Source organism: Nelumbo nucifera, chromosome 7, assembly GCF_055504915.1.
Source record: "Nelumbo nucifera cultivar China Antique chromosome 7, China Antique-T2T, whole genome shotgun sequence".
NCBI lineage: Eukaryota > Viridiplantae > Streptophyta > Magnoliopsida > Proteales > Nelumbonaceae > Nelumbo > Nelumbo nucifera.
This window is the reverse complement of record NC_142655.1, coordinates 3,674,045-3,817,108: the sequence shown is the minus strand read 5'-3', so window position 1 is coordinate 3,817,108 and position 143,064 is coordinate 3,674,045. Positions and strand designations below refer to the sequence as shown.

General features: G+C 38.6%; 9 protein-coding genes and 1 long non-coding RNA gene across 29 annotated transcripts; 3 read left to right on the top strand and 7 right to left on the bottom strand.

Moving 5' to 3' along the window:
* Positions 1–1,429: 1,429 nt before the first annotated feature.
* Positions 1,430–2,202, bottom strand: LOC148790104 (uncharacterized). The gene is made up of 3 exons (XR_016078832.1): positions 2,012–2,202; positions 1,892–1,938; positions 1,430–1,757 (listed from the first exon to the last, which is right to left on the bottom strand). It is a non-coding gene; the product is annotated as an uncharacterized LOC148790104 (long non-coding RNA).
* Positions 2,203–10,022: 7,820 nt separating this feature from the next.
* Positions 10,023–13,521, bottom strand: LOC104597513 (ETHYLENE INSENSITIVE 3-like 3 protein). Of its 6 annotated transcripts, none has more exons than XR_016078587.1 (4): positions 12,999–13,361; positions 10,540–12,369; positions 10,343–10,454; positions 10,023–10,258 (listed from the first exon to the last, which is right to left on the bottom strand). XR_016078587.1 is itself a non-coding variant. In XM_010259094.3 (3 exons), exons 1-2 carry the CDS (start codon positions 13,031–13,033, stop codon positions 10,572–10,574), a joined length of 1,818 nt encoding a protein of 605 aa, XP_010257396.1. In that variant the 5' UTR covers positions 13,034–13,361; the 3' UTR covers positions 10,109–10,454; positions 10,540–10,571. The 6 variants fall into 6 exon arrangements, 4 of the variants coding, with proteins under 4 accessions (XP_010257396.1, XP_088747518.1, XP_010257394.1 ...); XR_016078588.1 differs by having other exon boundaries at positions 10,343–10,451; XM_010259094.3 differs by having other exon boundaries at positions 10,109–10,454; positions 10,540–12,354.
* A 23,837-nt stretch (positions 13,522–37,358) lies between these two features.
* LOC104597514 (uncharacterized) lies at positions 37,359–62,559 on the top strand. Its single transcript, XM_010259095.3, has 9 exons — positions 37,359–38,004; positions 38,719–38,859; positions 41,456–41,836; positions 55,061–55,165; positions 57,502–57,642; positions 58,299–58,502; positions 58,785–58,877; positions 59,469–59,580; positions 62,082–62,559. The coding sequence occupies exons 1-9, from the start codon at positions 37,498–37,500 to the stop codon at positions 62,123–62,125; spliced, it is 1,728 nt and encodes a 575-aa protein (XP_010257397.1). The 5' UTR covers positions 37,359–37,497; the 3' UTR covers positions 62,126–62,559.
* A 1,536-nt stretch (positions 62,560–64,095) lies between these two features.
* On the bottom strand, positions 64,096–77,583 carry LOC104597515 (NAD(P)-binding Rossmann-fold superfamily protein). Of its 6 annotated transcripts, none has more exons than XM_010259098.3 (13): positions 76,249–76,368; positions 75,283–75,506; positions 75,037–75,177; positions 72,688–72,736; positions 72,366–72,383; positions 71,867–71,982; positions 71,647–71,760; positions 68,833–68,883; positions 67,347–67,435; positions 67,169–67,229; positions 66,996–67,073; positions 66,719–66,829; positions 64,096–64,684 (listed from the first exon to the last, which is right to left on the bottom strand). In XM_010259098.3, the coding sequence occupies exons 2-13, from the start codon at positions 75,403–75,405 to the stop codon at positions 64,556–64,558; spliced, it is 1,080 nt and encodes a 359-aa protein (XP_010257400.2). In that variant the 5' UTR covers positions 75,406–75,506; positions 76,249–76,368; the 3' UTR covers positions 64,096–64,555. The 6 variants fall into 6 exon arrangements, with proteins under 6 accessions (XP_010257400.2, XP_088747124.1, XP_088747126.1 ...); XM_088890998.1 differs by lacking the exon at positions 76,249–76,368 and adding an exon at positions 75,807–75,946; XM_088891000.1 differs by lacking the exon at positions 72,366–72,383 and having other exon boundaries at positions 76,249–77,583.
* Positions 77,584–79,973: 2,390 nt separating this feature from the next.
* On the top strand, positions 79,974–82,775 carry LOC104597517 (uncharacterized). The gene is made up of 4 exons (XM_010259100.3): positions 79,974–80,096; positions 80,157–80,442; positions 80,579–80,917; positions 82,088–82,775. The coding sequence occupies exons 2-4, from the start codon at positions 80,167–80,169 to the stop codon at positions 82,574–82,576; spliced, it is 1,104 nt and encodes a 367-aa protein (XP_010257402.1). The 5' UTR covers positions 79,974–80,096; positions 80,157–80,166; the 3' UTR covers positions 82,577–82,775.
* Positions 82,776–83,277: 502 nt separating this feature from the next.
* Positions 83,278–97,190, bottom strand: TOP6B (topoisomerase 6 subunit B). 9 transcript variants are annotated; one of them, XR_016078399.1, is made up of 20 exons: positions 97,052–97,190; positions 96,794–96,897; positions 96,651–96,703; positions 96,342–96,439; positions 96,080–96,185; positions 95,758–95,895; positions 94,531–94,582; positions 94,359–94,423; positions 90,114–90,220; positions 89,530–89,632; positions 89,298–89,383; positions 89,011–89,207; positions 88,276–88,391; positions 88,049–88,134; positions 87,253–87,325; positions 86,438–86,529; positions 86,181–86,322; positions 86,014–86,108; positions 84,033–84,190; positions 83,278–83,537 (listed from the first exon to the last, which is right to left on the bottom strand). XR_016078399.1 is itself a non-coding variant. In XM_010259102.3 (20 exons), exons 2-20 carry the CDS (start codon positions 96,885–96,887, stop codon positions 83,391–83,393), a joined length of 2,028 nt encoding a protein of 675 aa, XP_010257404.1. In that variant the 5' UTR covers positions 96,888–96,897; positions 97,052–97,190; the 3' UTR covers positions 83,278–83,390. The 9 variants fall into 9 exon arrangements, 7 of the variants coding, with proteins under 7 accessions (XP_010257404.1, XP_010257405.1, XP_088747270.1 ...); XR_016078400.1 differs by having other exon boundaries at positions 86,184–86,322; XM_010259102.3 differs by having other exon boundaries at positions 84,033–84,210.
* A 294-nt stretch (positions 97,191–97,484) lies between these two features.
* On the top strand, positions 97,485–100,387 carry PSRP2 (RNA-binding (RRM/RBD/RNP motifs) family protein). Its single transcript, XM_010259106.3, has 4 exons — positions 97,485–97,971; positions 99,086–99,187; positions 99,310–99,609; positions 100,191–100,387. The coding sequence occupies exons 1-4, from the start codon at positions 97,645–97,647 to the stop codon at positions 100,227–100,229; spliced, it is 768 nt and encodes a 255-aa protein (XP_010257408.1). The 5' UTR covers positions 97,485–97,644; the 3' UTR covers positions 100,230–100,387.
* A 702-nt stretch (positions 100,388–101,089) lies between these two features.
* On the bottom strand, positions 101,090–103,729 carry LOC104597520 (thioredoxin-like protein Clot). Its single transcript, XM_010259107.3, has 2 exons — positions 103,404–103,729; positions 101,090–101,576 (listed from the first exon to the last, which is right to left on the bottom strand). The coding sequence occupies exons 1-2, from the start codon at positions 103,687–103,689 to the stop codon at positions 101,323–101,325; spliced, it is 540 nt and encodes a 179-aa protein (XP_010257409.1). The 5' UTR covers positions 103,690–103,729; the 3' UTR covers positions 101,090–101,322.
* Positions 103,730–105,980: 2,251 nt separating this feature from the next.
* LOC104597521 (rhodanese-like domain-containing protein 9, chloroplastic) lies at positions 105,981–109,190 on the bottom strand. The gene is made up of 5 exons (XM_010259108.3): positions 108,720–109,190; positions 107,179–107,264; positions 106,975–107,079; positions 106,678–106,884; positions 105,981–106,303 (listed from the first exon to the last, which is right to left on the bottom strand). The coding sequence occupies exons 1-4, from the start codon at positions 108,758–108,760 to the stop codon at positions 106,814–106,816; spliced, it is 303 nt and encodes a 100-aa protein (XP_010257410.1). The 5' UTR covers positions 108,761–109,190; the 3' UTR covers positions 105,981–106,303; positions 106,678–106,813.
* Positions 109,191–110,645: 1,455 nt separating this feature from the next.
* Positions 110,646–130,058, bottom strand: LOC104597522 (alkaline ceramidase-like). Of its 2 annotated transcripts, XM_010259109.3 has the most exons (4): positions 129,822–130,058; positions 128,667–128,733; positions 118,137–118,482; positions 110,646–111,686 (listed from the first exon to the last, which is right to left on the bottom strand). In XM_010259109.3, exons 3-4 carry the CDS (start codon positions 118,388–118,390, stop codon positions 111,173–111,175), a joined length of 768 nt encoding a protein of 255 aa, XP_010257411.1. In that variant the 5' UTR covers positions 118,391–118,482; positions 128,667–128,733; positions 129,822–130,058; the 3' UTR covers positions 110,646–111,172. The 2 variants fall into 2 exon arrangements, with proteins under 2 accessions (XP_010257411.1, XP_010257412.1); XM_010259110.3 differs by lacking the exon at positions 128,667–128,733.
* Between the last annotated feature and the right edge of the window lie 13,006 nt (positions 130,059–143,064).

Below are 143,064 nucleotides of genomic sequence, written 5' to 3'. Positions count from 1 at the left end.
TCTCCAAATGATCAACTAAACTTCTGTATTTGAAATGAATTTCTACTTTCCTAGATTATCTCTTGCTACGACTCCTAGCTAGAGGGAAGCTACCATCTTCTTTCCTTGACGCATCAGAGTTGATTCTAAAACTTCCTTCGGGGGCTCCCATTTGATTTGGCGAGGCTCCTCTTGGTTGCTGGGTGGCTTCCTATCTGAAAATTCGGGGGCTCCCATATTCAGTGCCCTTTTGGGAGGGCTTTCATGGAGCTGCTTCTGGTATTGCATGAGCCAAGAAATCCGAAAAGTTGTCAAGTCGTGTTTGGTAAAAACCCAGAAAGTTGAAAAAAAGACTTACATGAGCCGAAAAATCAACTTTCTGGTAAAGCTATATATCCTAGGTATGTAGCTTCTCAAAATCGGCTCGGTTCTGTCAACACAAATCAATCACCACGGAAGCCCTCTCAGATGTGTATACCTTAGTGAGTTCTAAATCATCGTGCATAAATTACAGTAATTGACAACAAAACTGAATTCCATGGATTATCTCCTCCCACCAACACCATGAGATTGGGTAGGAGTAGGATGCTTGATATTTGCTGAATTCTCAACATCCATCTTCAATTTGCGAATGGATTCGAGTGCCAGGGGGTAATATTATAGGGGATTTGGTTCTAGTTAAAACAACTTTGATATTGTATATCATGAATAAAATGAATTAAAAAGAACTTCTATCAAACTTCTAAGTTGTAACTTGTAAGAAAGTAATACCAACGATTGACTAAACCAATTAATGCTAAATTGAATCATATATAATAATTTGATTCACCAGCCCATCCACTAATTAGGAACTAATTGAACTATGACCTGGCAAATATGAAGCACTGCTAATCTGTTTTGAGGGACATGGGTCAAAAGTGGTAAGAAATAATTTATTCATAATTTAACAATGAATATATCATTCAACAGAACAGAATGGCGAAACAGGATTCATGTAGTCGACCGCATGTTGTTGGGATAAGAATTGTTTTAATACGCTTGACATGGTATACCCTGTTCAATTATCTCTGCCCTCATTAACCCTGTATCCACCATTAGTTTTGTTGGGTTACAGGATTAGTACCTTTTTTTCCTTCTTTTGAAAATACCCAGAGTAATATCATAATTTGGTCTCTTGGCGACAGAGCCTCTGGGCCGAAACTTGTTCCATGAGATAAGATAGGAAGTGGAGAATGGAGAGAGAAACATTGGGAGCCCTTTCCCTCTTTCAGCTCTATCTATACTGTATGTAAACCTGTAAGCTTCCTGAACTGTTCAGACAATTAGAAGCCCCAACTGTGTTGCACACACAAATAGAAGCACAAACCACAAACACTGTTCCCAGAAATATACAAGGGGAGCTGAATCTCCGGGTGCAAGTTAGAGGGTAGCATTGTGAGACTGTTCGAAAAGCAGAACCAAGCCTTTTATTACCATTCAAATCACAATGCATGAGAATACCATTACAGTCTGAGTAAATATTTCAGTAAGTGATAAAAAAAATTCCAAAACCATAAATAGTCTCTACAACAAAATTGAGGAGAAAGAGCTCGGCATCATTTATAATTTTATACAGTCAGTATAAATTGATGATGAAGAAGAAGGAGCACCAGATTCATTGTAAAAATATTAGACTCTATCTTTCTCAAGGTCCTAGAGGGTAGTGATTATGGTGAAGAGGGTCAGGCCCTGTTGGAACTTGCCTCTCCGAGTCCACTGGTTTGAACAACCTTGTCGACCTGAAAATCCAAAACCCGAAAAAGAAAAAGAGATTTCAGAATGCTTTGTTTAGAAAAAAAAAAATACAGGCAAACTCACCAGACATTTCAGTAATACAAAAAAAAAATCAAACTGGGTTTTCTTTGTTCAATACCAGTACGTTTTTTCCTCCTGTAAACATGATTCTATCACCATTAAAACCTGTAAAGAAGATATTAATCATGTCAGAGAAAGAGATAGAGAGATCACCGGAGGGGAGGGGGAGGAGACTTGCCAGGGCGGGAAGCTTGCATAAAAGGAGTTAGAAACCCCATTAATATGGCCATGGAGGTGAGACACGTTATGGACCATCCTCTTCTTGACATTGCCATCCCACCCAGAGAGAGAGAGAGAGAGAGAGTTGATTTAAAAAGAAAATTATTGGAAATAAGGCAGAGTTCATACACTTGAATTTGAGCGAGCTACACGGCTGCACCTGCACTAGGAAAAAAAGATGTGTGAGGGTCGAGAGAGAGCTAACTTGACCACTGGATTGGGATTTTATTCTAACAACCGGACGATCGAATGACTTTTTTACGTGAGATGCAACCAATGATCTCTTTACTTTTACTGTGCTACGTTATACCTACACGTGTCAAGAGAATGGGTTTTAACTTGGAGTGGCGGCGTTCCTTGTTTTTATGCAACGCGTAAATATCTGATTGGGTTCACGGCAGACGACAGGGATTGCATCAGAAATACTCTGACAATATAGACGTGTCTCAGGCGAGTAGCAGACGTGGAGATCTAGCCAATCATTGAGTGGGCCCCAATAAAATCGACCTTTTTGTCTTTTTCAAGTACAGAAACGCCCCTGGCTGGAGAACAATTTACCAAAGATGGTGTAGGCATGTCACATGTGATTCGGAAAGTAGAACGGAACGTGAGGGCATATCCGTCATTTGACAATAAAGGACAGTTTTGAGGAGAATGTATTCATTTCCCCCGAGCCGTACCAAGACGAATATGATGCGAAGTTGTACGGTGAGATTGAGTTTCATCATTTCTTTCTTAAATCCTATTCTCAACACCGTACACGCGTCCCATCAATTCACCTTCAGTTTCTCAAGTCGACCTAGACCTCCAATGTGTGACCTAGAACCGGTTATGACCGCTGGTTCGGTTTTAATTTATTTTTTAGTACACTAGCGTGTCGAATCAGAATCCGGATTCAGTCATGCAAAATTTAGTCTCACAACACTCGCAGCTCTGCATCGTATTGCGAACATCTCACCACCATGAATGAAAAAATATGATGTGAGGAGTGAATCTCAGCCTCTCAAAGCTCATTCTCATATCATCTAGAACGAATAGTGTTAGTTAGGTCATGTTGATGTCAACCCTAGCCTAATCCAAGGTGTGGAATCTTTAATCTTTAACCAAATCCAATAAAATAAAATGTCGGGCAGTGCTACACATACCAACCCCCCGTGTTGTGTGTAGCACTTATTGTTTTCATTCAATAAAATAAAATAAAAGAAGAAGAAATTCGGTTATGCATTGTGTCCCAAACCAACTTTATATTATAACAATTGGGTCCAAACAGATTTTTATTGTTCCAAACCAAACCAATTAAGACCAAAACAGTTTGTTTATATTAACGAATAAACAAGTTTATTAACAAATTACAGGTTAAAAGGAGAGTTGTCAATTTTATTTATGTTGTAAGTTGTATCGGGTCAGACTCAATAGTCACAATGAATAATTGAGTTAGTTCTGGTTTAGGACTGGTTTGACCATTTATTTATTTGCCTTGAAATTGGTTGTACCTGACTCGGAGCACACCCCACCCATTTACAGCAGCACTACGACCGACCAAGTTTGCCTTGAAATTGGTTGTACCTGACTCGGAGCACACCCCACCCATTTACAGCAGCACTACGACCGACCAAGTCCAACCACAATCTCAATTCTCAACTACTACGGCCATCCATTTTACTATCAAAGTAGCAAGCAGAGCGCAGGCTAAGGTCAACAAAGCAAGACCAGATTCAGAGAGTATTTGATTTGTGGTTGTGCTTGCATTTCATCTGGTTTGTGACAACCAAAGTTTTGTACGCTGGTTCCCTATAATCCATGGTTCCAGTCTTCCAGACCCAATAAAATGTCCTGTTTATGACAACAATGTTTTTTTAATGCAACTTCATCTATGGTCTTGTTCTTGCTCACCTGCTCATAATAATAGAGCATGATTTCTAACTCATCCTCATCAAACACCAATAACCAACACAAGTCAATTTCACAATCTTTAAATGCTTCCTGAATCTGTAAGTATTTACATGAAGAATCAAAAGATTAAATTACAACTTACAGGATTCAACAAGAAGTGACCCAGGCGATGCACAGATTGGGTGCCAAAATGCCCTAGCTTCCAAAAATAAATATGAGTATGAGAAAGATACAATGATATCAATTGGCCAACAAAACTATAAAATATCTACTCAAACCTACAACACAAATCTCGCATGCACTCCAAAAGCTAAAGCTTTTCTAAAGCCTAAGGGGCCATTTGGTAATAGCTGAATTTACTCAACTGAAAAGCTTATTACTTTGTGTTTTAGTGAATAATCTTGCAAATTTAAAGATGAAGCTAGTTCTGAAGCAGGACAAGGAAATATAACCTTGGAAATTTTTTGACAAAATGGACCATCTCCCCACCAAAGGCATTTTGAGGTCTTTTTTGTTTCGTCCTGATCAAGGATCATTGATATAGCTATCAAATAAATAATGTATGGATGAGAATTGCTTTCAAGGACCTAACAAAGTAATCTTGTTACTTGCAAGGACAACCTCCACAACCATTTGACCAGATAGTCCCTTTTTCTTGTATTCCCTAGTTTTTAAAATCAAATAATGTTATGGTTTTCTCAATCCTCTTAACAATTTTCTGCGGGCCCAGAAGATTAAGAGTTAATAAACAGGTAAGTAGGTTGGTAGTGGAACCAATCACAATAATCTACTCTCTCTCTCTCTCTGGAGGAGATGTACTTCATCCAAACTACCAATCTTTTTTCTACCATCAAAACTTCAAACCAGGGATGCAAGTTGGGTACCAGATTTGAACAATTTATTCTGCATCTGGCCAGGGTTTTGAGATCGTCTCCGTTGAAACATTAACAATTTCCTAACATAACCCCGCCCAAATTGCATTCCTGCTTCAAACCATCAAACATCCAGGACTCCCTTCTAAAGTGTAAGTCTATCTCCCTTGGACAAAGACTGACTATGACAGTGTAAGGATTTCCTTGATGCTCATCCTCAATCAGAACACAAGTACCATATGGAGACCCCCAAAGAAAGATTCCTATGGGTCTCAAGTCTTTCGTGATCACTAGGGCAGTAAGTAAACTAGATCAACTCGGATATACATAGATCCAAATTTGATGCGTTAACATGCACCTAACAACTCTAATACTGATTCCCTTAGCCAATTCTAAAAATAATCCTTCTTTTCTCTGCTCTTCACTCTTGGATCTTTATATTGTGTGTCAGTCTTTGGATAGACTCAATGAGCTGGAATCAACCTCTTCAAGTCCAATATCTTAGACCATAGTTTTTAAGGCACCAAGGCGAGGCTAGGCAACAGGGGGGGTGCCTTGTTGCCTAGCTGCCTATGCGGGCGCCTAGGCAATGGATATTTTTAAGTAAAAAACATGTATCTTAGGGTAGTTCCATAATCATATTTTCTTAATAAATATCCATAATTTTCATAAGAAAAGTATAAACTTCATGTTAAAGTATAGAAAATCAACATATTCCTACATATTCATGAGAAGAAAAAGAAGAAATAAAGGAAAATTCAAAAAATATAGGGGTTGAACCCCTATTTCTGTTATAGGAAAAGAAGAAAAGAAAATGTGGAAGAAGAAGAAATTAATATATAAACACAAAATTAGTAATGAAAAAGAAGAAAATGTGTTGATTGGACAACATTTTATGTTCTTCCTTACTTATTGGTTCAGGCATGGTTTTCAAACCGCCATTGACCAGGATGGTTGGACCATTCGGCCCAGGAACCGTCCAAGCAATCGGTTCCATTTTACCCCAAACCCAGTCCCTGGCCAAAACCAATGAATCAGTCAATAAGCCATTGACCCCAGTGGTTGAACCATACCTATTCAACGGTTTTTGATCATTTTTTTATTTTTTATTTTTTAAATTTTTTGTTAGAACAGTCTATCCATTTGAACAAGGCGGTCGAATCGTTGACCTAGAAACCGATGGCCAGAACAATTCCGTTTCCAAATCATTTTTTAAAACCATGGGTTCAAGTTTTGAAGTCTTTAAGGGTTCAATACAGCATTTAGCAATGTTTGTGTTAATTAAACCCTAACAAATAAGAAATTAATATATAAACACACAAAATGAATATTTTAGTTTAAAAATGTCTATTTTATAATTATAACCTAAAAAATTAAGAATACAAAAGTTTTTTATAACATGCTATTGAAAACTACTTGGTGATTAAATGAGGCGAGCCTCCAAGGGCACCTTATCGCCTAAGTATCGCCTTGACAACTATGTCTTAGACAATATTCGAATGATTAGCTTAGACCACACTCAGCCATAACTCAAATGGATTAATACCTTAGCAAAAAACAAGTAAAAGAGTTATCAATTCTATACCTCATGATTACTGTCAAATATTGAATTCAAGGTCATATCTGTAAAGTAGAAATGTTCTATATTTCCTTCATGAATTCAAGCCCCAAAAACTATGGTCAATGCAGAGAAGTGTTTTGAAAAGCTTGGAGGCGCATCTCCAGGCAAGGTTCTATGTAAATGCACAGGGGCGTACAGAAGAGGTAGAGGCACAGTTGTGACATAAGCCTCTAGCCTGAAGGTGCTTGGAAAAGCGTACACTTCTGTTGTACTTTATACAGGAGTTCTATGCCTCATATGATCATATACCTTTTAAGTCAATTTTTATAATAATGTAGAAGTTGGGAAACCACTGACCATTTTCCCCATTACAAATTAACATGATATAGAGGAGGAAAACCCTCCAAAATTGTTTATTATAATATTATATTTACAATAACATATTATAACTTGGAGTACCATTACTTTGATTGCTTTGAATGCTTTACATCCATTTTAATATATAAGATGACATACTCGTTTATGCTAAATGTTATGCAATTTATGTGAATTGTTAATTCTGAACTTTTTATTTATAACATTACTAATGATGTATCAATGGCTGATGATACCTATACAATTATGGATTATGATACTTATGTGATGAAATATGAAATTTTCTAATTTCCATAGACTTCTCTATTTTGGGGGATGTTTACTATATGGCACTAAACAGAATGAAATGGCAAAATAGAGGCTGCATTTGGCAAGATTTTCAATGGTGTCTTTTGGGCTTCTCAAAGTCTGAAAGTCTAATTTTTTAGCTTTTTCCGTTTGGCAAAAGAAGTCAAGAAGCCAAGAAAATGGGCAGCTCAAAAAACTTGCGCAAGCCCAAAAATCCCCAAAATTGAGAAGTTCCAACTCAAGCTTATACAAATTTTGGGCCTTCTAAGCTTTATCATACGTGTGCCAAGAAGCGCACGATTGAGAAAATAGTTGGGGTTCTTCTAACAAAACCACCCATTCCTCAATGTGCGTGTAAAACCCTCCTCTGAAGAAAGTATTTTTCTCCTTTCTTCTTCATCTTCTTTTTTTGCTTTCTTCTTCTTCTTCTTCTTCTTCTTCTTCTAATGTGAACCAACAATGGGGACAGAGGGAGAGAGGAATTATTAATTACCATTACTGTGAAGGAGGGACGATGGTTCTTTTTTTTTCAGAAACTCAATGCAGTGTAGATTCTTTTACTGATTTGCTAGTTCTAGCTGGTCTAAAGTTAAGCAAGAACCTCCTTGCCGATATATCACAAAATTTCCTCAAATCCTATATTACTGTTTATTGAAGAGTTATTTCTGCTACAATTGATTATTAAAAATTCTGGGTCTCCCCAAACCGCGTCTAAAGATTTCGAAGGGACATAAATAGTAATTAATGAAGCAACGCAGGTGATGGTGATAAATCAATGTGGACAAAAACTACAGCACCTCTCCCGGTGAAGGCTTTTTGTTTTTCAAACCTACAAATATTTTTCATTTTTCACCTCAACAGGGGTTTACCTTGTACGCCTTCTTTTTCTTTACTTATTTTCCACATGGGTCTGCTTTATTTATTTGTTTAATTTTGGGGAGGGTTGAGCTTGGTCTATTTTTCTGTTCAGTTGATCCTCTTTTCAGTTCTCAACCTAGTTAGTTCTATTGCTTTTTCTCTTCTGTTCATCCTTTTATTTATTCATCTACCATCTTGCTTTTGCCTTTTGATTCTTTCGCTATTTATATGATCTGGGTTTTAATTTTTTTCATAATTTCCCTGGTTTTAAATTCTTCTTTTTCTATCTTGGTTTCCTTCTTGGTATCTCTTCGCCTCTCTGTTTAATATCTAATTTGCTTACCTTCGCTTCTACTTCTCGTTCCCTTCATGCTAGGTTCTTTGGCCTTCCAATCTGGGTTGTTTCTTGTGGTTTCCCTTCTGGGTTTTCTTGTCTTCGGATGATCTGCTAATACCAATATGAATTCAACTGCGGGGAGGCTTGTTTCATCAAAATTGTTGTGTGTTTTTCGAGGATGAGTTGAGGGACCAGAGACGACCAGCCCGAGTACTTAGAATTAAGAGCGCTTAAATTTGAAGAATTTCCATTCGATTTATTAAAACCCATATGCTTTCTTTGTTTTAATTGAATTTTCTATTGTTTACTTCCCCTGTTTATTAAATTGCTTCAATGTCTTGGAATTGAATTTTCCCTTCTATGGTCAAGCTCCTTCCCAAGATCAAATGAAAGGGTTGTTTGCTAACGTGAACCAACAATGGGGACTGAGAGAGAGAGAGGGGAATTATTAAAAATACTTATGATATCATATTAATTACTATTATTGTAAAGGCGGGACGATGTTTTTTTTTTGAAACTCAATGCAGTGTAGATTCTTTCACTGATTTGCTAGTTCTATCTGGTCTAGAGCTAAGAAAGAACCACCTTGTGGGCATATCACAAAATTGCCTCAAATCCTATACTACTATTTATTGAAGAATTATTTCTGCTACAATTGATTATCAATTCATTTATGACTTTTCCCAATGGCCAAATTATAATGCTTATTCCTCTTTTCCGTTGATGAAGATTAGCTATTTATTGCAAAATTATTTCTGTTACACACAACTATTAAATCTCTAATTTTCTTGTTATCTGCTAGAATTGCTATCATAAATAATCTTGGAACAACTGATGGTTCTTCTTTGAATTATTTCATACTAAAGAAGATATTGAACACTGTAACATCCATGGTTGAAAGAAATCCATTTACAATTTTATACTAAACAGGATATTGAACACTATAACAGTCATGGGGCAAATAGATAATATGTGTGCTGGCCCAAAATGAGAGTGGGGCCCACATTGTTTTATTTGTATAGCTGAATGTATGAGTGAGTCCCACTTCAATATTTTGTAAAGGTAAACACATGAGTGGGTCAAGCAGGTGATGTATGTGTAAGCCAAAGATGAGAGTGGGGGACCTACATTGATTTTTTTTGTTATGGTGAATGCATTAATTGGTCCACTTTAATATTTTGTATAAGTGGGACCCAAGAATACTATTTGCATATTTGAATGTATTATTGGGTGTCATACTTACATGTTTATTCATCACTGTTATGGACTTTGCCAAACGATCTTCATGTCTTCCTAGCTTTCTATAAATCTGTTACAATTACTGCAATCAAACAATCTTCAGACTTTGTAGATCTACTTATGAAACCTCTTGTGGTCTTATGGGTCTTTAGCTACTAGAAGATCTTCTGTTGAAAAACTTGCCAAACGCCCCAGAATTTATTTAGCTGACCATATAGTTAGGATAAGACTTGCATAATGATGATGATGACGATGATTTATTTTTAATTATTCATTAATCAAAAATACCATATTCGGGAGGCTTACACCACTTGCATTCTGGTTTGCGCCTCATGCCTTAGGTTAGTGGAAGACCAGCCATCATCACTCCAGGTTTTCAATCATTAGTGCAGAGAAGCATGTCTAACGAATTAATGTGAGAATCAAAAAGGACCAGAATTCATTGTTGCAAGAGAGAAGATATTTAGAGTATGATCTATTGGCATGTTGATATACAAACATACATCATAAAAAAAAAGAACTAAAGGACAACTAAGCAGTACAAATGTCAACAAACTCAGTAAGCATGCAAAACTCATCATTCAACATTTATATATTAGTTTGACACTCTATTCTAGGGGTTGACAGTTGTAATTTGCATTCTCTTTAATGAACTTACCGTTTCCAATAAAAAAATCTTAGTTTGAACACATCTTCTCTGAGGAAAATGGTAGAAAAATCATGGCTTCTACTTTTGAGCCAGTCAGTAAGCACAGATTTACATGAACCCCCAACCTAGAAGAACTGAAACATAAAGAACCATGCTTCATTTTTTCTTGTAATTATAAGGGATGATATTATACATTTTTTTTTCTTGGAATTACTTACAATTTTCTGATCAGGTAAAATCAAAATTAGCAACTAGTCCAATGGATTAGAAAAAGTCCATTTTCCTCCCTGCAGTAGAAGATGTGGCCTGTGATCCATTACAGCAGTACTTCTACAAATCAAAATAAAGAACATAAGAGCATAATTTTGAGCAAGCAACAAGATCAAATGCAAGGTCATATAGAAACATCACTTACACTCTGTGCTCCATAATAATGGGTTCCACAGCCTATGCTCCAAAGTATTGGATAAGGTCCTCATCAAGTGAGAAATCTAAGTCAGCATCTAATGAACAAGTGCCATCAAGTCCAAATAATGGACTGCTGAATCCTCCATAATCTAATGAGAGGCCATCAAGTGGAGACCCAAAATGGCTTTCAACAGGTTTATCTTCCTCACTGTGGAAACTATCACTTACATAATGGCCTATATCTCCTCCAGTTATCTCATTTGCATTTCCATGTAGAAGTGGTACATGAACTCCTGTTTCCTCAGTTCTCATCTGTGGATCTGCTATTCCCATTTCATGCTGCTCTTTATCCTGAGGTAGCCCATATCCTGCTGATGGATCATAGAAAATGTAGTTAGGTCTTGGAGGCAACCCAGAATTTTGCACGGCTGAATATAATAAGGGTCTTCTATCGACAAACATGCTCTGCGACATGGTTTCAATAGCAGAAGGAATGGCAGATGGATTGATAAGCCCAGATTCCGGTAACTGGGGCTGTATCTCCAGATCATTTTCCAAAGGCCTCAAAGATGAGATGGGATCATTTTCAGGCTGTGCTATTTGCATTTGATATCCAACCAACTGTAAGTCTCTCTGTTTCATATCCGGAAGAACATTCCTTGGATCCCCATGTAGATCCTCATTCTGAGGAGGTTCTTTCTGTTGATTAACAGATTTTGAGCTCCCACGAGGTCTTTTTCTCCTGCGTTGTTCTTTGATTTGTTCTTTATCATTAGAAGGATGGATTGAGTTGTTGCATGGCTCCTCACAAGGTTCTGTATCCATTGGTTGGCTTCTCTGGTCAACTTTAGAATTAGATGAAGCAGAGCCAACACCATCATCGACACCATCAACATCATAGTCACTGTCACTACTTGCTGCAGCCTCCTTCCTTCCGCCACAATTGCTTGGAGGCATTTCAGTTATGCCAGATGCACCATTATCACTGCTTGGCTGCTTGATAAGTGCTTCCTCTCGGCTCAACACCCCCAACCAAATTGAGCTTTCTTTGGCAGTCATCTTATCCTGTAAACATTTGGACTGCCGAACATGCCGTCTGATCTTTGCTATATTGGGGGACATGTGCTTAATCACAGCAGTTAGCACTCCAACCTTCCACATCTTCTTTAGATCATGGGGCTTCTTGTAAGGTGGAACCTGACCCTTGGGCAATCCCAATTTCATCCACCAGTCCTCATTACCCGTTGGCCACCAAGGGGGTGGGGCACCTTTCTCTAATGGGTACTTTCGCTGCGGAGGATCACAGTGTTGCATCAAGGATGACAGAAGAGAGCCCAGAGTAGCATCTTGAAGATCCTGAAGGCTGCTCTGGGAGAACCCATTTCGCTTATTTTCTGCCTCACCCATGGCTAAACACTCTGCTTCAAACTTGGCTATTGCTGCCGGTCCGTTCTTATCAAACTTTACCTTCTCTTTCCACCAAGCTCGTATGTTATCAGAGGCACCGCTTACGGGTTTCCCCTTCTCGGGTATGATTCCGTACACAAAGCCACGGGCTTTGCAAACTTCCATCAGCTTCAACATGTACTTGAGGATCCCATCTTGGGCTCTAGACATTTTTTTCCTCCGAGCCTGGTCAGATGTCTGTTTTGGCTTGGTCTTCTCCTGTTGGGCCGCAAGTTTCTGTCTCTCCTTGATCCTCTTGAGCTTGATCCTGTCCTTCCACATTCGCCTCTCCAAATCCTCCGCTTCAATATCTTCATCACTAACATCTTTCTCCGCTAGATTTTCACACCTGATGTCGTCAACGTCAAGATCCGAACTGTCACCCAACACGCTGGCAACCATCAAAAGGTGCTCCATTTTATTCAGAAATGAAGAATTGATAAGGAAAAAATGGGGAAAAAAGAAAGAAAAGATAGACTCCCAATTCGTCACTTGATTCAAGTTTCCCTTCTCTATTTTAGACACTATAATTCTCCCTAGTGATCTCAATAAGATTCTATACTAGAAGACACTTGAAAAGAAACCAAAAAGTAAGAAAATAACAAAAACAAAACTTGGAAGAGAGTACGGCAAAATAACGAAACATTAGATAAATCTCCGCAACCATGTCTTGTATTGTGGATCTCTTAGCTCCTTGCAGTAGTTTGTATAATGATTTCCAATCAACCCACCAACCCCAATTCTCAATATTTACATAATCTACAAGCGTTTAAAGATACCAAAAAGAACAACAATTTCATATCATGCATAACATCTTCCAAGTGGGATATGGCACTTGCTTCATTTTCGCAGAAATTCAGAAGAACCCAGAAAAAAAAAATACCCAATGAAACAATGATTTCTTATTATTAAACCAAAAGTAAAAGAACCAGAAAATTCATGAAACTACAGAGCTAAAATCGAAAACCGGGGGAAAAAAGAAAGAAAAGAATTGCAGGATGAGAGATTCAACACCCATACCAAATATCAGCGGCAACATCTTCCAAATCCACCATCTCCGTCGGCTTGCAGATAGGACCTGCTAACCCTAATGGGACGAATTCTTCGTGATTCCTCTTTTTTCCTCCTTCCTCCTCCTTCCGAAGAAGTAGCAGAAAGCTGAATAAATATGGTCGGAAAATCGAAAACGACTCTGCAGAAGTGGAGCAAACGAGGACCCGATGAAAGAAAACAATTGGCTGACTGAACCAAAATCCAAAATAAATAAGAAACAAAATTAAAATATACAAAAAAAAAAAGCAGAGAGAGAGAGAATAGGGAGGGATTCTGTAAGGCGATTAGGCGAGTGAAGGCATGCGGCCTCCCTCGCAAAGTCACAGTCACGATAAGCCCAGACTCCCAGTGCGCTTTTCAAGGCCTGGTTGTGTGTGTGTGTGGCGACACTGATTTCCATTACTTTCTGATTCAGTAAAGATTTGACCATTAGAAAATCTGAAAACGCCTAAGCATCAAACCATTCATAGGAATCTAATTATCAACTGTTGGATTCAATTCAAGGTCAAACAAACAGTTAAAGAAGTTGAAGAGCCCTTAAATCATCACATCCAGAATTGGTTATTACATTTAGATCGATCCAACGGCTATCAAGGAGATTCTACAAACAAGGTTCTTATATTTTTCTCATATATTTATATCATTGCTTCATTGATTCACCTCTTCCTAATAAGCCAATACTTTAATGCCCTCTGAGTCTCAACGAAAAGGTATCCGGCGTTATTTAATGAAAAGATGGGTCCCATGCATGATAGGTGGCGCATGTTTTCTGTTGTTAGATCGGAATCTACTCGACACCCATATAATGCAAATGGATCGGCTTATTTGGTCAAATTCGGACCACCCTCCAATCCAATGTATTATATATATAATGAAAATAATTAAAAGATATTTATATTTTTAGTTTTTTTATTTAAGAAGGTATAATTTATTTTTTAAAGAAAATAAATCAGATCAAATTAAATCCAAAAATCCAATAAAATTTAAATTTAGATCAAGTCCTATCACATTCGATCGAATCGAATGGGACCCGTCATAAACATTGTCAGATCGAATTGGAATAAACCCCGATTCCAATTCGGTCCGATCCGTTTGCATCCCTACTTCCGTTTATGTTCGTGGAGAACAATAAGCGACACGGCACGCAAATCTACCGCTTAAGTTGAATTTTCATTTTATGTTGCGGGCACAAACCCTGCACGATCCAACTTGGATGGCATTGAGGTATGCAGTTGCACCAAGCACGAGTAACCGCTAAAATCTAAAATCAAGTCAACCCAAATTGAAATTAGGGATAAGTGGAATACACTTTACCTCAAAAATCTGAAATTACAATTAGAAGTGTAAAATAGGTTAGGCCGGGCCAGCGTGAGCAGGTCGAACCGAGCCTTGCCGCCTTTCCTAAGATAACTTGGGGGGTCGGCTTGGCAAGGCCCACGGCTCAGGTTAGGCCATGCATCGGTCCAAAGCTATTTATTTAAAAAGTTGACAATAAATTTAAAATTTTAATTTTATACAAATTTTAGTGTATACAATTTGCTTATATAAACAATAATTAAATAAATTAGTATAATAAAATTTAAAAAAATATTTATTTTATGAATATATCATATACTATATATTATTATATATTTATAATTTATATAATATATATATAAATAATATATATGGGTCGTGTCACTAGTCGTGCTGGGCGTGCTACGAGCTGGACCACGAGCAGTACGTCCAGCTCGGTGCCAATCTAACACGTGGACCTAAAACCCTAAGCCCAGCACAATCCGCACAATCGTGTCGAACCTGGCACGGCTTACAAACCGCCATGCCGGGCCACAGGCAGCATGGCCCGATTTACACTTCTAATTACAACCCCTCCTAATCTACTATAGCCCCCCTATAAATCCATCCTGCCCCTTGAAATTATTGATGGTTTGGTCTGTTTTCGACTTAAGAATTCGGTTTATTATTAATTGTCAGTCCGGTTGTCTGAATTTCATAAATCACATTTAACAGTAAACCATAATAATAATATGTAGTGATGTATGTTATTTGGGCTTTGTATACTCTGAAGTATAAATTTCTCATATCATAATTTACTGATTTTGGCATGAGATTTTCTTCAAATCAGATCGGACCAGACTGTGAAGGTACAAGTCGTTGAAACTGTAATGTGATTATGCAAAAGCTGCCTGATTTGGCTCTCGTCTAAGCTTTATGGATATGAGAAGTAGACAGAACATATCCTTCAATTGCTGGTTTTCCATCTGGTTGGAAACTTGTTTACTTGCTTTATCTTTAATGTGTACAGGATGTGGAGGGAGTGAGTCATGACTTCCCCATAAGGATTGTAAAATTCTTCTCCTCAACATCAAAACTTTAGTGAGAAAATTCCCTCTTTTTGGAAAGCGCCAATTTCAAGGAGACTAAAATTGAACGTGGATGGGAGTTTTTGTGTCCTGGTAGGTAGGGGTGATCATGGGTCAGGTTGGGCCGGGCTTTACACTTATGATAAGGGCTATAGCTTAGGCCCGGGCCCGGCCCGGCCTGAAACATAAGCCCAAGCCCAAGTCTATACAGGCCCGGGTCAGGCTAGGCCTGATTTTGGGCCAATATCACTCATATAAAATATTACATATCTATATATTTAATGACGTAACATGCATATAAGCTTATTTTATACATTATATAATATAAAATGTTACATATAATATAAATTATACATGTCATGTTATGATATTTATATATAAAGTATATAATATAATATAAAATAACATGTATACATACGTATACATTAATACACAAAATGTGTAAATTTAAATATATGTAGGTCGGGTCGGGCTTGAAGTGATAAGCCCAAGCCCAGCCCTAAAATTTGTGGGCTTGATGTGGGCCCGGGCCTGGGCCCAGGCCGGGCCTGAACACAAAACCCAGGCCCAAGCCTGGAATTTCCGGGCTGGGCCAGGTCGGGCTGAAATGATCACCCCTATTGGCAGGTCAGGTTTTGGTGTAATTCTAAGGAATGAAATTGGTGCAGTAATAACTGCAGTTTTTGGTAAATCCACAGCATCATCTCCCCTTCAAGCTGAAGCAATGGCGATTGTCAATAGTCTGGAGGTTTTGAGTATGTACAAGGACGGACTATCAACTTTTGGTGTAGGCGCTTAAAATTGGAAATATGGATTTGCTTTCGGATGCAAACTAGATATAAAGCTACTGACTCATGATCTAGCTATTTTTTTTGGCTATGTAAATAGATCTTGTAATACTGCAGCGCACGTGCTTGTTAGGAAAGGTCTAATAGAGATCCATTCGAGTGAATTCAAGATCTGGCCAACCAAGACTTAGACCTTAATTGCTTTTGTTTTGTATGTTGTAACTGTGTTTATTATTAATGATATCATCTTGCTAATCTTTTACCCAAAAAAAAATAAACGAAAGTTGTTATATCATATATTTAAATTCTAGTGAAATAGATGATAGATTTTGTGGTCAGTGGGTACATGGGTGAGGTGCAGTTTTGATGGATTAGATTGAAATCTTCAATTCTGGATTATGTTCTCATACCGCCCTTACAATACGTACAGCCGTGTATTGGGAATATCTCCCCATGAATGAAAACATACAATTATTGAGATATTTCCAATGCATAGCTGCAAGTGCTGTGAATATGGTGTGAGAACAAAATCCGATCTTGGATTTTGCTTTGGCATCTTTCTATTATCATGCTAAATGCAATGGCAAGGAAGTGAGCCACTGTCTAAGTTAATATATGGAAATGGATTGAAACTAAGGGCCCATTTGGTTCGCAGTTGGAATTGGAATTGGAATCAGAGTTGAAATCGAAATCTTTTGGAATTAGAATTGGAATGGTCTATTCCCATAGTTTGTTTGATTCAAATAGAAATGGGAATGATAATTAGAATCAGCAGGAATGAGATTTCATTCCTAAGGGAGGGGCTGGGAATGGTCATTCCTTCAAATAGGGGAATGTCATTTTAACAAGAATGGGAATGAAAATCCGGTTCCGCCCAATCAAATGGTTAGAATAAAAGTAATCCATTCTGATTCCAATTCCATACCACTATTTCTGCAAACCAAATGGGACTTAATAACCCACAAGAAAATAAAGTTGATATATAGGTTGAGAACCATTGACTGTGAGCCTTGAGGTGAGGAATGAATTCAAGTTTTCTATTAACACATGAGGATTTGGATTTCCTTGCTGCGTGCATGGGATGCTAGATAAGCCAAATTGCAAATGCCCCTTAATTTGAAAAATAAAAAACAACATTGAACTAGTCATGGCTCATGAGATGAGGATAATCATTTGCTCTAAAATGATTAGAACAAAAGCTTGGACTCGTATACATGTCCATTGGAAAGGGTAAATGGTCTTCCACTACATTGGCTGTTTTTGCTTTCATTTCCTTCGAAAAAAAAATATCACAATGCCACATCAGCAAAGGTTTTTAATTCGCATTTTATACATACAAAAAAAAAGTATTGGGTATATTTCTGAGTAAACTTTGTTTTTTTTTTATGAAAAAAGATGAGTTATACAAGCCTGGGGGTAGTTCTTCCCCTTACATCCTCATCACAAATAAAACTAAGATCATAAGCCATAGAGCCCCTACTCCCTGACTATTAAGAGCTTTGTGGGCTAACTAATCAGCAGCTTGATTTGTTTCCCGGTAAATATGCTTGAATTTGATGTCTAAATTGAAGAAGTCAACAAGATTCAGGCATTCCTTGATGATGCAATCCAATCTCCGTGAAGGGATGATTCTACCGTTGAGGCAATCCATAACAATCTTTGAGTCTACTTCGATGATTATTTGCTAGTCCTTGTAGTTGATGGCAACACTAATAGTTTCTCATGCTGCCCACGCTTCTGTAAGGTTAATCGTCGTGACTCCAATCCTGAGGGTTTTAAATTCAAGGACTTTGCCTTGATGATATCTAGCACTGCATCCAATGGCGCAGTTTTCATTATTTGAGCAGGTAGCATCAAAGTTTATCTTAATGCAGTTAGTTTTAGGTCAGAACCACTCAACATGAGTCCAAGACATACTATTGTTGATCCCAATGCCAGGACCTGTTTCTTTAATTTCCTTCCAATAGACCATTGCTCTATTAATAATAACATGAGCATTACAAGATTATTCCTGTTCTTCTAGATGAACCAAAGAATGCAAACAACTTTTTTTCTTACATTTTTATCATTAAAGAATATTGATGAAGGAAGATTTGGTCCGACCTCGTAATCACTCAACACGTTGCAAAGGCAATAGCTTGGCACAATAGCATGCCAAGGCGTGAGCTCCGAAAGGAGGAACCAGCGGTCCGAACTCCCTGCAAGAAGCCCGAACTCCCCGTAAGGAGCCCGAGCTCTCCCTTGGGCCCCGAGCCTTACGAACACAAAGGGCAACAACCCGAACTGGCCTGCCCCATGGCAATTTGGGCCACACCTCTACCCGAACTCAAGACTTAACCTCGTACACCACTCCAGCACTTCGCCTCCAGGGCGCCGAACTAATCAAACCACCGTACCTGACACCGAAGGAGTCCGTATCCAGGGGCGGCGCACCTGACTAACTTGGGATCTGACGCTTGACAGCCGCACTTCAATGGCCATCTGGTTTTATCTTGCCTTTGAGAGAATACTAACTTGAGCTTCGGAGTAATCTCACCGGGTTTCTCCCCGGAGATTCCCCACTTTCTTCTTCGTTTCAGGCCCCCTGTTGCTTCAGTCATAGGCAAGGTCGTTGACAGCTAGGACCGGCCGGATTGCGCCCCATCAATTGGCGTCGCCTGTGGGAACGCTTCTAAAAGCCTCCCTCTAAAACTCTCATAACCTCTTTTTTTTCCAAAAACCCCAACACCCATGGCTTCTTCCAGCAATGCCGGACGTGGCACGGAGATGAACACCACCGGGGAACAACTTCAAGTCCCCGTGGTGTGCATCGGACAGTTCACCATCCCCTTCCGGTGGATGGGATCCCCAGCCTGAATGCGTCACAAACATTGGCGCCAGTGAACCTTCCTGCCATAAACGTCTCCCTTCCTCTCCCTGTCGAAACAACCTTTGCTGAACCAACTGTTGTCCCCCTAGCAACCAGCCAGAACCAGTTGGACGACCTGATGCAATGCATGCGGGCAATGCAAGCCCAAATGCAACATCAGCTCCAACAGCACCAAGTACTACACCACATCTCTCAGTATCACTATCAGCAGCAGTTCCCCCAACTGCCTCTGAACCAACCACTGCTTCCACCTCGGCACCCTGCTCCAAAGCCGGTTAAGCCCTCCCCTCAGGGTGGACGCCATCACCGAGGAGAGGCCTCCCAACCTCAGAACCCCCACAAGAGCCAGGCCTCATCCCCGGGCTGAGGGGAAAGAAAAATCACCCCCACCTCGCAGCTCGCCGGTGGGTCAAGCACCTTGCCCGCCAAGTTAATATCTCAACACTCCAAGTCTGAGCTTCCGCTGACAGAGAATCGATTCAGCATCCTAGCGGCAGACTACCAACAGCCCGGGCCCATCGAGCTCGGCAACACAGAGGCCAGCAGCGCCAGCACCAGGCCCACTCAGCAACGAAGGCGCCGGCGAAGTTGCCAAACTGCCACCCGTGTCCTGCCCGAGCTCAAAGGTAAAGAAGAGACAAGCTCGGACGAGGTAAAAGCCACCTCGATTCTCTCAGTTACTTCCCCCCCCCCCCCCCCCCGCATCGGAACTTCTGGTAGTCCTCATGCCCAGAGACTTCAAGCTCCCACCTTTGGACAAGTATGACGGGTCCTTCGACCCCAATTCTCTCAGTCCCAAATGCACCTAGCTAGGGCCAGTGAATCGTGCATGTGTGTGGCCTTCACCACCACCTTCAGGGGGTGGCCCGCACTTGGTAAAGGAACCTGGCCCCCGGGTCGATAAGAAGCTAGACCCAATTCGTGCAGGTCTTCACCGTGCACTTTGTCACCAGCAAGCGATGCCCCAGAACCGAGGAGAGCATCTTTGGAGTAGTCTAGAGGGAATGAGAGTCTATCCGGGGCTACATCAAGCGATTCAATGACGCGGGCTTGCAGATACCGCGATTGGACCCCGCGGTGCAGCTCGCGGCGGCCAAGAGAGGAGTAACCCACAAGGAGTTCAAATGGCACGTGGTAGCTAACCAGCCCGCAATCGTGGCCGAATTCCTCAAGCTCGCGGATAAGTTCATGAGAACAGAGGAAGAGATCAACCAAAGGACCGGAAGCGGGATCGAGAAAAGAAAGAGGGAAGGCGAGCCCTCCAACCCAGTCGACAAAAGAAAAAACCTGGCCCGGGAGCCGAAGCCGAGCCAGCCATTCCGAGCTCCCTTAGCAGTTCGGATGGACTACACCCCGTTAAACATGAGGCGGACCGAGATCTTGATGACGATCAAAGATGCCCCATAGGTAAACTGGCCACCTCGCCTAAAGGGGAACTCAAACGAGAGAAATAAAAACTTGTACTGTAGTTTCCATAGAGATCACGGTCATAGTACCGAACAGTGTAATAATCTCCGGGATGAGATCCGTCGCCGATACTTGAGAAATTTTGTACAACATGATAATAATAATAACAATAAGGCAGGTCGGCAAGGGGAGCACGGAAGGGACGCCCCCGAATCCAGCAGCAGGCCGGCCGAACCGTTGCAACGACAGCCTCCGGAAGAGAGGCCAGTTCGGGGAACCATCCATGTGATAGTGGGGTACGGTGGTAGCAAGTTGTACCTCGGCAGCGGCCCGGATGTCAGTTCGCGAAGCAGCCCGAGAAGAACAAAACCCTCCAAAGAGGCCGAAGACAGAAAAACCGATCTTCTTCACGGAGGACGATGCGCGAGGGATCCACTACCCCCACGATGACGCACTTGTCATAAAACTAAGGATCAGCGATTTTGAGGTCAGGCGTGTACTTGTGGATTCGGGCAGCTCGGCAGACATTCTCTTCAAGTCGGCATTTGACCAGCTACAGCTGCAGAGAAGCGAGCTGAAGCCCGTGAACACTCCTCTAGTGGGCTTCAGCGGAGAGGAAGTCAGGCCCCTCGGGAAAATAACAGTACCTGTGGAAGTAATGAACAGACAGAAAATAACGGTCAGACAGAAGTAATGAACAAAGCCATCCTCCGCGGACTGAAAGCACGACTAGACCGAGCTAAAGGGTTATGGGCGGACGAGCTACCAAGTGTTCTATGGACTCACCGAACTACGGAAAAAACCGCCACGGGAGAGACCCCCTTTAACCTCACCTACGACACTGAAGCAGTAATCCCGATGGAGATCGAAGTACCTACACTGCGACTAGAAGCATATGACGATCAAACAAACAGAGACGAGTTACGTACCAACCTCGACCTGCTAGACGAGGTAAGAGACCTCGCGCACATCCGGACAGCAGCCTACCAGCAAAAAGTAGCTCGGTACTACAATGCCAGAGTAAAGAAGAGGAGCTTCCGCGTCGGCGACCTGGTTCTCCGTAAGATCGTGGCACCCAAACCCGGCGTGGGCAAATTTGGACCAAATTGGGAAGGGCCCTACAGAGTAAGGAGAGCGCTCGGGGGGGCATACGAGCTCGAAACCTTAGAGGGCAAACAAGTACCCCGAGCGTGGAACGTCGTCAACTTAAGGCGATATTACCTATAGACCACCAAGTGAAGTGGACAAAGTCGCTACCAGAGCCTAAGGGCTAGGATGCCGAGCTAACGAAGAAACCTCGGCATAGGCAAGTGTTGACAACGAAATAATAGGGGCATCAGCATCTCAGAGGCTAAGTATTAACACCAAAACAGGCCGCACGAGTACAGTAACCCAGGCAAAAAACAGATCGGGCATATGGTCAGTTCGACAAATACGGTTAGTTCGGGAGAAAGAGCAACCAACACTTAATCAAAAGAAAAATCATTCCATTGCAAAAGACTTTGTGTACATTTCAAAAAAGGAAATAATAATAATAATAGTGTGTACATTTAATCAAAAGAAAATCACAGGCCTGGAGGTACTTCTTCACCATCAGAAGGCACTTCAACGATACCCAAAGGTCCTGCCTCGCCCTCAGAATCCGGCTCACCATCAGCGGCGTCGGCCATCTCCTGAGTAATGCGCGAAGTGGATATCGCACTAATATCGAGCTTGGGGTATGCATTCCGGATCATCCACCGGCTTAGTTTAAAGCCCTTTCTGTACGAGTCCACCATCAGGTCATCAAAGCGCGGCGAGGCGATGTATTCATCAACGGCCTTCTTCTTGGCATCCTCAATGCCTTGAGAAAAGATCGGTGTCCTCTTCCTGATATCCTCTTGAAGGTATTCATCCTGATGCTGCAAATCCAGCCTCAGGTCCGCCATATGCTTCACCACAACTCCCATGGCCTCGACATCTCTCTGAGACCTCGCCTGCCTGGCCTGTGCAGCGCGAGCAGCCGCCTCAGCAGCTCGGGAACCCACCTCGGTAGCACGGAAAGCCTCTTCGGCAGCTTGCACCTGCCTCGAGCTCCTTTCCACTTGGGCCGCTAAGGCATGGATAGAAGAATTCACCTACCAAAAGGAAAGAACAAATGATCAAAAGAACGACAGCAAGAAAGATAAAAGCAAAGAGCCCGACAAGAAATCTGACTTACCACCATGGCATGAGTGGCAGCACGACAAGCTACCTGGTTCAAAGGAAGCTTGGTCCATGTTGCGACCTCCTTAGGATAGATGGCCTCCCTACTCTTCTGAAGAGCGTGGTTCGGTGACAACACGCTCCTGAACTCGCCTTGGGCTCCCGAGCCTGAGGGCCCAGCTCGCGTGTAAGCAGACTCAGAGTAAGCGGGAGCCCCCGTGTAAGTAGCCTCAGCAAAAGGGGCCCCTGCCACTTCATGTACTAGAGGGGCCATCTCGGGTTCCCTGGGCGGATCCACAGATGGGTAGTCTGGTACCTCGGGCTCCGCGTCTCGGGGCAGCTCGGCACGAGTTCGTTTGGCGACTCGATTTCTCCTCTTCATGCCGTGAAGTGCCCACCACGAGTCCTCTCTAGGTCCATCACACCTGCAAAATGAGCTCGACATCAGAAAAAAAATGAAAGAACAGAGCAAAACAAAAGAAACCTCTAAGTAAGAAACCTACCCGAACTCAGACTGGCCTCAATGAGCTTGGCCTCCGACAGATAATGATGGCATTTTAGCCCAAGCCGTGCCCATTGCCGGAGGCCCTTCGCCATGCCCATCCCCCACCCGGTTTGGAACGGCCACCCCAATGCACTTCGCACCCCGAAGTAGTCCCGCTTCCACGCCGGGACCTTGTTGGGAAGTTCGTGTAAAAGCTTAAAACCCGGGCGAGGAGACAGGTAATACGCCTGCCTACACCCAGGAAGGGGACCCGCTTGCTTCTTAAGCATTAAAATGGAAGAGAAGATCTCCAGGTCTAAAGGCAAGACCTGTTCGCAAAATAGGGAGATTGTACCCACTAAGTTACGAATGGAGTTCGGGTGAAGCTGGCCGACAGTAACGCCGAAGTGGTTCAAAACCTCAACAATGAGGGGTGGAAAGGCAGGCATAACCCCGCAACGAGCTGCTCCCGGAATATCACGATCTCATCAGGACCGTGTTCCCAAGGGAAACTGCCCGAGGGTATGAAGTAGGCGTACTCCCTAGGCAAGTGAAACTGGGTAATAAGGGAGTGAAGCCCCTCAGGCGTCATGGTCGAGGGCCCAAACTTGTCTAACGTCTGACCTCGACGAGAAGAGGACGCCAAACTACCCGAGGCGACTCGGCCTACGGGTTCGAACTCTTCCTCGAGTTCTACCTTAGGTTCACTAGGACTGTCGGGGGATGCAACTCGGTTCGTAGAACCTGCGTCCGACCCCCTTGAAGAACTGTCTGAGCTATCCGAGCTCGACATTGGAAGGAAAAGAAGGATTCCAGGAAAGTACTCACCCAAAAAAAAGCAAACGGACTATGGAAATGTGGACGCGAGCTAAAGGCTTGAATGCGAGCTGAAACTTGGATGCGAGCTCAAGAAGCAAAACGCAGGATAATGACAGTGACTGGGGTCCCCCACTATTTATACCCACAGTAACCGAGAATCAACGGCTCAGATCAAAGCTAATCCAACGGCCCGTAGTCGCACAGACCGCACGTCTCCTGAGACCGAGACGTGACTGGCCACACGTCTCTTGAAACTAAAAAATGCGCCAGCGCACGTCCCCTCGCATTAAAGGCGGCAGCGGCACGTTTTTAAATTTGAAAAGACGCCCCCTGTCACGTCTCCCAACGGTGCGCTTTTTGAATTTTGAAATAAAGCGCGCACTGTCATGTCTGTTAGCATTTGAAAATCCTGATGACGCGCACCTCACGCTATCAGCCAACCAAATTGAAGTACGGGACAAATCCGCCCACCACCTCGCGAACTCCCCGCGCCAGGGCAAGACCCTTAGCACGAGGAGTGGGGGGAAATTGATGAAGGAAGATTTGGCCCGACCTCGTAACCACTCAACACGTGGCAAAGGCAACAGCTCGGCACAACAGCACGCCAAGGCACGAGCTCCGAAAGGAGGAACCAGCGGTCCGAACTCCCTGCAAGAAGCCCGAACTCCCCGTAAGGAGCCCGAGCTCTCCCTTGGGCCCCGAGCCTTACGAACACAAAGGGCAACAACCCGAACTGGCCTGCCCCATGGCAGTTCGGGCCACACCTATACCCAAACTCAAGACTTAACCTCACACACCACTCCAGCACTTCGCCTCTAGGGCGCCGAACTAATCAAACCACCGTACCTGACACCGAAGGAGTCCGTATCCAGGGGCGGCACACCTGACTGACTTGGGATCTGACGCTTGACAGCCGCACTTCAACGGCTACCTGCCACCACCATCTCCAGTTACAGAGACGGCTCCGACAAAGAGAGAAGTGGCGGTTTTGCCCCAGCAAGGGTGATGACACCCGAACTAGTAGAAGCACAGAAGTAATCATACCCGACCTGACAGAAGCTTAGGAGTGAGTGCGTGAAGTGGTTATAAAAGGCTCTCTAGCCCCCAAGAACAAGGTATGTGAACTTTGTGCCATCTGGTTTTATCTTGCCTTTGAGAGAATACTAACTTGAGCTTCGAAGTAATCTCACCAGGTTCCTCCTTGGAGATTCCCCACTTTCTTCTCCGTTTCAGGCCTCCTGTTGCTCTAATCAAAGGCAAGGTCGTTGACAACTAGGACTGGCCGGATTGCCATCATAGGTCCTCGACACTGGAAGGTCACCAACCATTCTATTCCAAATATGTTTCAAGCATCACAAAGAAACAAATAAATGGTTAATATTTTCTTCTACTCCGCAGTGAGCACAAGCTGGATCGATCTTAAAACCTCTAGCAATAAGATAGTTTTTAGTGGGAAGTTTGTTTTTTATCTTTGGGATGTGTGATAAATACAAGTGTCACAGAAGTGTTGTAAGCGTTTTGAGTTTGTAAGCCCCAAAACACAAAACCTAACAACCTGTTTGGAATGATTTTCAAGTAGTGGTTTGTCTTAAGCCCAAATACATTTTGTTAAGCTAAGAAAGTTAGGCCCTGTTTGGATAGACTTTTATAAATTACTTACATATTTTTGAAAGTACAAAGTATAAAAAGTACGATATAGTGTTTGTATTGTATATTTTGTGATTTTGCTTTTATACTTTTTTTTTTAAAAGTACAAAAGCCTCAAAAGCATGAAATCGACTTTTTATACTCGGTGAAATAGTACTTTCATTTTCGTGCGAACGGGTGGTCACGTGTGACCACCTTCCAATACAACTCTCGGCCCTACCTCCATTCACCGCTACTAGAGTTACACCGTTGTCATCGGTCTTAGCCACCAAACCACCGGAAACCGTCACCGGAAGAACAAAAGAATGTGCTTTTACCAAACAGGAAATTGTTCTTTTGTTCCGGAAAACATACTTTACAAACTTTTTTACCCAAACGGTTTTCAAAACAAAAATACCAAAATAAAAACATTTTTTGTGCTTTATACTTTCGTAGTATTAAAAATACAAAAGTGGAAGTTTACCCAAACAGCACCTTATTTTCCGATGACACTACTTTTAGTTGTTTTTTTCAAAACAGTTAAATCAAAGTTGAAACCCTCGCAAACTAGCCCTAAAATTGGGGCATTGTGATTTGAAGCTTTAAAAACATAAATCCTGAAATTTGTCCAAACTCAATCTAAAATATCACCTTTGTTACTAATAATATTTTACTGGAAAAAATTGCAGTCATGGACGGTTCGTTTATGTCAAATATATAAGCAAAGAGAAGAAAAATACGTTTCAAAAGTGTCCATCATGACCCCATAAAAGTTAATCCAGCGGGTCCATGCAACACTGGTAGCATGTATTGTCTACTCTAATTTTGATGCTATATACTTATGTTACAAGTATTCCAGACCAGGATTTCATGTTTGGCTTTCTTCTCTTTTACTTTGCTTTTCTCATTTTCCATTCTACTTTTTGTCCTTAATTGAACAATTTAGGAGGTGTTTCTTAGTGTGAATGGTTAAACTGCCATGTCATCAACAAAAACAATATATTTTTCTGATGCAGTAAATGTTTTTGCTTTGAAAAACAAGAACATTCAAATTGGAGAATACCCCTTAGTGACTGAACTCTGAACAGCTCTTTCCTAGAGCTCAGGGCCAAATTAGTGTCTGCTTGGCTCATAGTCAGGATCGGAATCAAATATCCATCGAAATTAGAATTGGAATGATATATTCCTCCCACCTGTTTGGTTCAAACAAGTGGAATCAGCCCGAATGGATGATCATTCCCGAGAGAGGCGGAGGGAATGGTCATTCACTTAAATGAAGAAATACCATTCCACCAGGACTAGGAATTGGATCCCAATTCCAGGCCCCTATTTCCACGAAGACTTAGGGTCTCTTTGGTTTACAGTTGGAATCGGAATTGGAATGGTCCATTCCCATAATCTGTTTGGTTCAAATAGGAATGAGAATGGAAATGAGAGTCAACAGGAATAGGATTTCATTTCCAAGAGAGGGGCAGAGAATGACCATTCCCTCAAATGGGGGAATGCCATTCAAGCAAGATTGCAAGAATGAGAATGGGGTTCCGGTTCTGCCCAACCAAACAGTTGGAATCAAAGTAGCCCATTCCGATTCCGAATCCAAACCCCTATTCCCACAAACTAAACGGGGTCTTAAAGAGGTAGGGGTGGATTCAAGCCGAATAGCTAGTTATTCGAGCTTGGCTCGAGTCAAAAGCTCCTATGCTCGAGCTCGATTCAACTTGAGAAACATGTTATAAAAATGAAAAAATTGTATATAAAAAATATTTTTATTTGATATTTAAAAAACTAAGAGTTATAATAATTAGTTATTATTATTATTATTATTATTATTATATGTATATAGTAGCTATTCGAACTCGATTTATGAGATTGAGCCTTACTTGATTAATAAACAAGCTTATAAATTGAGCTTGAATTCAACTCGAAACTCGATTAAAACCGAGCCAAACCGAATTCAAATAACTCGTAAAGAGGTCGGCTCGTGACCATCTCTAAAAAAGGTTACAAGACAAATATAGACTTATTTGATCCTACTATTTCATCACTGTCTCCAAGTTATAAGAGTCCGGCTTGAATCAGGTGAAAATCCTTTCCAACAGCCTGTACAGCCTTGCGTTGGGAATATCTAATTATGTGACTTAATTCATGGCAGATATTCCCAATTGCAATTGCAAGGGTGCTCGAATGGTGCGAGCACCGACTTGCCCCGACAGAAGCCGAGCTCCAGTTGTAATTCATTCTAAAGAGATAACACGACTGACTTTATGCAAAGCAGATGCTTTATTGAGAGAATCTACAGTATCAAAACCCTAAACCAATTTTATTACTCTAATTAACACAGCCCTTTCTTTGTACAACTCCAACTCCATACCAAAAGGAGTCATAACCGATGATATGGTTATCTCTTGCACTGGATCTTATTATGAAATCCTTTTTCTCCCAATAAACAAGTTAATAACATAAATCAAAAGAAATGCTCCCGTTCTTCTGGCAGGATACAAATTATAACTACTTTAACTAACAGAGAAGAGGAGAAAAAAGAGTTGCTACATGATCACGAAAGAATTATTTCTGACCCCACCATTTTGATAAAATAAGAAATTAATCCCCTTCATAAAATAGAATATTTGATTAAAGTATGGAGGGGTGGGATATTGATTCCGCAAGGGACACTCACGTTTGGGCCATTTTGTATTATCATGAAATTAGATGAAACCCAATATGAGGATAGAATATGGGTGTCAAGTTGATTTAGAATATTATTACTAACAGGAACCCGTGAGATGAATAGAATTTGATAAAAAAAAAGTGAAATAAAATAATGTAATCAAAAAAATAAATTTTACTAATGTATTAATATAATTAATGTAATAAAATAATAGATTTCATTAATGCAATTTTTATGCCAAAGAAAAAGGAAGGGGTGGGATATTGGTTCTGCTAGTGACCCTCACGTTTGGGGCCATTTTGTATTATTATTAATCGAATGAAACCCAATATGCGGATAGGATATGGGAGTCAAACTCCAATAGTATTAGTCGCTTGTATTGGATTTGATGTGACAAAAGTTGCATCTGATAAATTTTTTGTAAGAATCATTTTCCCTGCAAGAAGATAACACTAGCTTGTTTTTTCCTTAAATGGATACAAGGATTTTTTTTTGTTTTTTTTTTGGGGGGGGGGGGGGGGGGGTGGGGGAGGAATAAAATATCCTCTTAAATGGATATGATTCATTTAGGGCAAAACCTATGGTGCATGTACTATTCCAAATTGAGAGGGGTGCCCCACAAGCGCCCCGGGAAATGTTCACAATCCATGGAGGGGGTGTATTGTGGGGAATCTGTCCGAACTCCACTATTGTGTGCAACAAAAGATGTGGTTGGTTGAGAATGATGATAATTAAATATTATCAATATAAAAATATATATTTTGTAAAAGTAAACTAACGAAAATTAAGAATTGGCATGCAGTTAAAATGATCAAATACATCATAATTAAATTCTTCATCCAGGTGTAAAAGAGATTCTAAGAGGACCAAGATTATTTCTTTCAGTCCCTCCTCCCTCCTCCCTTCACCCCCATATCTCTTCATTATTTCATTCACCTCATCAAAATGACATGTAAAATTTTAAAACCCTAAAATACAGACACCAGATTTTCCTGCTCATAAAACTCCGCCCACACTCTATCATTACAGTCATACATTGTGTATTTGCATGTTGTCAGTGATGTGGGCGTAGGTGAAATGTGTGACTGCAGTGGATTATGGGTAGAGTCCGGTGAGATGAGCGGGGAATATGAACACTCCTAAAATACTTTTAAAGCTTAACTTTGAAAGAGTGAATGGAAAAGTGGATAATAAGGAAAAATCTATGATGGTGGAAAAACATGATAAAGGAAAGGGTTTGACTTAATTAAAGCCCCCTTGAATTTTGATGAAAATCTGCTTGATTGGTTATTTTTTTTATGATCCTGGTTGATTGGTTACAAGTTTTTCCAGTATCATATCTTTTGATGTCATAGTTAAACCCGCATTTTAAATAAAATTTTCTTTTTCTTTTCTATTTTTTAAACATTTTTTTTTCAAAAAAAGAGGGAAGTGAGTGAAGTTTTTCTGAAAACATAGGGGAGGACATTGAAATTTACCCATGTGGGGTTTTGCATATTTATCAGTCGGATTAACCATGTGGGAGCTTTTTCTTTATATTTTCCTTTTTGTTTTCAATTTATTTATTTATCTATTAATTTTATATTATCAAACAGGAAGAGAATGTATCTAACAAGCTAGCAAATGATAAGACAGCAAAATCTATTTCCCAATCAGGAACCTGAGGCCCTACGAATTTACAACATTTGCAACTTTTCCGGGCATCCTTTTTTCAACTACTTTTGCAACTTTGAGATCTTTTTGACCATGAAAATAGAGAGCAGAACTGGTTAGTTCATAATCTAGCATACTATGTAGGGAGGATACAGAAGGATATCTAGTATGGAAGGGTTTAGCAAGTGTATATTGACCCATTCGATTAATTAATGGAGTAATCTTTTTTGGTGTCAAAAAAAAAAAAAAAATCATTACCAATGTCCTGCCTTGGTTTATTATACATATTTATTTTTTGATAGATCCCCACACAAAAGAAGCTCTTATATATACTAGAATTTTATGTTACCAACTTGGTAGATTAGGTCTAGCCTCATCCAAAATGTTCTTTAGCCAATTGTCTTGATTGATACGTGATTCCACCAATTTGGTGGAGTGTAATTTATAGAGGGTGAGCCTCATCACCCATGATAGCTTTGTTTAATAAGTTGCTATCTTGTCTCTGGCCTTATTATATAAAAGCTAGTAGCTAAGGGAGCAATTTTTCATGGTTTTGATTAATTCCCTAATTTTGATGCTAAACTTATTCTTATTTGGATAGGTCATTCAACCCCTATTCTTTGTTTACTCTAATATAAATATTCTATATTTTAGGGCGGGGTGTTCATCGATGTGAACGGTTTTGTTTTCTAAAACAAAAGCAACTACCATGTGATCAACCAAAACAATACATTTTAATTTCTGATGTGGTAGTTGTTTTTGTTTTGAAAAATAAAACCATTCAGACCGATGAATATTCCCTTGGGTTCAGTTTGGAAGGAGTACAAATATAAATATGTATGGTATAAATACATACAAAATAATACAAAATACAAGGTTTTGTGCTCTACAAATTTGCATTTGTACTCCTTCTAAATTGAGCCTTAGGCTGTATTTGGAAATGATGCAAATGGAGTGTAAATCCCGGTTTAGGGTAAATTTGTATTCTGGTTCACTTTTGCCTGTATTTGGCAATATTACATTTTTGTATTGACAAATGACAGACCAATGCATATTTACATTGATAATAAGATGTAAAAGTACAATAAAAAATAAGTAAAATTGCATTCAAGTGGGCTTTTGATAAAAAAAAAACATATACTTTATTGGAATTCTTGTTTACATCCGTTACAACTAAAAGTCTGTTTGATAAAAAGGCAAATTTGTTAATGCAAAACTAACCCAACTTTGCAATTAATATGAACCGTTTTACACTCTACATATTTACATGCACACATATTTGCATCGTTTCCAAACACAGCCTAAGGCTCAATTTGGAAAGGGAACAAATACAAATATATACGGTATAAATACATATAAAATAATATAAAATACAAGGTTTTGCACTCTACATATTTGTATTTATACTCGTTACAAACAGAGCCTTAATTGCTGAACTCAAACAGCAAACCCCTATATTTAAAAACACAAAATGGTGACTTGAGAGAGGTGGCAAGACAAATATCGACTTGTTTGCCTCCCACTATTTTATGTAAAGCAGATGCTCTAAAAGAGAATCAACAGTATCAATCCCTTCTCTAAACCAATTTTGTAACACTAATTCAGCCCCTTGTTTGTATAACTCCATACCAAAAGGAGTCCTGATAAGGTTATATTCTCTCACTGGATCTTATAGATCTTATTATGAAATCCTTTTGCCGCCCAATAAACAAATTAAAAACATACAATAAAAGAAATGCTCAGATTCTCCTTGTAAGATCCAAATTGTAATTAACTGCTAGTTTAACTAACAAAAGAAGAGAAATAAAAATAAAAAAAAAGAAAGAAAGAATATAGTGTCAGATGACCATGCATCAAAGAATTGATTATCTCTGGCTCAACCATTTTGATAACATAAGGAATTGATCCCCTCTGAATAAAGAATATTGATTCAGTGAGGGACCCCGTATGTGGGGCTGATGAAATCAGATGAAAGCCAATGCAAAAATACATAGTATATGGGTGTCTAGTAATATTAATTAAGTGCTTCTTTATGTGATGAAGGGTCCCTCTTTCAACCAAACTCAATAGTCAATATGAGAAATAGCTAGTGATGTGACAAAAGTTGCATCTAATAAATTATTTAAAGGGCAATTTGGATTTTGGGCAGCAATTAATTTTTGTAAAATTAATCATTTTCCTTGTAAGAAGATAACAGTTGTTCTTTCCTTTGATGGATACGAAGAATAGGTCAAAAGGAGGGAAAAATAAAGCAAGCAGATTTTAAAATTTTTTGGGATAAAATGTCCTCTTAAGTCTTAAGATTCATTCATTTGTAAACGTAGAGAGCTTCTGTTGTGGCTAACTATATGGGTACATAAATTCTTCTCTATCTCTCTTTTACCAAAGAAGGAAAAAAAAATCTTCTCCAAATTCCTTGTATCAGACTCTTAACTTTTTTGTTTCTTAATTTAATGTTTCTGTTTTCTCCATCCAAAAAATTCTTTTCCAAACGATTGGAGAATGTAAAACTACTTTTTTTTTTTTTAATTTATGAGAATTAATATTCAAATGCAACTGAGCTGTTCATCAGTGTTAACGTCGATCAACAAATATTTTGATATAATAAAAGCAGCTCATGTAGTTCACTGAATGAAGTGGTCTCCATTCGAGCCCCGGCCATATGGAGTCACGCTTTGAAGTTTGAAGGGATTGTGATTTGTGAGTTCAGTGTCCGACCTCCAAGTAGGACTTTGTATTACCTATTTTTATATTTCAGTTTTCTACGTGAGCTCTCATTATTCATTAATTGTGATGTCAAAGAGATTCTAAGGCTGCATTTCTTCTTCTTCTTTCCCCCTACCACCACCCACATATGTCTTCATTTCGTTCACTTCATCAAATGAATTATAAAATTTAAAAACCCTATTAAAATACCTTTAAAATATTTCATGACCAAATCATCTCTGGAATAGCCAATTGGATAGTGGCTCAGTTATTGGTAGGTTCTCTTGTTTTGTTAGTTGTCCGATACTTTGGAGCCTAATGCCATCAGGGTTGGGGGTTATGATGAGTATGGGGGATGGGCTTTTTTTTTTTTTTGTCACCGATTGGGCTTCAAGTCATTTCTGTCGCAGTTCAAGTTCATAGAACTAGAATTTTAATAAGAGTAGGAGGTCAAAAACATTTTCAAAGACAAAAGGAGATGGTGAAGTTTTTCTGCAGACATAGACATAGGGGGAGGTCTTTGAAACTTACCTTTAATTACAGATTTGGTAGGTCAAATGAAATCTGCATATTTGTTTCATTGTTTGATTAACCATAAGAGCTGTTTACCAGCTAAGGGGTAGTCCGGTTGGTGTGTTGGATAAATTGTCACAAAAAGAGTAATGAACCTAAAGGGGTGTCGAACAGTTATTAATACAAAAAAAAAAATTCATAAGCGTTATTTCTTTACTTTTTTTTTCTTATTTATTTATTGAATTGTAATGGTGTGCCATATACACTATAAGGAACATCTCAACCTCTCATTCTATGGGAACTGAGTGAGATCATAAAGTGGGACTTGAAGGTGATAAAATGGTATGCATGCCAATACAAGAGGTTGTGTGGAGTCTGAATCTGCTGACCGGCCATTGCTTGCTACACTCATCCAGCCGGACATCAGGAATATCAATGATATAAACTATAAGAGATGTTCCCAATGTGCAGTTTGCTTAACGTGACCAGCAACGTATTGTGGTCAGCATATACGAACTTGGTTGTTTGGTCACAATTCATTCTTTGTATCATATGAAATGGATGGTGCTCCCACCTACTAGCATTTACCTTATTTATTACTGATGGTGTGCGATCTGATAGTTTCTTATTGAATGATAGTTTGGACGTCGAACTAGATAGGTTGTTTGGTCGAACTATAAAGAAAAAGAGAGAAGATTAGAGTACCCGGGCTACTTTATCCAGTGTGGACACTCCGATGCTTAAGTCAACGAACTGGAGTATTTATGAGAGCTAGGAAGTAAGAGAGAGCTTGAGTGCTAAATCACGCGTATCTTATGAGGTTGGGGGTGAGGCCCTTATATAGACGAGTTACTATGAACCTCACAAAATGTGTTTGGGATCTCCGGCCCGTCTGGTTCAGAGGTGGTTTCATGCCTAGAAATGGACTCCGTGCAAATAGGTAATGTAAGCACATCCTTTAATGCCACTAACAAAGAAAAGACCATTGATTTATAAATCATATATAACTTTAAGGTAGAAAATTCTGCTGAAGCCAGCATATTACTTTATCATCTTTGCCCTAAAGAAGTTGTAATAAGTTGCACACGCTCTATAAACATGGGAATCCAACCACACATTGGTTATATCTCCTCATTAATTTAAATTACATGCACATGACATATTTCTAATTTGTGATAGGATTTCCTCCAACCACATGTTTGGTACATCTTCCCATGAATTTAATATACATACACACACAGGAGATATTTTCAATTGTGATTGGATGCTGTGTACATAGTTTTTGCTTACAAGAAATCTGGACTCATTTCACTGCCAATACCTACTTATCAAATAGACACAGGCCAAAAAGTGATTTCACCACACCATACACCTATATAACTCCTTATGTTTACTCTCATTCTAGAAATCTGGCTCATTTTCAGCTGCACCTTTTATAAAATCTTACAACCAACATGCACAATGATGGACAACTGAGTGTCATGCATTTTGACTGATTTAGAATTTTACTATCAATACCTTCCATCTCTTATGGAGATAGGATGCAAGTGCAACCTCAATGTTCTATTTCCATGCAACTTTATTACTCGTTAATGTCATTTCCATGCATCTTACGGATTTATTGCTAGTATTTTATTGACCGTTATTAAACAAAAAAAGAATTTACAGGGAGGACATAGCCCACCTTACCCCATGCCTAATACAACAAAGCACTCAACATCACCTTCTAAAAATAACCCAACCAAAGAAAGATAATATAATCCCATGGAGCCATACATGTATTATCTACTCTAATAGTTTGAGCAAATAATTTGTGGACCAAACTTTCAAATTGGGCCATTGGGGGTTCAAATATAGGTTGAACCCATCGCCCAAACACCCCCATCAACCAACAACTGTAAATGAGGGCACAATGGCCCCTATTATACCAACAAAAACTAAATAGAGTATGTTTTATGTTTTGTCAATAATTAGTCATTTAACAATTAAAGTTATACTTGAGGGCATTTTTGTACATGAAAAAGAAAATTAATAATAAAGTCTGGTGGGAAACTACTCCACAGAACCCCGGCTGGTTCTAACATTATAAACCTTTTGTTCAATCCTTATTCATTCCATAACAGGGCACTTTTGGCAACGCATCTCAATACTGTTATAACGAAGACACCATCATTGAAGCATCATTCTTTTATTTATATATTGTTACATACTAAATGCGTATAATTGAAGAAGCATTTGGAAGTGCAAGAGATAGAGAGGAAATAAATTAATCATTTTTAGTTGTTTGGGATATATGGTTGTTTTATTGACTAAGGGTGGGCTAAGTTCATTCAAAATTAGGGAAAATTCTCAATCAGTACTTTGTATTTTGGCTCGAATTACAGTTTGGTCCTCGAACTTTAAAATGCGACAATTCAGTACTTGGACTTTCAAAATGTGACAATCTATAATTCAAACTTTCAAAATGTGACAATCTAGTACTTTCCATTAACCAGTCTATTGATCAACCATTAAGTGACATTTGAAAAGTCAAAAATGTCCTTCGAATGTCATCTAATTCTCTTTATCAACCATCCAAACATTAACAAAAAACTGACCAGTCCCAAATTCTAGATTCTTTTAAATAGTCACCAACTTTTTTGAATAGAAGAGGCTATGATTTGGGACTGTTTAGTTTTTTGTCAATGTTTGGATGGCATTTTTAGGGCATTTTTGACTTTTCAAATGTCACTTAACAGCTGATTAACGGAAGGTACTGGATTGTCACATTTTGCATGTTCAGGTACTGGATTGTCACATTTTGAATGTTCAGGTACTGAATTGTCATATTTTGAAAGTTTGAGCATTGAATTGTTACATTTTAAAGTTCGGGGACTAAATTATCACTTGAGCCAAAGTACAGGGTACTGATAAGGAATTTTCCCTTCAAATTATAAGATATCTTCGATGCAAGGTCGCATAAGTTGCATTCCTCAAGCAAAGCCAAGGCAAGTATGAACATTATATAGTAAAAGTATGTCACATGCATAGAAGAGTGCCATAGGCATTTTACAAGATCTACAACATGGAAATACCAAAAAGAACTTGGATGAAAAAGCACAAGAAACGATTTAAGCACCCATAATTTAATGATAGATATGGTGCTGAACAAAATGAATAATATTTAGAAGGCTTAGATGATGACAAATGATATAAAAAACATGTGTTAAAGTTGACTAGTCATGCCACAAAACCAAACAAACTCTAGAGACCTTACCAATTGAGCCAATTGGCACCTTGAAGGAAAAGGTGGTAAGTGGCAACATTTTAATGTTTAAATTTAAGAGTAAACCAGATGGTTATACCACATTGAACCATAAGCAAACCAATTGTCAAATTGGTCTTGACACTAAACCGAAATCGAAAAAGTTAGGATCCGTTTGGAAATAGTGCAAATGCTAGTTCATTAATACATATATGCATTTTGGTTTAGTTTTGCTAGTATTTGATAAAATGTATTTGTGTATTAACAATGACAACAAATACATTCCTTACATTCAAAATAAGAGAAAGCTAAAAATTAATCGACATTAAGAGGATATATTCTAGCCTTGAGATTTGTATTTATACCCATCACAACTAAAAATCATTTGGAAGAAGAAGATAAATTCATCAATACAAACATGAACCAACTTTGCATTTACATGGACTAAAATGCAGTCTACACATTTGTATTTGCACTCTTGGAATTGATCATTTTCCTTATTCTTTACCTTTCTTTTTGGTCTACATATGACACATTCAGGAAAATTGTATCATTTTATGATGGTGTTTGGTTTGCTTCAGATATAGAGCATATTGACTTGACTAAGAATCCAATAAAGTAATTCTGTTTAATTTCCAACATATTTTATATTATTATTTGGTGCCAATTAAGCACCCGAAGTTGCTAGGTAGACAAAAAAAAAGGTAAAAGCCTTGTTTTATAACAAAACAAATGTAAGAAAAAAGTCTCTTGAAAAACATATGATAAATGTTATAAAATGAAGTATTATTCCTCAAAAACTATTCAGATAACCCGAGGGATTTTGAGGGTTGAGGGAGGGAGCAAAATGCATACATGGCGCTGGGGCTGACATGGAGAAACTACTCCGGTGTGAAGTTGGTCCCGAATACCCACGTGGCAAATGTTGCTAACCATTAAGATAAGATGGCTCTAATAATCATGATTTCTAACATAACTAACAAAAATTTCCACATCACTCCCCTGACCCTGAGATCACTCACCCTCACATTAGTACTACCATTACTGTCATTCGCTTCCATTTCCCACTCTCTTCTTCCACTCCTGACTCCATCCCACTTTTTCTTTCTCTCTCCTACATTTCCTCGCTGAAATTCCGAGAAATGAACGACGAAATCGAGCCATCCACCTCGTCGTCGTCGTCGTCGTCTTCGTCAAAAGAACCAGTCTTTCTTCGAGCAAGAAGAGAGCCATTCGAGTACGGACTCCTCCCCATATCGAAGCTCATCTTCTCTGATGGAACAGCAACCCTAGGTCCCCTCAAAGAGAAGCTCATCCAACGAGCCTCCGCTTCTTCGCCCCCCTCGTCTCCCCTTCGAGTCGACGCTGATGGCATTTCCGAAGTCCTTCAGATCTCGATCGAGAACGCTCGTCTTGTCCTCGACACCCTCGCAGCCGTCCTCCACTCGGACTCTGATCCTCTCGTCTCTGCGAGCCCTCAGGAGCTCGATTCGGTTGGGGCCGATGTTAATTATCTGATTTTGTTTCTTTATATCCAATCCTACAAGAGGCTTCTCCCTAGGACGCATAAGGACTCAGTTGCTGTTGCCGATGTCTGGCCTTCGACTTCTGCTTTCGATGGATACCTATCGGCTCTATCCCCTTTACAGGTACAGCTAATTTGGTTTTCCTTTTGTTGAACTGTGGCTAAAGGGTTGGTTTTTTAAGGATCGTGCGATTTGATTTTTATGGATTGCGAGTTTGTATTTCAATAGATTCTAAGAATTTTTGTTGTTAACATTCCCAGAACGATAATTCAGTTCCTTTTTTTTTTTTTCTAGTGTCTTTCCTCACTGGTGGAGACGCATTCTTAATATGCGTTTTCTGATTTTTCCCTTCTTGGATGCTGTATAAACGGTTTTAGCAATCGCGGGTTTGTGCTACATTTAAAGATTGTTTGATGATTATGGCACGAAATCAGAAGATATATTTTAGAAGCTTGGAGGAATTTGTGCTTAGGGTCTATTACTCTATTTAGTAATATTCGCATCAACAACTTCAAATGACTTTTTTCTTCTCCTCCTGTTAGGCTGTTTTTCCTGAACGCGTTTAGTTATCCTACGTATCGTTTATATCTTATGATGCTTAACGTGTTCACTAGATTGTTACTTTGTCCATATGGTCTTATTTGGAACTGGGTGTGTATTAAGCCTCTGAATGAGCTCATTTCATGTTTATGGCTTAGATTTAGGTCATTAAATTCTCATTTTTCAAGCTTACCATGAGTTTTTGCAATGCTCAATTTATGTTTATGTGTTAATATTGGGTCACCTCATGCTTATTGTCTCAAGCTTTCCATAAACTTGGTTTTCCATTAATTACAGCTTGTTCGTAGCAACAGCCGTCGGTTTATGCCATCACAAGCTGATGAAGAGGCCCATCAGTTATCCTATTTACAGAAACACATGGCAAACATTCTTGCACTGCTGGCAGAGTCTGTGGAAGGCGATGAAGAGGAATCTCTGGTTGGTGAAATGACTATTTACTTTTTTTTCTCTCTCTTTTTTTATACAGTGTCTATCCATATCATATCATAGCATAGCATTGCATTGCATTGCAAAAAAAAATTTAGATCATTGCAAATAGTCTATCCATATTAGACTATTAAAGGATTTTTTTATACAGTGTCTATCCATATCATAGCATTGCAAATATTTTAGATCATTACCAAATTGTTTTTGGGACAATATTTTGTCATATTCTTACTTATCAATTTTTTTTTTTTTTTTTTTTTTTTTTTTTTCCGGTCAACAACATAGTTTCCAAGCAAAGAAAGGGGGAAAATAACACAAATAGAACGCTGTGTAGGACTAGAGGGTATACAGGACAAGCTAGTATATTGATATGAACTCTAGGAGATCATTAGTGAACCTTGTTTTGGTGTACCTTACAAGGTCCATGTGTCTGCATGGGCCTTTATCCATTGAGTGCATCTATAAATGAATCTCCCTCAACCTTCTGAAACCATGAAAATCAATTTAGGTGTTAACAAGGCATGCATCAAGTTTATTTATTTATTTTTTAAAGCAGCATGCATTAAATTTATTGTAGACATGGTTGTCAGAATGTTATGATTTACCATATTCACAATTTGTGAATCTAAAGAGCTCGAATTTGAATTTTGTGATTGAATCCTTTACTAAACAAACTTACAATTATTGTTCAACCCTTCTACTCAATTTATTAATATTACAATTTATCTAATTCTCATGATTGAAATTAGTTTGAGTGGATAAGATTGTTTAGCCCCCTTGCTTTGTAATTCTTCTTAATTTTAATGAATACATTTCACAGTTATTGATAAAAAAAAAGTTTGAGTGGAATCCAGTTTACTTTTTTTTTGTAGTTTTTTCAAGGGGCTTTTATTTTAAATTTAAACCCTTCATGGATTAAGGATTCTTTTGGTTATGTAAAACTCATTTAAAGACCTTTTGGACTTTATTTTCCATCATATGTTGGTTAAGACATTATGTGTGGGTTAAGTGACTTCGAAGTCAAAGATATCATCTTATGCATATAGGGTAAAACCAAGGTTCAAAGTATCGACACGTATCGTGCCGATGGCTTCCCGATACGCCCCTCCAGGGGTTGTATCGGGTCAGACCATGTTTCAGAGGGTAGCCGGGACTTAAACCGACCCATCTGAACGGGTTTTGAAAAAAAAAAATAAAACATAAAAAAGCACCGATACGGCGTATCGGCCTGTGTCAATACTTTGAACCTTGGGTAAAACTAGCATATTTTGTTTTGTTGGTTACTAGTTATAAAGGTTATATGCATTGAGAATGAAGTTGAATCAATTTTTCTATGTATTGGGGGGTTTTTTTAGTATATATTTTAAAATTTTTGACAAAAATAGGAATGACTATGATTTGCAAATTCATGATTTTATTCAATTCAACTTTCTGTATGGCTTATGATATGCTTAGTATTTTCAGAACATTTCATGGATAGAAACATTGAATGGAGAGACTGAATAAGGTTTAGAATCCTTGGTCAAGTTTGGAAATGAGTTCTAAGTTTTCCAACAAAAGTATAACCCTTTATACATTAAAAATTCTAGTTCTTTTAGGGGGTTACAGTTGTAGGTTTCCTCTGCATACATGCTTAGTAATGGGAGGTTCAAACATAATTTATACTCTCTGAAAGTGCTCAGCTTAGGTATCTTTACCAAGTCCCGCTGAAATAATTTCTGCTTCTTTTCTTTTCTATTGTATTTAGTCCATTTAATATCCTTATTTCACTACCTTTGCATTACTTATCTTGACAAGTATGGTAACAAGTACATTGAGATGAAGAAAAAGTCGAAGTAACCAGTCTTTTTCAGAAGCTTTTAAAAGTAAGGTTGGCATACAAATGGGGACAGTGTGGCTAATATGTAATATGTATAATAAATTTATGCAACATAAGATCATCAAACAGGAATGTGCTCTATCATTCCTGGGAAATGGATATGGGCTCCCAAGATTCCTTCCAAGATTTGCTCTTTCATGTGGATAACTTGGACATGGTACTCACCTTGGGTCATTGTTCTCTAGAGGTATGAACATCCAAAGCTCTCTTGTCCTTGGAGGAAAGATTGAGGACTGTTACATTGTTACCCAAACATAGCAACGACACAGCGAGGAAAGGCATGGCCTACAAAATTCACACTTAAAATTTGAGTATAAGAGACAATATGGCATCCTTGTACAGCTATCTGGGCATCATAGATTGAAGAATCAGACACCAGCTTGTTGATAGACTAATTTTTCCATTCAAGTCTTGCAGCATATTATCAAATTCTTTGGGGGACAGTGGCTGAAGTATGTGTCTTTCCTCATTAACGCTAGGCTGACAAGGGCTTTAACAAGAGGCCACATTGCCTGGAAGCTGAAGGTGGTGAGATCATCTTGTTGACCAAGGATCTGACCTTGAGTTGGTACAAATGGGTGCTTAAATGGGAGAAAACAACTATTTTGTTTTTAAGTCTATTTATCTGTTGTCTTGTTTGTTATTGAGAGGTGCATCTTAATATCTTCATGAGCTTGCTCCTAAATTGATAATGAACTCTTTATGTAGGTATTGACCTTAGAAAGGTTTGAACATCTTGGGTTCCTCATTCAGTTTGGTGAAAAGGGGTCTGAAGGAATTCCACTGAGCCAGGCCACACCTTTTTTTGCAAATTCTGATCCAGACATGCCTGCTGTCCCTGTGCCAGCAGCACAAGTTCATGATTGGATTCTACAAAATATAGCTACTGCTTTAGAGCATAGCTCAGAGAGAGTTTCTATGAAAGAAAATGGGCTACCCAATAGCTCTGATCAGGATGTTGCTATGGCTGATGCCTGCGCCAGTTCCTTCAAGAGTTCTACCTGTACCAGGAATCTGAGTTTTGTAGAGGGAGTTTCAAAAACTTCAATCATAAAGCAAGCGTCTGATCTGAAGGGTTCTTCTGTAAAGGTAAGAGATCACATGTTTACTGTATTTATTTTATTTTCCTTTTCATATTTCTTTCAGAAGTTTATTTTCATTGGAGTAGATGTTAGTTTGGCTAGATGGTTTCTTGGCTGTCAATAACAAAGGAGTATTAATATCTCAGTTCCGCTTTTCAGTATTAGTGATATTCTATATTCAAGAGTGTGTGTGTGTGTGTGTGTCTCATTGTATAGATGGTTTATGTCTCTACAGCCACTCACTGTATAGATGGTTTTTGTTTGTGTCTCATTGTAAAGATTTGGTCTTTAGTTTGCAAAAACATGTTTTTTTTCTGGAATGTCAATGATGTTTGTTAATTTCAATTCATATTTGGGATTTGTGGTTTCAATTTTTAGGTTTTACATTTCTTAATTTGATACATTGAGCATCCACTGTATATGCACTTTATTTTCAATGGCTTATGCAGGACCCTGAACCTTTGACCTTTGTGTTATAAACATAATGGTGTAAAACAAGCCATTTTCCAATGGATCTTTTAGCATTAGGTTTAAGTATGTATTTCTTGAGATGGCACCGTGCTTCAGCATGGCCAGTTAAATGTCATGGCAAAAGTAGGTACTATCACCATAGTGGCGTCTTTGCCATTACTTAACTTGATAATAGAGAAAGGACTCTGAGTTTACATAGAATGGTGATCTTCTTTCAAAATTATCACATTTCCAGTAACTCATAAGCTTGTAAAGAGATGCCACATAACCCATGACAAACCAACTAAAGAGACCATGGAAACACATACAGGATTGCCCTAGCGTATGCCCCAATCTTCAAGACATAGCAATGGGTGCAACGAAGCATCTGCATATAAGAGGCTGCTAGTTGGATTCCATTATCTTATCCCTTGTTTGATACTGCTTGTATATTTTTGGAATCTGTTGGAACTGGTTCTGGCTTCTATGATGCTGTCTGAATGAAATAATGGTGTGTCATCTCTTAATGATTTAAACACTAAAAGCTCTATTTTTTGATCAATAACAGAATCATTTCATTAGAAATTAAGAGAAAGTGCAAGGGCTGGGGGAGATAAACTCACTTAACTCTACTCATTAAAAAAAAAACCTCTCTTAACTCCCCTCAGAAAATAAAAAGAATATTACAGTACAGCCCAAAAAAACTGATCTCTTCCCACCCCTTGTTTGGCTAATGTATCTGCAAATGAATTAGCAGTTTAGGACTCCTGTTAACCCACTGCAGTCTTCCATACCCTGAGTCAGCCACTTGAAGAGTCTTTGTTCATTAAGATAAGGTCATATTACCCTTATCCTCCTTCCCTAACTAACCTGTTATCACCACTTTTGAGTCTCCTTCGATGATCAAACTGTTAATACTTAATTCCTTAGCCCTTTTTACGCCCTCCACCACTGCCATAACCTCAGCCCAGAGTGAGTCCCCAATTCTAATCGAGCATGAATACATAGCAATAACTACTCCTTCCTTTGTCCTGAAAACTCCACCAATCCCTGAAGGCCCAGGGTTACCTAACTGCTGGCATCAAAATTCAACTTAATATGTAACCTGGACATGGTGGAGAAGGAAGAGAGAGATTTCTACTTGGGGCCAAATCTGCCACTTCTAACTATTCAACAGAACCGCTATAGTAATATCATCAAATATGTCCATTGATTTTATCCAATGGACAACCCTAGCAATAATCACCTCAATAATTACCCTTCTATTTCTCTCCTCTACAAAAATTCTTTGGTTTCTTTCATCCTAGACTGTTCAACAAACTGCAGCTCTTGTGCATAACCACAGAATCCTTCCCCTCTTTTTTTCCAGCTACTAGCGGAAGAGTCAAAGAGGCTTTGCACGTTTGGTGTGTGTGTGTGTGTGGGGGGGGGGGGGTCCACTTGCGACCAAACAGAGAAAAAAACTAATCCCAAATAGAAGAAACAAAGGGGTAGAAGATTAGTAAGTGATGACAGGACTCACCATTGGCCTTGCAGAGAATGCGCCAGCTAGGGGATAAGCACTGAAAAAAGGCCTTTTTCTTTGAAGAAGATCGCAAGTGTTAATTCTTTCTGAGAACATTTCCTAGCAAAGAGCCCCAACCCGTGGTGGGACTGGTTTACCCCAAACTTCCTTAACAGGAAAAGGTTGCCCAAGGCTATTGGAAGGTTGAATTAAGGCTTTGGAAAAAGAGGCACAAGAGAAGTATCTAGAAGGGGAGAGGGTCCAAATTCGAGAGTCTAATTTAGAAGGATCCAATAAAACTTTTTGAAGAATTTGAAGCAAAGCCAAGACATTGTCCAACTCAGAATCTCTAAGGCCCCGTCTAAACCCCAAATCCCATTCTACCTCTAGATCTAAGCTCGAAGAAGACAAAAAAGGAAATTGTTCTCTTAAAGGTGAATTCCCCACCCAGACATGTTCCCAAAACTTAGCCAGGTTTCCAGAACACAGAGTATACCGGATTAAAAGGCAAGAATGATGGCTTGAATGGACTTCCAAGGCGCCGCATTGGTCGCATGAGATGATACTCCTGCATCCTGGCCCTCAGCTGCCAGCCCATGAATGCTTAATATCACCTTTGCCCATAGTTTATCCCTATCCAACGACAATCTCCATAGCCAGAACACAGAGTATACCTGATAAAAAGGCAAGAATGATGGCTTGAATGGACTTCCAAGGTGCTGCATTGGTCGCATGAAATGATACTCCCACATCCCGACCCTCAACCGCCAGCCCATGAATGCTTAATATCACCTTTGCCCATAGTTTATCCCTATCCAATGGCAATCTCGATAGCCATTTCCCTAATAAAGCTAAATTCCTGAGCCGGGACAAGAAAAGAAGGATCACTTGGTTAATTGGGAAATTGTGTGCAGAAGTAAAGAAGAGGGGGGCTTGGGAATTGGGAGGATAATTAGAAAGAATCAAGCTCTGTTAGGGAAATGGTTGTGGAGATGGCCTTTGGAAAGAGAGATTGTGGCATGAGGTGGTGGGAAGCATTCATGGGAGGTCAGAGAATGGATGGGATGCTAGTGTATTGAGGCAAGCTAACCTAGCAGCACCGTGGAAGGCTATTCACAACACCCTTCCTCAATTCCTCAATTTTATCAGGTATGAAGTTTGTTCTGGCAACTCTGTTCTTTTTTGGGAGGATATTTGGGTAGGAGACTCACCGTTAAAGGACTTGTTCCCTTCGCTTTTTTCTATTTCTTTGTACAAAAAAGAGGTGGTCTCAAAATTTGTTTCACCTTTGGGAACACCCTTAGATCCTACTTGGGATTTTGGGTTTCGTAGAGGACTTAGGGATGCTGAAATTGAGTCTCTTTCTATTTTGCTTGGTTGTCTTAATCAGGTTTGTTTGGATCCCTCCAAGCCAGATTAGAGAGTTTGGACTCCTAGACCCATTGGAACCTTCTCTTGTGCTTCTTTCTTCAAGTCCATCTCTCAACTTTCTTCTCACCAACCCTTTCCGTCTAAAGAAATTTGGTGCAGGCCAGTCCCCCCAAAAATTATGGCTTTTTGTTGGGAAGTATTCCATGGGAAAGTAAACACTTTAGACAACCTACAAAAGAGAAGACATTTTCTCTGTATTTCTCCTAATTGGTGTATCCTCTGTAGAGCTCACGGTGAGGATTGTTACCATCTACTAGTATCTTGTCCTTTTTCTGCAGACCTTTGGGCTTGGCTACTTTCGTTGTTTGGGGGTAGTTGGAGTCTACCAGCAGAAGTTCACATGCTCTTCAACCATTCTACCTTTTATTGGCCTACAAAAATAGGGAGAATTATGTGGAGATGTGCTCGTGCTGCTTTGACTTGGACTCTTTGGGAAGAAAGGAATCTCAGAATTTTTCAAGACAAGGAAAGGAACAGCCAAGATTTGAAAGATTGTGTGTTAAACAGGGCAATACATTGGCTGAAGACCTTGGAAATCTTCCATCAATTATCCTTTAATGATCTTTGGAGAAATTGGTCAGCAGTAGCAAGGTGCTCATCTTTAAAGGACAAATCAATTACAAGCTGGTCTCCTCCACCCGAAGGCTCAATAAAGTTGAACTTTGATGGAAGCAGCATGGGTAATCCAGGATTATCTGGAGTGGGGGGTGCTTTGAGAAATGAGAAGGGAGAGATTTTGTTGCTCTACTCAGGTCCCTTGGGAATTGGGAACTCCATCAGGGCAGAACTCTTAGCTGCTGTACAAGGGGTGCAATTTGCAAACCAGCTGGGGGTACAACACCTAATAATCGAGGGGGATTCCAAAGTGGTGGTGGGTTGGTTAAAAAATTCTGAAGAGGCTATGTGGCGATACAAGAATGAAATGAAGAAATTTAGTTGGTTGACAAGGAATATGTTGGTCACTGTACAGTGGGTGGGGAGATCAGCAAATACTTTGTCAGATGTGTTAGCTAAGCAAGGGGTAAATAGGGAAGAATTATTTTGGGCTCAGTTGTGATTATTGTTTTTCTTTCCTAGTTTACTTGTAAGACTCAAGGAGGGGCTGCAGCTCGTGCCTTTCGTTGGGATGATGTATGAACTCACTCTAAAGTTGCTTCTGAATCAATAAACTTATTATTATTCATCAAAAAAAAAAAAGCTAAATTCCTCTCTTGAATGTTCCCAATACCTAAGCCACCAAATGTCCTGCTCCTACTTACAATTTCCCACCTCACCTTATGGTCCCTCCTTTCCTTTCCAGGTTCCCACAAAAAAATCTCTCATTAACTTCTCAAGACATCTACAAACCCTAATTGGCATTTTGAGCACCGACAAAAAGTAGACAGGGGTTTCATTTTCATCTGTTGCCATTGTCTGAGATGGTGAGAGGGTGAGGGGGAGAGGGTGAAGCAAAGAGAGGGTTGGTGAGAGAGGAGAGGTTGGACGAGATTGAGTGAATTGGGGGGAGAAGTAAGACAGGGGGAAGGGGAGGAAGTTCAGGATTCTCAGTTGGAACAATAGCAGTCTCTTGAGGGTCGAGGGCTGAGGAAGATGGAATGGACGAGGGCAGGTTCAGAGTAGTAGGAAGGTGGAGGTTTGAGGTGTCGGTCGAAGCCAAGAATTTCAAGTTCGAAGAGGAAAGGATCAAAGGTGAGGATGTTTTGAAAATCAGAGAGAATAACAGGGCGACTGTGTTGGTGTCAAAGGAGGTCTTAGTCTGGTTGAAAGGTTTCATAGATGGGGCTATCAACTCTGGTAAGGTGATTGGATGGACAAACTCTTTGGCTGTACCAGGTAAGAAATATGTAACAGAATTGAAAAGAAACAGAAAGGGTTGGTTTATCTCTGTGGTGGAGTTTTTTGGAACAAGTGGAAAGCAACTACTGTGTGTGCCAGAAGGGAGGCTACGGAAAGGGTGGATGGATTTTGTGAAGGTGCTACAGTCTTTTCTTGTAGCCTTGGAAGTGAAGAGAGCAGAGGGGGTGAAGAGAACTGGTCAAGTTTCCAAAGACCAGGGTAAAAAAGTTTAGGAAGGGGCAGTTTCGTTTAGTTCCTCTGGGAGCGTAGAAGTGCAAGGCACTCCGACTGAAGTGGTGGTTCCTTGCGCGTCTAGTCCTCGAAGATTATTGGTAGGAGCAGGGAAGGATGAGTGGAAGAAAAGAAGGGTTTTAGTGGCCGATAGAGGAGTAATAGACTGGAGAAGGGTTCTGTGTACAGTGGCAGGGGAGTTAGGATCTGGGAGTGAAGCTTTGTTGTTCCCTTTTGTAGAGACGAAAGTTGTGCTTGATGTAGGCGACCAGGAGCTAAGTTTTAAAGCAGTAGTGGTGGATGGAGTTCTGATACAGGTTCAGAATTGGAGTCCATTTTGCAATGAAGTCAAAGTCCAAGATGGTTGTGTTCGGCTGAAGCTTGTAGGCCTTCCATTTCACCTCTGGCAGAAATCTGTTCTTGAACACATCGTGCATTGTCTGGGAGGCATCTTGATGAAAGCTGATAAACGATTTCTGGGTGCCGTGGAGTTACAGGTTGCTGGTGTAAGGCACGAGAACTTGCTGAGGGTCATTGAAATATGCTCAGATGATGCCTGATACAAGGTGTGGGTGGCCTCTGAAGTTGAATGGTCGTGGTGGGGAGGTGTTCCTAAGGTAGAAGATGATGAGCTGGCGGGGTGGTGGACACGTGGAGGGCGTTTGTTGGGAGTCAAAAAGGTGGAGCAGACGCAAGGTTTTTTTGGGGTTACTGAGCTGGTTGGGGAAAACCAAATGATAAGAAATCCTATTAAGGAAAATTTTTTAAATAGGTTTGAATTAAGCAACTTAATGGCGGGATTCTCTTCCTTTGCTGACGTGGCGAAAGGGCAGGGTGGGTTGGGGAGCCGAAAAGGTTTGTCTGAGCCGTTGAAGGTGGCGGGTGGGTCGGGCGGGGTGAAGGTTGAGCCGGGACAGAATTGGAAGGGCCCGCGTGACAACTTAAAAGGTCACGCGGGCGGGTCGGGTGGGCGTAACACCGAAAGGGGGATCCGGTTGAAGGACCCACGTGATAACTTAAGTCGTCATGTGGGTCGGGGCAAAGGGGCTTCTCTTGGGGCGCTGATAGACAGTGCTAATGGACTATCATCGTCCCAAGTCGTGAGAAAGGGGGGGGGGCTTGTGCGCAGCGGCGGAAGCTGGAGAAGAAACTGGTGTTGCAGTGGGTTTCTCGGCGATGTTTGGAGGAGCATAGCTAACTGCGACGCTCCGCAGAAAGTCCGAATCCAAGATTCGATAGGGACAGAACTGAAGAGAGGGAAGTGAAGGATGAAGGATGGGCGTAGTGCAGTGAAGGAGATGAAGAAGCGGAGGACCTTTCTGCTGATGGTACTAGTGTGGGCAGTGTAAACAACGAAAGTAGTTGTGCTAGTGGTGACGTGGATGGGTGGAATATTGCTAGCTTATTTCAGGGCGTAGGTTGCAATCGGATCAACTCATTTCCAAGATTATAGAGTGTGCAAGGATTATCAGAAGGGGTAAACCGGGAGAACAGGAAGTTGAGCAGGAACACACCATCTAGGGGTGAACCAGGGGTAGAGGGGAAAGATCACCAGGTTGGCCAAAGGACAGAAATACTTCCCAACCAACTAAAGGAGACAGATGTTTACCAACCTCTGGAACTTGAGAAGGAGGCCGGGAGCAATCCTTTTCTAGCCTGTCCACCAATCCCAAGTAACCCAGTGAATTCGGTTTGTGCTACTAATGTGTCTCCTGTGTCTTTGGTTCTAGATTCCGTTTCTGTTCCATGTCCTATAGCCCATGAATATGCAGCCGTGCTAGAAGGCGGGTTCTCCGAGGAGGGGGAGAAGGGGATGAAGGAAAATGGGAAGGTGAGGGAAGGAAGGTTTAGGAGTGAAAAAGTGTGGGAAATCATTGAAAAAGTGTTTAAGGAAGTGGAAGAAAAATTGATTTGGAGGAGGGAAGGGGAGGAAGGAAGAGGGGAGGGGCTAGTGGAGAGGAGGGAAAGGTTTGAGGGTAGAGATGGAGGGAAAGGAACAGGGAAGGAGGGAAGTAATAGGAGAGGGAGGTTGGATGGAGAGGAAAGAACAAAGGTGGGACCAGGGGAGAGGAAGAACGGGCTGATGGGCAGAGATGGAGGGGTTTCTGTAGGAAGGGTAGGGGTGGAGGACTCGGTGAGAGAAGACTTGCTAGCTGAATTTATAGAGAAATTGGGTTGTAGGTTGGAAGATTTGAATGTGTTGAAAGAAAGATTACAGAAGAGGAAGAAGGAGATTAGAACAAAGAAGAGGAGATTGAGTGAAGTAGAGAGATTGAAGAGAGATGTAGGAGACAACAATCTCGGGGTAAAAGGAGATAGGAGGAAAGGGGGAAAGTAGTGGAAGGTGGCAAGGGGTTTAAATAAGAAGTGGAATGAAGATCCTCAGTTGGAATGTGAGGGGAATTGGGAGTGCAAGGAAGAGAGCGACAATAAAAGAGGTAATAAAACGGTTTGACCCAGACATTGTGCTGTTGCAAGAGTCTAAGAGAATGGAGTTTAATAGCAATTGGGCACGGAGTGTTTGGAAAGCCAAGGGGGTCAGTTGGGTGGCTGCTCCCTCTTGGGGTGCATTCGGGGGGATTGTAACAATGTGGAAGAGGGATGTGGTTGAAGGCCTGGAGGAGTTGATCGGAAAGTTCTCGGTTTCCGTGAAGTTTAAGCAGCTTGAGGGTGATTTTACGTGGGTTCTCACAAATGTTTACGGACCGAATGACTACAGAAAGAGAAAGGAGTTGTGGGAGGAATTGGCGGATGTTAGAGGGTTGTGGGATGGGCCCTGGTGCATGGGTGGGGACTTCAATGTGATTAGATTCTCGGAGGAATCCAATAAGGTTAACCAGAGAGTGACAAAAAGCATGAGGAAGTTTAACAGCTTTGTGGATGACTTTGAGCTTAAAGAGATCCCCCTAGCACATAAGACATTTACTTGGTCAAATCTCCAATCTAGACCCATTTGCTCTAAATTGGATAGATTCCTGTTCTCTCTGGATTGGGAAGTCCATTGGGGAACCTTGGCTTCTAGAGCTCTTCCAAGGGTGACCTCCGATCATTGGCCCATAGTGTTATGTAAGGAGGAAAGAAGGCGTGGAGGTCCTACCCCCTTTAGATTTGAAAGTATGTGGTTACTCCACCCAGGGTTTAACAACAAAGTGAGGGAGTGGTGGTTTGAGTGTAACCCATTGGTGGAATGGGAGGGGATGAAATTCCATAAGAAACTTCAATTTTTGAAAGCAAAAATCAAGGAGTGGAATTTGGTGGAGTTTGGGAGGATAGAAAAAAGAAAGGGAGATCTGCTGGATAAGATTGAAAGCCTTGACTCTAAAGAAGAAAGGGGAGAACTTGGAGAGGAAGACATTGAGCTCAGGAGAGATTTAAGAAGACAGTTAGAGGATTGCCTGCACAAGGAGGAAATTAGCTGGAGGCAAAAATCTCGGTGTAAATGGGTGCAAGAGGGGGACAAAAACACTAGGTTTTTCCACTCTCTAGCAGAAGGCAGGAGAAGGAAGAACCTGATCTCCAAATTGGTAGTAGATGGAGTTGAGCTAGTGCATCAAGAGGAGATTGCCGGGGCTTGTGTGGAGAACTTCAAATCTATCCTAAGAAGGCCTGTGTGTAGAAGGGTGTGGGTAGAAGGTTTGGACTAGCCAGATGTAGGGGTGGAGAACAGGAGAAAGGTTGGAGAGAAGCTTTAGTTTAGAAGAGATCAAGGAGGCTGTATTTTCTATGGATAGAACAAAAGCCCTAGGGCCGGATGGGTTCACAATGGGTTTTTATCAGGACTGTTGGGACATTTTGAAAGATGATCTTTTGCAGGTATTTGAGGAGTTTTACAGGAGAGGAATTGTCAACCCGGGTGTGAATTCCACATTTATAGCCTTAATTCCAAAAAAGAAAGATGCTTCCCACCCGAAGGATTTTAGGCCAATTAGCTTGGTTAATAGCTTGTATAAGATCATTGCAAAAGTGTTGTCTTTGAGGCTGAAGAAGGTTTTGCCAGATATCATTGCACACTACCAAGGAGCTTTTGTGAATGGAAGACAAATCACTGATCAAATTTTAATTGCTAATGAGAGTGTGGAGAACTTTAAGAGGGATAAGAAGAAGGGAGTGGTTTGTAAGTTGGACTTGGAAAAGGCTTATGACTTGGTGGACTGGGAATTTTTGAGGAAAGTTTTGACTAAATTTGGGTTCGGGGCTAGATGGTGTAAGTGGACCATGGGTTGTGTCTGGAATTGTCATTACTCAGTGCTAGTGAACGGGACAGTGGTAGACTTCTTTCCAGCCAGTAGGGGTATAAGACAAGGAGACCCCCTTTCTCCTTTCTTGTTCATTCTAATGCGGAGGTTTTGGGGAAATTGATTCACAGAGCAGATTCTAGGGGGCTCATTAGAGGCTGGAGCGTTGGGAGGGCGGAAACCCCTCTTACTCACTTGCAGTTTGCTGACGACACGATTCTGTTTTGTGAAGGCGGTAATGTAAGCTTTATTAGGAATTTGAAGTTGGTGATACAACTGTTTGAGCAAATATCCAACTTGAAAGTTAACCTTGGGAAAAGTTGTGTTGTGGGGGTGAATTTGGAGGAGGGAGAGATCAGGGAGAGTGCTGAAGTATTGGGGTGTGAAGTCTCGGGTTGGCCTTTGAACTACTTAGGGTTGCCTTTAGGGGATAATCCCATGAGAGAGAGCTTTTGGAACCCGATGGTGGAAAGGTTCGAAAAAAGACAGGTGTCATGGAAAAAGAACTACCTCTCTCTTGGTGGGAGAATTACTCTTATTAAGGTCACGCTTGCTAATTTACCTATCTTTTTCCTGTCGGTGTTTAAAATCTTAGTGAAGGTTGCTAATAGATTGGAGAAGTTAATGAGAGATTTCCTGTGGGAACCGGGAGAGGAAAAGAGGGATCATAGAGTGAGCTGGGAGATGGTTTGTAGGAGTAAGACATGTGGTGGCTTGGGGCTTGGGAATATTAGGAGAAGGAATATGACTGTTGGGAAAGTGGTTGTGGAGATTCCCATTGGAGAAGGAGAAGCTTTGGGCTAGAATAGTGGCAAGTATTCATGGGCTGGAGCATAATGGATGGGACGCTGGAATCAGAGCTAGGACCACAAGCAATTCTCCTTGGAAAGCATTCATGACCTACTACCAGTTTTCTCCCCTAATATCAGGTATGATTTGAATTCCGGTAACTCCATAAAATTTTGCGAACAAACCTGGGTGGGGAGTGCCCCTCTAAAGGATTAGTTTCCTTCTTTATTTGCTCTTTCTGATTTGAAAAATGAGCCAATCTCGTCTTTTACCACCCCGTCCTCTTCCATTTCTGGGATTGGGTGGAACTTGGGTCTAAGAAGGGATTTGAGGGACTCAGACTTTGACATTATTTTGAGCTTTATTGCAATTCTTGATAACGTTGTCTTAGACCCCACTAGAGCGGACTCTAGAATTTGGACACCTTCTTCCAATGGCATTTTTACTTGTGCTTCTTTCTTCAAAGTCTTAAGTCAGTCCACCAGTCCTACCTCCCCTCCTTTTCCTGTTGATGAGGTTTGGTGCAGAGCAATACCTCCTAGGGTTGGTAGTTTTTGTTGGGAAGCCTATCTGGAAAGAATCAACACTGGTGATTTACTCCAAAAGAAGAGACCCAATACTTGTTTGTCACCTCAGTGGTGTGTTCTTTGTAAAGCGGATGGGGAGACTGGTTTTCACCTACTGGTGTCTTGCCATTTTGCGAGGTCAATTTGGGAATGGGCTTTGTCCCTATTTGGTTGTTGTTGGAACCCCCCATCAGACTTGCAAGGCCTTTTTTCCCCTTCTTTTTTCAGGTGGCGGATAAAAAGGGGAAGGACAATGTGGAGAGGACTAAGGGCTGCAGTATGTTGGACACTTTGGGAAGAAAGAAACTCCAGGATATTCTCAGAAGCTCAGAGAGGAGCAGCAGATCTGAGGGCTATCATTCATATTAGGGCGGTACAGTGGCTGAAATCTTTGGAGCTTTTCACAGATTACATTGTGGATGACATGTTGAGGAAGTGGGGTGAAATTGCAAGTTGCACACAAACTAAGTCAGTAATGAGTGTGGCTTGGACCCCTCCACCTAGTGGATTCGTAAAACTAAACGTTGATGGGTGTAGCAGGGGAAATCCGGGACAATCGGGGATTGGGGGTGTTTTTAGGGATGAAAATGGGGTCATTTCTGCCATGTTCTCAGGCCCAATTGGAGTGGGTGACTCCCTTAGAGCTGAGATCTTTGCAGTTATGGAAGGAGTCCAAAAAGCTAAGGAGTTGAACATCAGGAAACTCTTAATTGAAGGGGATTCAGAGGTGGTGATAGGGTGGCTGCTTAAAGATCACAATGGCTTATGGAAGTACAATAATGAGAGGAGGAAATTCAAGTGGCTGGTGCGGGAGATGGAAGTTAAGATACGTTGGGTTAAAAGATCGGCTAATTCCCTAGTTGACGGTTTAGCTAAACAAGGGGCAGAAAGGGATTCGCTTTTTTGGGCCAAGCTGTAACTTTAGTGTGTTTTCTTTCTTTTCTCCTTTTTTCCTTTTCTTGAGGTTCTTTGTTGCTCTTGGAAGATAAGCGTGTTTGTCTTCCTTTTGTAAATCTTCTATTGATGAATTAATGAAAGTGTTATTGATAAAAAAAAAAAAAAAATAGACAGGCAAATTGGCCAAAGTTGACTTGATTAGAGTGATATTTATATAGCTGTAACTATACATTGATAACAGTGTTGGTGTTCTTGATTCTTTCAAGTAACTGTCATATACAATCTGCTTGATCATATGTTTGAGTGTCATATCAAATTTTGTCTGTCCAAATTGCTTAAGGGAGCAATGTATATTCACTATTTTCTTTTGATTAGTGACAAAAAAGCAATGAAAAGAAAAGGGGAATGGAAAACTGATAAAAGGAGAGAGAATAAAGAGAAAAGGGGAATGGAAGAACCAAGGTTCAAAATATCGATATGCCCGATACGCCGGTAGAGGTGTATCGGTAGTTTTTTTAGGTTTTACTTATTTTTTTCAAAACCGGTTCAGAGGGGTCGGTTTAAGGTCCAGCTACCCTCTGAACCAGTGGCTGACCCGATACAACCCCTGGAGGGGCGTATCGGGAAGCCATCGGCATGATACGTATTGGTTGATACGGGTCGATATGTATCGATACTTTGAACCTTGGGAAGGACCACCAAAAGAAGGGGGGAGAAGGGAGAGAAAGAAGTTATGGTGCTACAGCAAACCCCTGAACATATTCAGTTGGGTTGGGGCATGATGATGATAACAGCTTTGGACCTGGTCTTTTGTGGTGTCTGTTTGATGCCAGATTCCATATATTTCCATATGTCTTTAAGTGCTAAAAGCATTGCCATGGTATGGCTACTCATTGTATAGGGGGATCTCATGTATACGATCATGCTGTTTAGATCATAATGCAATACGGTGCAATGGATGTTCTACCTTCTTAAGGAGTTCTCTTCATATTGTTGTTTTTGTTTCCAACAAATATTTGCTTATTTGACGAACAGGCATCTCCATAATCAAATCCCTACATGGAGCTTAATTTATTCCATGATAGGCATTTAGGGATATGACTGACCTTCATCTGCTATACTAATAAAACATGGATAGTGCCTCTATTTCAATTTCAGTTAGTTATTTTTGAGTTTTGTAATTTATGTTATATGCTTTATGCATGCATATACAGACCAGAAGTTCCATGGTTTTCATATGAGGCTAATATTTCTCTTAATATTATTTTTGCCTAATTTTTTTTTTATTGCAGGTTTTAAATTGTCATGACTCAGTGATATACATATTAGCACCCTTAAGATATGCCACTGTTTATGGATGTTCTGATGCAACTATAGTTCTTGGAGCTGTTGGCAAGGTATCAATGTTTTGAATATTGTAATTGTATTTTAAGTCAGAGAAAGTTGAGTTGAATTGAAGCATGAATCCTATTGTTAATTTTCTGCTTTCTAAAAAATTTATTGAAAAATGAAAGCATGTATGCTAAAGCTTAAATATATAAATGGTTTTTTTTTATCACATTTTCAATCCACAACCACCTTATAAGTAATTAAAATACAAAATTTGCAACCTGTATAAAGTGTAAGGATGATATAATCAAGTTTGACTTGAGAAATTAACCGACCCTTTAAACTACATATGATGAAAATTAACTGAAGATGTTCTTTAAATATTCTATAGAAAACTTAGTTTACCTTTCCTTTTGTACCATTTTTATTTTCCCTTCTATTTTAATGAATTATTTTTATCGTTTCTGATAAAAAAAGTCTATAGAAAACTTCAATGCCTTATTCTAGTTAGGGTTTTAAAATAAAAGCCCGCTGCTAAAAATTGAAAAAGAAATAAAGAAATGGCAATGTACAAAATTTGGTCCTAATCAATTTGATTCAAATTGTATGATTCACGCAATAACTGTGAGGATTTTTTGAAAAAGGGATTTAATCATAAGATTCAAATTGATACCCTTATGATTCATGATTTAAATTGTGAATCCTGTTGTAAACTGTAAGATTTTAACAGTCATTTAAATTATGCATTGAGATGTGAAGACTACCATTTATTCACTTCTGAATACCGTGATCTATTCTGATTCTTTTGCCCTTTCTTAAAACAAGACACCTCAATCTCTAACCCCTGGTAAGCCCATCTCAATTTTTTTAAAGAACCACATACATTCAAGAGAAACAAAAAAATGTAGGACCTACTTACAGTTCCATAGCTGTATGACAAAGTAGATTGTGCCAATCTAATGCTTTTCTTTTTCTGTAGTTTGTAAAGAAAAAAAATAAAGGACTCCCTTATACATGTACAATTAGTATTCTCCTTTCCTATAAATAGGTATAAATGAAAGAAGAAAAGGGGGTCATGTATAATTGCAATTTACTTACAATCTGAAAATAATGCAGGAAATAAGAAATAGTATGCAGAGAAATAAAAGAAATCAGCAAGAAGTTTTAGCTCTTACCTAGAGAGGCATCGTTCTAAATGCAAGAAGTGTAAGGGGTTTCTAGAGCCTGAGGCACAAGGAAATAACTTGAATAAAGTGAACCTGGGTTTAGGTCAGGTGCACCCCAAAGATAAACCTCAGCTGTGAGCCTAGGGGCATTCCTTTAACACTAGATAACACTAGGGAGATGAGAGGATAAAGAAAAAGGAAAACTGCAAGAACACTAATCTTAGCCACCACCACAAGTTTCATCCTTTCAATCCATTAGTTCTCTTTTAGAAATTCAATCATAAAAATTCAGTTTATTGGGTCACTAGAATGGCTTGGATCTTCCTTTATAGATGCAAATTTAGACTTGAAAGTGTAGAGAACACTGATGTGGGCCCCACTGCAGTGGTCCCCACTGTGTTCGTAGGACAGCAGTGTAGTTATTTGTTTCAGTTATAGTAGTGTCAGTTTGAGTCAGTTTGTTAATTCAGTTGTTATTTATTTCAGCTTTTATTTACTTTATTTATTATGTAAGTACTAAGGGCAGATGTGTCTTTTCCATTATGTACTAAACATAACCTATAAATAATAAGAGAGTGGCGGCGGCAGATCTGTTAGAATCTGTCCCTCCTTTCAACCACTTGTGTTCTCCTGTTTCTCTTCTATTCTCTCTCCTTTCTCTCACTTTTCTTCTGTTTTGTAAACCTAAAACCTATTAGGATTCAATACTGATTACAGTCTTGATCTTCTACTGAAAGTTACGACCAACAACTTGTAATTGCGCTCTAAAAAAGTTCATATATAACCCATAGGTACTTTCTATACATTCTTAAATTCTAACTACTTATCCTATTAATGCAACTCCAAGATCGAAAAAAACCTGAAAATACTCTAATTCTACCACATACTGAAACCATGTTTGTAACCCCCTTTAAAAACATTGGATTCATAAGATATTGGTCTTGTAGGATAGGAAACTGAGCAATCTATTAAAGGATATCAAAGTCCAAGTCAATGAACAAGTTCCAATCTTAAAATGTAATCATCTGAAAATTGACATACCTATTACTTAAATTTCAAACTATTTGGACCATTTAAGATGATTGAATCTATTCCTATACACCAGTAAAGTAGAAAATAACTCAAAAAGCTCAAGAAAAAACAAAAAAAAACCCTGAAAATTACAAAATTTCCATATGGAGGAATCTGGAGAAAATTGATCTGAGTGTTCCATAATTTGAATTTCCTGTATTTTACAGGCTGTAAGAGTGGAGCACTGTGAGCGCGTGCAAGTGATTGCAGCAGCAAAACGAATTTGTATTGCCAATTGTCGTGAGTGCTTGTTCTTCCTTGGGGTAAATCAGCAACCACTTATTCTTGGAGATAATCATAAGCTGCAGGTAAGAAGGTTTGTCTCATGCTTTGTGTACATCATGGCTTTGCTATCCTGTATAACTAACATAGCCCTCCACAATATAGTTATCCACCTTTCAAGATTTGGTTCAAACATTGCTTTTACATTCTCTTTGAGCAATGCTCTTAAAAAATATTCTTATTTGATTTAGTGGTAATTTGGTGCAAGTTCTTTTTGATGATCAATTTGTAGTTCATACCCCTTGGTTTTTTTAGGCCTTATTAGTGGTTAGCTAACTTTTAGAAAAGAATGCTTCTAAAATTCCTTTCTGTTTTGCATTTTAAGATGGCACCTTTTTTTATCAACACTTAATCTGTTTTCTTTGGGGTTTAAAGATTTTGAAGGTTTTCTGTGATTTTGTCTGTTTGCATTGTTTACAATATCTTGTTATAGTTTGCTGAAATTGTATGGGTGTGGTCAAAATAGCTGGGTTTAGGTAAGTGCATGTGCATCTCATCTCAGTTTAAACCCAACCACCGAAAGATGTTGCTGATATGCTATCTTTATGTCAACCTGAATCCCAATCTTGGTTTTAAGTCACTAATCCTGTTGTGGAGCAATTGACCTATAAATGCCATTGAACAGTGAATTACCACCCTGGAATTCTGAACAATCACTATTTTTGAATGTTTCTTTTGTCAGGTGGCACCATATAATACTTTTTATCCACAACTGAAGGAACACATGACTCAAGTTGGTGTTGATACAAGTATAAACAGATGGAATGAACCCATGGTGCTGGGTATGGTTGATCCACATGATTCGTTATCTCATCCTGCAGGGGTCTCTGATGTTCAAGCAGAGTCAGCAACATGTCTTGATCCTGATCAGTTCACAAATTTCTTGGTATTTTCATATTTCTCTGGGACCTAGGCACTAGACTGTATTCTAGTTCTAGGTGCTGCATATGCAAGTTTGGTTGCAAATACGCATTGACCTTTTCCTCGTGGATGTTTAAAATAATCTGTAGCTGAACGTCATCGCGATTGTTTATTAGTTGATCTTCACCTTACTTGAACTGTCTATTGGATATGATGATATGCCACATTTTCAATTTCCAAATCAAAATGTCAATCACTTTATTGTGGAAAGCTGTGTTGCATAACCTGCTTTGGTTTTGTTGAGCAGATTCCCAACTGGGTTGGAGGTGAATCACCTGAGTCCACTAAACACAACCCATTTTCATTGCCTGAGACCTACATGGCATCTCAGCAAAAAAATGTATGTGGCCTTACCTATGCTTGTTGTTGCTACTGCTGTAACTTTTTTGTTTAATTGACTGCCTTTGTGATTTTTATTTACAAGGTTTGCATGTTTTATTCTTGTGAAAATTATCATTCCACCTCACAAAATTTTTATTTTTATTTTTGGTTTTATTTTGCAAGTCCCCCACCTATGATACACATATCCTCCCCTTGTATTGTGTCCAGATTCCCCCACTTGTCACTGTTTGTACAGTGACAAATTTGTGAGGTGGGGGAATCAATAATTTACCCCTTTTTTCATATTTACAATTACAATATATTCTTTGCTTACGCACAGACCTTAGACATGCTTAGGTGCATGCGCCAAGGGTCATTCCGGATTCTTGTGATTGGCCCAGTAAACCAGCAGAATTGTAGATTATTTGAATTTGTCAAAGGTGACCATATAACACATCTTGGTTGCATGATTTTTATTGTATTGTGGCATGTGACCAAGATGGAAGTCCTTGGCTGCCACACCTGGATAAGGCTGTCAGTTTGATGTTAATTTTTATTCCATTATTCTGCCTCCAATACTGAAAATATTGAATATCCGTTTCTTTGCCAGCACCAGAATTTAGGGGAAATAAAGCAAGCTTTGAGAGACTTGCAGCTTGAAGAGAGTCGAAAACGGGAACTATCAAACGCTCTCCACATATACTTCAAAGACTGGCTATATAGTAATGCTCATGTCCCCTTCTATTTCTTCATTTTGTTCTCTTATTGAATAATGTAAATATCCTGGAAAGGCATTTTTTATGCTATTTGGAAATTTAATTTATAATATGCTTATATGTCTTAATAGTAATACATCTGAGCATTTCACTTGAAAAAAAGAAAAGAAAAATCTGAGCATTTCCACCCCTGCTTATCAAAAGGAATTATTGCTTAGGAATCTTATTCCTGTTGCAGCTTTCTATGTCTAACTAGATAGGCATCTTATGGGTTATAACTGCATCATTGCTTTGTAATGCATTTGTGTTCTCTCATAAGTGGGAAAATTTAATTGCTTGATGGATGTAACAGCAACAATTCATTGATTTGAATTTGGTGTTTCAGTTTCTGCAGAAATGATATTAGAATTCAATATTTTGAGCTTTCTTTGAAACTTGAACACCACTTTAACACCGTTTCCTGTTTTTAAGGTAGTCTCTACATTTCAATCCTGTGGAAATTTGGAAATGGTATTAAGTTTCTGCATTGAACAATATACAGGGAAACATTAGGAAAAGAATGGGAAAGTTTCATAAAATGTTACAGAGTTCTTATCTTTTTCAAGGAAATATTAGGAAAGGATAGTATTGTTCTCTAAAATTTTAGACAGCCTTGCTAAAGCTTTTATACGTCCTTCCCCTTTTTTGCAATAAAAGTTGTACTTTTCTCAAAAAATAAGTTTGAGTTAAAATATTAGTTTTTTATTGTTTTTTTATTTTTAGGGTTTAACCAACATGTATAGTGTCTTGAACCCTTGAAGACTTCAAAACCTGAACTGTTTTTTTTGATAAATGTACTTCAAAACCTGAACTGTTAAGCATGAAGGAACTCAAAATTATGTCCAGTCAACACATATTGATCATTCTTGTTCTCATTCCTCTTTCATCCTTTCTTTTCTTTTCTTCCTTTCCTAAGACAAAAATAGAGGCTCAGTCCCTCTATTTTTTGAAATTTCTTTTTTTATCTTGTATTTTTTTCATGAATATGTTGCTTTTGCTGACTTTCTTGCCAAACAAGGGGGTATCAAGGGAAGAACTATTTTTGGCAAGCTTGTAACTTCTATCTAGGAGAGGTTGCACCTTGCACCTCTCCAAGGGATGCTTGTAACAGCTTATCTTCTTTGATTAATGAAATTATCTTTCAATTATCAAAAACAAAAGTTTAAACATTTTTTATGAAGATTATAAACAATTAATAGTGAAAGATGATTGCTGCTTGCCATGGAACCTAGGGAGTTTGCCTAGATGTCTTGAAAAGTTTGCCTCAGGGTCCACTCCCTTACTTCGACAATCATGAAATACAGAGATAGCTTAACTTGTGGAGCAATGAGTTCACACGGTCACCACACTTACGACCCTCTAACAAAACACAGGCATGCTATTTAATCAAATGAAAAGTCAAATTATCCAGTGAGTGCATCTTGATATTGCTACCCCAACTGACACACTACAACCTGCTAACATATAAAAAAAATAGAGTTTGAACAATGGGTTCACACGACCTCAACACTTTCATGCGATCCTTGAAACACAAGCATGCTACCAATTAAATGAAAAACCGAAACACTGAATGAGTGCATGCTTGATTTAGTTTCGATGAGTTCACATGGTCACAACACTTTCTTGCAACCCTACAATAAAACATAGGCATTCTAGCAATCAAGTGAAAAATCAAATCACCCAATGAGTGCATATGCCTTTTTTCTACCCCCAATGATACAAAAATAACCCACTAACATGTGGAAAAATAGAGACTACCTCTTAAGGTCTACTACCTTAGTATGCCAATCAAGAAATGCCAAGGTAGATTACCTCTAGAGTGCTGCCTAGGCGATAAGGCGCTTGTGGAGGATCACCTCACTTAATTGGCAAGCTAGTTTTTGCAAGGTGCTCTTGGTAGGTTTAATTGAAGATTGTCTCAATGCATTATTCCATTTTCCATTTATTCTTGTGGCTCGGTTAGTTTTCCTTCGTAAACTCCAAAGTTTGTACAAGTTTCTACTTATATGCAGTGCAAGTAATCTCATTTTTTCATGAATCACTTTCTTTTTCCTTGTTTTAGGTTGAATTTCTTTCAGTAAAGCTCCTTAAGATCAAACCAACAGTTCGATACTGATTTATTTATTTTTTTCACCTTATTTACTTGTAACAGTTTAGGGGTGTTTGCCAATATGTGTGATTTTGTTTTTAAAAACAAAAACAAGAATGCCTCGATGAGTTTTCCATATGACTTAAGATGTGCTTAATTTATGATCTATATCAGTTTTTCTAAGAATAAGTTGTGTAACTTGAACTTTTGTTGTTTCTACTGGGTAAAAAAAAAGTTAAGCATTGCGTCCAGCTGGATTCTTCACTTTCAATTATTTAAATTGGATGTGAGTGAAACATGAGTAACTTTGGTGCTTGCTTGCATTTATGAAACTTAAAGAGAAAATGAGGACTAACTGAATCCTATCTTCATGTGGCAGCTTCTGGAAATATCCGTCAGCTTTACTGCCTACAAGGTGACTGAGGTTGTGAGGTGTTTAGGGCATAATCAAGCTCTTGAAGAAATTGTAAATTGTAGTGTGGTTCCCTGTCTTGGTCATTGACCGTTCACGTGACCCTGCTTTTATTAGGACTGCAGGCAACAAAGAATCAGCCACATGCGAGTGATGCACCTGATTATGTGTTGACACTGACACAACAAGACCAGGGGGATATATGGGACTGGGATCAATCTCTCTGTATTTGTATTAGCCAAGGTTCAATCCTTGTGAAACCGAGGTATATGGTTTCATGGATTTAGCGTTTTTATCCTTTAATCTTTGAGTTTTCTTTGGGAGTCGATTGCTGTTAACCTTGTATTAATTGCAGTAACTGCCTCTAGATATAACAGCCTCCAATTTCACCTAATAACGATTCAGTAAATACCTACAATCAGAGGCTAATCATCATTACCACAAACGAGGAATTCCAGTAAACAACGCCTCTTGAAATGACATGCTATTTTACCGTTATGAGATGATGTTTACCTGTCAATATAATATAATCACCTACTAGGTATCTGAGCTAAGCTTTCGACTTTTCAATTTTAATCGTACTCATTCAAGATGATAAATTGTTTTTTTTTTTTTTTATGTTTGATTAATTGCAATGTTTTATCTGTATATCGGAGTTGCAATTCTAGCAAGATCCAACCGAAAAGTAGATCGCTCGATGTTTGGAGATGTTGTCTCGTCCGTGTTTGTTTTATTACTTTTCATATGGCTTTCGCGAGAACTGCGACAATGGTTACAACAGCCAGTAGACGCGAGCTGTTAAACTCGAAGATTTTTTGACTAAGTTCTCAACTAATCCATCGATTCAAAAACTGGGTACGTGTTAGAGTCTTTTGGTCATTCTACACTATAAACTCCGGAAAATGGGCTGTCAACAGAGCTCTCTTCGAAACCTTGGTATGAACTTCCCTTTCTCAACGGTAGTCGGAGAGGTGGTATGGACTATGTGGTCTGTGGTCAATTCACTTATTCACACTATTCACCAGTCGGGGTATATGCTGAATTTGCAGTGCTCAATTGTCTACTAGTTCTTGACTGACTGTTCCAGTTGATCTTTTCCGGATCATTCTAAATTCTATACTTTTAGCAGATAGAAAAATAACTGTCCAGGCTATGCATACATTATCATGTAGCAAAGTAAGGTTTTAAAAATCATCCCGGAAACAACCGTTCTAGCTACCAGTTTCTGGGTCAGTGGTTTGACCGTCCAGGTCGAACAGTTTGGATGGTTTGCATTATTAGGGCAAATATTTTTCATATAAAAGTTTTATATGAATAAGGTGAAGAAACTGGTTGTTGGCTGAGAAATAAAAAAAGAAAGGAAAGAAAGGAAGGAGAGGAGGGAAGAAGGAAGAGGAGGATTCGATGCTCACTGGTGACGATAACAGCAATGGTAACAGCAAGGCAGCGACAACAGACACAGATCTCAAATCTGAGATCTGAGAATTAAGATCTCAGATATGAGATCGATTTCTCTCCAACCTCTGCAATATTCTTCTTCTTCTTCTCTCTTTTGGATCTCAGATCTGAGTTCGTGTCTTAGTTTCTCCCCTTTCTATCCTCTGCAACTTTCTTAAACCGCAAATCACTGTCTGGATATTGAAGGTCAAAGACTGGATATTTATTATGTTTTAAACCTTTATGGGAGGCGACCTAACCTTCCACTCGTAAGATACCGGGGCTATCCGCTCCAGGCTCCCATTATACCTCCCACAAGAACACGATGCCTATTCCTTTCATGGTTCAAAACATTGAAACGCATCTGTGCATATCGTATAGTACCTATCATTTTCCAGGCTCACTGATACATGAAGATATGATGGATTTGTTTTAGATGATAAAACATGACATGACAATTCTACTGACGAGATCGGAAGAAGAAAAAAGAAAAAAAAGACAGGAGTTTCAGTTGAATGAAATATCAATACCTTGAACTTGGCCCTTTATTTAAGCAGAAAATTCCTTCATTGAACTTTCTTTCATATAACAATGCAAAGTTTCGATAGTTGGCCTAAAGATGTCAAAGCCTCGTAGACTCGTAGTCATACTGGGGGTAACCTGATGCCATTTGTTTTTTACTCCTAACCTTAGAAGGTTTCCATACACACAATAGGGAAAAGATACCAGTACTAATTAGTTGCATTTACCCATTACACCAACTCACCGACGAATGCCCCCTTCTCTTGCATCTGTAATCTGTATCATTTCCACAATACGATAGTACACATTTTGTAAGAAAAAGGGCATCATCCTTGATATCTGTTTCACGGATCTGTGTTCCATTGTTTGGCCTGGCAACTGTCTTAAAGTTATGCCTCACATGGAGAGGAACAAAAAATTTTAGCAGTTCCTGCATAATCTACAAGCTGGCCAACTATGTGAATAAGATGACTGGCATTTGGCTAGAATCTTTTGACAGTAACCTGTGCTCCCTGCTTCATACCAGATTCAAGCATTGCTTCTAAGACAGCAACATCTCGGGCACCTTCAATGAAAGAACTGCGTGGCTCAGCCTCCTGGTTACCATCCTCCTGTAATAAAGCAGACAAATAAGATAGCAGTTATGCCCTTTCTAGACAAGGCTGCTCAAGGGTTTTTGTGTGGTGGGTGGATTGAGTTGGCGTTTGGGTAGGGCTTCCTAAATTGGGTTAAGAAGGGAGCTTTCCTACATGACCCAATCTATATTAGCCATGTGGATGGATGGATCTTCTGGCCAATCCAGATTGTTGATCAGATAGGGGACCTGGATAGATAATCCTGCATCTACTACATCAATCTGTTCCAACCTTGTGGATTAATTCATTGGTAAATTGAACAATCCTGATTAGTAGATGAATTTAACCACCAGAGAAGGGCATTTGTTTTTATAGGGAAAGAATATTATTACTACAACAAGTTCTTAGTGCACAGTAAATTTTATCACTGCAAAAATGGCATGTGGAGGAGTAAGCGGTTCTTTTATCATAACTGATACAAAGGAACCATCTTGCAAGTTCTGCACTTTTCTGAAAAATACAAATACATCTGTGTAATTCAACACCTTCAAATGCCATGAATTTACTCATCTTGAGATGATATTATATTTGCACGGAATACTAGGATCCATGTCAGCACTGTATGATCTACAGATAAATATCTGAGATTATTTATTTATTTACTCTGCTAAGGAAATCTCATTTAAAAGAGGATGAGCTATGACAAAGAGTGCATGCAGTTGGGCCCCACAATCTTTTTATACAATCATAAAACATATATCTATAATATATTATATTAGACAAAATTAGGTTATACTATTATGCATAACATAATATTATTATATTATTTTTTATATAATATAACATTGTATAATATATAAGATATTTTATATGCTATGTAAGATATTGCATATCATATAATAAGCAATATATTATTATCTTAAATATTATACTTTATGGGGACAATTTTTGGGACTTCTATGGTCAATGGAAAAACTGTCAAAGAGCAATATTGTTATACCAACTGCGCCAGTTAGAAGTGATTTGTTAGACATTGAAGGGGCTAGAAGAGCTCGGGATAGACCAAGAAGGATATGGATAGAAGTAATAAGAAATGATTTAAGCACTAATAATTTAACAGTGGATATGGCTTTAAACAGAATAAATTGGCAAAACAGGATTCATGTAGCCGACCCCATATAGTTGGGATAAGGCATGGATGAAGATGAATCTTATTATACTTTATGGGGACAATTTTTGGGACTTCTATGGTCAATGGAAAAACTGTCAAAGGGAAATATTGTCCAAAAGACTTAAATTAATGCTGAACTTATTTAGAAAGGAGTCACCTATGAGAATTTAAGAGGAATTTTCAGAACACAGAGGTGTGATCTGATGTTTAATAGAACAGCCACCTGATTCTTTAAAAGCAAAATTTTTAGAGCCTGTTTGGGAGGGCTTTTGTATCGACTGAGCCACTTCGGAGAAGCTACCTGAGATAGCTTCACCAGAAAGTTGATTTTGTGGCACTCGTAAGCCTATTTCCAACTTTCTGGGTTTTTACCAAACACGGCTTCATGGCATTTCAGGTTCCTTAGCTCAAGTAACGCCAAAAACTGCTGCATTAAAGCCCTCCCAAATGGGCACTTAAGAGTTCAGAGGTTAGTTTAGTTCCACCAAACAAAACTTTACACTAATGCCTATACCCAGATAACAAACATAGTTGAGTATGAAAGCAATTCAAACAATGTTGTCTGGGTAAGTAATTTTCACAACAAAAGGAGATTTGAAAGCCATGAAACTGATTTAAATAATTGAACTAAATAATCTGACACGTACACTTCACTTTTTTTCCTCTATTCCTATTCAATGCTGGGCACTTCACAACAAAAAGGGACAATTGAACTAAATATAATACTTTATGCCTCTCATATTGGATGGTCTGGTATGTTCAGCATTAATTAATACTTCATTTAATGGATGAACAAGTGAAAACCAATGAAAAAATTCATTCCATGCCAAGAACATTAGTGACAGAGGAAATAGCCCATAAAATAGGGTAGAATAAAATGGTATTGACATGTATGCTACCTTAAATAAGGACTGTCCAATATCATGTACAAAAGCTTTCAGCTCTTCATTAACCCCACTAAAAGGGTAGAAGGAGCTTTCACAGCGTCCATCAGCTGTGTAAAATGAAACCTGTAACAGATGGCAAGACAGATATATTAGGAATCTTTAATTCTTGAAAAAAAATCAGTTTACTCTCCACTTAAGGACTAGAGAGTGGAGAGTCTCAATACTACCATCGGCAGTTCTCCATATAAATTTCCATTGGTATATTGGTATTGAGACAATTTCTACTTACACTGTAGCCATGCAGGCCATCTTTATTTCCACGCTCAATTTGTAATGTTCCCCTTGAGCCAACAACATGCCAGAATATCTAAATGCACTAAATAATGCTTGAGTCTTATAAGTAGGCATAAAAGTGAGACTAAGATTCGAGGCAATTATGAGAGGAATCCTTTCTGCACATACCTTTGGTGATCTTGTGGAGACTGCCATTACAAACACTCCAGAGCATCCATTTTCCAATTGACTACAGAGGCAGAGAAACACCTGAGTTCTCATTGCCAAGCTTAGTTGTGATGTGCTTGCATACACATACACACACAAACATGTACTTGGAAATTAATGTCATGCTTTACAAACTTACAAGAGAGAGCAAATATTATCTGGTGGAGGCAAAGTTGTATCTACATGAGAAGTAATAGCAGACACTGTGGTTACCTCACATCCAACAATCTGTTCATTTAAACATAATCAGGAGACCAGCATTTATTATCAGATGGATGGTAGATAGAGTTGGACAATAATGATCTTATTATAATAAAACCTGATTAGATGGATAAATTGAATGCATATTCTTCAATGTTTCAATAAGTGTGAGGCTTATGCTCTGACGGAACATGTCTCAAATCTAAATGTGCCTTGTGCATGTTCTTCTGCATTAAATGAAATAGGTTTTGCAACACAAGACTGAATTGAAAATAAAAAAATGTATATCCTCACCATTGACCACATAATCTTGTGTAATAGAAGCTTGATAAAATAAAACCCTTACCATCAACTCCTTGATCTGAATAGTAGAGACTTGGGAAATCTATGCCTTCTTTCTTTTCTTCATGGGGTTACACAATGCGGGGGCGCCTGTCCCCCATACCCATTAACCTCCCAACCCTGGTGACAGCGGGATTTAAACCCAAGTTCCCACTACAACCAGCTAGAGACCTTACCAACTGAACCACCATCTATTGGTACTTGGGAAATCTATGCTTGTTATGCTGGAGTAAAGAATGAATGGTGCAAATCCTCTTCTTCGTTGTCAATTCTCCTCCAAGGTTTAGATCATTTATCAATTTTGGAGGTAACATATGGCCTCCTGAGGGTTTCAAAGAAAAGGTCTAATTTTTTTGAACATGGCATACTTCACTATGTTTGGAACCTGATGAAGGGAAGAAATAGGCATATTTTTTAAGGTAAGAGGTGCACCGAACTGTCTGTAATTGGGAAATTGGAATAATTAATCTCTTTCTGTTCTACACTTGCAGATTTATTTATTTTTTATTTTTTTATTTTGTAGGGAGGAAGGATGGGTAAGCACTATTGCAGAACTACCAGGATATTCTGGAACTAAAAGGAAAATTTTGTAAGACAGATATAAGACCAGCACTGTTATATGGCATATAGTGTTGAGCAGTCAAGAAACATGCTAAAAAAAGAAGTATCTGAGGTGAGAATGCTGAAATAAATGAGTGGCAAGACAAAGGAGGACAGAGCAAGAGGAAGACCAAAGAAAATGTGTCTGAAGTGGTAAGAATGATCTGATGTAAATGACAGAAAACATGTCTCTTGATCAAGCACAATGGTGGGACAAGATTTGTATAGCGGTATAGCTAATACAGGCCACTGGAGCAGACATGAAATCATCAGGATATTGAAGAATGACCCATCATCTCTCCCAATAGACAAGTCTGTGAAATTTTAGTTAACTCATGACCTATGGTCTTGACAATTAGAAATTAGCATAGTATTGAAATAGTCCACAACAACACCAGGATATGGTGCCAAAATAAACCAAAAGCATTATATTTGACCAAAAAGCAATTGAATTAGAAACATGAAACTGATAATGAGCTTACCATCCTCAATCCTGCAATGAAGTGTACCCCCATATCTAGAATAAAACCCCCCTGCAAAATAGAAGAACTAGTGTAAGGTTGATCCAAAATTTCAGTAAGCAATTAGAATATGATAGAGTGGAAACCTCAAAGCCTGAGGTTGATAAAAATTCACTAGTGTAAAGTTGAGGCATAATGGCCCAAAAAGGTGAGGCGTAAGCCTCAAAGCTTAAGAAAAAATTAAAGTTTATAAATTGATAAAAATAACATATAATATACCAAATTAGAATGATAGAAAGTACAAATATCTATAAAATAGAAATTTATAAGCAATACGTTTCAGCAATTAAGTATTAAATAAAATAATAACTAATCAACTAAAAATTATAAACACTTTACATTTCATTTTTCAAAATTCAAAGTTCTCAAATTATTCAAATGACCAATTTAGAAGAAAGGAAACATATGAAGAATCATCCATATAATTGATTATTAGATTTATGGTCATCCAATGGTTTAGAAGAAAGGAAACAACTTAGTTGATTTGATCTATGCAAAAAGAAATAAATAAATAAAAAGAAAGAAAAAAGATCCACTAGGAAAAGAAATGGGAAAAATAACAAACTTGAGATGTTAGATTTAGAATAATAAGAAAAAAATCTCACTTAATTTATCCAAGAGAAAAAAACTTGAGTGACCCCTTTTGCATTGAATACAACCCTAAGAGAAACTAATAGAACTTGATTTACCCTATTAGTTTTTCATTTTTACTCTTTTTATTTGGCCCATAATTATTGAAGTGCTTCTTCCATATATTTTTAATTATAAAATGCATAATATATATATATATCATGTGCATTAAATCACTAAGTAATCATTGATACTTGAGGCAAAGTCTATGCGCCTCGCCTATACCTCAAGGCTTAAGCCTTTTAAAAGAATGTGTAGAATAAGTTGACGGATGATTTCACTTTTCTGATTATAGTAGTTTGCTACGAAGCAAAAATATATAGTATGAGATGATATTTTGGTGCCAAAGATATCATCATTAGTATATATGCACATTAAAAATAACATGTACTGGCAGAATACCATGGAAAATGTGTACTTTTTGTATCTTTTAAATCTAAATATTTCCTAGAGTAATAACTACTTTGCATAGTTACTAAAATAAGTATGGCTAAAAAAGAATATATGCATTGTAATTTTAATAGCAATGGTACAAATCAGGGAATGCCACAAAATAACCAAATGTGACCTCTTCTGTTACCTCAGTTTGGTAATCCATAACAAGGGAGAGATTGAGGAAAATGTTACCCATAGAATTAGAGCAGGATGGGCAAAATGTCACCCATAAAAGGAAAATTTTATAAAACAGTTGTAAGACTAACAATGGTGTATGGTGCAAAGTGTTGGGTAGTCAAGAAAGATGTCCAAAAAATGAGTGGTAGAAAATGCGAATGTCTAGATGGATGAATGGGAAAACTAGGAAGGATATGAGATTATTTGAAGGAACCTAGGAGTAGCTCCAATAGGTGATAAAATGAGGGAGAGTAGACTAAGATGGTATGATCATATTCAGAGAAGACCATCTACAACACCCATAAGAAGTGGCCTGTTACAAGTTGAAGGGGCTGGAAGAGTCAGACACCTAGGAGCAGACCAAAGAGGACATGGGATGTAGTAAGAAATGACTTAATGACTCATAATTTAATAATGGATATGACACCAAATAAGAAGTGGCCTGTTACAAGTTGAAGGGGCTGAAAGAGTCAGACACCTAGGAGCAGACCAAAGAGGACATGGGATGTAGTAAGAAATGACTTAATGACTCATAATTTAATAATGGATATGACACCAAATAGAACAAAATAGTGGAACAGGATTCATGTAGATGACCCTATATAGTTGGGACAAGACTTTTTTTTATCAGTAAAAAGATTCATTAATGAAAAGAAATTTGTTTGTCTTACTTTTTTATACTCAAACTCAACTTACTAAGCCTTGTCCCAACTAGCTGGGGTTAATCATTCCACTCTGTTAAGTGCCATATCCATTATTAGTTTGTTGTCCCTTAAATCATTTCTTACTACAACCCATGTCGTTTTTGGTCTGCCCCTAGCCCACTTGTCTTAATTTTTTATAATTATTTTCTTTCAATTAGCACTTGTTTTAGGGTTAGCTAAGAGATGTTCATGTATGTACCGTCCATCTTAAACATACTACTTCATAAAACTTCAATAACTAATACTTGGATTAGAAATGCATCTCAGTGATGGAACCACAGACATGAGATAATAATAGAATACATGATGTGGATAGCCAAGACTTCATTAAAAGCAACTTAGAGCAGACACATACTAGAAAGAGGAGTGAGAGAATATGGTTCAATATTAATATGTATTATAGATGGAAAATGCAATATGCAACATTCTATTTATGAAGTATTCATTACATGATAAGGTGCTTTTGCCAGGTAAGGAACATTCATCCTTGTTACATTCAAGTAAAAACATGCTACAATAATATCAGACAGAGTAATCCATTGTCAAGATCATCCAAACAACAAAAGCATGTTTACAAACTTTATCACAATCAGTTCAACTAAAGAAACTGTTACTGTGAAAAGCAACATTATATTTCTCAAGTAAATATGTTACATGGAAAGGTGTGTTAGTTGAGGGAGCATCCATCCTTGCTAGGTTTAAACAAAATGAAAAGTGCTACAAGGATATTTCACTAAGAGGTAGCCAATTGTTGAGATAATCCAAATAACAAAAGTGTGTATAAACACTATCACTTATTCACTATCAATTAAACTAAGGAAAAGCTTACTGTGAAATTACGCCTCCAGGAGCTTGAGAAGTAAGGATTTGAACTGTTCATTGATCCTTCAACAATCACTTGAACACACATCATTTCACCAATATCATTCATAAGTTTTTTGCACTGCAAAAATTCAACAACTATTTATGTTGAGTGCTAGGAAGAAGAGAATAAGTTGCCTATGACACTGATCAGTCAGAAGCAAACTAGATATGAAAGTAACAAATACCTCCACAAAAGCTGGTTCAAACCGATAGTTTTCTGCAACAGCCCACAGTGGTTGACGAGGGTAATTGGCACATAGGGAATTATAACATGACAGTGCAGATTTTGCCTCACTAACAGCTAAAAAGAATTAAAAAAAAAAACACAAAACTTGTTAGTAAACAAAATGAAATGGTACAAAAACATGCAAGTATCTTCTACCTACATCGCAGTTATGCAAGCTAGTTAAGCATATAACAAGTTACATGTCCTCACTGATAACAAATTATTTAATTTAATCTTCAAATCTGTGGTTATGCCTGCACAAGACGTCCATAATAGTAGTGGAAAGGAAAATTAATGGGAAAATAAATATTTTTTCCAAAGTAGATGAAATTGTACTGTTTCACCACAAAGATCTCTTTCCTTTGGTTCTATCTGTATGCTGTAATAATAAATTGAATTCTACAGAACCATAAAGAAAAATCCTACAGCAATTAAATTGGATGTGAATTGTGACTTACAGGCTGCAGCTGGTTTCTCTTCATTTCCACCATATATTCCGAGCAACAAAGAAGGCAAAAACAAATGAAAAAGGCAACATTTAAAATTATGCACAGAGGAAGAATCACAAAGTAGTTAATGTTCCATTGGTGATACTAATCGTAAGGATCTATTATAACCATTGCAATGATAGTAAGAATAATATTATGAAAAGCCAGCAGGGTTTCTTCTTTCTGAATATAAAAAATCCTGAAGTACATTTCCCAATTTTCTGACTTAAAAAAAAAACCGACAATATTGCATGCCTTTTTAAGGCAACAGAGATTAATGTGAATGCTTCACCTTGGAGAACATGCTTCCCTGCCCTTAGCAACCTCAATGAAATATCCACCTGTAATAAGTAATTGAACATGTCAGAAGAACTCTTAACTTTCTCCAATCCAGGACGTCTGATAGAAAATTGAGGCAGAATTAAGACTTTATGAGCAAAATGATGGGGCAGTTGAGTACCTTTTTAAAGTTGTTAAGAACCTACCTGAATCTAGAAACTAAGCCAACCACTATTTTGGAATAGGTGAGATAATAGCGGCAAACTTGATGGTTATCCCACCCTGAAATGATTGTTTATTCAATTGGAGCTGATGATATCAGGTAGTCAATACCCCTTGGAGAAAGCTCCAATACATTGTGGGATATAAGGCTCAAATGGACTGTCCTTTTGGTGGGTGGGGGATATAATAGTTTGACAAGATAAGAAGCTTAAGTGGCCTGATAGGATCGGTTTGTGTGATTCGAGATAAATTGATTAAGACTCAGCCCTTGTGGCTTAAAAAATGCTTCATCCTCTCTCTCTCTCTCTCTCTCTCTACTTTTTTTAAACTTGCTAGCTTAAAGATTCAGAAGGTTTTTGAGCTCTATATAAAAAGACCAAAGGGATTTCATTGTTTGACAACCAAAATTCTATTTTAGAAAAACCATGATATCTTCTCCATCGCTTATTGGGATGTTTCACTAGGCCCACTAATAACTTTGATAGTGGAAATATACATTATTAATTACTAGACATCATTAACTCTGATTATTTGTCATTAAAAAATCATGATTTACAACTTCTTGTTCACATAATGTTTTTCCTTTATGACTTCTATTTTATTTTTCTTTTGGATAGGTAGCAATTAGTTGTCAAGGACGGTATGCTAGAAAGCTAAATATTGAATAGGCATACCTCAGTATGCAGTTTAATTCCCCTTCCCCTAGATTTAAAACCTTCAACATTTTAGATATATACGTTCTAGGGCAACCTTATAAAAGTTGAAGTGCTTCTACTAATGAGCCTCCATTCACCATAAAAATATAGTATCCATTGTCCACTCTCCAAGACATAATTTCATGTTAATAGTAAAAGATACAATATATTTAGAATAAAAAGAATAAAACAAGGAAAATCTTCACTTGAGTTTTAACTTATTCAATGATAATGAAAACTGCAAATTATCTCATCCAAGGGGTGGGATGGATGCCAATAATAGGACAATGATAGCGTTGGTGGGATGCCAAGTAGGAAAGATTTGTTTCTATTTTTTTTTTTTATTTTAATGGGGAAGACAAAGTGAGCAGAAGATACAGTTTATGTCTTTAACTTTTACTTTTCTATATTGTTAATTTTCAAGAAAGTAAAGGCTAAGATGGTTTAATAACAAAAGCGGTATTTCTAAAGAAATTCCTTTGTACCTTAATTATCTGAGTAAGCCCCTAATTTTCGTCAACAAGGCATTCCACTTAATTAAGGGCAGGGTAAACAAAATAAAGCCCCCAGTAGGTAGGTTGCTACCAACAAATAGAAGGGGCTTGTTGTCTTTTCACTGGTCTTAATTATAAGGCTCTCTAGTTTCAAATATCTATAATATATAGAAAATTCCTTTAAAATATTCCTGAGGATAGAAAAATCAAAGGATTATTAAAATATAGAGAAATGATACAAGTGTCTAGCTTTAACTTCTAAAGCAAAACTACAATAGGAACCTGTCTCCCTACCAAAAGAACTACTAATGGAACAATAAAAGAACCTGAGCATACGACAATGAAGGCCCCTCTATATACCAGAGTCGAAAGCACCACTTCTGGCAGGGTTGTCAGAACATCACTGGCCAACTTGCCATCCCAGATGATTTTTATTTTCAACAACCAAGGTATTGAATTTCATTACTGCAAAATGGACATCCTTAATGTTGTTAGTTCAGTGCCGCAGACTGTAGGATGTGCCAATCGTCCAAGAAATCCTTCCCCACAAATCACCCTCCATAAGGCTCCTCTCAAAACCCAAGTTAGGGCTATTTTGAGGCTATGGTGAAGGGCAATCAACTCTGCTATAGCTTGGATCACCTCAACAAGATTTGATGTGCAAATAAATATATTTATTTTGATTTATTATTGTACATTATTTTTTTCTTTATGATTGATTCCATGCCATCAAAGAAATACTAATAAGATCGGTCTGAACTTCCCTCTCCCACCTATCACATCTCCAGTATCAATGTGAGGCATTGAGTTTTTCAATATGGGCAAAAGGAAAAAGAAACTTAGAAAATTATCATGTAGAAAGGGGAAACAACATTGGTGTACAGAAACCCAAGGATGTGGGAGGATATAGGGAGAGTCAAAACTGCTAAAACTGGGGACGCATGGCCATACCTGAGTCTGTCCAGCAAGAACAACTGCGACTCCATGAAGTGAGCTATCTTGAATGATGGCATCGAGACCTTCATCACCCCACTTGCATTCTATATTAGGGAAAAATTCTCGAGCAAGCTCTACAGCAGCTCTTGCAGATTTCTACTTTGATAAATGGACAGGGATAAAACCAGAAATAAATTTTGAAAAATTGCAAAGCAGAGCACCAATATAAAGAAGATCACGAGCAGAAGTTAAATGAATTACCTCAGTGCGGCTCCAAATGGATTTAACAACCACAGTATCGGCTATCTCTCTTAGCCTAGGAATGTATTGAGTTCGAACAAAGATTCCAGCACCAAGCACCGCAATATGGGGTTGTTGAGTCATCTCGAAATGTGCAGATTTCGACACCACCCCAACTTTACTAGAATTCAGAAGATAAAACCAAGTTCTTCCGTGGAAATAAGTCGAATATAAATGTTAGTATTCTGTTAAGAAACAACCATAGTGAATTAAATTAGATTCACAGATAAGAAACACAAAATGTCAGTCAAGTGTGGGATGATATCGAGCACTGGAATGGAGATCGAAGTATGACGGTTATAAAAGATATGATTTTCTTTATGGCTATGTATTGACCATTAACGAGGCTCTAGAGAATAGATAGTTGAAGTTCAGATCCGATCAACAAGTGTTGAAATAAAAAATATATTCGTCAGGGATTTTTCAGAACCATAGAGATTCAAACGAGTAGAGGTAACTGGGAATGCAAATGAAAAAAATCGTGCCTCAGAGTCAGACGAATTGCTGCTGCTGCGAGCAATCGAGAGAGTGAGATTAATTAGATACTTAGATCCACTGTTCACATGATCGCTCGCCCAATGGTATTTTTCCTATGTTTGGTTAAAGGGTAAATTTTTTAAACTACCCTTATAGTTTCGCTAATTTACAAAGTGTATTCTTACTGTTTAAAAATTGACTAAGCTGACTAATACTTTTATTACCATTAACACCCGTTAACATAAAAGGACAAAAAAGACAATTTCATTCTTTATTCTTTTTTAAAATTTCAAAATAAAACAGAAAAAAAAAAGAAAGAAAAAAAACGCTGATTCATCAAAACCCTCACCTTTCAAACCCAACGAAACCTCAAAATAAACAAACATCACGAGTATGTTTGAATTAAAAGAAGGGAACGAGAGAGAATGAAGGTGAAGGAGAGAGAGAGACCTCATGGGTTTCGTTGTTGCAAAAACCTCTCACAGAGAGACTGACGTTCTCCCGTGCATCCAAGATGCCACCGTTGCTGCTCTTCCCCTCTCGTTCATGGCATCCTTCATAAACAACATTCTTCAGAAACGGCTCTGCAGACAAATCCAAAGAAAAGAAAGACCACTGTTGCTGCTCTTCCATTTCTCTGCTCCCTCTATATCTTTTTCCATGTTATCCCCATTTGCAGCAGCAGACCCAGACAAAACCGACAAAGATTGAACCCTTGATGTCACTTCCCCTCCATTTCCGTCCTCATCCTCTCCCCTCACTGGCATTGCATATCTTGGGTTTCCCGATGAAATCTCCATATAAAAAGGAAAGCCCAAAATAGTTTAAAAAGCGACAGAGTGGCTGAAACAATGAGAGTAAAATCATAACATGTCAGACTCGATTTAAAGTTGCTGCATCTTGGGTTTGGGCTCCATCCAAACCCAGCCCCAGCATCAAAGACGAAGATGTCAGCGACGGAAACTGTGCCGGACTTCCAAATCGACCTCTCTTATTAGTGACTATGGCAGAATTAATCAGAACTGTGGCAGCACTCTTCATATAACGCTCGACAACAAATCTCATCCATAAATTGCTCCTTTTATTGCATCACTTAAAAATGAAACAAATTGAAAACTGTGGACACCCTACGCTCGGAAAAGAAACCTCCTCCATAAAAACCACTGCCAGACTGTCAGCTCTATTACTCTCATCTCTTTTGTCATCTCTGCTTTTTCTAGTTTTTCATCTAAAGCCCTCATAATAAATGTTTGTCTCGTGATTTCTTCCACTTTTTTCCTGATTACAGAAGACATCACACTGTAGAGAACCGCTCTACCGTTGGAAACCCATCCAAAATGTTACCGGATTCCGGCTCTCTCGGTCACCGAATACTGACGGGTATGATTCTCTTTGTTGCAGTGGCATTAACGTGTCTTGTTCTCAGTGCGGTGATCAATCCCGACGGAGTTACTACATCTTTTCTTGATACCCAATTCCACGATTGATACCCAATTCGTTCTCTCCTATTATTTCTGATTTCCAATCCAATGCCGTCCACATGGGCAATCTGCAATCAGAGCTGATGATCAAACTGTAAACTATACAAATTTCTGTAGTGTAAGATGTTTCCTTGACAACATCCAATGGTAGTGATTACAGGGGGTTGAGCTTGAAGTGGCCGTTCGGCGTGCCTTGATGACTTTGTTTATTTTGAGGTTTGAGAGGAGCTTCGGATAAATTACGAAGAGCATGGTGAAACCCCTCGTCCTTTCAGCATGAGCTGATTTTCATGTCCTATTATCTGTGCCTGAACCCAAGAGGCAAGAGGAAAAAGAAGGGGAGAGAGAGAAAGAGGGAGGGAGGTGGAGGGTAAAATTGAGTTTTAATAGATATGTATATCACGTACGAACGAATTTTGAGGGAATCTTAATAGACCTTAACGATAAGGTAGAGTCAATCAATTGTCAGGTTTCATTTATAAAATTATTTATTTATGTTTCAAGTTTCATTTATAACCATTTGATTTGAGTTGATCAAGTTTCAAGTTTTCTACTTGAACTCAAGTCTCATTTATAAAATTAGGCTTATGAACCACTCGAACTCGACTCAACTAAACATAGCACTTGGCCCGTATTGGTAGAGAGAGACTAAAGTGGCTGAACTGAATTGACTTATTGCATTGTCTTTTGGTAAATAACTAAGGTGGTGTTTGGTTGAACTTGCAAAAAAAAAGATCTTTCAAAGCCCAAAAACTTAAAAGATGATTTAGGCTTCCAAAAATGAAAATAAAGTTTGGAAAGCCACTTGGGTAACTTTGCCCTCCAAAGCCTCTTCTTTGATTCACAACAATATAAATAAAATTATGAAAAGTTGTCTCCAATCAGCTAATTGCAAACTGTGGCTCATCTCAGCAACAAATCCGCCTTGTTATATTTTCTGGTATGATTTTGATATGTGATGTACCCAAAAATTAAACATTGTAAATCAGCAACCCCAGAACTAAAAAACAACCCTACCTTTAGCAACTCCGGTTATTCAAGTAACTGTTTTTCAGATTGTCCACGAACATTTAAAGAAGACAGAGGTATTCATTTGAGTGATGCTTTGAGAAGGCTTTTATTGAGTAAAGCAGGAGACCCAACTCTATGTGAATTTGGATTCAGTCCTCACAAAACCATACTTACAGCTTAGTGTTGCATTTGCAGTAGCTATAAACGTGAACCAATCGGGCGGAATTCATCAAAATTCTTGGATGGATTTTGATCAGTCAAAATTTTTTCCGTATCATGTCTTTCTGGCATCATAGATTTAGATTTTCTGAAAACATAGGCCCAAGGTCCAACACAGCCCAAGCTATGATCACCCTAAAATGGGAGCCCAAATCTCTTAAAAGCAAAATGTGGCACAGCATCCAGTTGCACATTGAGAATGCCTCCCAATTCTTAGAGTGTTTGCACGGCTTTTGCTTTAAAGAGATATCATCACCTAAAAACTAAAATGGGTGCATCCTTGTTTAATACATTTTATTCGTTTTATTGGACATCAACCATCTTTACTGTAGTCTTACATGCTAGGGTGTAAGGACATACTATTTTTAGGATGTGAGTGGAGTAGAGTCTCTAAATTTGGATTTTAACATCCATTGTTTAACAGAAATTTTGAGAGAAATTATTCTGTTTTTAATTATTTTAAAAAATTAACACAAATAAGATTTCGAAATTAAGCCTCAGTTTGGAAAGAGTACAAATACAAATATATATATATATATATATATATATAGGACATAAACATTTTCTATTTATCAATTAAGGCTCAGTTTGAAAAAAATACAAATACAAATATATATAATATAAATACATAAAAAATAATACAAAATATAAGGTTTTACACTCTACATATTTATATTTATACTCTTTCCAAAATGAGAAGCATAAAGAACATCTGGCTGGAGCTTTTAGAAAACATTTAAGGTCTTAAAACCACCACCGACCCACCAGACCGTTAGACCATTTGGCCTAGAACCGGCCAGGGTACCGGTTTCATTTCTACCCAAACCACTATTTTCCTAAAAACCATTGAATTGAGGTCAGCAGACCACTGACCCAGACAATATGGTTTTCAGGCCGATTATTCATTTTTAATTTTAAAAGTTACTGACTAATTCATTCAGGTCGAATGGTCAAAGTCAAACGATTGATCCAGAAGCCGATGGTCGAAATAGTTTCGGTTCTGAACCGGTTTTTAAAATATTGAAATTGTTTGGTACCGGAATGTTTCTCCGATGCGTCCCCTTGATTCTAATCAACTTGTGTAGAATGCAAGGATGAATAAAGTAACGTGCCACGTAGGAAGAACACCGTTGACAGCCCAGGCTGTCAGGCATTAGACAGAAACAGAAAAACGATTCCTGTACCAAAACACCTTTGTCATTGTCAACATTTAAAAAAAAACCGACTTGTGTAGAATGCATGGATGAATAAACTAACGTGTCACGCCTGGCAGGGAGAACACCGTTGACAGTCCAGGCGGTCAGACAAGGATAGCCAATGTAGACAGCTCCAAGGCGTTTGTAGGGTAAACCGTATTACCTAATAATGAAAATCGATGAAAGCGTGCCCGCATGACTCCTGCAAACAAGGAGCTCCCTCTAAAAGCGATCGCTTCGTTCAGGCAATATAATGTGAATTGTGAAGAGCTTTGAGAGAAGGGGAAGGAGAAGAGCAAGGAGAAGGGGAAGGCAGGCTTCTTCGATCGAGTCTCTTTTTCTCTCTCCCCTTCTCTCTCTCTCTCTCTCTCTCTCTCTCTCTCTCTCTCTCTCTCTCTCTCTCTCTCTCTCTCTCTCTCTCTCTCTCTCTCTCTCTCTCTCTCTCTCTCTCCTCGCCATCCATGAGGAAACTCTGCCCCAATTTGGATCGTGAGGATGGCCTGGAGACCGTTCTCGAGGTCCCCATCCCGGAAGAGATGTTCGCCAGCATGGGCAGCAACACCACCGTCCGGTGGCAGAACATGCGCAACTGGATGAAGTGTCAACCTGCTAACGAGACGGATTCCTCTGCCAATTCCGATCTTCAACTCCTTCTCAATGTCGTGGGTTCTCCTTTTATTCCTCACGAGGTGCAAACCGACACCACTGTCAACCGCCCCATCAAAGACTCCTCTATCGTAAGTATTACTATTATAATTAGATTGGACGAGCTTTAATTTGTTGCAGGTTGATTGATGATATATCCATCAATTGATCGCTCATTAATAATTTGTATTAATTCTTCATTTTCTTGTCGTTTAATTTAATTAATAGGAAGCTTCAACAGCCAAATATATTGTACAGCAATACATAGCGGCATCGGGAGGACAAACGGCATTGAACTCAGTGAAGAGCATGTACGCCATTGGAAAGGTGAAGATGTGTGCTTCCGAGTTCCAAGTTGGCGACGACAGTATAAAAGCAAGGGGCCCCTCTGAGATTGGAGGCTTCGTGCTTTGGCAAAAGAACCCAAACCTCTGGTACTTGGAGCTGGTCTTGCCAAGCTGCAAGGTCAGTGCCGGGAGTGATGGCAAGGTGGCTTGGAGGCAGTCTGGCTCTCAACAATCACATGCCACCAAAGGTCCGCCCAGACCCTTGCGTCGGTTTTTACAGGTATATCATTAACTTTCCATTTTTTCTGTAAAATGCATCAACCTTCTTCTGCTTCTTTCTTGCCACCCCACGTAATGTATTGCATGCCATGCATAAAGTTTCTGCTGAGCAAAAATTTTCTAGAAAAAAATTACCTTGAGAAAGCAGTAGTGTCACATCTGCTATCTGCTAGATGTGTTGTTTGTAGAGATGAGATGGTTCGTTCTTTAAACATTTAGCTTGATCGATGCATGGATAGTTAATCTTGAAGAAGAGACGTCCTCTCTAAATATCATTATTAGCAATTCTAGGGCATACTAATATTGTATCTGGTTTGATAGAAAATACGAGAGAAAGAGAAATTTTAGGGAAGCTCTTAGGCTCCTTTTGTTTGCCATGCAATTTCGATTGAACTTTGCATGGGAGTACATACATCAAAAGAATGTAAATTCTCTTCTTCACTGTTGCTTTTGGTTTCCTTGATCAGGTTTTGTGTTACTTCATGTACAATGCAAGCAATCAAAACAAAGTAAATTTTAAAACAAAATAAATCAGAATTTTCATTAAACTCATTTACACTCTCTAGGGTGCAACTTGGGCGGGTCCAACCCGAGCACGACCTGACCCAACCTGAGTTTTTTCATCGGTTGGGCCTGGGTTTTCGGGCTGCAGGCTGGGGCTGGCCAGAAAAGTCAGGCCCAATCTAAACTTGGGTTGAGGTCTCGGGCAGTCTAAGTCCAACCCAACCAAGACACAACTCAACCCGAGTACACCTAAAAAAATACATACATATGTGCATTATATTTATAAAAATATATATTTTTTAATTATTCAAACCCACCCAACCCGGTCCATCCCGAGCCCAAGCCCGACCTGAGTTGTATTGGATTAAGCGCGAATTGGGCCTGGGTTGATAAACTTGGGCTGTGCCAGGCCCGAGCTCAAGATTTGCACCATTAGGCTTGGGCCTGGATTGACCTTCAATGTGATCCAGTCTGCCGGAGTTGCACCCATAACACTCCCGTGCTTTTTTCAGCAATGGAAATGAAACTACATCAAACTAGGCCCTAGGAATTTTGAGAGAATCTTCAGAACTTTCTCTCAGCTTTCTGTTTCTCTATTATTTTGTATCAAACGAAACACTTCCTAATATCCTTGATACTAACAAAAAGTTTCTTATGGGGAGCGTAGGGACTGGACCCTAGGTCTACGGCCAATTTGTTTTTAGATGCAGTGTGCATAGGAGAGAAGATTATTAATAACGAAGACTGCTTTATACTCAAGCTTGAGGCAAATGCAGCGAGCCTTGAGGCCCGAAATACCAAGGCCGTGGAGATCATACATCACACGATGTGGGGCTACTTTAGCCAAAGAACCGGTTTGTTGATCCAATTTGAGGACTGCAAATTACTGACGATAAAGGGAAAGCGACACAGTAGCATTTTCTGGGAGACGAGGATGGAATCGGTGATCGAAGACTATAGATACATTGACGGCGTTAACATTGCCCACAGCGGCAGGACCCTGGTCACGCTATATAGGTACGGAGATGGTTCCATCAATCACAAAAGGAAGATGGAGGAGACATGGACTATTGAGGAGGTTGATTTTAATATCCGTGGTTTATCCATGGATTGTTTTCTACCACCTGCGAACCTAAAACGGGATCTAGCTGATTGAGAGAAGCATGGGATGAGACTTGATAGTTGAGATAGACACAAAGAGAGAGAGAGATTTTGTTAAGAATGCTATAGAGGAGATTTGTATATATGACCGAACTGGAATTTCTTGTTTGGTTACTTCCAGAAACGTGGAAAAGAAATTTCCTTTTTTTTCTTTCTTTTGATCAGAATAAATGTCTTGCTCTTCACCATCTTTCTATCTGATTTTTCCTTCATCAGAAATAGGCTATAGTTATGTATCAACCAAGCACGCAAGAAGACATGGAGTGTAGGTTGTCACAGTGATGGTGAATGCCGCATTTGTTATGTACCTTAGGAGAATTCACCCCTATAAACTAGTTGTTAGAGAGAGGGAACCCAAGCACATATATACCCCACAACAGCATCCCATACTGTCAATGTGAGATACCTCACATTAGCATTGTAACAAGCTTGTTCATGAATAGCTGATCAGCGAACCTCTAATCATAAAAGGAAGCATTTCCTCCAGATACATTTCTAGTGCGAGTGGTTTCTTAGGCCTTGATTCACGTTTTTATTTCTCGGTCGTTATCTGTGTCTTACTCAGACTTCACAATTCAAAGGCAGCAGATCCTCCTTAATACATCATCACAGAGTGATGCATTATGTGTTCCAAAACACCATCAATATGAATGTAATGATGTACAAACCAGAATTGATCACAACGATACAACCAACTACAAATTCAAATATATGCTTCATTTATTAGATACGATGAAAAAATATATAAAAAATGGCCTGGTGAAGTCATATGCACCTTAATATTTTATTATAAAAATATTAAGACCTGACTAGCTAAAAAGCCTAAATACAAAAACGGGACTATGGAAGTCAATGAAGTCGTATGCACCTTCCACTGCCCGTATATAGATGTCTTCCCTGGGTTCCTCACTCACTCCGCTCTGCGTTGCATACTCTAATGCCATCTCATAATCCACCTACAAAATTATATCCAAAGGAAACAACAGTAGAAGTTACACCAACATCATCTTTCCAACATGCAAAATTAGATCTGCTTCGTTTAGTTGTCTCATAAACAGGATATCCAAGCTGTAGTGCCCACTCTTGAGATGAAAGATGGTTAATCTATAGATACGCAGAGGCAGCATTCAATTGGTTGTGCAGTCTTCTGTACCATTTGATTGATACAAACTATGGTTCACAGTCCAGGGAAATAATATAAATTTAAGTGTTACAAGTACCAATTTGCTTCTGGCATGTGAGATATAATAATGGTGGAACATCATTCCCTTTCATATTGTCTCGCATGACAAAGGCAAGCCTCCCCGATTTATTGTGATTAAACAGTTTTTTATCACATTTATATTGAATGCATGCCAATTAGTAATTATGAAAATAGAATACATGTTTCAAGTTGTTAAGCTGACTAAAAGTAAAGGAGTAAACATAAGCTTCGGATGTGGGAAACCAACCTGTTCAACATGTTGAGCAAGCTTTTCCCGTAGAGTCTTTTCTGTAACAATACGAGTTGATACCTTTGTTAGAAGTTCTGTATCCTTTTCCTCATATTGCTTCTTCTTCTTCGATGCTTGCTGATGAGCTGTTTCTCTCAATACATCATATATGGCAGCTGTTACATCAGGTATGTACCTGATTATGCAAGCAAAGTTTTACTAATACTAATAATGCTAATAATAATGATATCAATAATTTTACTAACAAGCAAAATTGGAGCTTTTGTATAGACCATTTGAATTTAAAATGGGTTGGATCAAGAGCTGATCCAGACCAAGGTTCAAAGTATTGATACACCCGATACGCATGAACATGCATAGCGGGTGTTTCAATATTATCATGCATAGGGGATGTAAATCTGAACCCTTGTTGGATCTTATAGCATGGATCTCCATCTGATTCATTTATGCATTACAATTGGACCTTCCGAGTTTTGATCAGGTACCTGTTGTCAGATTATGGGCCTGATTATTTTAAAATGTAATCCCTATGAGGACACAAACCCACTAAATATTGGAGAATGGTCAGATGTTAGATCAACCCATTCCATTTCCTTTTTCTTTTTTGATAAGTAAAATACATTTCATTTCCTATTTGATTATCCAAATTGCTTACATTTAGGTACTTAAGATGGTATAACCCACCATTAAACAGGGCTCACCTGGGAAGCCTCTTATAGTCTTATTCCATACTCAACCTGATTGGAAGACATTATTGATACATAGCTTTTAGATCATAGAAAATTCAACAGAACTATAGAAAAGTACGAAAGCAGATAGTACCATCTTAACAGGTTATTAGTGTCAGAGCCATTTTTAATGCCTTGCTTCTATACTAAACCTTGTTAGAATCATGTTAATTTCAGTAAATTAATTATGTTGAGTCAAACAAGGAGTTGCATGGCATTTCCTGGGATATAGTTGGAGCCTCCTAAAATCATGTGCAAAGTTCACCATGACACCATTTGACTGATGGAACCCTCTTGTTCAAAACATGTTTAGGAAACATCCCCTTGAAACTCTCTTAAAATGAGTAGACAATATAGAAACAATATCTAAAAGGAGATGGTTTTCTCATGAAAAAACAAAGCACATGAAATGCTTGTTAAATTCAAATTCAAAACAAGGCAGTTTTGCAAAAGGAACAACTACACCAGACACTGGAACAATCCCAAATATGATGCAAGTTCTGGAAGGTACAGTGGCAGACTTCTCAAAAAAACTGAGAATGCAAGTTTGCAATGGAACTAGAGCCAGATTCAAGGAATAAGAAGATGAGTGTCAACTATCTCAGAGAACTAGCAAAAATGACTCCATGTTTGGGATCCTCTTCATGGAATGTGTGAAGTGTATCTCATGCATTGATACAACAGCATGTGCTTGGTTAGATCAGTCTTAGCCTCCTTTAAAGCCCAAAAAGTCTTCTGGCCTCATTTCCACCACAAAGAAAGTTTGATGGGAGAAATATTCAGGGAAACCAGAAGTGGGCTTACAGTTGGGAAAAACACCAATACAAGGTGGGATATAGGGCTCTTATGGACTAGAATCTTAAATATGTGGCAAATCCAGTGGCTCCCCTCCTCAGTGGACATGTTGGATTGATTACATTATCTATCTCCATGGCAGACTGGGGTGGGCTGTGCAGGAATGCTCCCTACTTGACCCAATTGGGATTTTTCTTTATATAATTATTGAACTTGAGAAACATCAGCACATTTACATAGGCAACACCAGTAAATCTTATGGCTTATAAATAATAGGTTATTTACTCTCCTATCAACCCACCAAAAGAATTAGCAGTCAATGTGGCAACTAATCATTCATTGTTTAGGCAAAAAGAAAATGAAGGAAAAAGAAAAGACAAGAAAATTGCAGCAACTATTGCAAAGAATGCAGCTCTCCAATTCCAAATACAACAGAAATGAGTAAGAGAACAAACTTGCTTAAATTTCGCTTCCTCTCCTGTTGTTCACGAGCTTGAATTTTCTTCACTATTTTAGACTTCAGCTGAACACAACATTGCTGGATGGAAGACTGAAGAAATTATGCTGTTAGAATACAAATTATCTTCCTTTGTCATTTGAATACATGGAACTGAAGACAAACTACCTTGACAGCAGAAGCTATCTCGCTTATATCATCTCCAATATATTCTTTTCCTGTTCCCTTGAAGGGTATTTTTGTGCTAACAATGCTCACAAAAACACCAATTTTGTCTTGTGTCTGGTTGATCTTGTAGCTATTCCAACTGGAAACCAATTCTTCAGTTAGATATCCTGTAATTAGATTTCATTAACTTCGGAGGGAAGTCTACCTATATGGGTATAACAAAGGAAGGAGATTTGACCATATTTAGATCTTACTTGATCCTTTTCAGAGCAGTCCTTGTCACAACATCTGCACCTCGCTCAAAAAGAAGTGGAATGCGGTTTGCAAAGCGGAAAATATTCAGCCCCTAAAATTCATACCACCAGGGCATGTTTAATAAGCATCAGTCTTGGGAAACAGTATTACTACTTGTAACCAATTAATGCAACCATACTTCAGATTTTGCTAACTTGAATGAATAGGCAATATGATAGAGACATATTCAAGACAAAGGTGACTAATTGAGGGAAAAACTTCATTTTCAAATTAATATTCATATTTTAGAAAACTAAGTTGAAAGAGAAATCAGGAACCAGGATTAATAAAGAAGAAAGACAAATTCCTTATTTATTGCCACTCCTGCTTATACTTACTATTACCCAATAATTTGCATAATTGGGTAGACTCAATCACTCAATCATGGAACTCCTATTGATGCAATAACTAAAAACTAATTGCAGTTTGCAATTAAAGTACAAAGAATTTTGGCATGGCATATACAACCCACATGTTGGTACATGTATTTTGTGCATATATATGACCTAACAAACAAAGGCAGACTAGTGTATGTCAATGAATAGAAGTTTTGCTGACAAGTAGGTTTAAATGTATACCCACAAATCATTAAGTTATGGGCATAAAATAATTGCAAATACTCACCTACATACAAATCATAAAATAATGGTGATAAAACCAAATTATGTTTTATCCAGAAAATATGTCCAAAGATTAAGAGTAACAAAAAAAGAATACAGCTCCAATATTCTGGGGAAAGAACTAATGCTGATAGCACCAACAAGTAAGCACTTACTTGTTTAACATCTTTTCCACCCAAACTCACTCCAGCTTCCACAATGAACGGATGGCCTTCAAAAACTTGAGGACTGCATTAAAATGGTAGCCAAAAACAGGTATCTGAGAACCAGTTTTATTATCTAAAGTAAACATTGTATGATTTTAAACCAAACATTTAATACCTTCCACCCCACTAAGCATCTAACCTACATGTTATACCTTAAAAATAAGTTAAAAAAGAAACAGATATTGAAAAATAAGTTAAACTTTGATGGGAGTAGAATTGGGGGAATCCTGGACAATCAGGGATTGGAGGTGTGTTTAGGAATGAGAATGGGCTTGTCTCTGCCATGTTCTCCGGCCCAATTGGGGTGGGTGACTCTCTCAGGGCTGAAATCTTTGCAGTTATGGAAGGAATTCAAAGAGCCAAGGAACTGAATATAAGAAAACTCATCATTGAAGGGGATTCAGAGGTGGTGGTAGGGTGGCTAAGTAAAGAAAACAACAGCTTATGGATGTACAGTAACGAGAGGAGGAAGTTTAGGTGGCTGGTTCAAGAGATGGAAGTTAAGATTAGCTGGGTGAAAAGATCAGCTAACTCTTTTGCGGATGGGTTAGCTAAGAAAGTAGTCAATAGGGAGACATTGTTTTGGGCACAAGTGTAACTTTTTTCCTTTTTGTTCTTGGGAGTGTTTAGCTCCTTTTGGAAGATAAGAAAGTTTATCTTCCTCTCTGTAATTACTTTTGTGATTAAGTAATGAATTGTTGTTATTGATCAAAAAAAATAATAAGAAGAAGAAATGGAAGCCAACCTGCAAGAATAAGTAGCAACCATTTCGGGGTGCAGCTCCTTTATTATTCCTAACCGAAGATTATACTCCCCTGCAGGACTAAGACACTGAAAAAAGTACATGTCCCAAACTACTTTAGGATATAAAGAAGCATGGATCCAAGAAATTAAAGATATAACACAAATAGAATACCAGGGTATGAAATGGAAAGACAACTACATGGAAATGACAATCTGAATACTACATACATCACCACTAGGGTCATCAAATTTAGCCTGACGGAATAATTGATGAATGCGAACTATTTGCTGAGATGTAAGAGATTTTACAGCCATTTTTGGACTAAAATCTGGGCCCATTTCTCCTGCAAAATTTAGAACATAAACATTACTTATGATAATATAATGTAAAAATTGTACTAATTGTACAAGGGCACAAACACAGTTAGAGGTATTTCTGTACAAGGTGTAGTTATTTGATAATGTACATGTTAGGACCAAAATATATTAATTCATTCCACCTAAACAAAAAAGGATGCATTGCATAAAAAATCCTTCTATTTTTAATGAACTCAGTCAACACCTTAAAGCAGTCATACATTTGCAAAAGCAGTCAAAAACATTGACATAATTCATATTTGAACAGTAGGATTGCACATGATCCAGCCACATGTAAACAGTTGTCGGCCAGAATCATGCTAATGAATGACAGAGGTGCAATTGTTAGTACAAGCACTATAATACCCATACTAATAGAAAAATATCACACCCATTTCTGAAACATGGCTAGCACATGATTAATTTACATATTTTGGAATGTAATGCAAGTGATCCAATGTGTTCCAGAAGTTAGAAAGTAACACCTCTCAATGATTGTTCTTTAATTTAGTCAACAATCTAAATACTGAAAATAGAAATTGTACAAGCCAATTTTCTTCAAATGTATCCCAAAATGAGATATAAATATCAGAAAAAGATATGTACCAATTAAACGCTCAGCATAAGATTTTCCAATATTTACAAATTCATGCTGAAGAAACTGCAATAGATTCTGCTTAGAGGTTTCTGCAATAAGGCGCTTGATTAGTAGTAAATCAACTGCAGACGGATGGTGCTTTGTCTCAAGAGGAACTGGTGGCATAACATCGGTTCTTCGTGCAAATCGTATAGTGACATTTTTACTGTGGATAAAGAAGAAAAAGATGGAAGGATATTAGACAAAATTATTAGAAAAGATGATGAGATGTACAGATCCAAGGAGCAGCACTTACTCTGCAGCATCGGAGACATATTTAAAAAGAAATTGAGCATAAGGGGTAATAACAGCCATCTGACGCATATAGTGCAATATCTTCGACTGCATTGACCAACAATAAAGTTTAGTCAAGTAAAACAAATTAGATCATATTCAATACCTCAAAAAATAGATTTTTGTAGGGAACCTAAGCCAGGTCTGCAACTCCTACAAGAGCACAGGAGAAGGCCCTGGTAGGTACTACATACACGGTAAGTTGTCCAGTTGCCCTCAATTACAACTTGAATTTCTGCACCATGCCACTTTTCCTTGTTGTCTCGTTTTTCGTGCAAGTGAATGTGAGGAATGTTACTGAATAGTTAAAAGACAAGTCAGTATTTTCTAATATGATCAAGTATGTGCATATATTGAGAAAAGGTGTGAATCAACAAATGTATGTATCAAGAGAGAAGGCTGAATTGTTTAGGTATTATCTATTTGTGACCACTTTCAGCTTTGTAACTAAGCACATCTAATAAGTATGTTTACAAGATGCAATTTGTAATATACATATATATATATATGTGTGTGTGTGTGTGTGTGTGGAATAACATACATATCCTAGTAGGTAAGTGGCTCATGTGATGCATGTGGAAAGGCAAAGATGTAGTGAAGTATTTAAAATAATTTATTCATTTTCTGCATTAGCTTAGAACCCAGCTATATAAACTTCAGATGGTATAAAGTATGCCATTTTACCCAACTATGGTGAAGCCTCTTTCCAAAGCAGTATTGGAATTACATAATAAAGATTATTATGTGTACATTCATAAAAACCAGATTGCAGACATACCGATGAATATCTATGTCCAGCCTGCAGAATGAAGTATAGTTTTGACCCCTCATTGATGAAGATATCTCTATTGGAAGTCCTGTACTCATCTTGGACCAAATTAATGCCTGCATAAGTTCATAAAGGGTCAAACTCCTTAACATACTTCTTGTCATGGTCATCAATCTGAGAATTAAAAGAGAGAAGTTAGAAGCATACTAATTTCACAGCACTGGAATACAACACTATATGAGTGGTAAAACTCCCATGTACTATGGGTTATGGTTGTCAGTATGAGAGGCAAAAGAAGGGAAATGCAAGAAAAGTTAGAAAAATGATAGGCCCCCAATTAACCTTACGTATGCCAGGAAGAGGAAAGGTCAACAATCGGCTAAGGGGGAGAAATAATTGAACAATTAATCACATGGGGGGCAATTATAGCTGCAGGGAATAAGGAGAGTCTTGGGGCATTTATAGCTATGTCAGTTATGAATAAGAAGAGTGTTGGGCATTTATAACTAGGCCAGCTGGGCATTTATGGGGGGGGAGTCAGTTATGCTGTCAGAAGAATATAAGAAGGGTCTTTGGGGGATGGGGGAGAGCAGGCTTTCATTGAGTGAAGAATACTGTGAGTGATTGGGAGAGCCAGCGGTCTCTCAAAGAACCGACCAACTGTTACTGTTCTTCTTTTCTTCTGAATGAGTACCAGTTCCTTGTTGATATTCTAGTTGTGTGAATTCTGCTGTGAGTCTGAGAATTGTGTGTCAAGTTTCTGGGACCTAACAGTGGTACCAGTTCCTTGTTCATGTAAGGACAGAGAAATTATGCGCCATGACCCACAAAAACTACTAGAGGGTTGCCTGATTGCAGGGGTTGGTATGCGGGCCACTGCTGCTTATATCTACATAAGGGGAGAGTGTGTAAATGAGCGGAAAAACCTTGAGAAAGCAAGGAGGGAAGCTTATCAAGCTGGACTTTTGGGAAAAAATGCATGTAGATCTGGATATGATTTTGATGTTCATATCCACTATGGAGCTGATGCTTACATTTGTGGAGAAGAGACGGCGTTGTTGGAAAGCCTTGAAGGAAAACAAGGAAAACCAAGGTTGAAGCCTCTTTTTCCAGCTAATGCAGGGCTATATGGATGTCCAACAACTGTTACAAATGTTGAAACTGTAGCTGTTTTCTCCACCATTTTAAGGTGTGGTCCTGAATGGTTTGCTAGTTTTGGCAGGAAGAACAATTCTGGGACAAAGCTACTCTATGTCTCAGGCCACGTGAATAAGCCTTGTACAGTTGAAGGGGAGATGAGTATTCCATTGAAGGAGCTGATAGAAAGGCACTGTGGAGGAGTTAGAGGTGGATGGGATAATTTGCTTACAGTGATACCAGAGGGTTCTTCGGTTCCACTGATTCCAAAGCACATATGTGATGATGTGTTGATGGATTATGATGCACTCAAGGCTGTCCAAACGGGTTTAGGGACAGATGCTGTAATTATGATGGACAAGTCAACTGATATTGTGGATGCAATTGCTAGGCTCTCTTACTTCTATAAGCATGAAAGTTGTGGGCAGTGCACACCATGCAAGGAGGGGACAGGATGGCTGTGGATGATCATGGAGAGGCTGAAGGTTGGAAACGTGAAGCTGGAGGAAATAGACATGCTTCAAGAGGTGACAAAGCAGACACACCATCTGTGCAGTGGGTGCTGCTGCTGCTTGGCCTGTGCAGGGACATATCAGTGCGCGGTGTGCGTCTATCCGCTATGCATGGAGTTACTGGTTTGGAAGCTTATTCATTGGCAGGGCCTGCCTGATTTTGAAGATTCTTGGCTGCCTTTTGACTTACTTCGAGACCAATTTCCTCATTTTAACCTTGAGGACAAGGTTAGACTTTGGGCGGCGGGTAATGATAGGCCCCCAATTAACCTTACATATGCCAGGAAGAGGAAATGTCAACAATCGGCTAAGGGGGAGAAATAATTGAACAATTAATCACATGGGGGGCAATTATAGCTGCAGGGAATAAGGAAAGTCTTGGGGCATTTATAGCTATGTCAGTTATGAATAAGAAGAGTGTTGGGCATTTATAACTATGCCAGCTAGGCATTTATGGGGGGGAGTCAGTTATGCTGTCAGAAGAATATAGGAAGGGTCTTTGGGGGATGGGGGAGGGCAGACTTTCGTTGAGTGAAGAATACTGTGAGTGATTGGGAGAGCCGGCAGTCTCTCGAAGAACTGACCAACTGTTAATGTTCTTCTTTTCTTCTGAATGAGTACCATTTCCTTGTTGATGTTCTAGTTGTGTGAATTCTGCTGTGAGTCTGAGAATTGTGTGTCAAGTTTCTGGGACCTGTCAGAAAATACATTACTGACAATCAGTGTTTTAAAAGGCGTGGGAGGCATATGCCTGGAGGCACTCAAGGCAAGGTGCTCCCAAAATGCCCTAAGGCGTATGCCAGAGGTGCTGCCACCTCTGAGGTGTACGCCTCGTGCGCTTTTTTCATGAGGCGTGCTAGAGGCGTACACCTCATGCGACTCATGCACACCTCATATAAAAAGACTGAAAAAAAAAAAGGAAAGGAAAAGAAAAGAGAGGGAAGGGAAACAAAAAGAAAGAAAGAGAAGAAAAAAAAAGAGAAAAGGAAAGGAAAGGGAAGAAAAGATAAGGGGAAAGAAAGTGGTCTGCCCCCGGCCCCTTTGGCTCACCCAGACCCCCCACCCCTCTTTCAACTAGTGTTGTGCATCTCTATTCTTCTTAATATAAAAGATTTTTATTAAAAATAAAGAAAAAAATGAGATCCTCCCTTCCTCTTCCTTCTTCCTCTTGACCCCCCCTCCCTCCTCTTAAGGAGGCTTGCGTCTCCTTGTGTTCGGGAGGCTTACGCCTCTTACGTTCAGAACTACGCCCTCACACCTCTAGGTAGTGGAACGCCTCGCATCACACCTCCACGTTTTAAAACATTGCTGACAATAGACATGGAATGAGAAAATGAGGTCTTTCTAAGGAAATATACTTTGCAGATGACAATGCTTTGTGCCAATGAGGTCCTTTTATCAATCAGTAACAAGATCAAAGAAATTTTGTTAAAGGCTTAAATATAAATTACAAATGAAGAAATTCCCAAAATGGTTTGGGAGGGCATAAGACTAGTATATGACCACATATTTCATTCCCATTAGAACCCAGCCCATGGGACTAAAGCCTCAAGGTGACCCCCCCTCCATATACCCCAATTAGTAAGTCTGCTAGAACATTGGCAAATCTTTGGATCCATTTGAATAGATTGTGCAGTCTAGAGGCCAATGATCTAGCTTCTGTAAGATCTGATGTAGGATCCATGGACATTCCCTATCATCTCTCATCTATCCCACCACTGACAATAAGTCCTCCTCCACTTCAAAACTGTGCACCCTAGGAACCTTAGCAAATGCAACCCCTCAAGGAATGGTAATGCCTCAGCTCCAATGGAATCCCCTCAGCCAGTAGTATCTCCCCAATGAACCCTCTAAAAGCTCCTCCAAGACTTAATGGCACCATCCTGAAAGAACATCCATAATCCATTACAATTCAGCTTGACTGTTCCTTCAGATGATGGGGACCAATTTGTAATGGCAGATGCGCTTCTAGTTGATCATACATCTGCACAATGAACAATGCCATCCTCTCATTATATGTTGGTGCTGAACTATATGACCTTAGTACAGAGCCGATTAATAATCCTTTCAGTTATCAGTTCTATCAATGTTTTCAATTTTTGCTTCTTGTCAGAGAATATCCTAGTGTTGCATTTCTTTTCAGTCTTAGATCAGCAGCACTCATACATTACCAAATGATCTTCCCTCTTTTTTCTAGAAATGAGTACCAGTATGATTGTAAGGTATGATCAGTAATTGAAAATAAGGGGTTATATACAAACAGAATAATTGATTGCTGAACTTTGTGCTGGCCACAGAGGAGTTGAAGAAAATATGTATTCCAACTCAGAGGGAGAAATGCACTAGAGCAACAATACAAACCATACACCTGAATATACATGTAAATATGTTTGTCATGAGCTGGTTGCTAAGGCACAACAGAAACTCCTTAGGGTAGTAGGGTAATAATGGCATATCTTCAAATTGACAAAATGTTAGTGAAATATGTAAAAACCCCTTCAGAAAAGTTTGAACTAACAGAGAGACATCAAGAAAGAATTGTTTCTACAAGAAACATGAATTAACACAAGCATAAAAATCTAAAATAAATTAAATCAAGCCTTACCATCTTTGCCCCAAGTCCAAATTTTCCACGTGTTTGCTTTAAGCCATATTTTGTCCCAGATAAAACTGCACATCCATAATCAAGTGAAATGGTTAAAAGCATATTGAAGGTTCAAGCTCAATCTGAAGAGAAATACACCAGATAGAAATAGTTCTAGCAAATAATCTCAGACCTCGTCCAAACATATTTGGGATGTCATCATGTGGCATTCCTCTTCCATTATCCTATTAAAACCAAATGTCAATACCAACAGTGATTTGGATTTGATCATGTGCAATCATCTATATAAATATATTAAGCTGAAATGTGTATGTAAGAAGGCATGAGGATGAAGGAAATGGAATCTAACAGTTTTTTTTGCCTTTTTTTCTTAGAAATTACAAGAATGCCACTCTCTACCAACTCTCTCTCTCTCTCTTTTGCTTTTTTTCTTTCAAATTACAAGAATGCCACTCTCTCCTACCAACTCTCTCTCTCTCTCTCTTGCTTTTTTTCTTTCAAATTACAAGAATGCCACTCTCTCCTACCAACTCTCTCTCTCTTTTTCTTACAAATTACAAGAATGCCATCTCTCTCTCCTTATAAATTACAAGAATGCCACTCTCTCTCCAACCGAGGGAGACCTCAGCTCGGCATCTCGGCTTCTAGGGGACCTACAATCAAAGGTAGTCGAGTTCGAGCCGAGCTAAGCTCAAGCTCAAGTCTCTAATTCGAATCGAGCTCAAGCTAGACAACACCTCCACCACTGAGGGATACCTCAGCTCGGCACCTCAGTCACTGAGGGAGATCTCAGCTCAGCACCTCGCCAACTGAGGGAGACCTCATCTTGACACCTTGTCAACTAAGGGAGACCTTAGCTCGACACCTCGCCTGCTAGGGAAACCTCAGCTCGACACTTCAGCAGTTGAGGGAGACCTCGGTTTGGCACCTCAGCAATTGAGGGAGACCTCGGCTCAGAACCTCAGCTGCTTGAGAGACCTACAATCAAAGGTAGCCGAGCTCGAACTTTCAAGCTTTTGATTTTAGTCGAGCTCGAGCTTGAGCTCAAGTCTCTAATTCAAATCGAGCTCAAGCCCGATAGTTTATGAGCGAGCCCCTGCAATGTAGGGCCCCCTCCACTAGTATAGTTCTAAAATAAAAATGGAACACTATATTATGATGCCCATATACAAAGATGGACTTGGATATGGGAAGTGAGGATATGACTTTCCATTCCCTAAAATTCTGGATATGGATAGGACATAGGTATGGGTATCCCATGTAATATGCTTTTATCATGCATTTATATGTAGTTTTTGAAGCTAAATAATTTCTCAATACTTGTATCTTTCCTAATTAGATTAAATCTCTAAATGTTGGATATGAAAGGGCTGTAGTGGATAGTGAATGTGAATCACACCTTACAAGTCACCCTAAAAAATGAGGCCTCACCCCGACCCTTTGTGCCCTTTGGAGCTGCAGGTTCTTTAACTTTCTTCCTAAGGGCAGCATTCTTTGCTTGCATTTCCTGAATGCGAGCCTCCTTGGCAAGGCGTTTCTACAAGAACGCAGCAATAGAGGAAAACATATATGAAGAATAACAGAATAACAAAGCACATATGTGTTCTTTTTTCCTTTTTTTTCTCTTATCTTCTTTTCAACTTTGAAATCCAACCATGGTCATCTCCAAGTTCAAGTTTTACAGAAAAAAGCAGAAACAACTTGGGATGCAGATCAAATACCTCACGAGCCTTAGCTGACTCATAATCATCATATAGTTCCTCATCAACACGCTCTCGGTCAATAAGACCAATCATAGAATTAAACCTGCTTTTCCCTATCTCCTCTCTGTCATAGAAAAACCAACCTAAATGTTCTATTATAGACACTGTTAAAGCAAAAAGGCATTGATAACAGCAACGCATATTTGTATGAACCTACAGTAGTACTACACACGTGGATATGCTCAATTTATGTATGCAAAGGACATGCATAATTACTTACATTGTTACCTCTATCACAGGAAGCTCAGAGATGGATTCTGCCGAATCAAGGGAGTTTTCAACAAGTTCTCTGACGGTCGTGTAAAGACATTTCCCCGGCTGAAATCCACAACAGTTCAAACCAACACCATTTAATCGAAATTGAGTACTAAGTTACTTCCGCATCAATCTATCCCAGTTAGCACTCAAGTTTGTGAGAAAATGAAGTGATGAAGCGAAAGAATATAAAAATTATCTATGTAATCAACAACTAATAAGCACATTAAAACAGAAATGTCATCAAGAATCTGCAAAGACAGAAAAAACTGACGTTATCAAATCCTGCAATGTTCTTATTCTCAGCAAAAAACTCCGCAGGTGATTCTGCATAAAGCAACAAACTAATTAAGCACAAAATGAAAACAAATTTAAAAGATAAAGAACAGGAAGAGCTTCTCTGGCACGAAAACTAACTCTGCTTTAGAACGCTTTCCTTGGCCTTTTTAGTCGCCCTGGATTTTCCTTTCTTCGGTTCTTCTGGACTTTCACTGCTACCTCCAACCTCCATGGAAGTCTTCCTGAAAGATCGATCGCAGATGGAAAAGATGGTAGAAATCAATAAGTTTCAGGAATGAATTCTTTCACGACTTAAGCTTCAAGTCTGCCCAATGCCTCAGACATAGAACTCAGCCATGGATCTGAACTACTTTAGCAGCAGGAGAAGAAGCTCACCGGCGTTTCTAAGAACCGATCGGCACCAATCTCATCTCGGGCTATGTCCAATTGTCCATGCGAGTGCGAGCTCAAGCTCGAGCCAAGTTAGGGCATAAGTCTCCCTCCTTTTTTTCCACCAGAAGAAATTATTTAGTGCTTCACACATACATGGGAATTTGATATACTTCAATTTAAAAGTTAGTACTTTCATCACACGTGTCAGTGTCACCCATCATCAATAACACCGTCCAAAATCTGAGCGATGGGAGTGGACCATATTCCACTCTTTTGATACCTGATTGGAATCTTCTTGAGGCCCAATATTCCATCTTGTATCTTCATGTGATGTGCCCCTCTGACATCAATTAAATCACGAGCCCGCCTTAAAAGTGTGCGCCTTACGCACATGGTGCACAATAGAAATAGGCATCCTGATATTTTTATTTTTTTCCGCTATTGCATAAGGGCGAAACTGGATAAAGTACTCTCATTCACCTCGCCCAGTCTCCACAGCAAAACCTACGTTTGTTTATCTTGCAGAATGCAAAGCCCTAGAATTTTGTTTCTTTGAAGCCTAATTTTGGGTAATTGCAAAGAGAAAAAGGAAAAGAATGGCTGCAATCTCTTCCCTCTTATCTCCTAACGTTCTTCCACAGCCTTCAAAATCTACTAGAGCTCTCACGCAATTTTCAAAGCTTTGTTCACTTCAACTACCCAAAGCAGCTTCTTTTTGCAATTTGCATGGCTTCGCTGCTACTAATTACCACTTGAACCGTAGAATGACCTTGAGAATTTCTGCTGTTGCTCAAGAAGTATTAACGCAGGATACGCCATCTGAAACAGCGAGGAAATTGTATGTGGGAAACATTCCGAGGACCGTCAACAACGAACAACTTACACAAATTTTCTCAGAACACGGCGCAGTCGAGAGAGCTGAGGTATCATAAGCTGAATTTATATATATGGTTTTGCTGGTTTGCTCTTGCATTACCAAAAATATAGAAGTTCTTCTTACATTGATACAGGGATACTTGAAAATGGATGAAAGCTAAAGATTAGTACTGCCTAATCGCCCAAAACTGCAATTATATGATTTCGTTATCGTATTTAAGAGCACAAGTTCCCCTCTTAAAAGAGCTATTTCTGGTTATTAATAATAAGAAATTAACGTATTAATTTCAGGATTTTGAAAAACAAATTCAATTCTATTTGTTACTTGACAACCAGAAAATTCATTCTATAATTTTAGATTATGATGTTTTGGAGTCTTTACTACCATGAAAAACTTTATGAAATTGGTTCCTATAAAATGAGATATAGACATCCCATAAGCAAATATGTTGACAAATTAAGCATTAGTGAGGGTAAATTTCTGCCGAAGAAACCATGGAGAGAGGGCCAGTTAGGAATTTATTGCCCATGGTATTTGCATTGCTTTGAGGGTCAGCATAGAGCTCATCCTGCAATTCTTTGCAGTCCATATGTGATTTTCATGGTAAGTCATGGTGTGTTCTAAGAACAGATGAAAAACAAAAGTAACCATTAACTGAACACAACACACCCACTAGTGGTGTTTGGTTGGTGGTTGAAAAAATCTGTGGAGTGGTTGAAAAAAATGGGTCCAATGTTCTCAAAGTGAAAATGACTTTTTGAAACATGCAACCTATTTGATGGTTGTTTTTGGTAATAATTTGATGGTATTTTGTATTCTATTTGCTTTTAATTTTTTTAACAATTAAATCCAAAAGAGGGTGTTCTTTACAAGATTTCACTTATGAAAAAAACTATATGTATAATGACTACATGCAAGTCATATGTGGATGTAAATCCTAACTATCACCATTGCTCTTGGATTGACACTGAAATAGATCAGCCACCCATTTTTAATGCTTTGAATTTCAAATGTTAAGTGTGCAAGAGTCCATCTTATCGATTAACCATAGGCTTGACTTGTTCATCACTGCCATGTAGCTGACTAGCAGTTATGCAAAAGACCATTCTGTCTGATCTTTCTGGTTTTGTGGTAAGTTTTCTTCCTCATATTGTGCATAGGTGATGTATGACAAGTATTCAGGAAGAAGCCGTCGTTTCGGATTTGTTACAATGAAGACTGTTGATGATGCAAATGCAGCTATTGAAAAGTTGAATGGCACAGTAAGCTGTAACCCTTTAGATAGATGATGAACTGTGACAAATACCATTCTTTTTTCATGAGAATCCTCGTATCAAGGAACTAAGGAGTGTATCTGTTTGGTTTTCTGTGAATTGGATAACAGCAAATTGAGGGACGTGAGATCAAAGTGAATATAACTGAAAAGCCTTTGCCAAATGTGGATTTATCCCTCCTTCAAGCTGAGGAATCCCAGTTTGTTGATAGTCCCTATAAGGTTTATGTGGGTAACCTGGCAAAGACAGTTACCTCAGACACTCTCAGCAAATTCTTTGCTGAGAAGGGAAAGGTTCTTAGTGCAAAAGTTTCACGTGTACCAGGGACCTCAAAATCCAGTGGCTTTGGGTTTGTTTCTTTCTCTTCAGAAGAGGATGTAGAAGCTGCAATCTCATCATTTAATAATGCTGTAAGTTTATTGCTGCCTGTGTTAAGTTTTTTGTTGTTAACTGCAATGCATTTAATATTACAAAAATCAGTTAGAGTTGAATTTAAATACATGGTTCAACTTTTTATAGAATGAATATGATTAAGCATTTCTCATTCTTATTTAATAATTATCATAAAGGTCAGTAATACGTTTTTGGAGCATGAACATGCATTGCCTATATGCAATTTTCTGCTAAAAAGAACATACTCATCTATAGAGTCCTTGTGGTTTTACTCATGAGAAGGTACAGGGCCTTTTGGTTGAACACTAGAACCATCTAGATGTAGCTATATATATGGCATGTGATCAATTCTGTTCTGCCCTGGCCTGAGTGATGCACCAATGGAATGTTCCTCCCTTCATTCATTTGCAAATTTTTCAGTTCTGGGCTAATCAAGAAATGGTATTCTTAAATTGATCTTATTCTTGACTGACAGACACACATGTCAAGTTTGGCATCAGGTAGTGTAAAATGGATGGGGGTTTTCTTTCTACCTTGACCATTGTAGATATTTCAGATCTTTTATACATTTTAACATCTATGCGCCTCTTTTTTGCAGTTACTTGAAGGCCAACAAATTCGTGTAAACAAAGCTTAGTGTTGTCAGAAGGAAATTTGGAACTCCAAAAAAAGATGTATTTTATATGCATTGCAATTGAGACCAATGTAGCTTTTACTGTGAAGATCAAAAAGAACTTCCTTGAGATGTAGTTCTGTGGAATAGTGACAGTTCAATTTTGCTTCTTCAGTTTTTCATATTTGATCCTAAATTTCAATTAATCAAGTAAAATCTTGCGTTAACAACCACCAAAATCATTATTCATTCTTCTTTTATGTCATCAAGCTTTTCTAATGAACAGGGTGCTTTTAGCAACAATAAGGGATTGCAACAAAGGATTGAAGTATGTCGTAATGCTTAATGAACATTTTGACTGTTAATCTTCATAAAAAACACCCATGAGCTTAGCTACATGACCAAACTCCATTTTGGTTGGCATACAAGGTGTAACCAGTCTTTTAAATGAAGGTATAAGCAATATTACGAGGTGAATACATGAGAAGAGGAGCTAAGACTTATGACTAAGGTGGCGTGCTTGTTATTAGTCATTCATCTTTATAACTCCATCGTTTTTAAGAAAAATATAAAACTTATTTATTCATCAATCTCACAAAAAATGGCATAAAATGCCTCAACTAAGGTTTGCTATTCTGTTCAATTATGCAAGGATGTTAATCATTACTTTTTATCAGAATGCAATAGAAACCATAGATTTTGAGACAAATAAAGAATTTGTAGATAAGTCGTAGACGGACATAGATTGGGGAAGCTCCATGCTTGATTTGATTAGGAATTTTTTTTCAAAATAAATCAAACATGTACATTGCATTGCAAAGAATTTGGATCAACTAACTTGGAATTAAACCCTAGATGCATGCATTTGATATGATAAACAAATATGATAGAAGAGTAAGTTGATCATCTATTTACCCCTTCTTAAGAATTTTATTTGGCTACACATACCCTGTCTCACCATTCAATTTTATTCGATGCCATGTCCATCGTTAAACTATAGGCCCTTGAATCATGTATGATTACTTCCAGTGAAATCCTCTGTCTAGATTAGCAAAATAATGAGTTTCTAAGACATCCTCTAGGAAATAAGTTGTTGATACTTGATAATAAAGAGAATTTATTTGCCAGAAATTAGGCCATCAATTTTGTGTTCAAGGTGGGCTTCATCATCTTCAAGGCGGCCTGTTATTGCATCATTCTCCCAACGAACAAGGGTTGGAACTCCCTTGAGTTTGAACCTTGAGTCAACTCTCCATGGGTGGAGCGGATTCCGCCATGTTGGTCTGTCTCCCACAAAAGCTCTAAGAAGGACAACATCAGTAGCTGAAGCTTCCAGCTTCTTGTATATTACAGGTTCAGCTCTTACACAATCTGCAAAATCAGGGGAAATAATAAATAAAATTCCAAAAAAAAAAACAGATTACTCATATAAATAGAATCTAATATTAATAATTTCAGAGAGAAAACACTTGAAACTTATTATAATGAATTCATGTTTCCTCAAAAAATGCCCTAAAAAGGTTAAAAACAAAAGATGTTTTCTCTGTGCAATCTTATTGAAGGATTACTTGAAGTCTCACTTAACTCCCAAAAAACACTGGTTTATTGATTGCCATTTCATGTCACATAATTCATTGACTTACCACCCAGAAAGAATAGTTTATTGATTGCCAAGAAGATTTCACCGAGATAGAAAAGTGAAAACTAACAATGTGAGTTTTTTTTTTTTCTCTTTTTTTGGTTGTGTAGGAGAAAACCAAAATTATTTCCTACTGTTTGGCTGTTGAGAAAATTGGAAATAAAAGAGAATTTTGTGAGCTTGAGATTGGAAATACAGGATAAACTGACCTTATCCAGCAAGCTTATCAAAAAGCAAGGAGTGAGAGTTTCACACGTCAAAATTAGACTTACTAGTGTGCTAAAGCGGATCTCTCACTAACTCAAACTAATTAACTCAATAAAGTATATACTGACTTACGAAAACAACAAATGTGTGGATATGGATCAACCAAAACCAGTTATGATATGATCACATCATGTGTTTTTCAATCAGTAAAAGCGACCAAAGGAATTTACTGATAATAAGAATAGGAGTAAATATCCCTACACTTCAGCAGGTTGGTATGTAGGAAATAGGTACAACTGCAACAAGCTGATTCTACATATCTGATATCTCATGCATTTGAAGTAATGGAGAAAACCTTTCTTGTCAAGAAACCAAAGGGGATACATTCATAAATTATATGGATTTGACTGAAATCTATTTCAGAACTAATTTCCCATATGGAGATTAAATTGTTCATCCAGTTATAATAAATTGTATTTTTGAATTGCATCTTATTAGCACTGATGTATTGGGGATAGTTGATGTTCTGTGCTTCTCATTCCAATGAAGATGCTGGGGAATTCTTGCTTCATCATCTTATTATCAAAAAATAGAGATCCAGGACCTCACTAATATAAATGGTTCTCACTTGCAGGCATTTTTCACCTTCTCTATCTATAATTTTTCCTATTTACTCCTTTGTCAGTAAAATCCTTACATCTTGACCTTTATCACCCCAAGCCCCACCCTTTATTTGCCTAGGTTTTTCTTACTTTTCGCACAAGTCCAGCATTAGAAGATCAGACATAGGATTTAACAGGAATCAAATCCCAACAGTTCTGAAGTGAATTGCAAATTTGGAAATCCATATTCAATCTTCTTACCAGACTGATCAAACTTTGCGACCAAGGTTTCCATACGTATTGGGATTAACCCATGCTCTAATCTTGGTGGTTTTCCTCAGGTGCAACCATAGAAAAGAATGTGCACTTTGGAAGGTTTACAAACTAGTCCAATCCAACCAAAAAAGCAACTGTTCAAAGCTAGCCAAAATTACTTCAAGAAAATCTAACAGTTCACGGCATCCAATTTATATCTTTTCCAGGCTTCAAACACTCCATGATCTAAGGATAAAAAAACAACACGAAATAACATATTCTTTTACATCATATCAAATGAATGAATCTATAATTCAAATTCATCTGTGTATCTCACGCAATTGCAATTTAACCTTCCTTGAATTCTTTCCTCACGCATCTCGAGGAATTGGAGAACGCTCATCAAATATCTATCAAGGTATTAACTACTATAAATGCATGTTAGAAAATACGCTTAAGGGTTGTCAAAAAGAAGAAGAAGAAGAAAAAAAGTACCAGGGCACCAGCTGAGAGAGGTGGAGGGGTCCTTATCGGCTAAGAAGAGGATGAGATTGACTTGATGCTTCGGTGCGTCGGATTTGAACCTCTCAAAGACCTGATCGAAGCTCGACAGAGTCGCGTCCAACATATTCAGATGCATTTTCCTAACGAGAGTGGAAGGGAAGGAATTCTGAGTCTGGTATTCCGGCTCCCGGCTCAGGAAAACGAACGTGGAATAATTGATCAAATATAAAAGGAAGAATAGAAAAAGAGAGACTAGGGCAAACCGGACAATACTCATGGATAAAAAGAGTCTTGAACCGCGGCAACCGCCTGCATATCCAGTATCCAACTATTCGGGAGTTTTGTAATTTGTAGTCATGGGCCGATCAGTGCGTTCTCTCCTTGCATCTAAGCCGTCCAAAAACATATACCCAAGGCTGATTAAACGGGGACCGGATCCAGTTGGCTTCATTGAGCACTTTTTAAATCTTTTGACAACAGTTAAATGTTGTCTTTTAAGGTTTTTAAAGGGTAGGTTGGGGGTATTTCAAGAGACGGGTGTAAAAAAAATTAAAGTGCTCATTTAGTGTGTGTTTAGAAACGTTTTGTATTTGATTTGTTTGAAAAACCTAGAAAAGCAATAATGAACTCGTTTATTGATATTTAGGTTGCGTTTGGAATTAGTGTAAAATGTCATTAATGTAAAAATATACTAATGATGTTTTACACTGAACCAGAAAATGATCATTGCTTTTTTGAAAATAATGATGGGTGGAAGAGTCTAAAGTTTTACATCGATAAAACCGATGTAGTTTTTTCATCGACATAAAACTTTAAAGGTGATGAGGTTTTACATTTATTATCGACGTAAAAATACACTCCATCCAAACGCAAGCAAAACTAAACCAGAGTGTAGTTTTATGTCGATAATAATTACACCCTCTTTCCAAATGCATACAAAACTGAACCAATGTAAAATTTACATCACATCCAAATGTAGCCTTAGATGTCATTAGGCGCCACATCAACAAAATAGTGAAAAAACGCCTACCCATTCAGTGAAGTGTTAAAATGGAATTCAAATCAGCCCCCACAAGACTGTGCCCCACAACGTTCCACAACACATCCCCGTCATGTGTTCGGAACATCTCTGGATGATAACATCATTTCTGGTGCTATCATCAAGAGATGATCGCGGGGATGTGCCGTGGGACGTTGTGGGGTGCAGTCTTGTGGGGGGCTGATTTAATCTCGCTAAAATGAAGCTTCCCCCAACGGTAGGCATGTAGATAAATCGAAGCCTACTTTTGCAAGTCCCTATGTGTACGGATTCACATAATGGGGGAAATGCTGAAATGGTGCCCATGTGGCACTCCCATGGTTCCATACACCCTCTTAATGTGCTTACAGTGGCGTGTCTTCTGCAACCAAAAACTGTGATCATCATATACAAGAGGCATGTCGTTTTTCCTATAATATAAACTAAAAAAAATAAGGGAAATTACAATGACCCTTGTAATATGGGGTCAATGACAAAGACCCCCTTCCCTTCCATTAGCATTCTGTCAATTATCTCCGAAAAAGATTTTTATTCGACTATTTAAAAATTTTTAAATCTCTAAACTACCATTTTCTTATTTATTTAAACGATAAGAATACATCTCCGATGATTGATTGTTGTGAGTGATGTATGATTGTTGAAAATCTACAAGGACTCGCAATCAGAACTCCAATTCTTTTACTAGGTTTCTAAGAGACCTTAGTTTTGATTGTTTTGTTGTACTGTTAAATCATCTTGTTCATGATAGGCTCCACCGCTCCACAATTCCTTTTCTCATCTTGCTAAACCATCGCTTCTTTCAAGGTAATTTTTACGAAGAAAGAAAATATGAAATTAAATTAGGGTTTAAGAAAAAAGGGCAATGAAAAGAAAAAAAAAAAAAAAAGAAAATTCATGTGGGTGTTTAGAACTTTCTTTATTTACCCAAACACCCACAACATCTCGAGTGATGCATGAAATAGGGCAAGCATGGGATATGGTGGTCCAATTGGAGAATAAGCCTTTGGATCACCATATCCTATGCTTGCCCTATTTCATTCCTCACCAAGTGAGATGTTGTGGGTGTTTGGAACAAGTTCGGATCTAATCCCAACACATGGTCCCAACAGTCCACCGGATACGCATTGAGTATATCTCTTTTGGCCTTCATGGCAAGATGTACCTGATGAATGGCCCATTGGGACATTGTTGGGAGTTAACACTCGTATTTAATTTACAATGTCGAAAATCGAGAAAACGAAATGTCTTGGCACACAAAACAATGCATAATTTTTTATTGTAGTTTTAAATCCCGTTCCCGGCTTTACCTACTACCGGCTATTTGCCTCCTGTTCATACAAATAATAATCCCTTTTGATTGGTAGAAACAAAAAACAAATGACAATCAACAACAAAAACACTTCGAAGTTCAAACCCCACAACCTTGAAGGCTTGAACAGTGGTGCATGGTTGCTATTTGATTGCACCCAAAAATGTTCCGCTTATGAAGGCTCAAACGAATTTAATTGACCATTAAAATACCTCAAATAGAAGTGACAATTAAAATTCCATTAGATCCCCCTGCCTAACTCATCCATAATGTACAAAGGCAAACATGTGCCACGGGACTCCAAATTGGTTCACTTGTCTGTCTGCTTCAGGATTGTTGTATAAGAATAATGAGCTCACAATTAAATGGTTTTTTTTATACGAATTGCTTTCACAACCTACATAAAGATAGCTATTTAGCTAGTAATGTTACAACTCAGAATGGAGTATGAACTCTGTAATGTGTCCAAAATAATTCGCACCCCTCTCTCCCTGTCTAGCATGCAGCATGCTCCATGGTAGGTCACTGTTATGCCCTTCAGCCCTGTATAGAAATATCCCCAAATAAGAGAAATTTTGGTGCCAAATATTACTCGCATTTGTAAAAAGTAGAGCAGAACTTGGAACATGCACAATTTGAATGTTATGTAATTCATAAGGATATTTTAGGCAGTCTGGATCTTCAGCTCACAATGGCTGAGTTTCTTCTCAATATAGGCTCTTGCATTGCAAGAAAAAATTGAAAGATGATTAGATCCCATGTGGGTTACCAGGTGTCAAAAGTATGAGAATGGAAAGTTTATTAAGTTCAATATGATTGAAAAGAGGAGTGAGGAATAGTGCTGTAAACTCAGAATGTGATTTGCACATTTAGAATTCTCAAGAAGTGATGTACTATTGGATAGCTTTGCACATTACCAGGTCAAGACCATTTTCACATGGTTTCCTTCTCCCTTCTGTTGGACTTTTAAAGTTGAGAACCATCAAGAACTGTATTTCCCTGTGGTCAGGATATAAGGAAACAGAACCACAAAATCTTGTAGTCTTCCAAGAGCTAACTTGCAGGAACCAGTTGAAATAGCTTCTCTGCTTGTTCCGGAAAGAAAGTTATGAAAAGATATGCACCTGTGAATTTGACAATGTGAGCAAAGAAGTTATATATGGACAAAGCTTAACTAAGATACTGAGAATATTGGAAGCACAGAATGGACTCACAAATCAGCATGGTCCCAAGAACAGCCGAAATCTTTCCTTGAACAGTCACTAAACCAGCCTTACCAGCATTTTGCAGCTCAGTGGAACCAACAACATCAAAAGTACCTGCAAAAGAAACATCCTTCATCTTCATGCTACAGAAAGAGATTCTCAAAATAGAAGATAAATATAATTGATGGAGATCAAGTATTAATTTCCCTTAACCTGGCTTTACTGACTGAAGACCCGATGTTATACATGATATACTTTGGAAGCCTGCTTTCTCCAGCTGATTAGCAGCAGCAGCAGACCTTAATTACACAACAGATGTAACTCTGTCAAATAGTTTCCAGACAACTTGATGAATAGCAATTAGCTTTGCAAGGTACATGCAGGAGCAGAAACAAGTAAAATGGGTGGGGGAAGGATAACATTATCCAGCAATATATTCACCTCATTTTACAATCTCTATCCTTCAGCAGTTAATTTGATACAGAAAAAATATGCATGGTTCCGGATAGATAACTGATATTCAGATATCCTTATTGCCTTATACCACAAAGAATAAACTTCAAAAAATGGGTGAGGTAACATTTCTATTTTTATCAGTGAGGGGAGACATCTAATTAGAGCATATCCTGTGCATGGCAATGATCTCTCACAGGTAATATTAAGAAACTGAGTTACTACCAAAAAATTCAGAAACTTACTTGGAACTCAGGCAAATTGACATAACCAAGCATCTATCCTAAACTTATTTGAGACTATAAGTTTCCTAATGTATTTCCCAAATCTAATTTAAATTATAGTTTTTGAGCACAGAGTGGACCTGTACGACCATTTGGCCACCCTATGGTCTCTACCATCCTCAACCTCTATCTGAATTTAGCAATCATTGGACCATATTGTAGAGAACAGCAAGCTCCCATTACCACATTGCTTGAAACTTGCATAGGCTAACTTCATACCTCAAATGCATGATGTCTAACACAATTCTCCATTTCAAAAATGTAAATGTACATCATAATTATGATTAAGAGCCAAAAATTCTCACGAGTAAATATCAATCCTACATTCATCTAATCGTATTGGTTCCGATGAGAAGTTTCTTGTATTCATCCAAGCCACTCCAATAAAAAGATTGCTGGACTTTTTGCCGTTACTTTAGAATAATTTAAAACCTAATACGTGTTATTCTTCATAAAATTGCTCACAAGAACTAGGAAAAAGGAAAGCTTTTTTGGTGGACACATCTATCAAAACTCAAATTTGGAAAGCTGTTGTTTCGGGGAAAAGTTGAGCTAAAGACCACCCGTCATTCTGCTGCTCTCAAATAGTTGTTGCCAATTATTCATTAAAAATAAAGAACATACACACTTTTCTGCACTAAGGACCTCGAATTCTGAAACTTATGATTATGAAGGGAAAAAAAAACAACAGTTATCCAGTTGCAGAGCTTAAATATTTTGATTTGATGTTTGTCCAGATTTACATTGAATGAGGACAACCAAAAAGGTACCACCTAAATATTCTGGAAACTATGAAATTGCAAAGTTCCGCAAGTAATTATTAGAAACCAAAATGTTGTCAACTTGTCATTGAGTAATTCTAACACCTCTACCCATAACACACATACACACAGAACGAAAATGTAAAAGGAATTCAGATATATTTTGAGGAATGTGAACCACAGAAAAGGATGATTGCAAAAAAACTACAGAAAAAGAAAAAAAAAGGTAAATAAAATCGAATGGTGGGAAAATTACCTTGAAGGAGAAAGGGCCGCACAGAAACTAAGGCCAGCCATCTTCAGTTTTGTCTCAGGAATAAAATCTCTCTCTCTCTATACTTATCTTTTTCACTCCCTAGTCCCCAACTCCCCATCATCCTGCGATCTGGATATGTTTCTGATTTGCTGAAGTTCCACTTACTTGAGGAAATCGAGCAGCCCACCAATGACCAATCAACTGGGGCCGGCCATATCGCAAACCAATCCACATTAGACTTTTGGAATCCTCTCAAACCAACCGATAAGATGAGAGGGGGCCCAAAAATTTATTTATTTTCTCTTGGGAAAACTGGGTCCAGTAGAGAGGCTGCAGTTACTTGGGTTTGATCCCATGCTTCCGTTATGACAAAAGATGAAATGACCATCTCTGCTAATGGGTCATTGAACCAAGAAGCAAGGGATGACACTGAGGCCCCGTTTGGGATGCTTATGCACTTGAGGCGAACTACGTTAACTGAGCCGCTTTGGTTGAACACTCATCTTCCAAATAATCTATTCATGGTAGTTTCATGTTACAGCCACGATTCTGATGTTCAAAATGCTTATATTGGCTTTCTGGATTTTCACCAAACACAGTTTTAGAGATTTTCATGTACGGCATAGCTCAAAATGCCATAAGTTGCATCATAAAAGTCCTCCCAAACAGGCACTAAGTAGGAGAAAGGGGCACAAGTTTTTTCATAAGGATTTGGTGCCTTTGATCACATTGATTAAGGCTATGTTTGGCTTGAAGGAAAAAGTAAGGAAAGGAAAGGAAGGAAAACCTTTACAAATCTTGCATAGATTTCCTTGCATTTCCCTTCCTTTCCCTACTCTTTCCTTCAAACTAAACATAGGTAAGAGTCCCTTTGAACTATGTTCACACTGTTGGCACAGTCCCTTGCAGCCTTGCATAATTACATTGGAATATCTCTCCATATAAACAAAAAGTATAGAAGTACAAAAATATTTCCTATATGCATGACTGTAAGAGATTGAAAATGATATAAACACAATCTCGTGAGGACTGAATCCAATCTCCTATATACAAACGTAAAGATCATGCAGTACTTGCACTGACTTCACAGCATGTCTTGGCTGTACATCGGAAACATCTCCCGTATTTATAATTATTAACGAGAAGATGTTCTCAATACAGGGTAGGATAGGATGTGGCTGTGGGGGTATCTAAACACAGGTTCATGGTCATATGGGCCATGACACCAACATCCATAGCCACGGTTTAAATCTGCTTCCCACATGACACCACAACCATATATATGAAATCTCCCTGTAAATGACAAAACACAAGTACAAAATATGTTCCCAATGTACGTTTGCAGTGCATTCATGGGTAATTGGGGTAGCGTTCGTGTGGGTAGCAGATTCAAGATCATAACAGAAATGTGCCAAGCCATATTAGCGGTAATTAATCATGGATAGCATCAGTTGAGATTGACTTCTATTAAGACAAATGTGTGTCCAACCATTCTAACAACTTTTTGCAACTTTACATCGGGAATATCTCCCTGTGAAATAAAACACACAAGTAGTAAAAGCTGCTCGATTGGACTTTGCCCTGACTGAAGCCAAACTCACATCCGTCTTGAGATTATTAAAGAATGAACTAGAAGCTGGAAACCATATAATATATAACTGAATCGCAAGCCTCATTCGAACAGTCTTTATAGCCTTGCATTGGGACCCATAAAATAAATCATAAAAATACGAAAATGCTCCCAATGCAAGGCTGTAAAAGTGTTCGAATGGTGTTCTAACGGAGATTGCACTGAAGCCGAGGCAGGAATACCAACTCTGTCAATTCAAAGCCAAACAAGCATTTGCAATTGCAGGTGGAAATGATGACTGTACAGGAATCGAATTTACAGACGAAATAAACCAATCACGTTAACTCAAGAATCCAGACAAGCAGATAATGGCCCTTCATATTGCGCAAGTTAGAAACTCTACAGAGGAATCAAATGAGTTCACATGCTTCTACAATGACCAAAAACAATAAAAATAGAACCTGAAATCACTTCAATACAAATGAAAGCGTCAAATATTAGACCATAAAACAAATCAAAATTATTGACAGATTGTGCCTGTCAACACTGAATCAAAACGTTAGATCCACACATGTTTTCTACTTTTTTTTTCTGAAAAATTAGAAGAAAACAAATGAAAATGTCCAAAATAAACCTAACAAGATCCACCTGATCTCATCTCCATCAACCAGAGTATAAATATTGTACATCGCCAAGCACCGGTAGCACTATCAACCACATCAATATTTCACCACCATTTACACCTATCCTGGAAAAGGGAAAAAAAAAAGTGATTGCTTCTTGATGCCACCTGCTGAAAACCATACAAGTACCTCCCTATAAGAGGAGCTATTTCTCCATCACCTTTCTATGCTACCACCTCTTGTTTAGTTGTTTCACACTTTCACTGAGCTTTTGGTTTCTGAATTTTCACGTAAGGGAAGAATCCCATGAAGTGGACGACCCTTGGGGCCCATCCCCGTTGCTGGGCACGGCAGAACATCAAGAACGTGTTTGCAAAGTAGGAGTTAAAACCCATGAGGACATGCCACAGTGCATGACCCTGTGGGTTAACATGCCAGTGAGAAATCTTTTTGCAGAGAAAACGATCAGACAGCCAACACAGACTCCCCAGGAATAAGGTTCCCACATAAAGCTTCGCAAGCCGCTTGGCGGACAAATCTTCAGTATGGATGTAGTACTTGTACATCCGGGGGATGCAGAGCAGACAGAGCATCCCATAATGCAGCTTGAAGCCAATGCCAAAACGCACATGTGAATGGGCAATGGCAAAGACAGCACCATAAAGGAATAAAAAGGTTGGCATCGTGCTCCTGTAGTGCCAATCTGGCGAGTAGAGGATATAGATGTAGAGGAGCATTTCCCACACCATTGGAGTTTCATCACTTTGCTGTTGGCTGGTAATAGATTCCAAATGTCATCATTTTCAAATGAATATCTCAATGGTAATATAACAATTGAATAGAATGCAAAAAAGAAAAAAAAAAAATCAGTCAAATGATCATTTCTTAACCTAGCAGATTTTACTGAAAGATCATATTTTTCCCAAAATGAGTCTTACAAAAGGGGTGTAAGAAGGATCATGATCTATCCTCGTGTCTATGAAGGTTTCCACAACAAAAGAATGGAATATGATGGAAGAAGTTTGTAAAGTGCTCTATCATGTATGCAACCTGTCCACAAATCATGTTGAACTGCAAACTAAATTTTTTTCCCAACTAGATGTGTTCACGGGCCAGACTTCAGGCTTGACTTTACACTATTTCGAGCTCGGGCTTTGAGCTGGGCCCATTCAAATTTTGGCAAGAGCACTGGAGCCCAGCCCATGAATAGGTCTATCCCGAACCACCAATTCCTCCCTCTTTTTATTTCTGCCACTGTCCCTAGGCTTAGAACCTACATTATATGGAACAATTCTTGCTATTGAAATCTGGTCTGTTGTAAAACAAGTCTGACACATTTCTGTTAAAAAAACAGTCTGACACATTCACTTCTGAAATACATATAAATGTCTTGTAATTTTTATGTCCTGCAACCCACTATATCTACTCTTTTAAATTTGGTTTTTACAACATGCACTCTGATACATGCATGCGTATATGCATGGATGGGTCCAAATTTCTAGACATTCTTGACTTGTCATGTCTGACACCTCATTTCTACATCAACATGATATTCATGATGTACGCCTTCTCAGATAATAAAAATCAAAATCATATATTTTGGCTTGCTTAGACGAAACTGATCAGGGTCAAAATATCGAATAGCTTTCACCACCCCTAACATTAAAATTTATTTATGCAGATAAGATTACTGTTGCCCCGGTGAGATTAACTTCATGGTTTAAGCTGTAGAGTTAAATGGATTAAAAGAAAAAATTTAAAGATCTTTATGCTTTGGAATAATTAAAAAGAGAGCTAATTAGGGCTTCTACGTAACAAAAGAATGATAAGAGAAGAAAGTTGTGAACAGTAAAGATGATGTGAATATTAAAAGAAAAACAGCAAAAGGAAGAACAGAGCCACACAAGAGAGAGAGAGAGAGAGAGAGAGAGATGAGAGAAGAGGGAGAAGAACAGTTCAGTCCATTATAACTCCCTTCAGCCCTACCAATATGTTTTATTAATTGTGAATACTAACTGTAAATGGAATTGCATGAATGCTCCCAAAGGGCAGCTGAGTTGGTAAACAAAAAATAAATAAAAGATGGCCCATATACTTAAAGGCCCAATATAAGAAAGAGACAACTTAGAAATAAAACAATAAAAAGGAGCAAGTTAAGGTCCATCCAACCAAATCTTTCTACAATAAGGATTTAAGCTGTGGATGGTAACAATTTCTTTTTATAGATAAGCTACTAAGCTCAAATGGTTAGTCATCAGTCATCACTGGTTAGGACTTAGGATTAAGGCAGGATTGAACCCCAAGTCTCATGTTTGACTCCTTAAGACCTTGCCAACTAAAGCCAGCTAGCACCTGATGTAACTAGGATTAGGGGTGGCTATTAGTTTTCAGGGATTGTACATTCCTTTCTTCTCATTGGTGCAAACTGTGCAGTTAACAAATAGAAGTGGATTGATTATTGTGTAGAAAAAAACAAAAAGAAATGATTACTGGTCGGCTGCAGTAACTTATTTTGGTCAACCTCCACGGATATTCAATCCTTAAGGATAGCCATTGGCATGTTCTATCCAATAAAGATTGTAAGCTTGTAGGAAAAAACTGGAATTTCAGTAACTCTAGCAAAAAGAACCCATGGAAGCATACTTATACTAATCAATATTCAATAACTGAATTCATTAAGAAAAAAGGAAACTTGCTTTGGAATGAAAGTAATAGTACAAAACTAAGAGTCTAAGACGTTATAAATAGAATAACAATAACTTAAAACTGAATTGAACACAAAACTCGGGTTCTTGCATCTAACAACTTCTTTGTAATCAGTAAAAGGTTATCTTCTTACTTATTAAAGATAAATTTATCTTATCCTTAAAGATAGACAGACATATTATAAAGTATTACTTACGACAAGCATTAATGATATTGCATCGTGATAAAACAAAAGATCTTAAAAGAGAAAATGCAAGTATGAAATGGTTCAGAATCTTCCCCAATCTCTTTTGGGATCAACCCACCTCTTAGCTTCTTAGGTGTAAATAATTCAACTCAACTCAACTGAATAAAAGCCTTGTCCAACTATATGGGGTTGGCTACATTACTCCTGTAATGCCCTTCCACTCTGTTCAGTGCCATATCCATTGTTAAATCATCATCATCCAAGCCTTACCCATTGTTAAATCTTGGATGTAAATAATTAAATGACAAAAAAAAAAATCAAATTACCACTGGGTCTTGAAAATGGGGAATTTGAAAGATCCTATGAATCAGACCACTATAATTATTTCCCAAAGTGCACCCTACTATTGCATGTGCTTAAGACATGCAGTTGTGTTAGTGGGTTCCACTACAGCTGCATTAGGCCCAGACCAAAAAAATACCCCCATCTTAATCAAAATTCGTATATACCCTCTACAATTTGTGGTTGTACTGTTTCAATCTATATATGAGGTGTCAGGATTTCAAACTCAAATAAGGCTGGCTTGCCCAATCTTCTTCAAGCACAACCCAGCACATGAAAATTCAGGAAGGCTAGTTGGCCAACAAATTCATAAGAGGCCAACACAATATGACCCACCAAGATTAAGGGAACCTAGGAGCTTCTAGGAATGGTTAGTGGTCACTGGTCAGGGATGACAGGTATATTACTCAGTTTTTCAGAACCACTTGGTGTCTATGATACCTGGATACCATAAATAGGTGTGATATGGTTTGGACACTTAATTGTTTCTGTAAATTTTGAATCCAACACCTTGTCTAGTTGTGTCCTTGATATATCTGAGTAAAATAGGTTGGCATGGGTAATTCAATCAGAGAAGAGTGGCTTGCTTTGTTGCAAGGCTCAAAATTTGTTTCATCAACAGATTGGACAATTTACAAGTAGAAGGAGATTGCCAAGCGGTCAGTAATTGGCTTGAATCAGAGGAAGTGATCACTAATTTATTCCTTCATCATTAATGTTATTAGGTGCACAAAATGAAGAACTGAGAGAATTAATTCATATAAGGGTTGTTCAGTGGCTGAAATCTTCAGAGCTGTTTACAGATTTCACAGTGGTTGATTTGTTGAGGAAATGGGGTGAGATTGCTAACTGCACCCAGACCAAAGCAATCGTGTGTGTGTCCTGGACTCCCCCACCGGCTGGCTTCTTAAAACTGAACTTTGATGGGAGTAGTCGGGGGAATCCTGGACAATCAGGGATTGGTGGTGTGTTTAGGGATGAGAATGGGCTTGTCTCAGCCATGTTCTCCGGCCCAATTGGAGTGGGTGACTCTCTCAGGGCTGAAATCTTTGCAGTTATGGAAGGAGTTCAAAGAGCCAAGGAAATGAATATAAGAAAACTCATCATTGAAGGGGATTCAGAGGTGGTGGTAGGGTGGCTGAATAAAGAAAACAGCAGTTTATGGATGTACAGTAACGAGAGGAGGAAGTTTAGGTGGCTGGTTCAAGAGATGGAAGTTAAGGTTAGCTGGGTGAATAGATCAGCTAACTCCTTTGCAGATGGATTAGATAAGCAAGGAGTCGAGAGGGAGTCAATGTTTTGGGCACAAGTGTAATTTTTCCTTTTTGTTCTTGGGAGTGTTAAGCTCCTTTTGGAAGATAAGAAAGTTTATCTTCCTCTCTGTAATTACTTTTGTGATTAAGTAATGAAATGTTGTTATTGATCAAAAAAATGTTATTAGGTGCACAAGTGGAGGCATAAATCCAAATCTTCTGAGATCAAAGTGGCAGAACTACAGAAACAGATGTGAGCTCCATGCTGAGATCAAAAGATTTAAAGACTGAACAGAAGATAGAGCCACAGCCACCTAAAAGGGTTAAGATCATTGCCTCTGTTGTTACAAATGGAAAGAAAGGAGAAATGGGTGTTGATATGTTGAGTGAAGGATAATCATAAGAATGACTGCAATATCAATAGGCAGAATAAGGAATTAGGTGAAATCAAATGATGATGGCAACTCAAATGATGACTGTGAAAGGATGACATTCTTTAACTTTGGACTTTGAAATGTGATTCAAAAAGTGGGTCTGTTATTCAGAAGCAATCTCCAATCTGCTGACAAGCTTATGACGAAACTTGAAACTTCCACACTTGCAACTAGATCCTATTGCTATAACTACAATCTGGGGTAGGAAGGGGGAGACCAACTTGTGCAGTAATATCTAATAGGATGATTATTTGGCAACATAAAACTATGTCATTCCATCGTTGATCTAAAATCTAGAAACTCCTCCCTGATGCTGATTGAAACATCAACCCAAATAGTCATAAGATCCGAGGTTCAAAATATCGATATGCCCGATACGCCGGTATGGGCGTATTGGGCGAATTGATACTATTTTTTTTTTTTACTTTTTTTTCTGAAACCGGTTCAGGGGGGGCGGTTTAGGGCTCCTCTACCCCCTGAACCAGTCAGACCCCCGATACACCCACTATAGGGGCGTATCGGTAGGGTCCCGGAACGATACGTATGACCAATACGGGCCGATACGTGTCGATACTTTGAACCTTGATAAGATCCATAATAGTGACTCAGGTAACTCTCCTTTAGTGGAGAAGACTATAGCATATTAGCATTTCACTCCTCCCATACAGAGCACAAAAGAGCCACTCTCACCTTCAAATGAACAAATCCCCTTATGGCTGTGGGAGAGAAAAGGGAAGATCTAAAAGAAGCTAGGAATGTTATTAAGCAGTTGCTTCCAAGCACCAAAAAGGGAGAAGTGGCTCCATATCTCAGGTGATTAGATAGCCTTCCTTCCAATATTGAAGCATCTCTTCTCTATTTATTTTCATGTGGTAAGCCTCTTAGAAAAAAGCTTAAATTTTTTAATAGGACCAAGCCAAGTTGATTTGACAGGAAAACAGGTGAAGTTGGAAGGCAACTCTAAATTAGTCAGTCCTTAGATGAGATGCAACAATTCAGGTGATTGGGTTTATAGACAAACTATAAGGGAGATTTGCACTCTAGTTAAGGAGCTAAGAGCCACTTTTAGATAGATCATAAGTAACTGCAAATGGAATGGCTGAATAACTAGCTCAGCATGGGGTGTGTAGGGAGCAGTTGTTTTGGGCAAAATAGTAATATGGATTTAAATGTAAATTAAAGGGTGGCTGAAATGTTGTCCAGCACTGAATTGTATTTTACCATAATCTAAATTAGTAAATTTTCTTGTTGCGTACCCAAAAAAAGTTGATTTGACAGGAAATATTGAAGACAAGAGAATTTGAGCTCATAATAACTCTAAAGAAAGATGAATAAGAAGAAGCACTGCAGAATTCAATACAAGATTCCTCGTCATTCTTGCACATGCAGCTCCATCTTTTACACTTGTCCATCACTTAATTCTAATACAAAATTCCTCATAATCCTTGTCAGTTGCCTAGGCCACCAACTAGGCAAGCAGTATAAATATAAACATCTTAGTGGGGGCAAATAACTAATTATGAAACTTTTATATAAAAATATGAATTGAATTTGTGTAACACATTTTCCACCAAGAGGAACTTGTAGCGCTAAATACTAGGACAATTAATTCTTGTGTTCATATGTATGTTATTCAAAACCCTTGTCATTATTTCTAAAAAAACAAGTGTAAGTTGTCATTTCATCATTTACAAATTTAATCCAAGGTCTAATAGTTCACGATTAACATAAATTCCCATACTACTTATGCCAAGCTGTCACCTGGCCATCTTAGCTACACTTCCCTACATCTTTATAGAGTAAAGATTGAAAGTATCGTGTAAATCTCAGAACAGGACAGCATTTAAACATATTTTTGCTAATAAAAATACCTTAAATAATGATTAAAGAGAGACATTTTCATTCAGTATATGAGCAACAAAGAGATAGAAAAGGAGAAAACATGTAGTTGACACAACTTTGATTCAAGAAACATAAATTTATTGCCCAAAATTTACCCATTATAACTTGACTAAAGGAACAAAATATTGCAGCCAGGCCAGATTCTCCTTTTTCTTATATTTCCTTTCTCACTCTAATGGAGCAGCTTATGAGCAAGGAAACCCAAATAAATTAACAAGGAACAAAAGGATGTCCAGAGAGAAGATGGCATTTACATTCAAATCAATAGATCTATATATGGAAAAAAACTGATCCAGATGTACAATATAGTAACCATTCTATCTGAAACAAGTTAACAAAAAAGACAAGGAAAATGAAAAAGAAATTCCAAGAAGGGATAACACAGCAGAAATAAGCTTACACATGTTGTAGTGTTGCATGGTATAACATGCTCCCAATGGCAAGTGCCATATTAGATATGTGAAGCACACTAAATCTCTTCTCAAACCGTTGTCCCAAGGCATTTATAAGCCCAATGAATGCCAAAAGAACGGATGGGATATTTGATATAGTGTTATAGAATTCTGCAATATAGGATGAATAGACATAATTCTTCTCACACCACTCTGTGGTGGATGTCACAGGACCCCAGAAGCTTGATACTGTATCTGCCATTTTCCAATATATATGCTAAAAATATGGATATGATCAACAAAAGACCTTGTGCTACAATATCTCTGAAGTCACAAGGACTGCAAATAATATGCCTGCAAAACATACATAAAGGATAAGGTTTTATCAGCTTAACAATTAAGCACCTGTTAGAATACACAAATCAGGGGTATTTTGGTCATTTAGGTTTATCTATTTGAGAGTGAAAGGTCTATTTTATTCAAGTTTAAGTTATGTGTCCCATCACTTATGAGGGACAATATGGTCTTTCTTGTAACTATGTTATTGGAGATAAATACAAGTGGGTCGGCTAGAGGTGGACTGATTTTTCTAATCTTGTCGAACCCTTCTTCTTCTCTTCTTCTTTCTCCTCTTCTTCTTCTCTACTTTAACCTAGAATCAAATAGGGATTTCACATGGTATCAGAGCAATAAAACCTAGTTCTCTTTTCCCTTTTTTTCTTTCCTCACTGTTTGTCTTCTTCCTGGGTTCGCCGCCAACTATTTCAGCTCTCTTCGATTTTCTTCAAGCCTGAGTGGAAGCTCGACAAGAGGCCAAAAAAAGGAGTGGTCGTTTTGTGGTTTTGGAGGTGAGTGTGCCTCTAGTTACTGTGGTGGTGGTCGTTGAGGTTGTGTACTAGATGCCCTCTATTCTGTGATACGAAGAGGGCTGTTTGTGGACAGGTATGAGCAGTTCTGTTTTTTGCCCAAATAGTGGACTGTAAATGTTGTGTTTTGGTTCAAAATATTTTTTTGTGGAGGTTTGAAGTGATTAGTATGCATATCAGCCTTCTTCTCTGTTTTTACCTCATATGTGTGCTGAAAGTAGAGTTTTTCGACTGCTGAAGTTCACGACAGCAGTGGTGTGGTGGCGGTTGTACTGTGTTGAATGGTGTGTGGGTGATTCTGAATAGTTGAAAGTGAAACCTTGTGTCGTGTGGTGGTGTTTATACTGATTTCTGTGTTTGGTTTAATGGCTGAGTGACTTCAGCCCTTGTATTTGGTGTGTGAATGGTTTTGTAGTGTGCAGTACAGGTGTTTGATTTAATGACTGAGTGATTTCAGTTTTTGTATTTGATGTGCAATGTGTATTTGAAGAAGTTGGTGGTGCTAAGAAAGATAAGTTTTGTGGAAGTGCGTGAAGTTGTGCTGAATATTTGAAGGTGAATTAGTTAAGATGGCATCGATTGGAGATGGGAATGACAACAAAAGAGGCGTTATGATTCCTCCAGATTACCTAAATGTTCAAATGACATCTATTAAGTTGAATGCTGAGAATATGTGCCGTGGGCAAAATCTGTAGAGGTGTTTTTAAAGGCCAAGAAAAAAGTAAAACATGTGAGAGAGGAGAAACCCTCCTCTGATTCTCCGGGGTTTAGTGACTGGGAACAGAAAGATGCACAAATAATGACATGGCTGTGGAATAGCATGGAACAAAAAATTAGCGTGAACTTTATGTTCCTAGATACAGCTGAAGAAATCTGAGATCATGCTAAGAAACTGTACTCCGGACAAGACAATACAACTAGGGTGTATCAGTTGTACCAAGAGTACTTTAATCTGAAGCAAGGCAGTCAAAGTTTGGAGGAATACTATGCAAGTCTGAGGAATATCCGAAATGAGCTTAATGTGTATCATCCTCTGACACAGGATGTTTAGATTCAGCAACAACAGCGTGAGCAACTTGATGTGACAAGATTTCCGATGGGTTTGAAGGCTAAATATGAGCTTATCTATGCACAAATACTAGGGGGGTCTGCTCTTCCCTCACTTGAATAAGTTTTTGCCCGTCTCAAGAGGACATCTATTGAGTCTATAGAGCATTCTTCTCTCTCAGACAGGTCTGGTTTTGTGGTGACTAGAGGGAGAGGCCGTGGAAATAGAGGTGGTGGTGGTGGTCGTGGCCTTCCAGGTAACCGTGGTGGTCCCATGTTTAACCGTGCTGGTGGCCGGAGTGAAGGTCGGGATTCAAGGGGAGTTCGTGGTAAAGGAAGAAGTAATGCCCCTAGGAAGTGTACACACTGTGGATTAGAGGGGCACACGGTTAATTTCTGCTATAATTTACATGGTCCACCCAACACTTGGGCTAACCATGCTGTGTCTAAGGGTAGTGGTACAAGTACTGAAAGTCAGCAAACTGACCCGATTCCCTCCACATCTACTGGTGCTTCTAGGAAGGAGATGGTGAGTGTACCCCGTGCAGTATATGAGCAGTTCCTTTAGACATCTCAGCAGAACACAGCTACCCTTGCCCATTTAGGTATGGCTTGCTTGGCTTCCAAGCCTTCACCCTAGATCATTGACTCCGGAGCCTCGGACCATATGTCTGGGACTCCTAATGTATTTTCTTCTCTTTCTCGGTCCTCCACATCTCAAACAGTTACTCTTGCTAATGGTGTTGGTGATGTTGATCTCTCCTCCTTGTCTTTATCATCTGTTTTATATGTTCCCAAGTTCCCCTTTAATCTTATGTTTGTTAGTAGATTAACCAAGTCACTTAATTGTTCCATAACCTTTTATCCCTCTTCTTGTGTGTTTTAGGATCTCAAGACGGGGATGAAGCTTGGTGGAGGGCATGAGGCAGGTGGATTGTATTACCTTGATGGTGGTGGCCCTCCAGTAGCTTTTCAGTCTTCTCTTACTCCTCTTCAATGGCACTACAGACATGGTCATCATTCTCTTAAGGCTCTGAAGTTGATGGTTCCTTCCTTGACTCATTTTTCATCTTTGGATTGTGAGTCGTGTCAACTTGGGAAACATCATAGAGTCTCTTTTAGTCCAAGAGTTGATAGTCGTGTCTCAATTCATTTTTCTTTAGTTCATTCTGATGTTTGGGGTCCAATCAAAGTAATGTCATACAATGGCTATAAGTATTTTGTAATTTTTGTTGATGACATTCAAGGATGACATGGATTTATCTTATTAAAGATCACAGTGAAGTGTTTTCTATTTTTCAAAAATTTTATGCTGAAATACGTACCCAATTTGGTGTTCATATTAAAATTCTTCGCTCCGATAATGCCAAAGAGTACACCTCAATACCATTTCAGCAATACTTAGAGCACCATGGGATAATTCATCAAACTTCTTGTGCCTACACCCCACAACAGAACGGTGTAGCTGAACGGAAAAATCGACATCTCCTTGAAATTGCTCGGTCTTTGATGCTTAATATGAATGTCCCAAAGCATTTTTGGAGTGATGTTGTCCTCACATCTTGTTTTCTTATCAATCGAATGCCCATGTCCATCCTTGGAAGTCAATCCCCCTTCTCGGTGTTGTTTCCCACCTTGTCTCCGTTTCCTCTCACCCCAAGAGTCTTTGGATGTGTTTGTTTTGTTCAAAACTTGGGGCCTGGTTTAGACAAGTTAGATGCACGAGCTACTAAATGTATCTTCCTTGGCTACTCAAGGACTCAAAAAGGGTATAAGTGCTATAACCCTAACTTCCATAAGTCATCTGTGTGTTCCGATGTCACCTTCTTTGAATCAATTCCTTTTTTTCTCGGATACTATGGTTTCTTCTCCTTCCTCCGTAGTTCCTCTTCCTGTCCCTATTGCGGATCCCCTTCCCGTGGTTCCCATTCCAGTTGCAGATTCACCTCCCATGCCAGTTACTACTGAGAGGCCACCAATCAAACACGTGTCTACTCACAGAGAGCACCGGCCCCTCCTCCAATTCAGCCCTCGTCGACAGATCCTGCCATTGCTTCTTCTCCCTTAAACCTTGATCTTCCTATTGCCCTGCGGAAAGGTAAACGCACTTGTACTTCTCATCCTATTTCACACTATGTTTCAGTTGCTCACCTTTCTGCTTCTCATTGCAACTTTATATCATTGCTTTCATCTGTTTCCATTCCCAAGACTGTCCAGGAAGCCCTTACCTCCCCAGGGTGGCGGCAAGCCATGGAAGAGGAACTCTCTGCTCTACAACACAATCAAACGTGGAAACTTACTGCCCTTCCTCCTGGTAAGCATGTTGTTGGGTGTAAGTGGGTCTACATAGTGAAGTATCTTCCTGATGGCAGTTTGGAGCGATTGAAGGCCAGGTTAGTGGCCAAGGGCTATTCTCAGCTGTATGGTGTGGACTATATGGAGACATTTTCTCTTGTGGCTAAAATTGGTTCAGTTCGGGTGTTGATATCATTAGCTGCTATGTATGATTGGCCTCTTGTGCAACTGGACATCAAAAATGCTTTCCTACATGGTGATCTCATTGAGAAGTGTATATTGAGCAACCGCCAGGGTTTGTTGCTCAGGGGGTGGATGGTAAGGTTTGTAGACTCAAAAAGGCAATTTATGGACTGAAACAATCTCCATGCGCATGGTTTGGGAGGTTCAGTGAAGTAGTGAAAGAATTTGGGATGAAACAATGTCAAGTAGGCCATTCTGTGTTCAGCCATGACTCAAAAGATGGGAAAATCTTGCTAGTGGTGTATGTGGATGATATTGTCATAACTATGAGTGACAGTAACGGGATTGACAGGCTGAAGAAATTCCTATAGGACCACTTCAATACGAAAGATTTTGGTAAGTTGAAATACTTCCTGGGAATAGAAGTTGCAAGGTCAAGGCATGGAATTAACTTATGTCAAAGAAAATATGTTCTTGACCTACTTGAAGAAACAAGACTGTTAGGTGCTAAACCAGTAGAGACTCCTATGGAACTTAATGTCAAGTTGAGTGTTGATGCAGGTGAAGAGTTTAATGATCCTGGAAGATACAGGAGGTTGGTGGGAAAGTTGAATTATCTGACTATTACCCGACCAGATATATCATTTGTTGTGAGTATGGTGAGTTAGTTTATGCAACATCCTCGGATTCCTCATTGAGAAGCAGTTCTAAGGATTGTTAGGTACCTGAAGGGTGCTCCAGGTCGTGGTTTGCTATACCGAAGTGGAGGGACTCTTGGAATAGTAGGGTATACAGATGCTGATTGGCCTGGTCCTATATCAGACAGGAGATCAACTATAGGTATTGTACCTTCCTTGGTGGCAATCTTGTAACTTGGAAGAGCGAGAAATAAACAGTGGTGGCAAGGAGTAGTGCAGAAGCTAAGTACAGAGCTATGGCTCATACCACATGTGAACTAGTATGGTTGAAGAACTTGCTACAAGAGATTGGGTTCTCGGTTGACAAACCCATGAGACTATACTGTGATAACCAAGCTGTTGTTCACATCTCTTCCAACCCAGTCTTCCATGAGAGAACCAAACATATTGAGGTCGATTGTCACTTAGTGAGAGAGAAAGTGAAAAGTGGAGTGATAACCACATCTCATGTGAGCTCAGGAAATCAGTGGGCAGATCTCTTTACAAAGGGATTGTCTCGGGGCAGCTTGAGGGGGAGTGTTAGAATACACAAATCAGGGGTATTTTGGTCATTTGGGTTTATCTATTTGAGAGTGAAAGGTCTATTTTATTTAAGTTTAAGTTATGTGTCCCATCACTTATGAGGGACAATATGGTCTTTCTTGTAACTATGTTATTGGAGATAAATACAAGTGGGTCGGCTAGAGGTGGACTCATTTTTCTAATCTGGCCGAACCTTTCTTCTTCTCTTCTTCTTCTTTCTCCTCTTCTTCTTCTCTACTTTAACCTAGAATTGAATAGGGATTTCACAGCACCAAAATTGAATAAATAGACCAACCTTTAAGAGTTCAGGCAATACCAGGTTGACAGAGTAGAGACCAATAAATTTCAAATGAGTAAAACCCATAGATGCTATACAACAACAGAGTCTAAGAAATGCCATTTTTATAACTCTGCATCTTTGTTTAATATAGTGACCAACAACCAAAATCAAACCAAAGCTTTAAGGCATACCAAACTTTAAAAACTTAACCAGAATCAAGAATCAGATGTTGCCATGTTAATATATGATCAACAACCAACACCAAACCAAAGCTTGAAGGCAAACCAACCTTTAAAACCTAGACCAAAATGTAGAATCAAATGTTGCACTTTTTTGAAAATTCCACAGTTTATCAAAGTGAAACACCAAATGTCACTCCCAAACCAAAACCAGAATACCAATCTAGTTTGATAATAAAAGAAAATTTTTATTAAAATAAAAGAAGAATAAAGGAGAGGTGATAAAAGATTACCTAGAGTACAAAATACAAGTTAACACCAACTACTCACAAACAACTAGAAAAAAGAACTACGAAAAATCAAACTCCATAATCAAGACTCACCAAAGCCACACAAAAAGAAAATTACCCAACTTGCTTCCAAAGAGAAGTACCAACCACCAAAACCCTTGACAAACCAATAATAGGTAAAACTGCATTTCTACACTACAAAACAAAGATTTTTTTATCAATAACAGAACCAATTCATTAAATTAAAAAAGCAAGGCAGTACAAGGAATAGAAAAGGGAGAGATAAACTCTCTTAACTCTCACAAAACAGAAAAAAAATTACAATGTTGCCCAAAAAAACCGATTTCTCCCCATCCCTTGTTTAGCAAAACAGTCTGCAAATGAATTAGCATCTCTTTTCACCCATTGTATAATGACCTCCATGTCTTGTAGCAAGCTTCTATGAACACTTAGAATAGAAAAAAGAACCACACACCACAAACAACTAGGGTATTTGGCACCAATGCGTTTCATAGACATTCCGTTTCACAAGCACTCCCAATTCATAGGTGTTTCATTTCTCCCTTTTTTTTTGAAAAATGCAAGCAAAACCATAGTTGGTGGAATCGTGGAGATTCATGCTGACTAGGCATTTAGTGTTTTGACTTATTTTTATAATAAATATTCATAATGACTGTATGACATCTCAAAATCTGTCAGATTTTGAGAATTTCAATGTTCCACATCACATTGGTGATTCAAGATCACCAAGGCAATTCAAGAAACATCAATTCGACAGTTCAAGAAATGCCTCTTTCCACAAATCCCAAAGCTCATCATTGCAACAACATTTCAAAGAAAAACAACAGCTCACCAAATGCGTTTATATAGCATTTTTGCTTTTTTTCTTATGTGGCAAACTCGTGAGATGCTATGGTGCCAAACACCCACAACATCCATAACCATCTTCAACAAGAAACGCCCTCAACCATCACCTCCCTAACACATTCGTATTCAAATTAAAATTCCTTCTCCCATTCAACAGCAAGCCTGCAAACCTCATTAGCTCCAGCTACATCCCTTTATACACTCTAAATAACAAAATCATCAACATAACTTGTTTCAATCCATAAATGTGTTTTTAGAGTCTGAAATTTTACTTCTTTGATTCTTTATAATTCCAAAGAAACTTTTTCTTGCAAACCCTTACTCCTAAAAAGAACAAGCCTAGCTTCTTGCCAACTTTAACTTTTTCAACCACCATTTTCATATCCCCCTTCCTATTTATTTGAATAACTCCATCAAATGGGATAACACTTTCAGCAACATCTTGCTCCTTCTACCTCACCCCCTTCCCGAACTATCAACAAAATCCTTCTTATATTTTCCAAGATTCTTGGTGGATGAAAAAGGTTAGTATCTTTTATCCTGAATGGTACCTAGGGAATGCAAGCAGATTGGATCGGATTCGAATCAGGGTATATCTGAATCCAATCTGACACTGTTCATGTTGGATCCAATTAGGAATGGCAGCAGGGCAGGGTAGGGACAGGGAGCCTCTCCCCATTCCCATCCCCGCAAGAATCCCCGTCCCCGTCCCCGCTAATGGGGACAAGGTTATCCTCATCCCCGTCCCCACGAGGATTCCCATTCCCTGTGATTTTTTATAATGTTAACCATTTTGTTTTTATTTTTTATTTTATTTAAAAAATAAAAAAAATGATTAAAATTTACAATCCTATTAGAAAAGATTCAAGCATATTCAACCATATTTTTAAAAATATTAATATATAGATGTATGTGTACATATATACATATATAGCGTGTGCATACATATATACATATATATTAGTGGGGATCCCACGAGGCAGGGATCGGGGTCCCCGCGGGGCGGGGAGTGCTCTCCATGTCCCCACTAACGGGGATGAAAATTTCCCCATCCCTGTCCCCACAGGGGGGAAATCATCCCCATCCCCGCCCCATTCAGGTGGATCCCCATGGGGATCGGGGAAATGAGGAAATTGCCATCCCTAGATCCGGTCCAATCCGAATATCCGATCGGATCTGATAGGCCTCGATTTGAATTTGAATCATATCGGTAAGTCATCTTGGATCTTATCCAATCCGAGTTGTTTTCTTTAAAAAATAATAAATTATTAAAAGAAAAATATAATATACCAATTTAGATAAAGAAAAAACAAAAAATACAAGTATTTTTTAATTATTTTCATCATATATATACATGTTTTTTTTAAATAAATAATATAACAAATTTATAAAAATACAATATAAATAATATATTTATAAATAAATAAATAAATAGCATATATATATATATATGTATTATATATATTTATATTTATAAATATATAACATATATCGGATCGGATAGGGGTGATCCAAATCCGATCCGATTTCTGATCAGATCCTATTATCCAATCCGATCTGAAGATCCGAATAGGGGTGATCCGAATTCGACCAAATAGGATCAGATCGGATCATGATCCGATCCATTTGCACCCTTAATGGTACCTCCCTAGTTCCTCTAAGGGGAGGGAGCATTCATAATGCTTAACACAACCCCAAGGCTCCAACCTCGGAAAAAAGAGATTTCAATAGGTTAGGGGTCACTCAACAATGCCATCAACTGACCTCAAAGTTCAAAAAAAAAAGCACTGATTAATTTCTTGTATCACTTAAGGGAAATCAAGCAATTGGCTGGGGACATCATTGTGGCAGTTAATTGGACTCCGAGGTCAGTTAATTGTTTCGCTGGTTTACTAGCTCGACAAGAAGTTAACAGGATACACATGTTTTGGGAAATTATCAATGTAAGCTGAATGAAAAGATCATAGTAATTCATGAGGATTAGACGGTACAGCAGCCTAACAAAATGGGTTTCTCAACATTCTTTTATTAATCAATGAAATTTTCATTGTTTTCAATAAAAATAAATAAAAAATAAATAAACTATTCACCCCACCTCTAAGTGAGTTCATTTTTTACGAAAGTGGTGTTTTACTATGTTCAAGCAGGCACCTCACCATGTGGTTCCTGCCTCAAGCTCTATAAACACATCTCTTATATGGAATCAGAAATCAGCAAACAACCTAGCAGACAACTGTCCATTATTGTGAACCATTCAATACTTTAACATTGCATGTTCTGAATGAAATGGTTTCATAACTAAGACCATTCTTTACCCCTCAAGCCACTATATGAAGTAGAAAATTCAATGCATTTCACTTTCCCAGTTCCATTTCCTGATACTTATCCAACTCCATTCTTATAATCTAATTTTACAAAGTAAATATTAACCACTTCAGTTCAGTCAGCAGCCTCATGATATCAAAATCAGCAGTTTAAAGCACTTAAAGAAACAGGACCGAAGATGCCAGCTTCAATTATAGCAATGTGAAATTGTCAGTGGAACAGGGAGATTCCCTATAATATGCCAATATAGATACTGACACAGCTAACATCCTTCCAATGTTCCATGTATCTTGATTGAACTATTGTAGTGTAAACTGCATGTGTGTAAGGCTGTGGCTGGGTGTCATCTTAACACCCCCGGTTGTATGAATCTTTTTTCTTTTAATGAAATTTTTTATTCTGATTCTTAAAAAAAAAAAGAAAAAAAAAAGATATGACACAGGCACATATATAGGAATAATTAACTTTCTAACATTTACAGATTTTTGTTGGTGTAATTTGCTAAACCATAGCACTTTACATTTTTTTTATCAGTACATACCATTTTACTTTTTTTTGATAGTTAACAATTAAAATTTTATAAATTTATCAGAAATATATATACATAGTGCATAGCACCCCTTTTTTGGATTTTCATATCTACAAAATTCACACTTGTTTCTGATTTTCATTACAAAATTAGCATATACTATTCAGGCTAAAGACATAAATGTGCTGGTAGGATGAGTTCATCTCCAGAAACGTGAGGTGCCCCTAGGGATCTTTGAATGGCCATCCAATAAATTAGTCAAAGACCAACAGTCTTCAATTCTCCATCATCATGGCTTAAGGTTTTGTTTTTGTATTTGGAGTAATCTAATAGATAATACAAATAAATCTCAAAATGTTAAAAATTTAGAAGCAAGCACCCCTTTAAAAACTGCATCTCATGTTCTTTTCAATAGCATACATCAGACACACAAATGGAAAAAAATAATAAGACATACAGCTACAAAGTGAAAGCTTGGCTGGAGAGTACTCAGCAGTTTCCTCAAGCCCAAGCCAGGTTTCCTCCTGTTTATGCAACAAAATAGATAAAAGGTATCAATTAAAACTCTTCCCAGCAACTCTTGAATCTTGAACACCCAAATGAGCCTCTAGTCAGTGCTTAATATATAACCTAGTTTCCAAGACAACAATCATCCATAACCAGCCAAAGTTAAAATAACACTAATTTGACATTAAGAGTGTCGATCAGAATAAAATTTAAAATCTTCAATTTTCATTCATAAATTAATCTCCTCTTAAAACAACTCGAGGAATGAATAATTCTTGGTAAGCTTAACAGACGGCATTGGAGAAGTGGCATTCTATGCAAGATCAAGGCGATCATATAATTTATCATCAAAGCAATGGGCTGCAATCAAAATGCCGTGAATGTGCAGACCTTGATTTGAACTTTATATTTTGGTCCAATGTAGATTGCCACAGGACTGATTTCCACTTTACTTGTAAAGCGCTGATATGTAATGCTTAAAAGCTTCTTTGCTTCAGAGTAAACAAAAGTTCGAAACTAATTCTTGGAAAAATAAAAAAAAAAAGAGGATCCTAAGCACAAAGTCATTTACTTATAGGTTTGAATTTTAAGCAGATGCAATACTACTGGTCATTTTCCAGAGTCGTTAAAATGAGTTGACAGGGGAGGAGGACTCAAAATTTGGAAGAAAAAAGGTTCATGTACACAGATAGAATATTAACATCAACCATTCTCGTCCCATCTAGGTGGCAGCAATGTCTAGTTGTTCCACAAGAAACGTGGGTTCCAGTATTAAAATTCACAACGACAGATAGAACATTAACATCTGTAATGTTGTTAAACGAGCGAAAGTGGTTTAAGTAACAAGCATAGAAGTCTTCCTACAGCCTCCGAACCTCTCAAAAACTTGATTTCTCCCCACGGAAAAGAGAAAACAAAGAACGGAATCAAAATCAAATGCAGCGCTATTAAAAACTTAAAATAACTACTTCCGGTTTGCCAATTCTATTAAATTCCGAGCTTTATACCAAGTTCCCTAATCCCTGCAACTTCTTCGAAGTGCGAAGAAATGGAAAGAAACGGCATACAGTTCTAGGAGGAACGAATCAACAATAGCCAACCATACCTTGAACCTGCATCAAATCTCTGTTATTCGAAATCCCGATCAAATCCGACAACAAACAGCTTTGAGCTTCCCCATCCGCAGAACCCTCTTACTCTCTGTAAGAAAACGCAAAAGATGAAAAGAAAATCAAGACAAACAGGGTAGTGCCTGGTTCTGTGTGGTGGAAGATCTAATGAAATGAAATCCCGCGACGCGAAAGAGGGAGAGAGAGAGAGGAGTAAGAAACGGCTTTTAGGGTGTATAACGGAGAAAGTGATGATGGGTAAAGCGACTCCGGATCTCCTGCCCACACGCACAACATGAGATGTTCTCTATGTATGCATGTGATGTTATGTGGGTAGACGTAGGATTGTGGGCAGGAGATTCAGACTCGGGTAAAGGAGGTTTTCCACCAAGGCGCAAAGGCCAATGGGTTCTTTCGTGCCTTCGTGTTGGCGTCCTCTCTTTTGTTTGTGAACAGCGGAGGCTGCTCTTCATTTTTTCAAAATTGGGCATAGGAGTAGAACTGGCAAAATGTTGACCCAACCGGAAAAAAAGGGTTAGGGTCTCATATTTAGCTACTCGAACGTAAAAATAACTCGACCCGACCCAATTCAAAAAAAAACTGGGTTGGGTCATGGGTCAACTCATTGACTTGATTGTCAAGTTTAATTGGGATTATTTAGGCATTGTTAAAAGTTTTCACTCTTTAATTTTTTCTATTTAGTCTTTTACTTTTTATTGTTCTCTTTAAATTATTAAATGTTTAATTTTTTATTTTATATTTGGAATTTTGTGGTTAATTCTTTTAATTTTGACATTTTTCATGTATTTTTTTTAATTTCAATTATTTTTTAGGATGACCCATGGGTCAACCCTAACCCGAACATTTAGGGTTAGGGTCTAGCATTTGACAACCAACCCAAAAGTCAACCCGACCCGAAATCAAACCTGAACCCGACCCACCCAACCCAATTGCCCGGTCTACTTAGGAGGGTTGATGCTCACTCGATACATACAATACATAGGGCATGTTGCAACACTAAGCCCAAGCCCTCGTTTAGGAGTGTTTATTTTTAAGTATTTTTTTTTTCAAAATTAATGCTTATTTTAGGTCGAGACCACACATATGGCAATCTTTCTCGCTCTAACGTGGTAAATGTGTTTGATACAGTTTCTGTTTATTTACTAAACATTTGTACATGATTTATTTGTAAAATCAAAAAAAGTAATTATGAAACTATTTATTGACAACGTAACAATGAATAAATGCCTAACCGTTAGAGGAAGCATTAAAATGAAACTTCCCCTAACGATAGGTGTGCATATAAATGAAGGCCAGCTTATGTGAGTCTCTATGCATATAGATCATCATGATGGGCTAAATGTTGAAGTGGCACTTATGTGATAGCATATATTGAAAAAATGCCCACGATCCCAAACACACACATGATTAGGGCATATTTTTGTGACTATTGATGGGGTTCGGGGTTTTGACTTACCCCACTTCTAACTCTAATCCACCCCAATAGATAATATGTTCTGATATGTATATAATATTATAATTAGGGGTGAAGCTATGATTTTTTTTTTTTGAGGGGGCCGAAAATTAGTAAACATGGGCAAGGAGCCAAAAGCTAATAAATATGGATGGGGGACTAAATATTAGTGAGATTTAAATGGATATTATAGGGATTTCCAAGGGTCCCCCCACTTGATTATAATATAATATATCTATAATACATTATTTTTATATTTTATATATTTTCTCTTTTATATTATAGCATAATAAATTATAATATAACACCTATAATATAGATTATATATAATATTCTATATTATATTATTATAATGTATAAAATATAAAAATAGATTTTATACACATTATATAATCTATCATAATACATATATAACATGGCTTTCTCAAAAAATATGTTTTCAAGTATGAATGGGGAGACAAGCCAAAATTCGGAGATCCCATTGCCCAAGAGCACAGGGATGGGTCTGAGATCGATGAGATGTGGCAATGTGTTTAGGGTCAGAGATGGGGGTAGGAAAAAAACTGGCCCCATCCCACCATCTTGCCATTCCTAGATTTTTAATAAGTTAAAAAGTTTGGTTTTTTTTAAATGCTTTATTTGTTGCATTCATGGCCTGTTTTGGCCCACCACATAATTTGCAAAAATACTTATATTATTTCATTTTAAAATAAGGGCTTCTTCACCAAATACTTGGAAAAGTGCTTATTAGAAAAAACACTTATTTATCGAGCAAGTACTCCCAAAACGAGGGCCAAAGGTTATAAGATTGTTGTATAAAGCCTTTGCAACTAAAATGGTACCCAATTGTCAAAATTCAAATCATAACTTTATTTCAATAAGGTTTATTCGAATCCAGTCTATTTATAATTATATCAAATAAGAATCCACATTTATCTATCTGATATGGAATTATCCAATTTGATTCCATTTAAACTTATTGCTTATATATTGTATTTATTAATAAAGTTGGTTTGAATGTTGTACATTTATTGGAGTCACTCCCCATCCTCGTCCCTATAAAAATCACCATCCTTGTCCTTACTGGTGAGGACAAGGTTATTCCCATCCCTGTGGTTATCCCCATCCCTATCCTCACCGAGATTCACACTCTTCGTGATTTTTTATGATGTCAATCATTTTGTTTTTGATTTTTATTTTATTTAAAAAATTAAAAAAATAATTAAAATTTATAATCATATTAAAAATCCAAATGTATTCAAACATATTCAATTATATTTTTAAAATGATTAATATACATACATATAAGCGAGGATCTTCACATGGATAAGAATCGGGACCCATGGGGCAGGAAGTATTTTTTTCTATTCTTGCTCAATCCCTGCCAATAGGAATTAAAATTTCCTCATCTCTATCTTCATATAGAAAAAATCAATCCCATCCTAGTTCTCTTTGGGGCGGATTCCCACAAGGATAAGGATCTGGAATTGCCATCTCTACTGTGACTTTTCTACCAAACTAAACATAGCCTAAAGGTCAAAGGAAGTATTTTATCAAATGACCAACCCATCATGCATGCAATGAATTAATTATTCCAAGTTGAAAAAAGTTGATGCCATCGTGTAATGTGTTCAATTGAATTTCGAAGTGTCTGGAGTGGAAGACTACTTGGAAAGAAAACTAAGCCAAGTGTAGTGAAAGAAGAACCATTCCACTAATCTATTGCGTCAATTATTATTTTTAATTCATTTGTAAGCCAAAGGAATGTATCCTGTCAATCTTTTATTCATTCAAGGTTTAAAGTATCGATACGTATACGTATTATATCAATGACTTTCTGATACGCCCCTTCAAGGGTTGTATCAGGTCAGACCCTGGTTTAGAAAGTAATCGAGCCTTGAACTGACCCCTCTAAACCGGTTTCAAAAGAAATAAATAAAACCTAAAAAATACCGATACGTGGATACTTTGAAACTTGCTTTCATTCACTGCTATTGGAAAAACAGAAACAGACTTTCACCTTTGAATATACTAAATGTAAATTCATGTCAATGAAAACCCAAAACAAGTTGGGTGATGAATGACTGGTAGAAAGGAAGAGATGCTAGATTGGGTAAGTCAAAGGTGTAAAGAATCTCTTTTAATTTAAATATCATTATTTTGTTGAATAAAAAATTGGCCGCCTAAAAAGCTTATGCAGCAAGCTTAAAAATCCCCGAAAACGAGAAGCTCCAATTCAAATTTATGCGAATTCCATGCTTATCTAAGCTGCATCATATGTGTTTCAAGAAGCACACAATTGAGAAAATGATCATTCTTGGAAGAAAACCCCCATTCCTCAATGTGCATAGTGTAAAACCCTCATTCCTCAATGGCATTTGTTTTGCATCAGATAAATTGTTATTTTTTTTGTACTTGAAGTTCTATATCAATGAAATATAAGTGTTTTTGCAATCTTTGTGTGCAAATTTTTTCTAAGTGTAGATTATTCCCGATCTGGCGAACTAAACTAAATAAGAGTGAACTTTTTTCTAAGTATAGGTTGCTCCCGAGCGGGTGAGCTAAACCAAATAGGAGTGAACTTTTTTCTAAGTATAGGTTACTCCCGACCTGGTGAGCTCGACAATAGTAGGAATAATCTAATTGCCATTGTATGCCAGGGCGAACAAACACTGTAAGGTACATACCCAATCTGTTTATGCCTCGGTCACTCATTTGCCTAAGTGTCGGTTATCCCTAAGTGTTGAGCTAACGAGCTTGACTCCAGATGGGATTAACCTTACGTTGTTGTACACCGAGGTGAATTAGACACCGTAAGGTTTGCACCCGAGCACTCCATGCCTCAAAGGCGTCTAAGACTTGTCTGCCTATGCCGAAGAGGCGACTAGGACTTGTCTGCCTATGCCGAAAAGGCGACTAGGATTTGTCTTCCCATGCCGAAGAGGCGAGTAGGACTTTGTTCTGCCTATGCCGAAGAGGCGACTAGGACTTTGTTCTGCCTATGCCGAAGAGGCGACTAAGACTTTGTTCTGCCTATGCCGAAGAGGCGACTAAGACTAATTGTAATGCCGAGGTCTTTTGTCAGTTCGGCGCCATAGCCCTTAGGCTCCTGGGAGTGACTCGCAGTCCTCTCTCTAGTCGGTCGTCTTTTTCGACCAGTTCGGTATTCACATAGTCTTAGAGAAATTTTGCCCTGAAATCATGGGTTCATAAGTAATACCTTCTTAGGTTATCGATATTCCATGCTCGAGGTACCCGCTTCCCTTCCAAAGTCTCGAGCTCATATGTGCATTCCCCGAATACCCGCTTTACTCGATATGGACCTTCCCAATTCGGTCTGAGCTTACCAACGCCGGGCTCAGGTACCATAACCTTCTGAAAAACTAGGTCACTGATGCGAAAGTGTCATTTTCTGACCCGGGCGTTATAGTACTGAGCTAGTCTTTGTTGGTAAGCTGTGGTCCGAATGTAAGTTAGGTCTCGTACCTCTTCTACCATGTCTAGGTTGGTACCAAGCTCGTCATTGTTCGTTTCCTCATCACAAGCTTCTAATCGTAATGTGGGCACTTCTATTTCCGCCAGGATTACCGATTCTGTACCATATGTGAGGTTGAAAGGGGTCTCTCCCGTCTTAATAGTAGTTTGGTAGGCCCAAAGGACACTGGGCAGTTCGTCCACCCACAACCCCTTGGCTCGAGTTAAGCGAGCTTTCAATCCGCGAAGTATCGCTCTGTTAGTTACTTCTGCTTGCCCGTTCGCTTGAGGGTGTGCCACCAAGGTAAAATTTTGTTGAATCCCCATTTCGGCACACCAGTTTTGAAACTTAACATCTTCGAACTGCTTCCCATTGTCGGATATCAGCACTTGAGGTAGTCCGAAGCGACATATTATGCTTTTCCAGAAGAAATTTTGTATGTTGCGGGTTGTGATCGTTACCAAGGGTTCGACTTCCACCCATTTCGTAAAATAATCTACTGCTACGACCAATAACCTCCTCTGCCCTGTTGCTGGCGAGAAAGGACCAAGGATGTCGATTCCTCACTGCACAAAGGGCCTCGGGCTGGTGAGGTATTTCAAATCAGCAACAGGTTGATGGTGAATATTGGCATGCCTCTAACACTTGTCACAATTTTTGACGAACTCGAGTGCATTTGCCTTCATCGTGGACCAATAGTAGCCTTGCCTCAACACTTTCTATGCGAGATCTCTGCCCCCCAAGTGTCCACCGCACACCTTCATGGGTGTCGCGAAGTACATGCTCAACTTTTGAGGGTTGCAAGCAGCGCAGGTAAGAGAGCGTGAAAGATCTTCTGTACAACTGTACATCTATGAGGACGTACTTAACTGACTAGCGCTCTACCCTTCGGGCCACGTTGCGTTCTGCAGGTTGGGTCCCGTGAAGCAGATAACTCACGAGTGGGTCGATCCAGCTCGGTTTCGCTTGTGATACGGGAGCGGCCTATTTTGCCCCCCCCCCCCCGAGAATGTTGGGCCGAGGTAAGTCCTCTATGTACACAATTCGCATGGTGTTCCTGTTTGTGCTAGCTAGTCGCGACAAGGCGTCGGCCTCAACGTTCTCGGACCTCGGAATTTGTCTGATAAAGCAGGAGACGAAGCTGTGCAGGATCTCTTTGACTATGACCAAGTAAGCTGCCATAGTGGGGTCACGAGCTTCGTATTCACCAATGACTTGGTTAACCACTAGAAGAGGATTGATGCTTATTGATGGCGCGCGATCTGGCTACTCCTAGCTGGAAGGCGATCCAAACTCCAATTGGGCGACAAGCTGGAACGTTCTGCAAAACAGTGGATCAGAGAACCCGGGGTAGCTAACCCGACAAGGTCGCTCTGATGCTTAAGTCAGTACTTTATGTTGTAAATGCAAGCTGAATGCTTGAGAACTTGAGTACTAGTGAGTAGAATAATCATGCGTACATTTGCCTTAAGGTTTCATGTCTTTATATACTCGAGTAGTTGTGGGCCTTACGAAGGAGCTCCGGGATCTCCGAGTTGTGGAGATAAGGTTTATTCCGTTTTTGAAGGGGAGTAATATGTTGATAAGGTTTATCGTTTACCTTCGATTCAGGCAGAGCCGAGATGAGTTCTCATCGTGATCTCGGTAAATTCGGGATCTGTTGGCTCATCGTGATCTCGATAGATTCGAGATCTGTTGGGGAGGCCTTTGGTGTCGATTATGTAGTGTTTCAGCTCATTAGCTCCGAACTAGAAGTTCGATTCTTTAGTCCCGAACTGGATTGGGTGTTGAGGTGCCTCTACACCGAGGTGGGTTTTGGGCCGAGGTGACTGAATACCCGAGCTCCGAATGTTGCGAATTGGGTTCGCTTGGCTGAATTGTCACCCCCCGATCAGATCGCGCCCACGTGTCCCCTTCTTGCTAGGTCGTGCCAAATCTCCCTTCATCACTTATCGTTGGTTTACACTTGTCGTTGGTGATTCCACGCTGTCGGAGGTCGATGAAACAGAGAAATCACCACCGGTGGTCCGTAGGACAGAAGATTGTCAAATTTTGGAGAGGAATAACGAGTTAGGAAGGATAACGAGGTGGACGGATGCTTACCACCGGTTGATTCCATGCTGCCGGAGGTCGGTGAAACAGAGAAATCGCCGCAAGCGGTCTGTACTATGTAGACAGGTCAAATATCAGATCTTGGAGAGTAATAAAGAAGTTAGATAGGACAATGAGGAGAACGGATACTTACCGCCAGTTTACACTTGTCGTCGGATGTCTCCACGCCATCGGGCTCACTGAAATCGCCATCGGTGGTCGCTTGCTCCTGAGCTAGGGCTCGGTGAAAATGAAATGGGGAATAGGTTAAAAACGAAAGAGGGGGCTCTCGATCAGGTTTTGTTTTAGATGGTGGGTTGAACTGGGCTGAAAATGAAAATGAAATGGGGTTGAACCGGGCTGACTTATGTTAATATGGTTTTTAACGTAACAGAATTGTTAGATTAATAGAGGGCGACGTGCGCGCCCGGTGAACGTAGGGGTCTACTGAATTTGGAATCACAAGACACTATTTACCTAGGAACATCTCTCCGTGAATGACAAGGGAGATATATATTAACAATGCATGCCTATAGGCTTTGGTGCCCAGGGATGCAGGAAAAGTTTGTGGGTAAGAGATATGTAGTTGTTTTTGAATCATCAAATTAAATAATGTTTCTTTGATCACCATTATGATGTGTCACACTGAAATTTGAAAAAAAGGGAACTGATATGGTACCCTTTTATAATGAAAATATTTTAAAAATAAAGTTGGCATTCTAAAGCCTAACCACCATGCATCTCCACCAAATGCATAATCAAGGTTGACATTTAGGAATGACGAATTTTGTAGTTCTTGTCGAGTGCTAGACTTCCGGGGACATGGATGGGGAGTGAATTCCTCACCCTACCCCCACCCTAATATATTTTTATATTTTAAAATTTCCCTTATTTTAAGTGAATATATTTTCTAAAAATAAATTTATTTAAAAAAATTGAGCATTTAGATCCCGAACAGGAACTGGGGAAGAGGGTCATTTTTATCCCCAGTAAGCATCTGGGTCAAGGACGGGGAGCATAGTCTCTGTTCCGTTATCATTCCTATTGGCATTCCTCATTCTTGCGATCAGAATGCTTATAAAACACAATGGTCCCAACACCCCCCTATAAGATGATGATTAACATACATTGAAGCAATATTCTACAATGGACAATCACAATGCTAATGTCCCTATATAATTGAAGTTCAAAGTGGGTACATGTGTATGGAAAATTGGCAGGTTCACTCATGATCAAAGTATATACTAATACATATCGCATTGTACTTGTATGTATGATATTCATATCAAAGGTCATTCATACATACTCATTTTTTTATGTCATATGTGTCAATATTTTAAGCTTGTTTGTGATTGATATAGTAGCTGGTTACCCACGTGCCCAATTAGGCTCTTGGAGCTAGGGGTGTCAATTGCAGTGGATTTGGTCCAATCCGATCCAATCCAATGTGAGACCATTACAAATTAATGGTCCAGGTCCAATCCAATCCAACAAAGATTTTGAACAATTTTGGACTGGTCTAATTCAATGTTTGGACCATATATCCAATCTGTTCAATTTTATTTTAATTTAATTCTAACACAAACCTGGTCCATTGACACCTATATTCTTATCTTCTATCAATGGACTAGATATTGACTCAACCCAACCCAATCCAATATAAATTCATTACGGATGGACCGGGTTCAATCCAATCCAATAAATATTTTGGACCATTAAGTCTAGACTATTCCAATTTAATATGTCTTGTTGGTCCATCCAGTCTGTCCAAATTGATTTTGGTTTGAACGGGTCAAATCCAAAACCGGTCCATTAACACCCCTACTTAGAGCCTTCAACAATTGTGAATAAATTACTTTTCCTCAGTATTTGGTACATTTTCAAGAAGAATATTAGGTGGCGTTTGATTGCATTTTTCAGACTTCAGACCTCAGACCCGTTTGGTGTCTCCTCTTAAAGCTTATATGAATTTTGTTTTCAGATCTGAAAACCATAGCGCGCGGGGCCGGCTCTTAACGCACTCAGACGCGTTTCAGAGCCGATGCATTGTTGAAATTACCCTTCCAATCTTTTGAAAATGATGCGCGATACCCCTGTTTAACCCAACCCAAAAAACCTAGTCATTCATGTTTTCGCTCTCAAGGACAGGAAGGAAGAACGCCGCTCGTGTTTTTACTCTCTCGTGAATCCGTTCAATCTCTCTCTCCCTCTTTCTCTTTCTCTCTCTCTCTCTCTCTCTCTCTCTCTCTCTCCTGTCTTCCCGCCATCGCCACTGCAAGTTGCAATGGCGGCGATTGAGTATTAATAATAATAATAATTATTATTAATTATAAATTACTTTTACTAATTATTAATGATCTTAATATTTTTTATTGGTGATTAATTATTTTTGTTAATTTTTATTGTGTTATTTATAATTATTAATTATTTTAGTAATTATTATTAATTGTTATTTATTTTATTATTTTTATTCGTGTTATTTCAATATTATTAATAATTAATTAATTAATTATTAATTTTTATTGATTATTTTATTTTTTATTAAATTTTAATCATTTTAATATTTTTATAGTGATTAATTATTTTTATTATTTTTTTGTATAATCCCGATATTATTTTAAATTTGATAAGTTATTTTATATGAAATAGTGCGAACTGCATTCACAAATACAAAATAGTCTGTTTTGAGGGATAAAATAATAAAACAAAGCAATTTCAGATGTTATAAAATTGATTCAACACAAACAATATTATCTATTCAGATATTCTAAAAAGTAAAAAAAAAACATCTCTACCTATTTTCAAATTTCAAATACTTTTAATATCTTTTTAACTTTTCAGATTTATTATAAACCACCTTAATCAACATCCTAAATCCTGGGACCAACTGGTCCTCTACTCGTCTGCATAAGTATCGTTATGTTTTACTTGACCCTTACAATTGCGTGATTCTTGTGTTGTTTAGACCTCTTCAGTCTTCACTGATATATTTCTGTTGTGTGCATATGCGTTTCAACGGGGAAGGTCGATGGAAGCTTCCTGCAAACTATAAAAACCCCTTTTAATACTTTAATTATTATGCGCCTGTATCAGTCACGGAGCCAACGAACAAACATCCAATATAAAACGAAAAGAAGCTGTGACGAAGCACCAAAGGACACGCATCACAGGAGTGAATACAGAATACCACACTTGGTGTAGTTGTTTAGTTGACACGCATATTTCCTTGCTCTCCAAGCTAAATCAACTGAGCCTAAATTTGACCTATTAATTCAATATTTCCAACTTCCAACTATATATAAATTATTAGCCACCCAGGATCAATCCTCTCACTCAAATCAAGTCTTCCAACTCCCTAAGCTTATCCTCTGTAAACCACCCAGATTCCCTCTTCTGGCTTTTCTCACCCAAATCATATCTCCAAAGTCTCGTGAAATTCTCTCTAGTATTCCTCCATTTCAACACCCGGCCTCTTCCTATTAGAAAAGCAAGAAAAGAAGAAAAAAAAGAGGAAATTAAATGGCTTCACTGCTGCCGAGCATTTTCAGGTGCTTTGTTGCGCCATCATCACGCGTCTCCGACAAAATTGAAGGCGTAGATTATGAGCAAAGCAAGTCGAAAAATCTGCAGGAGAAACCCAAAAGCAAAGAGAAGAAAGCTGGCGCTCCGATTCCAGTTTCTTACTTCCCCATCAACTCAAATCTCTCTCGATTGTAGTAGGAATCGTCTTGTTGTTGATTCGTTCTTTTTTATGATGAACAAGCATATGGCTGCGACGCAACCCTACTACTGAGGGTTCGTTTTGCTTCTAGTTCCCTATATGCTAAAGTTCAGTCATTCGGTTCAGAAAGTAAGAATTACCCAGCAGAGTCGTTTGGTGTAATAGACAAGAAGGAGCTTTGCACTGAAGTTTCTTTGTAACTGTTGAAGGAAGAAGAAGCATCTTTTCGTGGTGCACCATGAACCAGAAAAAAGTTGTATATTTTATTTATGTTTAAATAAGATAGGCTATTTGATTCGTATAGAATGGGCTTTTAGTACTTGGGCATCGTTCGGTTATCGTGTATATTGGCGGTAAATCGGATAATTGACCAATTTTCTGTTTTAGAGATTATTGAATATTTATTTATTTATAATTTATTTGATAAATGGTGTCATGATTTATGTGCATCAATCATGGGAGGAAGTTTCATTTTAATACTTTCATCAACTCTGTGCATGTTGCCTAATGATATCTAATTGTCATTAAATTTTAAAAAAAAAATTTATCAACCACTTTTTTCTCAAATTAAATACAAACATTTATTTAATAAAGGAAAGCTATACGTAGATAACCAATATTTTCTTGATAAGTGCAACCCTGTGCTTATACCGTTTGAATAAAATATTTCTTCATAAAATAAAGCAGAAATATTCCAATTGTAAAGGTTATTCGAACTAATGTTGCACTGAATAAAGTTGTTAAAAATCATTGATTCTCCGAGTTATCAATACTCTCGTGGGGTGTGGGTAAACTGCTTACTCCCCCACCAAAAATGTTAAAAATCTCTTGCCTCCGTATTTACCCGAATAAACACTGACACCGAAATTTAGCTGAGTAAGCGCATTACTTGGGTACTCGTAAATGAAGGAGGCCTTAGAAGGTATTGTTTTCCTTTGCTTGCATCCCTAAGTGATTATTCTTGAGGATATTATTTGATGATTCCCTCTCCAAGAGCCACTTTAGTCCCAATATACCCAAATTTCTTACAAATAATTTCATCATTGCACTTTATTGCTTTATCGGTTGAAGGTGATGGTAATATATTTTATTAAACCTAAAAGTATATTTCATAAAAAGTGAACCAAGTAGATTAATTTTAACATGATCAGTTGAATTATGAATTTAGCATGCAGCCAATGTTGTGAAGTACGATAAACGATTACTTAAAAAATGTTCTTATAGTTCTTTAACCTTGATGGCAATGAGATTTGATCCAAAGTGTTTGATACAACTTAGCATTTAAGTTACTATCAAGATTTTCAGTTTTTTGGATTTACATGAATACCTCTATGATGCATTGCTTAGACTTCTTCTTTGATGTTTTTGTTGAATGGTTCTGCATTTCCATGAGAAGGTTCAAAGGAAGCTTCCAGCATATGATATTTTTAACCTAGGTTGGGTTGAACTTGCGCCTTTCAAATCTTAGATTTGTCAATGGGCTGGGTCTATTCAATAATTGAACCGATCATATCATTTATATTGATTCTGGTTTTGTGATTTGTGTTCCAATTAATAATTGGATCGGATTGGTTTTCTCGATTCGCAATTTGTCAGCACTTCAGCTTTGATTGAGCTGCTTTCTCTCAACTGATTGGAAGAAGATGCTAAAATCAGCTTCACTGGAAAGCTGCTTTCTTGGCTGAATGAAATCCAGAAGCTACTGTATGAAAGACCTGCACTTAATACGGAACTTATAATTTTTTTTTTTTTTTGTAATTTTTGTTATATTTTATGTCTAAATATCTAATAATAAGGTTATGTAATTAAAATTTAATTTTCAAGCTGTTATTATCTAATTATACATGTCAATTATAATTGGGTCATCCGATTGTCCCAATTAAAATTTAATTTGGCTCAGGGTCTATTCTATAGACCGATTAATAATCAATTTGGGACTGATCTATCCTGTCACGAACCAGAACCAGATCCATTCCGGTTGACAGAATTCATGTCTTGCTTGCAACTATTTGGTTGAATAGAATTGGAATCTCATTCCTATTTCCCATAGAATGACATTCTCTTATTTGAACAATCAAACGCACTATTAGAATAAACCTTTCAAATTTCGATTCCAAGGGATTGAGACTGTAAATCAAAGAAGGGACCCTCACATGGTTGCGTGTTATGCCTATGGGTCATTATACATGAGCCATCCATGACCCAACGGCCCAGAAATCCAAAGCCGCCACAGGGAAGCTGTGACGAAGCATAAAAAAAATACGCATAGAGAAGGAAGTCAATACAGAATACTAACACCGGGCGGCTGACAGAAAGTATTTAACTTTCTCTGCAAGCTCAACTGCTTGATTTGAGTCATTTGAATACTTCCAAGTTCCAACTATTATATAAATTAACCACCCAGGATCACTCCTCTTACTCAAATCAAGTCTTCCACCTCCCATAAGCCTTTTCTCTGTAAACCACCCCTGAACAGTG

Bases quoted from the DNA above. Each gene is read 5' to 3' on its own strand.
- LOC104597513 (XM_010259092.3), bottom strand. From the start codon at position 13,033: ATGGTGGATTTGGAAGATGTTGCCGCTGATATTTG. The intron at 12,370-12,998 runs GTATGGGTGTTG...GATGGTTGCCAG, and splicing joins GATGTTGCCGCTGATATTTG to CGTGTTGGGTGACAGTTCGG.
- LOC104597514 (XM_010259095.3), top strand. From the start codon at position 37,498: ATGAACGACGAAATCGAGCCATCCACCTCGTCGTCGTCGTCGTCGTCT. The intron at 58,503-58,784 runs GTATTTTCATAT...TTTGTTGAGCAG, and splicing joins ATCAGTTCACAAATTTCTTG to ATTCCCAACTGGGTTGGAGG. The intron at 59,581-62,081 runs GTAATGCTCATG...TTCATGTGGCAG, and splicing joins CTTCAAAGACTGGCTATATA to CTTCTGGAAATATCCGTCAG.
- LOC104597515 (XM_010259098.3), bottom strand. From the start codon at position 75,405: ATGACTCAACAACCCCATATTGCGGTGCTTGGTGCTGGAATCTTTGTT. The intron at 72,737-75,036 runs GTATGGCCATGC...TACTTATTACAG, and splicing joins TTCTTGCTGGACAGACTCAG to GTGGATATTTCATTGAGGTT. The intron at 68,884-71,646 runs GTAAGCTTTTCC...TCTATTTTGCAG, and splicing joins CCTGGAGGCGTAATTTCACA to GGGGGTTTTATTCTAGATAT.
- LOC104597517 (XM_010259100.3), top strand. From the start codon at position 80,167: ATGAGGAAACTCTGCCCCAATTTGGATCGTGAGGATGGCCTGGAGACC. The intron at 80,443-80,578 runs GTAAGTATTACT...TTTAATTAATAG, and splicing joins CCATCAAAGACTCCTCTATC to GAAGCTTCAACAGCCAAATA. The intron at 80,918-82,087 runs GTATATCATTAA...TGGGGAGCGTAG, and splicing joins CCTTGCGTCGGTTTTTACAG to GGACTGGACCCTAGGTCTAC.
- TOP6B (XM_010259102.3), bottom strand. From the start codon at position 96,887: ATGGAGGTTGGAGGTAGCAGTGAAAGTCCAGAAGAACCGAAGAAAGGA. The intron at 94,583-95,757 runs GTGTGATTCACA...TGGTTTTAATAG, and splicing joins TTTTTAGGGTGACTTGTAAG to GATAATGGAAGAGGAATGCC. The intron at 89,208-89,297 runs GTAAGTGCTGCT...CTTTATCCACAG, and splicing joins TATGTCTCCGATGCTGCAGA to TAAAAATGTCACTATACGAT.
- PSRP2 (XM_010259106.3), top strand. From the start codon at position 97,645: ATGGCTGCAATCTCTTCCCTCTTATCTCCTAACGTTCTTCCACAGCCT. The intron at 99,188-99,309 runs GTAAGCTGTAAC...ATTGGATAACAG, and splicing joins TTGAAAAGTTGAATGGCACA to CAAATTGAGGGACGTGAGAT. The intron at 99,610-100,190 runs GTAAGTTTATTG...TCTTTTTTGCAG, and splicing joins TCTCATCATTTAATAATGCT to TTACTTGAAGGCCAACAAAT.
- LOC104597520 (XM_010259107.3), bottom strand. From the start codon at position 103,689: ATGAGTATTGTCCGGTTTGCCCTAGTCTCTCTTTTTCTATTCTTCCTT. The intron at 101,577-103,403 runs GTACTTTTTTTC...CTGATTTTGCAG, and splicing joins CTCTCTCAGCTGGTGCCCTG to ATTGTGTAAGAGCTGAACCT.
- LOC104597521 (XM_010259108.3), bottom strand. From the start codon at position 108,760: ATGGCTGGCCTTAGTTTCTGTGCGGCCCTTTCTCCTTCAAG. The intron at 107,265-108,719 runs GTAATTTTCCCA...TGTGTAATTAAG, and splicing joins GCGGCCCTTTCTCCTTCAAG to GTCTGCTGCTGCTGCTAATC. The intron at 107,080-107,178 runs GTTAAGGGAAAT...TTTCTTTTGCAG, and splicing joins TCTTCAGTCAGTAAAGCCAG to GTACTTTTGATGTTGTTGGT.
- LOC104597522 (XM_010259109.3), bottom strand. From the start codon at position 118,390: ATGGCAGATACAGTATCAAGCTTCTGGGGTCCTGTGACATCCACCACA. The intron at 111,687-118,136 runs GTAAGCTTATTT...ATCTATTACCAG, and splicing joins CATGCAACACTACAACATGT to CCAACAGCAAAGTGATGAAA.